A 108,082-nucleotide genomic window follows, 5' to 3' on the forward strand; every position below is an offset into this window, starting at 1 on the left:
ATGACTTGAGCCGTGGCAAAAATGCGAACTAACGCTCACACCCTCACACACCCACGCTTTGAGCCAATAAGGGTTCAGCTGTTGCTAAGCGAGAGAAAGCGAGTGGAATTCCTTCAGCCGATAGCAGCGCTTGCAACGGAAGACTAGGAATCAAGTCAATGTGGCATATCAATAGATTGTTTTTTTATGTGAAAGAGTAGAGATGAAATGTAAGATCAAATTTTCATGCTACATCCATCATTTTCCTCTTACAAGGAACCCTAGGTATCTATCAGAGCCCGATTTTCACGAAACTTTGTATATAGAGAGAGTACCTAGGGAAACTCGCACAGCCAAAATTGTAGCTGCAGAGTCCAAGATGTTGGGGCACTAGGGCCCGAGAAAGATCAAAAGTGGAACGTCAGTACATTAAGGACATGGTGAGAAAATGCACGTTTTTCTTTAAAACAAATCATTGTAGCGACACGAAATGAGCATACGTGGATACGAGATGGTCAATATGATCTGTTAAAAGTTATAAAAAGAATATCCGCCATCTTGAAAGAGGCCATGTTGAAACTGGCGTGATTGGTGTAAATGAGAAGAGGGTCATCCAATGCATTAATTTTAACGTAAATAGTCACAAAAACCAGTTGGTGAAGTCTGTTGTGGGGTTACATTATTCCTGTGCTTCTGGTTTAGGTACAAGATAAGCAAAGTGTATCTCATGATACTCGAGCAGATGTAGGGTGTGGAGCGCTATAGGCGGACTGATATGATGTCCTGATTTCTGTTCGAATTAAGTCAAGTCTAAAAATAAAAAGTTACAAGTTAATGTCAACCATGACATTATTATGAAGATTGAACCCGTCATATCACCACATCCACACCAATTACTTGGTGACTGTGACATAAATGATGTAGTGCTAAAATTATATTTCTACCGGTTTTCTAGTTTCACTGATCCCACTCATAGCGCTCCATAATCTGCATCTGCTTGAGTGTCATAAGATACACTTTGCTCATTTTGTACCTAAAGCACAGGAATAATGTAATACCACAACAGACTTCACCCACAGACCAGAAGCACAAGAATATTGTAATCCAACAACAGATTTCACCAGCAGATTTTTGTGGTTATTTACGTTAAAATTAATGCATCGGATGACCCTCTTCTCATTTACACCAATCACACCAGTTTCAAGATGGCGGATATTCTTTTTATAACTTTTAACAGATCATATCGACGATCTCGTATCCATGTATGCTCATTTCGTGTTGCTACAATAGTTAGTTTTAAAGAAAAACTGCATTTTCTCATCATGTCCTTAATGTACTGAGGTCCCACTTTTGATCTTTCTCGGGCCCTAGTGTCCCAACGTCTTGGACTCTGCAGCTACAATTTTGGCTGTGCGAGTTTCCCGAGGTACTCTCTCTATATACAAAATTTCGTGAAAATCGGGCTCTGATAGATACCTAGGGTTCCTTGTTAGACACGTATACACTGAGAGAAAAAAAAAAAACGTATGTTATGTATCTGAAAACGTAGGTTACATGTGTAAATCCTGTAATTTTTAGACTTAACGTACAGCAAACGTGTAACTGAAAAATATATTTTATACGTGCTTTCCGTGCAAGTGTTCGGAATAACCGTACTTTCTGTACGAACGAAAAACTATAGGCCTATATAGGTGGTCAGGATCTTAAATACAGATGGACTCAAGGGCGGATCCCAGGGGGGGCTATAGGGGCTATATCCTCCCCCCTTGACCCTCAAGTATACACTGGATAAAATGGACTTCAATCCTGTTTTACACTGGATAAAGTGGCAAACTATGGTTTAGCCCCTCCCTTGATTATATCCTGGATCCGCCACTGGATGGACATATGTAACATTTAGCTGACGTATGCAACATACGTGTATGTATGTAATATACGGAAGTCTATTAGATGTCAGACATACTGCAACGACATGATGTAAGATCTAGTATAACGTATGCTCCGTGCTGATTTCCGTAGTAAATATAAGGATTCCGTATATTTGTACAGTATACCACTGTCCGGATAACGGATTTTCCTCAGTATAGTTTTATTGAGAAAGTGTACAAAGGTATGTTGAGTTCACGAAGTTTTTCTTTTTTGGGGGGGCGGACTCAGTATACCCACCGTGGGTGTGCCCCTGGTTTAGTGTAAGCTTTTACACTTATTAGGGCCTTATGCAGAGTTGTTCTAACGAGTGATTAGTGCCATACTAAAGAGTTTGACTAATATATGTTTCCTTCAGTAGTCAGGTCTTTCTCGAATCACGCTAATCATACGTCAAAATGACTCTGCATAGGACCCATTAATGACTCTGCATATACGTCACATACAGAAGTTATAAGTAACTTTAATATCTTAACATTGAAACAAATAAGAAATCTCCATGACTAAGTGTTTCTTCATAAAATTATTAATAATAATACTGAGTTAAATTCTAACATAGTATTGCGTGTTCTGACAAACAAAACTAGAACTGACAATAGCACTACATTTTACTGCATGAAAGCACTGATGTGCTACTTAAATCCTTTATATGGAGAATGGTACTTCCTTGCATAACATTGAAGTCCAAACCTTATATTATGAAAAAAATGAAATGAAATCTTTGAGTTTTACGTCCCATGGTTTTGCCGGTTAGGCTAAAAGAGACGGTGATTATGAGAGAAATGAATGAAATGGTGGAATGAAGAAAGTGGGAGGAAACGGGAGAACCCCGAGAAAACCCACGCACACGGTGTTTGTCCACCACCTTCTTCTTATATTTTGATTGACCATAACTCGCTAATGGTATATTTCCCCTCCCCAAGGTGAGTGTATGCTCATATGTCTTACTAAGTGCTATTGAAATATACAAATAAAAATCAATCATTTTTATATGTCACCATTCCCTTCCTCCAGAGGTACTAATGGGACCTGAGCTTGGAGCTAAACAGCTTTGAGAGTGTCACTGTTCATCCCAGCGATAGCGAAAACAAGTTATTCGACAATAATATCAGTCGTTTTCGATCATTTTTATGTCACCCCTTCCATTCCCCTTCTAGATTTCCAAGGGTGGTCTTATCTTCACAGTACTCTTTCTCAGGCTGTAAGTAATATGTGTACCAAGACTGATTAAAATTACTCCAGGCATTCCAGAACTATGCTGGATCATACACATACATATATACAGTGAAACCTCTACTAACGGACACCTCTATAAAGCGGACACCTCCCATAACGGGCATATTTTGTAATCCCCAAACACTGTAATAGGTAAAAACATATTGGCAAACCTCTCTAAAGCGGACACTCTCTAGTACGGACACGGACAGTCTTTCTTGTCTTTTATAGGTATTATTTATCTCCGTATTACGGACACTTTCTCTAGAAACAAGTTGTCAAGTGCAGTAAAAATACACTTTTAGTAAACCATACGTATGTCAATAAGGAAGAAAATGTGGCTGTGACAACATTTTGTCTCCTCAACTGTCTGTTCAGCAACCCAGAGGAAGGTTCTCTGTTTCACAACACCCTTATATCCTTTGCTTGCATCCCAGCCCCACCCAACCTGCTTCAGAAACAAAAGTGATTGACAGTTGCCCACTGTTTGAAATGAACATCATTCTACTGTCCCGCTAGATTCTCTAACCAAACAGAAGACAAGTTTTTTTTTTTACCACGGGTAAGCATATTGTCTTTTTTTTTAAAAAAAAAAAAAAGTCATTGCTGGACTGCAATTAACCCACAAATTAGAGCAACACACCGAAAACGTAGTAAGTAGCGATAATTGTAAAGCGCAAAGAACTATAAAATTTTATTCCCATGTTGTGCCTTGAATTGGATGGCGCAAGATAATGCAGGTACAGTAACATTTTGGTAATATTCATAAATACGTGATTCATGCAAAAAAATTCTAATTACATATTACCTTGTTTATTAATTTACATAAGAAAGCATTGAAACCTCTCTAAGGCGGATACCTCTCTATAGCGGACATTTTTGATTCCCCACGGCTGTCCGCTTTAGAGAGGTTTCACTATATATATATATATATATATATATATATATATATATATATATATATATATATATATATATATATATTTTATCGGGTTGTGGCAGTTCAGTTACACCATGAACTTCCGTAAGGACAGAGTGAACATGGGATCTTCACACAGCATCATAAGGGAGTATGTACAAGTTTAAAGTGGAGTCAAACGGCACAGCAGCGGAGCGGAAGATATGTCAGGCCTTTGGTGAGGGTGTCGTGACTACACAGACAGTGCTAACAAGTTTAAGGACGATGACGAAACACTCGAAGACGAACCACGTGCCGGAAGACCAACACATGTACAAAATGAAGATCTTTAGACAGAAATTAAGGCGAACAGTGGTCAGACATGTGAGGAACTGGGACTATAATTCAGTATGAGTGGAGAAACCATTCGGCAGCACCTCCATCAACTTGGGGAGCACTACAAGTTGGGTCGATAGGTCCCACATGATTTGACTCGGACCAGAAGATAACGCGAGCAGACATCTATGTTTCATTGCGGTCTCGTCTGAGGAAGGAGCCATTTCTGGACAGGGTGTTGACATGTAATGAGAAGTGGGTCCTGTACGTACGAAGCTCCACGGCGCCGTCATCATTGAATAGCATCCCATGGACCGGTTCCAAAACAGCCGAAACCAACACTGCACCAGAAGGTCCTTCTGTGTGTTTGGTGGACTGCTCGCGGCATCGTGCATCGAGAACTGCTACCAGCTGGTCAGAACATCAATGCAACTGTGTACTGTCAGCAGTTGAACCATGTTCAAGAAAAACTCAAAACTCTGGAGCCAGCACTTCTGAATCGCAAAGAGGTCCTCCTGGTACAGGACAATGCTAAGCTCCACGTGGCTAGGATGACCCGAGATACCATTCTACGCCTTGAATGGGAAACGCTATTGCATCCACCATACTCCCCGAACACTGCACAGTCCGATTATCACCTGTTCCATTCCTTGGACAATCATTTTAGAGATGCCAGTTCAAATCCCTAGTAGAGGTGCAAAATGCACTTGAAACTTTCTTCGCTTCACGGCCTACCAAGTTCTACCACGATGGGCATAGCCTTCCAGAACGTCTGCAGAAGATCGTCGATGCTGATGGGGACTATTTTTGATATTCCAGATACGTCTTAGGTGACATATCGATGTTCGAAGGTGGTGGGTGAAAAATAAAAGAACCGTGTATTCATTATTCAAGAAAAGAAGATTCAATTCCGTCCCGATAAACAAAATAATTCGTAAGGGATATCGCCCAAACAGGGATAGTTGGATACCTTATAACAGCATCAATTTATAGATTTTCCAAAACAAACCTTCTATCTCGATATCTTCTAAAACTACGCATGAGGATTCACATTCACCTATATCATTTTGTCGGTTCAATAAATTCTAATGTGTGGTATGCGTTTTTTCTTGGTATAGGCCTATATTTTTCATAAAACGCTAATAGAATTCATATTGTGACCACAATATTGCTTGCTTCTATTTATTGTTATTTTAATTACAATACACTGTTATCTCGTATGCTGATAATTTCAAAGTAAGTTTATTTTCTGTTTAAGAATTATACAGGGTGATTGCTTTTTGAAACTCACGGATTTCATTTTGGTCTAGAATTTCTAACTGAAGTCCGATTTTCATGCAGTTTGTGGCAAATGATCAAGAAAGGATAGGAGATTTATGGAACTATGTGTACTAGTTATAACTCATCCGGGGTAAAATCGGCCATGCCTCAAGAAAAACAGCAAATATTCGCCAGCGTACCTTACACTTGGAATGAGGTGCGGTGCGGTGTGGAGATTTGAGTTTTCTTCGTTAGATGGCAACCTCGCCAAGGTCAATAAAGAAATAGGAAACTAGGCCGTTGTATTGCGAATTGTGCTGTACAGTTCTGTGCTACTGTGTATGATAAGGACACAGTAAAAATAGTGTACTCTTTGGAGCAACGTGAGTTTATTATTAAAAAGTTTTTGGAGAACGGAATCTGTTGTTGCTATGCAAAGGGCATTTAGGAACAAATTTGCCTCACGTTCTGACCCAGACAGGAACATAATGTGGTCGCTACTGAATAAATTGGAAGAAACAGTATCGCTTCTGAGTGAGAGAGGGAAACATCGGACCCCAGCAGGCGGGTGGTCGACTCCTTAGGTCGCCCAAGAAATCTCTTCGTCGTTTGTCGCAAGAACCGCGCTATAGCTTTTCAACATGTGATTTATGAGTGTTACCACTAACACTTAATTAGTATTCTCACTAACGCTTAATTTGTATTCTACAATTACGTTTCAAAGATCCAAAATCTCATTCCAATTGTAAGGTACACTGTCGAATATTTGCTGTTTCTCTTGAGCCGTGGTTGATATTGCCCGTGATGAATTTAAACCAGCAAACATCATCCCATAAATCTCCCATTCTTCCTTGATCATTTGCCACAAATCGCATGAAAATCGGACTTCAGTTAGAGATTCTAGACCCAAATGAAATCCGTGAGTTTTTTAAAAAAATCACCCTGTACTATAATTTACGAGGAGCTTTTAAAAATTTTAACAACGTGATTCATCTTTGTGATACTCTCCTCGACCAACTAACGCTCACGTGTCATTTTCAGTGGACTACTTTATTTATCCCAAGAGACATTTAATATGGAGGTTTTCCGTAGCCCAGTGGTTAGAGCGTTGAACTCACATTAACGTGGTCCTGGGTTCGTTTCCCGGCCGGTGTTTCTTAATTTTCGGCGTCTATCTAGCGTTGTGAGACAAATTGGTGAGTCACACGAATAAGAGACGTGACGGCAACTAGGGTATGTTAGAGACATAATGATTTAGTAGGTAGGCTGGAGGAGGTAAAGCCTATCGCTAACACATAGTGTTGGTAGAGGCTTAGCCCCACGAAGGATTGTCACGCCAAGTGGTTTTATTTGGTTTCATGGATATTTAATGAAGAATGCAGACACTTTATATTCTATATAATTTTCATCTAATTTTCTCTTATCTCTGCTGTAGAGAGGTGGCTTCATATTCGAAAGGTTATGGGTTCAAAGTGTGCAGACGGCCATCTTGAGTAGTTTTGCAGTTTTCTTTCTTTTTTTTATTAATTACACCAGACGTGTCCAGGGTAGAACCATACAAATCAGCCCCTGAACCACTTCTTTCCTCATTTCCTTTAAAACAAACAAACAACAAAAATAGTAGCGGGTCTAGCCCGGGGCTGGGGGGCCTAGCTCCCCACTTTTATGAGTGATAAAAATAATTGAAGTTATTATTTATATATTTTTGAAAGTTTATGGTATATCTTGCCTTTTATTCTTTACTGGAAAATTTTTGAAACATTAGATATAGTTCCAGTTGCAGTTTTCTGTTATACAGGGTGGCCCAAAAGTAGGTATACAGTACATACTAATCAGCTCATTGCATTTTATATTATTTCTTATTGTTATCCATCAGGTATCTTATTCTTATCCATTTCTTTATTATTTGTTCTTAATTGCTTTTAAGCTCGGAAGAGCCGAAACAAATAAACCTATAAGCTAGAATGTTATACTTGATCAATGCAGGGGTGCATACCTACTTTTGGGCTACCCTGTATAATGTGTAAAACAATTGAGGTCCACAATATCAACGTCTAACCTAGCCATAATATCCATCACGAGAGAGTTAAGTGGGAAACTTCTGCAGGAACCATGAAAAACTTTAAACTCAGGATATACCTATCATAGTGTGGGTTCTATCTGTCCCCTCCCCAGGGGTGGCTTTAGGATTTTAATTTTACGTAGGCCCGCTCCCTCGCTTATGGATGCATAATTCATTTGATTGATTAATGACAGAAGGAAATTACTGTACTTTTACAATAGTGGTTGATGCAATCTGTTAAATAATTATCTACCACTAATATAAATAGTGGAAAATATATTTACTCTTCATTGTATCTTTTACTGTTTATAATTTTTCAAATTTTTTGTGTAGACACGTACCTACCCAGCCTACTCGCTAAAGCCGCCACTGCCCCTCCCAGTTCTTACCTTCTGGGCACCACTGAATAATAATCAGGAACTTTAGGACTAGAAACTTGTCTCCGACCTCACTACGTTTCAGGGCCGGATCCAGGGGAAGCGATCGGGGCAATTGCCGCCCCCCCCCCAGGAGAGTAAACTTTCCTATTTTATATATAAATAAAACCCATCCCAGAGTTTGGAGCTCTTAAAAGTAGCTTTAAGTAGCAGTATTACACACACACCCCAGAAGTCCGTCCTGGATACGCCCATGAGCAGGAGAAATTTTAGAAGACATGTCCACTTTTTCTTTTCCGCTATCTTCCTCAATTTTAATGTCATCTTATTGCAAGTTGGTAACATTGAAGCAATGTAAGTTTGTACTACTGCATCATAAGAAGCACACTTCTTTAAGAAGATAAAAAATAAAGAAAAAAACGCGGACTGATTTTCCAGTGACATCTGGCTTCAGTAGGTATTTGTCATCGCTGTTCAGAGGAAGATTGTGTTTTTTGTTCAAGAGTTACTAAACTAAGTAAGTACATAATTGATTTCGTCTTTTAATCAATGTTGATATTGATACTGTTGTAATTATTTGCTGGAATTATTTCTGTGATTAATTTGATCTATATCATTTTAATTACCTGTTTATTAATTTGTTTGTTTTAGTGGATTTCCCACGTGCACCGTTTTGGAATGCGCGTAATTTCTGCGCTGTTGATCAGAATCATGTGGCTGGGGAGGGGGAACTTTTGGGGAGGGGAAATTTTGAATAAACTAAAGCAGCAATGAAGTTAATATATTGCCGCATGTACTGTACCATCAGTGGACACGTCTAATCTGTCTTTGTGTGTCACTCGGTACACGCCCCCTTTATTTTTTTAGTTTATTTTTAGTTTAACGTTCTACTTATGCACTGAGACGAGGGGCGGATCCAGGGGGCGATCGGGGAGATCGCCCACCCCCCTCCGAAGAGAAAACTTTCTTATTTTATATATATAAATAAAACCCATCCCAAAGTTTGGAGCCCTTAAAAGTAACAGTATGACAACCCACCGCCCCCCCCCCAGAAGTCGGTCCTGGATCCGCCCCTGACTGAGACAGTGAGACAGTGAGAATGGGACAGGTGATAATGGTGAAATGATGAAAGTGGGAGGAAACGGAAGAACTCCGAGATAACGAACGCACATGCCGTTTGTTCATCACAAAACATACTTAGTGCAAGCTGGGGTCGAACCATGAACTCCACACACACTATGTGAACATTGTACCATTGAGCAACCACGGCACTTCTCATTTCTGCGTCAGGAAATACGTACCTGTTTGGGCAAGAAATTACAGACATGAAATTTGGTATTTACTGTAGATTGTTCAGTTAAAACAGAACACATGTTTCAGCGGTTTTATGTATATAGGTCTCTACATGATACATACTTATTTGATCATATCAGATATTAAAATCTCTGAAACACGTGTTTGCTTATTTCAGGGAAGTCGTTAAAAATTCCTGGTCCATATTTCGGAAACCCCTGTTGTCTCACCATCACAGGAAAAGAGTTACCCGCTACAATTTAATTTTGCAACATACCGCCGCGGTAGCTTAGTACTAGAGCGCTCATTATCGGTGCGTAAGAGAGTCTGGCTCGATTCCAGCCCGCGCCAAATGGATTTTGTGGTGGACAAATACCATGTACGTGGGTTTTCTCAAGATTCTCCCTTTGTCCTCCTTTCACTTTCCATATTCATCAATTATCTTCCATCGGAACATCATCGTCATCTAGCCTCGGTGCAAGGGCTGGCTCTATGTGCAACAAGTGCATTTGCACGAGGCGTCAAGTTTCGAAGGGGGAGGGGGCAAAATCTGTTATAAATAACCATATTCCTTAAAATAAATATTTCTTGTTGGAAACAGACTTTTTGCTGATGGTAGTTAAATTTACTAAGCTGGCCTTCTATGTGAATATTACATTCATAAATCATGTTTAGGTCATATTAGTTTAAGGTCACATGGACAGTGCTAAAGCAAATGGTCAAACAAATCCCTGCATGAATTGCTTCATTGTTGTCAAATACAAGAACTCAATTCCCAAACTGTAGCGAACACCTGTTTCATTTAGTTAGTTATCACAGTTTAGATATGAAAACTAGTCTTGTCTGTGTCACAAACAAGTTCCTTATCATTGAAGTTGGAAACAAGTTTTGTTCTTTTAATTTTTTAACAGATGTAGAAGGAAAATCAAGAAATATAGATAAAAGAACTAGTTGCACTGGAATTGGAAACAGATATATTGAGATTGAAGCTCGGTATTCAATTCTATAAAAAAGAATTACCATCTTTCCTTTGCAGATGTGTTTACTTCACTAACACAGTAGATCATTCTTCTTATTATTATTAAAAGCACACACACACAACGAGATTGCATTTGTAGTGTTTAGTGCGAATGATCTTTCCCTCTCTTTCTTGGTTCATGATGGGTGGCATACTTAAAATAGTGGCTTACGCTGCTACTGGAGAAAAGGGACAGCAAATGATGCCATTCCACGGGGCGACAAATTTCCTAGCGCCGGTCTTGCCTTGGTGCATTATCGTTGGACGTTAAACTAAAGAAAGTAAGCATTTAGCTCGGGTTGTTTTTATTTTTTCGTAATTTTCATTAAAATGAGGACCCGAAAAGGAAAAGATTTAAAATTTATAACCAAAGTAGGGTATTTCAGGAGCCCCTTAGTCGTTCAAAATCGATCTTTGAACAAGTTAACACTTGAGTCCATTTTTTTTTCCCTATCATTTCATTTTGATTATGTATATCCTAATTGTCCAGTCAACGAATGAAAAACAGGAAATAAAAATAATAAATTATCTAGTTTTAAAATTTTACTTAGTTATAGAGAGAAGTGCTCAAAACGACATATTAAAAGTCCTCGAGCCGAGGGTAAACATTTCAACTACATTAAACTATATTATTATTATTATTATTATTATTATTATTATTATTATTATTATTATTATTATTATTATTATTATTATTATTATTATTATTATTATTTACGAAAATAGTCCTACTTTTTTTTTCGTAGGATCAATAGTTTAGGAGATGGAGGAGTTTAAAAGATACATTATACATATTCACGGCGTTTCGAAAAAACATTGACAACGTTTGGGAGGTGATTCCAGACACCAAGATAAGACAAAAAGTATAGACAAATCTCGGTGTACAAATGCTTTCTTTCGGAGTTATAGGCTGCCGAAAACATGAAAAAAACGAACTTAGGTCTTCCATACCTCCAAAACTATGAGATCTAACGTAGTCGGGTCAACTCTTCAATTAGGAACTAATATGTGCGCTGTCCGAAAATACATGTTTCAGAATTTTAAGGTACTCACGCAAGAATTTTTATAGAGAGAGTTTCGCTACGGGCACATAATTTGAAGTACTCATCAACTGCCTCTATAAAAATTGTTACGGTTTGATATTTGAATAGAACACATACTAGTTCCTAAGTGAAATCGTGACCCGACTACGGTACGTCTCATATAATTATAAAGTTCATAACTCCGAAATAACGGATTTCTGCACTCAGATTGGTCTATACGTTTTGTCTTATCTTGGTGTCAGGAATCACCTCCCAAACGTTGTCGGTGTTGTTTTCAACACCCTTAGACACTGGCGGATCCACGGAGGGGGCGGAGGGGGCGACCGCCCCCCCAAAGGTCTTTATTTTTTTATATTTCCAGCATTTATCATTAGCAAATATAAATATTGTCTTTTCACGACCGATCCAATTTGTGTAACAAGCCTAGGAGAGTCTAATCAAAATGTGTGGTATTATTAATACTTAATACAGACATATTTTAATTATGAATACTTTTGTCTCTTGTTCCTTAGGCAGACACCATAAGCCCCAAAAGAGCGAATATATGATTCATTCGTTGGACGAACAGCTGTAGGAAGGAGGGTAAGACGGCTCACTCTTTGAACTAAAGACGTATATTTTAAAATTACGTCCTAGAAAAAGGATATGAAAATGAAATTCGGGTCCCGAAACTTAAATTACCTTTTCCTGAATAAAGAGAAATGAAGGAAAAGAGCTGGGGGTGGTTCACTAAAATGCCTTACGAGGTGTTTGAATTTTGTGACAGTTTTAGCTCAATTCAATTCTATATGAAAGATACAGAAGAAAGAACGCTAAATATTGAAAAATAGTAACACGTATGAGCATTTGCTATATTGGGCGAGCCCGTATTCCAAGCAAATTGGGGGTCTGGAGGCGAAGCCTCACCCTAGGCGAAGGCTAGTATAATATAATTTTATTGTTGTTATAGGAATAACTATAATTATACTGTGTTTCTAAAACCTACATTTAACAAATTACTTAATAGAGCCAATTTCTAACCTCCTGTTCTTAGTCTGGTCTATTGCTTTTTTTCTTTACATACTCAATTATACTACTGCAAAAGCGGACAAAATACCCTATACGGTGCTCATGGTCCCCGGTTCGATTCCCGGTTGGAGTACATTTGAACAACAAAAAAAAGTAGTTCGGATTCTACTATAATCAGTAAGTGAACGTCTCCTTTAGCCGCCATGTCGTTACCTCACAAGCAACAAACCAAAATACCCTTTGCATACACTTTTGTAACAGTGTCCCATATTTGTCTTCTCGCTCTATTCTGTTTAAGTGAAAAATTCCTGAACGTACCAGCAATTGAATTCCTGATACTTAAATACATCAATTGAATACAGTTGAAAGTTTTTTCTTGAGAAATAAACAATTTTATGGATACATAATGACAAGGTTTATCAGTAACTTCCAACAACTCATGAATCCTGGGCTCTATACCGATCATAGAAAAGTTTTCCTCACCTTTGATACATCAGAAGATTTTGGTACGATTTATGGAGCCGCAATCCGAACACGCATTTAAGAAAACCTCAACAATGTTGAAAAACTCAGTGGTGAAATATTGAGTTTCACAAAACGAAATGCATCGAAAATTCGACAACATTTTGCCCATCAGGAAATGTTCTTCGCATAACGCTATAGCTCAAAGATTATGTCCCTCTCAGAGAGGACAATGAAAAAATATAATGGATAGGAGTCGACGACCGGAACATACCCTTGCATTCTATTGGATAGTGAAATCGATAGATTTAGGTCAAGCTTCATGTTTTCCTGCAATCACTTTAGTGCAACAAAGGAAAGCTATATTTATCTACACAGAGGAGAAATGGGAGGGGTTTAATGGCAGATAACAGATGACAAGATAACTTTTAACCGTGTGACCCTACTCTGTTACATTGACAGCGATAAAATATTTTTTGTGTGACTGTAATTTTAACATATTTCAAATTCAACCCATTATATATTAATTTACGGCGGTTCTGTTAGTGTGTTTGTTTGTGTTGAAGATGAGTAAGAAACTGAAGAACGTGACTCTGTCGTCATTTTTGGTGAAGCGACCGAGACTGGAAGAGGCAGTATAAACATGTGAAAATCCCGTAATGAGAAATTCATGCAATTCGGGGAGGCACATGAAAACAGGATGTATGTGTGGCTTTCAATTATTTCGAAATACATGCTTTGTTTATCATACTTTGGCTAAAATCACGGACTCGAATCAAATCGAAAGAAGTAAGCGCTTTACAGGCTTATACCACAACTCACCATGACACCCCTCCCAAAATATCAATATCAACAAAATATGAAGAAAGCTTGTTCCTTTTAGCACCGATGCTATATGAAACGTACATCTGCAGTTTTAGGTGGAATCCGAATCACTGTAATGCGCCCAGAAAACAAACGATAATGCCACTAGTAGAAAGTGCCAACTCTTGAATAAATTTCTAATTGCTCTTTCCATACTAATTTGAGGATCCTGAATCAAATTAAACTATTTTAACGCATATCCGTTCATGGAGTCATGAGAATGGAGTATGCATATCCATCCATTGATGTCATTTTTCTCGTCGCTTCATACACCAATGTGTTGAAACATCCTTCCATTGACCTCAGTGTCCTCAAATTAGTATACAAAAGAGCAATTCGAAACGTATTCAACCATTGAACTTTTACCATTGGCATAAATGGAAGTTCAAAAATTCCAGTTTTGAGGTTATTTGGCTAGTGACCCCATGAACGGATTTGTTTTAAAATAGATACATTGCATTTAGCGATTTAAAAAAAAATAAAAAATTTTTCCAAACGAGAGCACTTTTTACCAGTGCTATTGGCGTTAGTTAGTCCTTTCAAGCAGGGACGTACGGAAGGGGGGGGACACGGGGGTCCGGACCCCCCCCGAAATTTCGACTTTTTAAAAATTTAGCCTAATTTTAGGGGCAATTTTAGCAATTTTAATATAAAATAGCTTCATATTTAGTTTGAACCCCCCCCGAAATAAATTCCTGGGTACGCTACTGCTTTCAAGGTTGTAACACCAGGACCTCATGAATGAAGAAAACGCAGTAAGTTATACATGTCTTGTACCTCGTGATAGGCACGTACGTTGGACTATTTCGGGAGGGAGTCCAAATTTAAATTGAGAATAAATTATATTCAAATTTGTAAAATCACCACCAAAATTAGACGAAATTACAGAAAAATCGAGATTTTGTGGAAGGGATCCGGACTCCCTGGATCCATTCCCTGCGTACGTCCCTGCCTTGTGATATGATACTTCAACATCTCTCTCTCTCTCTCTCTCTCTCTCTCTCTCTCTCTCTCTCTCTGTCATGCCTTGTAAAGGAATATTTACGAAGTTCAAGAAAAAGTTTTATAGAGTTTTAGATGGATCTTTAAGTAGACTGAGAAGAAGAATATAAAGAATAATCTTATGCAAGCAAATTATGAAAGTAATTACTTAATTGATACAGCGCAAGGGAGGATGCACTTGCGTTCTTTTGTTACTGCGGCAATGAATCTACGGGTTCATTCAGCCGTAAGAAAGAACATACTTTCATTTTTTAAAAAAACACAAGCACACACAAATTCGGGTCCCAAAATGGAATCTGGGAATCAGGATTACACCCCCCTCCAACACCGGATTGGTATGCGTCCCATACTTGCTAACTAAAATTTTAGTCACCTTGAAGTTACGCTCATCTTCAGGAAGCGAACCGCCCCCTCCAAACGATCCTTCTGGATCCGCTAGTGCCCTTACACACATATATAAATAGATATATGAATGTATGTATGTTCCAGCGTAATTCTGGAACACTAAAGTAATTTTAACCAAACTTGGTACACATATTACTTACAGTATGGAAAAGAGTATTATGTGTTTTAAGACACCCTAACATACTTGGAAAAGGTGACGTATAATCAGTGGCGGCGGTTAGACGTTAAAAGTGGGGGGGGGGCAAGACATGATCTGAATATTTGATATCAACGTTAGTTTTCCTGGTTGCTTGCTATGTTTGACGAAAGGTTGTATAACTATTAGGATACTGTCTTTTTCAGTTATACCGTATATCTTGTTTCGTATTTTATTGAGTAAATTGACAAGGGCAATGCACGTACATACTAGCCCTTTGTACTCTTAAACAACGAAGGTGTAAGAAGAGATTTGATTCCTTGCTCATGAATATCTGTCTGGAAAATTGAGTGATCAGATTAGGGGCCTATTTAATAACAAATTTGCAAAACAAATAAACAAAAAGGATATTAATCAAATAATCATAGTAATGAATAATGAGGCTTGTTTTGCAAAAATTATATTGAAACTGGAAATTAATGAACAACTTATATTTTTAATTCCACGAATGCTATTATATGTGTTATTACTCTTAGAATGACAGTGAATACTATAAGCATATTCTGCGACATTTAAAGAAATACTTTTGCAGCTTCCCGAAACATGTTCGCTGCCATTAGGTACAGTTTTCACTCTCTTGGAATATATCAAAACTCAGCAATACTTAGAGTCACTCACATTTCAGTTATACAAAATAATCCTAAAACCTAGAATTATGCTGAATTCACTAAATTTAATTGTATATACAAAACTGTATATGTACACCCCTAAACTCGTATATTACACTGCAAATTTAATATTTCTTACTGAACTCTTTCGTGGCTAAGCGGTTAGCGTACGCGCCTTAGACGTGGGAGACCCGGGCTCGATTCCCGGGGGGAGCTCACGTGGTTCGGACTCCACGTTGATCATTAAGCCCACGTCTCATATAACTTCGCTGCTGAACATGATGTTAAACTAAAAAAAAATCAAATCAAAATATTATTATTAGAAAGAAGAAAATACATTTTAGGAACTGTCGATTTTTGTACAATTAAAGAATAACTTGTGAAAGACTTCTTTTCTTGTGAAATGTTATCTCAATTAGTTCCAGAGCGGCTGACTAACATATCGATCAATTGCAAGAAGAAATGAAAGTACGCTCGAATTGTGGCGCTCCAATAGGTTAATTTTTGGGCCATTTTTAGTTTCAGTTCAAACGCAATTCCTGTAAGTTAACTTTCTTAATTCCACGCGAAGACAACCAATACGTACTCATAGAACGACAAATATTTTATGGCACCATTTTTATTCTATGAACCAATAATACCTACAAAACTTTATATTTCCAAATGAAACTATATACATTAATGGGTATTTTTTTAAAAAAAGTGGGGGGCAACTGCCCCCCTTTGCCCCTCCCCGAATCGCCGCCCATGCGTATAATAATGAACAAAACGCCTGATATTAGTATCGAATCTATAGTTTTTAGGTTCACTAAGTAACACTTTTGATGGATTTAAGTCCAAGTACAGCATCCAATAGCACCCCTGGGGTATGGTGAAATGTAAAAATAATAGAAAGAGACCATTAGGGTTGAATCCATACTTTTCGGAGTCCCTAAGTTGATTTGTGATTTTTGATAATTCTGATGACCTTTAAGTCAAACTTCAGCCCCCGAAGAAGGTAAGAGATCCTAGCACATCTACAGAAGCATGGGAGGAGTGACACATAAAATAACTACAAACGATCTAATCCAGAATTTCCGGGGTCCTGAGACAAATACTATTCTTCCCGTGCTATTTAAAGTGTACGTTTTGCTCTACTAACATTTTGAGGGTGGGAAGGGAGTGAAGTGTAAACATAATCGAAAACAACCGATATTAGTGTCGAATCCGTTGAGTTGAGTTGAGTTTGAGTTTAACGTTTCTTTTCAGAAGCGAGGCTATATGAGACGTGGACCTACTGATTAACTTGGAATCCGAACCACATGAGCTAACACCAGGAATTGTGACGAATCCGGTATCGCTGAGATGAAAATCACACTCGAAAGCGTGGAGGTCAAATTCAGACTCTATCAGTACGAGGGGGGAAGGTAAAATAAAATATCTCAAATAACCCAGATTAGTGTCGAATCTAATTTCGGCGGAGCGAAGCTGCTAGGTAAGAATCCCGATAATATTTAAACTCAAAACAAAAAAAGGCATGTGAGTTAAATTGGGGATTTACAGGTGACAATTCCGAAAGGTATGCTGATACACACACACACACGTATATATATCATTGGCGGCTACGATATCACTACTTTCATTGGGACAGTTTGAATGTATGAATTGCTTTTTTTTTTTTTTTTTTTTTTTTTTGAAAGGGCATTAGTCAACTAATATAAAATTTAGGAAAACAACAAAAAAACTGTCCCAATGAAAGTAGTGATATCGTAGCCGCCAATGATTTGAGCTGATGATTCGTCATTCTATACTAGGCGTTTTAACATGATTGTTAACTTTGCATGCATAATGTATGTTATGCTGTGGGGTTGTAAAATTTGCAAAATGATGCCCTTTCAACACACACACACAAAAAAAAAAAAAAAAAAAAAAAACACGAAAATTATGTTAAAACTTGACATATTTGTTTTATTACTAGACTACACATATTACTTGTCACAAAATAGACATACTATTTAGTAAAGAAAAGTGAATACCTATAACGACTAGCCGTGGGCAGAACAGTTCTTGTGAATACAGGGTGTTTCAAAACAACACCGACAACGTTTGGGAGGTGATTCCTGACACCAAGATAAGACGAAAAGTGAATAAGAGTGATTTGTTGAACAAAATCCTCTATTATCTAAATTCAGCATATCTGGTTATTATCTTTGCCAGTTTCTGATGTCAGTGACTAGCGCAGAAGTTCACAATAAAGCTACGTCTTCTCCGCATTAACAAAGGTTTTAGTCGCAACATGTCTTTCATTTTACATTATTTAATGGGAACTTTCCCTGTAGGATAAGCCTTCTCGTGTGCGGGTTGAATCACGTGATGTCGCTGGAAGTGTCATTCGAAATATAGATATGACGAATGAGACCATTGATTGTTGTGTAGTTTGTGACAACCTTTCATTTCCTTCTCTAACGAAGTGAAACAGAGTTGATATGGAAAAATGACAATTGTTCAGTCCGTGGGTTTGTTCACTTTCAAAGAAAATAGGTATCTTCTTGTCTACCTATTTGTATCATTATATTTTCTACACCCCTACCCCTACAAGTGAATCTTCTTGTCTACCTTCCTGTCTAGCAAATAGTTACACATTGTGAAGTTTTTGTTATAGTTGATCCCCTGTGCGCGGCTCTGGAGGGGTCGCGCGGTCTCACAGACGTACTATAGTAGTTACGTGAGTATTTTACGTATTAGCAGTCTTTCGTTATCTGCCAATTATTAGCGGTTTTGTGTCCTACCGTGTGGCTTGCCTGGCACCACACATCAAATAATGAGCCAGGGACTCGAAAATCTGAAATAATTATCTCTTATAGCATGAGTAAAGGCGGAGTGGATACTCTAGACTAAAAAAGTACAAATTACACGTCAAGTCGTCGAACAAGACGATGGCCGTTGACAATTTTATTTATGCTGGTGGATGTTGCGTATGGTATCAATGCGTGTGTTTTGCATCAATCCTACGCTAAGTCAGCAGTAATGACATGACTTGATTTCATGAAAACGTTGGCACAAGGACTTTTTAGGAATCACATGGAACGTAGTTTATTCATCGGATGTATGCCAGAAAGGCTATGTTTTTCAATCAAGAGCATACTCCAGATTGAAAGTGAGATTTTCACAATCCCGCAGGGGGAAGGAGTTTGAGAAGAGGAAAACGTGGCCTTCTATCCACTCCATCCTAAACGGAAAGCTAGATATTCATGTGAGCAGTGTGGGGTGCAGATTTGCTTTCAGTGTAAACAAAGAAAAGTTACCGTAGAAAGTAAAAAAAGTTCAGTGCCTACCCGAAGAAAGTGCATGAAGTCAGAACAGTTAGTACAGTGCTTTCTTTACCGGCAAAATGTATTTTCTTTACTTCACCATTATATCCGATCGAAAAATTAGTTTTATTCATTACCTTTTCACTAAACAAAAATATAACAATACTTTCTTGTAAGTTTGAAAAAGCTACAAGTTCATGTTTCTTTCCTCCGTTTTTACTGTATATTTTATTCTCAGTGCATCTACAAGAACAATTTATTTTGGATCAGTGTTATTTTAACTATATAGAAAAAGAGAAATAAATTGAATATTTTAACAACTACAATTTTAGGATAACAGTGAAAGTATTGTTGCAACTTTTCACTGTATTTTCTTTATCATTGCTTTAAAAATATAAAAGTTTTTTGCATAGTGAAATTACTACATTTTATTTTTCTATACACAACTAAAATATGTGGGATAGCATTTTAAAAAATATATAATAAAACTACTTTTCAGAAAATGTGAATCAATAATGCGGTCTGACAGACCGCTCCATAGTAGTTATGTGATTATTTTCGTCCATAGTACTTAAGGGTTAAAAGAACAAACTTTTCGTCAGATATACTTCAGTGAATCTAATGTGAATCACAATTGCCAGCTATAAACAACTTCCGGTTTGCATCGGTTTCCAAATTTTGTCTTCATTTTTTCATATTGCCGATTGGAAATGGCCTTCTTTCAGGTCACAATCTCTCGTTCGATTCAAGTTCCATCAGTGTCGTATCATATTAATGAACTTCTGCCAATAATGCATGATACAGGCAAACAAAGCAATGAAACTGTATTCAACAATTAATTTCAACTTCTGAAGACGTTACCGACTTTTGTGCTAGAACGGCATCAGACAGTGACAACATAACTTCGTTTTTTCCCTCTTTGTTTTTGACCATTTCCATTCATCACTTTTATGCCTCTTTAACACCAATACATAGAAGTATGTTCGAAGATTACGAATTCGCACAAAACTTAATTTCGGTAAACCTACACTGATGCCCTTTCTAAACAACTATACTGTTAAGGTGAACTATTATATTATTATTATTATTATTATTATTATTATTATTATTATTATTATTATTATTATTATTATTATTATTATTATTATTATTATTATTATTATTATTATTATTATTATTATTACTCGCGTACTTTTGAACTTGCACGGCGAAATTACTGCATAATATGTTATTTCTGTAATTTTTCCTGGATTGTATGTTATTTCATTTATTAGTGGGTACTAATTTTTCTCCAGTTCGTCGAATAAATGAATTTAGTTGTATCGTGCCGGACATAAGTCCTTGACCAGGTAATGACGACTAGTTATGAACAAAATGCAGAGTATAAGAATTAAATCTGTTATATCTGTAGTTTTGTGTGGAGAAAAAGCTAAATTGTGAACGAAAGATTTAAGAACAACTCACAGGGTCGTGTAGTGAGTGCATATTACCGCTGTTACCGGCGCTAACGGTAAAATAATTAACAATTTTCTGTTGTTTTAATATGTTTCATGGGAAAATGTTTACATTTTCTCTTGTTCTTTTCTTCTTTTTGAAGTTTGGACAGCCTATGCCACTTTACAATATAAACGAACGCTATGTGCGAACGCCAAATAGGGAAATATTGTTGTTGATACCAAAGATTTCACAGGTAACGCGAACCCCGATAGCGGTCATCCACTCCAGAAGCATCCTTCGCTCTCGTATTTGGTATTTCGGAAAGGCCCTTATGTTACCGCTCAGCTGAATGGATCAGGAAAAAATAGGAACGATCCCTGACTAAAGAAGGAGAATCTACTTTTAAAAAAATAGAATTTTATCAGCGTGTTTATTCTGTTATACTGTTTCGTTTGCTTCCCCATTCCAAGGATGAAAACAGCTGTAATTCCTGTATTCATGCGGTTATTTCATTGTGCTTACAGTGTGCAATTTTGGACAAATACAAAAGAAAGTATTTCATAGTAATAGCATTAACCACCCGTTACTGCGAGAATGTTATACAATCTAAGACAAATATACCGTAAGTAGTAAGTATTTCATAGTAACAGCGTTTAAACACCTGCTACTGCAAGATTATATGTGCCGAAATGCGTTATTTATATGTTAACATTGCTGCTTAAATGGTATTAACAGAAAAATTTAGATGATAGTTGTCTTGTGCCTCAAAGAGCAAAAATATTATCAATCTCTAAAGTGCGTTATTAAATGTATAGAAATGCCTATCAGTCAGTGGCGTGCCGTGACTTTTCTCACAGGGGACTACGTTCGAAGAGAATGTGTGCTATAGAGTGGAGGTCCTGAGTAGTATTGTTGACACCAAATAACACAATTTATATGTTTCTGTAAACGCTTCTTGAACCAAGCCTTTTTCTTTCAAGAAATGGACAATTTCAGTCACAGTTTTATTTGAAAAATCTGTCTGTAAACCTATATTAATTCACTCCGCAAATTGTTAAAATTAAAAAAAAAAAAAAAAACTCCCGTAAATTGATTTAAGGGTCTAAAACAAGCAATCAGGAAATCGAGATTTCAAGCACTGAAAATTCTTTAAATCTAACAGCTCAAGAAATTGTAACTCACTGAGATCTTGAAACCACATTATCTATAATGTCATTGAAGATACGCACACATTTAATTTCTGAATCTGTTGAGTCATCTACTTTACGTCTTTTATTAGAAGGTTCCCGTTGTCATCCAATTCTACTTTTCTATAAGTCTTCAAAATCGTTTCTTGCATTTCTAAGTTGAGATACCATCTTTTGTACTTTTTGGATGCAATATTTCACATCCAAGGTTTTACTTTAAAGAATGTTGAATAGTATATCCGTGCGGAGAAATGCAAAATCGAAATCCTTCAATAATAACTCACACATTTTTTTTTTCTTTTTTGTAGTCATGAAAGCTTCGGTGTCGCAATTATCTGAATCTTCTACAATGTTCTCAGAACACCGTAAGAGTTCTATTTGATTTGATTTTCATTTACTGCATTCACAATTTTGGAATTGTAATTCCATCTTATAGTGGCAACTGTAGGAAATCGCTTAGTTACTTCTGATTCAGCAAGCGTTACAGCGTTTCGATGAATATGAAAAGAAATTTGGAATGCCACTTATTCTAAAAAATATTTTACATTTCTTGATGTGATTAACAGACTGTGGAACAACGAGATTGAGTCTGTGAGCATAGCAGTGTATGGTAAGTGCACTCAAACACCATTTCACAAAAAATTGTAAACCGTTCAAATGTCCAGAAAATATGGCAGCTCCATCCATAGCCTAGTGCTACAAGCTTTTGCTTACAATTAAAGTGAGAGAGAACTTCGAAAGCATGCTCACTTAGAGCAGTCGCAGTGCAATCACTAGTAACATCTGCAAATGCTCACTTAGAGCAGTCGCAGTGCAATCACTAGTAACATCTGCAAAACAAATAAGTCTTTCACGAATTGCCGTCTTTCACGTACCGATTGATTGTTGAGAGATCTTTGCAATGTCCGTAGTTTTATCCAACATTATTGCTGTAAGAAGTGTATTGTTTATTTCTGACTTAATTTTATCCAGAATTACTCACCAACACATTTAATAATATAATTCTGAATTCTGTTTGACGTTCCTTTAAACACTCCCATGCTGTGAAGATGACAAGTCAATATGGGCGCCCGAACGAGAGGGCAGGGTGGGGCCCGGACCTTCCTCTGGCTCACAAAAATGTATACGTAATATAGCAAACCATGTACATTAAATACCAGAAATACCAGACGCAACATAGCAACCATGGAGATGGGCCCCTCCCTAGAAAATTTTCTTCAGTCGCCCCTGCAAGTCTATTTAGTGTCGTACTTAGAAAGTAACTGAATTACTTCAATATAATTTCCCTAATTGACAGAATCTTCCTGTTTGTTATGACTTCTAAATGATAGCTCTTGTTTAGCCATAAAACAAGAGGAATAAATCAATCGGTTCATTAGTTCTCGGTTTGAATCAACTTCTGCATTGCTCGCTCAATTAAAAATCAATTCTGGTTTCCCGAAAGTTTTCAATTTAGTTATTGTGGACAGGTGTGAATAACATTTTTCTTGGCGCAACTTGGGTTTGTGAAAATTGTTCATGTCACAAAAGCCATCATTCTTCCACACGTCCTTTTCTATTTGGTCTAGGAATTAATTCGTGCGGGTGGACAAGAGATGGCGCAACGAACGGAGCGTCCCACAGTTCCGTGTATCCACACATGTGTTGCAAACCCCTGTCATCGCGTATCGTTCGTAGTATAGGGCAGTGGATTAAAGCGTCAACAACACCACTTTGTAGTTAAGTGAACATGGCGCAATTTGTGCCTGATAAAGTGTTTTTGCGGGGTGTCCTGCTGCATTACTTTAACATGCAGAAAAGTGCGACTGAAAGTCATCGTATTTTGGTGGAAGTGTATGGTGACCATGCTCTAGCTGAGCGAACGTGTCAGAAGTGGTTTGCACGGTTTAGAAGTGGTGATTTCGGCTTGGCAGACCAAGAGCGAGCTGGACAGCCAAAAAAATTTTAAGACGAAGAATTGACAGCATTGCTCGAGCAGGATTCGTGTCAAACGCAGGAACAACTTGCAGCAGCATTAGGCGTTGATCAAACAACAGTCTCCAAACGCTTGAAAGCCATGGGAATGATTCAAAAGATGTCACATTGGGTTCCACATGAATTGAAAGACAGAGACGTTGAAAGACGAAAAACCATTTGCGAATTGCTGCTTCAACGACAGAGCAGAAAGGGGTTTCTGCATCGAATTATTACAGGTGATGAGAAGTGGATCCATTACGAGAACCCTAAACGAAAAAAGGCCTGGGTGAAACCAGGTGAACCAGGTCCATCACAACCAAAACGAGATATTCACTGTGCAAAGGTTATGCTGTGCATATGGTGGGATATGAAAGGTGTGGTGTACTATGAGCTGCTGCAACCGGGTGAAACTATGAATGGAGAACGTTATCGATGACAATTAATGCGTTTGAAGCAAGCTCTGGCCAGAACACGACCAGAATGGGAGAACAGACATGATAAACTTATTGTTCAACATGATAACGCTCGCCCACATGTCGCAAAACCGGTCAAAACCTATTTAGAAAATGTCGGATGGGAAGTTTTACCCCACCCGCCGTATTCACCAGACGTTGCTCCTTCGGACTACTACTTGTTCGATTGCATGAACAACGATTTGATTGGACAGCGGTTTACTTCTTCAGAAGATATCGAAACATGGGTCTCTGACTGGATCGCTTCCAAGGATGAGGACTTCTTTCGCCACGGAATCCGTACATTGCCTGACAGATGGGCGAAAGTAGTGGCTAGCGATGGACAATATTTTTCTTAAGGTATTTATGTATTTTGTGTTTGTACTACAGCTTCAATGTGTGCGTACCAACCGCACGAATTAATTCCTAGACCAAATATGTGGAACAGAATACAAGGCCAGCAATACAGTTTGTTTCTTGTCTTACATGCAGTTAACTATTTTGAAGAAGCAAAATAATCCGTTTTGATATTATGTACAGGTATATAATCTTTCATTTTTGTCTAAATGGAAATGCTTGGAGTTATTCTACCACTGGTTATTATTTGTTGCATTTCTTGAAAATTAAGGAATCCAATGGTCCAGAATACAAGACTGAAACGGCCGATACCCACCCCTACTGTCCCCTATACCAATTGAAGTAATATCACTGCTTGCGCCATCGCTTTGCTGCAAGGGACTCGATTTCTCAGACGAGTCCCCTTCCATAATTTATTCTTCGAGTCATTTGCAAAATATATTGATAATCTAAAAAGTTCACACTTTTCTAAAGTGTCAAGATTAATACTGTAAATTTGATTGCGTTAAAACTATTAACTATAAAAAGCAAACGAGCATTAAATTCGCTTACGACAGAACGCCCGTGCTTAGAGCTTAGACAATATAATATGAGGACTAGCTGACTGGACCCTGTTCCCTTCCCCGAGAAAAGCCGATTAAAACCCGAGCGTTTCCGATCTCCACTTCGCTGTCGCACCCAGCACACGGGCGCTGACTATAGTTGTGTCAGAACAATTGAAATAGCATTATTTTACAAAAATAGAGAAATACAAACAATGTTTTCGTTTTCTTTGGTATATATTTATCACAAAATACTTTAATTAAAATTCCAGGGGACTAGCCTAGTCCCCTAGTCCCCGTGACGGCACGCCGCTGCTATCAATGTAATACATTGTGCGATATGGAAACTGTTTCAAGAGTAAGGGAGAATAGTAACGATAATTAGAGAGAAGTAGAGATGTTTTCCGCGCTCTTTCCAATTCGAGTACCTATTATTAATTTAGGATTTATGCTAATTAAGTTGAATATATTTTGTTTTTAATTTAGTTCACATTCTATTCAAAAATGGCCAAGCTTAGCTGCTAGCCTATTTGTTGAATTTGCACTTTGATTTGTTGAAAAACGACTGTCCAATTGTCTTCAGTGCTGTCTGGGTATCATAGTGTTAGTTAGTAAGCATGGCAATAATTCAGAAAAACCCGAACTATCCTCGGTGACATTGACTGTCCTATAGAAAGCATCACGAAACAATATTTTGGTGTGCGTTCGTTTGAAGGAAAAATTAAAATAATACGCGAAGAAAGACCAACACCACATTTAAACAGTTAAAAAAAAAGACTGGTGGTTATGAACGCCATTTTACCGCACAATGGCATGCCTAATACCCATGGCCGTGTGCGTATGTGAAGATAATAAAAAAATTACTCGATATTATTCTTTTTCTTTCTTTTTTCTTTTTTCTTTTTCTTTCTTTTCTTTTCTTTTTCTTTTTTTTTTTTTTTTTTTTTTTTGGTAGAGACAAAAATACATGGCGTTCTCATGGCGTCGATCATAGAAAACTTTAGTCATGTAAAGTCGTTATGAAAATTCCTAAGAACACTATGTGTTCGGGAAAACAAGAATTGAATTTTCTACTCTTTAAATTCATAATGGAAAATACAGTCGAATGGGATTCTGAAACCAGAGTTTGTGCAGCTGGATATAATTAAAACCTTCCAAGTTTTAATTTCAATTTCCTAATTCATCTGTGTCTGTTGCATTATCAGGTTGAGAAATATTGTTGAATATGTTACAAAAGAAAATTCATAATGTAGGTTATTGCGAAAAGAAAATGGATAATTTTGAAGAATATGTAAGATCATTGAGAGACAGTTTCGACAGTTTTTTGGCAGAAAATGGAAAGCATTTGAGAAACCTGAAGAACCACACTGTTTACAATATCAAGTCCAATTGCAGTAGGATTTGAGAAAAAAAATCGTTCCCAATGCCGATATTTTGAAATTGTTAGTACGCTGAAAGAAAAAAGTGAACACTAAATTTTCTGATATTGGAAATGAAATGAAATCTTTGAGTTTTACGTCCCACGATTATGCTGACGTGGCTAAAGGAGACGATGATGATGAGAAATGAATGAAAGGTGGAATGAAGAAAGTGGAAGGAAGCGGGAGAACCCCGAGGAAACCCACGCACACGGTGTTTGTCCATCACAAGATTCACTTGGTGGGAGCAGGGTTTGTACCCGGGACCTCATGCACCAGAGGTGAACGCTCTACCACTGAGCTACCGCGAGCCCCTTTTCTGATATTGAGAAACTAGAATTATTCGTAGTATCAACAACCAGTAACAATCATCAAAGTGCCACGCCACGCCACTGACAACCCAAGTTATTAATATAAACTATACCAAAGATAATTGACTTATATCAGCGTTTCCCAACCGGTGTGCCGTGAATGGGCCGCTGGTGTACCGCGAGAAATCGAAAAAAAAAAATTATTAATTTTATAGTAATCAAATTGCAAAACGTAGGGAAAAGTGTATATTTGTATTTCACATTACTATGAACCTTTACTATGAATCTACAATTTTAAGTTTCATACCGGCTTACTGTTCTGTACATTTCTAATGCTGAAAAAAAGTATTTGTTATCATTGTTATGACCATTATTGCTTGTTTATTATTGTAGACTATTTCGTAACTTGAAAATTTAAAATATCATTTAATCCTTTCGACAAATTAGCTACATTTGCGTTTTAAAAGTAAAATATATTTGTTTGTCCATGCGTTATTTAGTGATCTTCCTTCTTAGTAAAAGGTTGGATACAGTTTTTAAAAAGAAAGCGTATTTGTAGCAACCTGAGTGCAATATTTCGTTGCAACTGTTTTCTATTTTTAAATTAGAATGAAAAATAAGCACAGTGATTTACCACGGGGGAAAAACCAGTTATAGAGCTTTCTTTTCTGTGAGAAGGAGATCAATAATCACAGAAAAAATACCACTTTTTTATATTTACAAATAATATCTATAAATGTGCTGCGAGAATCCAAGTAACACCCGTAGTGTGTCGCAAGTTGAAAAAGGTTAGGAAACGCTGACTTATAGCATCATAAAAGAACTACGAAAGACGTTTTGAAACTAAGAAAACGTGTAGCTTCTGTTCCCAAAATTCAATATGGGATTTTGGTAAAACTCCATCCACAACTATTTTACGACCCTTACCCTCCAAAAGAGGAGCGTTACCCAAAATAATGTTCCAGACAACTATAGTAACATTGCGGATGAGTGTTATTGTATTTTGTAGCAATAATATTCATGTGCCCCAAATTCGTTACCAATAATCATTGGGGAAGACTGCCTCAAAAATTTAACATTAAATCTCCCAAAGGATAATGAACTTTTGTGCTTTCTCCCCAAAAGAGGGACTAAAGAATGACTTTCTCTAATTTATTATTAAAATTTAAAACATTCAGACATTTTTTAATAAGAATACCAAATTTAACATTAATAGTGTGAAAACTTTATGTTCTTCCAGTGCTGTAGAAAAGTATACTAATTACGGAACAGGCTGGATATATATATATGGGCGGAAATAGGGGACTACAGGGGGTTTTAATCCCAAATTTGCACTACATAATGGCAGTTGAATTCACTAGACAATAGAAACCATGGTTGGAAAAAACAGATCTTTTTTAAAAAAAGAACAAAACATGTTTTTATAACATAAAAAAGATGTTTTAAATATGTTTTGAAACACACATACACACACACAAAAACATGTTTTAAACATTTTGAACGGTTTTAAACATATATTTCAAAATCGTGTGATAAGTTATTTGTTAAGATTTTTTGCTCTTTAGTTTCAACGTGTAATGTTATTCTAATTTTTTTAACAACCGGTTATGTATATATACATACGTATCATTATATACAGTATATATAAAGAGAGAGAGAGAGAGAGAGAGATACTAGATGGATAGGTAGAAAGATAGATATAACTCTCGTAAGAAACAAACCATACAACGTAGAAATAAGCAAATATTTTACTGAATACCACAAGTGACAAGCAGGGACCTACACAGCATCCTAATACAAGGAGGTATGACGAAATTAGGTACTACTGCGAATATCTTGGGATAGATGGTTGTCAAAAAAAGTATTGGAAAGACCTTAATCCAGCAATAGATTGACAAGTGTTGATAATGATATGTATGCGTTTTAACTCTCACCGCTACACTCGTGTGATCCCAGTTCTCATTCATAATATCTGAGCATTTGAGATTAAGAAATAAACCACTTATAATTTGTTCAGCGGAATCATATATTTAGCCCTTTAGCTGTAAGAATTTCTGAAAACAAAGATAGTTAAACTAAAATTTATAGTTCCTGGGTATATCTGGGTAAAATTTAGTGTTATGTCTGGGTATGACAAAAGGTTCTGCGAATTCGAAATATTTTGACAACCGATTCTAGCGAACCGGTTGAATAGGATCACTACTTGCAACCGACCATTTTGTTTATATTATGCTGGTTAAGACTACACTGTGTTGGGTACAGAATATTTCAGTACAGATTAGTAATTATAAACTTATTTCGTATCACGATCCCCTTTTATTACACCCTCGTGCCCGTGACTCTCATAAGAACTTTCTTCGTTCTAACAAGCTTTTTAGGCAGGTTTTAAAATCTATCTACTACGGGGATTCCACACAATCTATCAATATACATGGTGAAATGAAAGTCCTCACCACTCTTGTGTGTTTAGAAGGGGTAATGATGAAACTTGGAAGCGGTCTGACACATCAGATGGATCTATCAAACATCATGGTGGCCATTTTTGATTGGTATATCAAACGCAAAGGAAGTCATGTTAGATGTTGTAAGGCTAGAAGTTTACCAGAACTAAGCTTGTGCGGTTACTTTAGTCCTAAAACAAGTCATTTTGGAGTTACTGCCTCTGAAAGTTTTCTAATTATGCCCTTATAGGGTAAACTCGCGTTTCATGGAGGCGGGTGAGATTTTAGTTGCAAAAGTTGATTACTATTTCAGAACACAGATGCTAATAAAGTTATTTTAAAATAATAAATTTTCGAAAAGTAATGTTTGAAGCATACTTCATGTTGTGCTAACTTTAGAATATTTTCTGCAAGTCTATGTAAATGGTTGTTTTTTAAAGTCAATAATTTATTGATGAAATAATAATATTTGGGGCGCTTAGAGCACAATGGATCCAAGTCCATTTTCAATAAGGTTCAGTTTTACTCAGCAAATGGATTCTATTTCAAAACGTAATACCTCCGCAGTCAAAAGTCCGACATAAATGTAAATAAAACCACGTAAAAGGGTGTAACATAGTTTCATATGACAGCCCCGCGTCAGTGAGAAAGGAGGGCAGCCGCCTCCACCTCCATTCTGAATTTCAGATTTTAATAGCGGTAAGGCAGTTTTAGAAACCTTTTAATAAGCAAAGTCCAACAAAATAAGCTTGAGGTCCTTATACCGAATAAATACGGAGCAAATATTGATCAAAACTGGAAAGTTGCTTAGGCCCAATTTCCAGAATTTTAAGCAGACCATAGCAAACTCGAAAGCCATCTTTGGGATCCTTAAGCCAAAAAAAATATACAAATATACAATAGGCCTATAGCTCCTTACGGGCAATAGAAATGGATTTAACTGACCAAACTTCGTATTTATTCGGTGTAAGGACTTCATATTTTTTCTGTGGACTTTGTTTAGCAAAAGGTTTCTAAATCTATATTACTGCTCCCAAAATCTGAAATTCAGACTAGAGAGCGGATGACATCTAAGCGGATGCCTCTCTCTAGCGGCAATCATATAAAACTCTTGATTGCACCTCGTCGCGTAGTTTTTCATTCTTTCATTTCGGATTTTTTCTTTCTCTAAAGCAGGGATGCAAATAAGCAACAAAATTTTACTAGCCCAAGAAAAAAAGCTACTAGCCTACATCCCACAACAGAAATCATTTACTTACATTCGGTATGATACTAAGTACTCGAGTAGGCGAGTGGTTATATGCATCCCTACTCTAAAGTATGTATATAGAAACAGAAAAAATAAACTTATATTGTAACAACGAATGCCTGTGATATTTTAGTTTCAGAACCGCAATTTAGCAAAGAACTCTTTGTTTTCTGAATACAACACAAAAACTTGTTTCCATGATAATTCTTTTATTTATTTTTTAATATCAGTTTCTGCAAGTAGTCGAACCTTCGACTACAACTAGTGGTGGGCACAAAAACTGTTTTTTCGTTGGTTTTTTTTTTTTTTGAAAATTTTAAAAAAGAGGTTTCGGTTTTATCCAAAACCGATTTCGGTTTCCTTCAAAACCGGTTCGGTTTTTTCTTACCGAAATCGGTTATCGGTTCTCTCCAAAACCGATTCGATTTTTCACCGGATCCGGTTTCGGTTTCCTTCAAAACCGGTTCCGGTTTTTACCAAAATTTGTTCGATTTCTGACCAGAATAGTGTTTCGTTGTTCTCCGGAAACCGAATCCGTTTCCACATAAATAGTTGTATGTGATTTCCAAAGGTTTTCACCGGAACCAGTTTCGGTGAAAACTGAACCGGTTTTGAAGGAAACCAAAACCGGTTTTGGAGAAGACTGAAACTGGTTTCGGCGAAAACCGAAACCGGTTTTGCTGAAAAGACCGAACCGGTTTTGGTGAAAATCGAAACCGGTTTCGGTGAAAATCCGAACCAGTTTTGGAGAAAACCGAAATTTCGGTTTTCGGTATTTTCTAGAGACCGGTTTCCGGTTTTTATAAAACCCGGTTTTGCCCATCCCTAACTACGACACTTTCTCGCAAGTTAACTGAGAAGCATTTAAACAATATAATAAAGGCTAAAAACAAGGGAAAAAGAGACAGCATAAATTGTAGATCAAATTGACCTGCTGTAGCCACGAGAAAGCAAAACATTGAGATGGGAAGAAAATAGTCTCCAGAATGGGAAGCAGTTTGTGACAATTTTCTTTCTCTGGTAGATTTTTTTTTCAAAAATAAAACGAAAATAAACATATGTTTAAAACAAGTCTTAAAAATACATGTGTTTAAAACAAAATGTATAAAACGTATATAAAATGTGTTTTAAACAAAATAAATTGTTTAAAACAAGTTTTAATCACAGTGGTGCTCCTCCCACCATGTCCATGACGCACCCCCCTCAATTGTCTATCCGTAGGTGTTCTTCCATGAAAAAAAATATTTTCGATTAATTTTTACACCCCCTCAAACATATTTATATAGATTTTTAACCCCCCAAATATTTCAATGACGCAGTTTGCGTCATAGCCCCCCCCTTTGTGGGCACCCCTGCTAATCATTTGTTTTAAACAAAACAACCCTGATAGAAACATCAACTACAGCCTAGCCACTAGCCGTGTTCTAAAACGTGGTTAACCGCTTTGGGTTCGATTGAAAGTTGAAAAGAATGTGTCGGTTTATTTCAGAAACCGAACCGTAATTTGGTTCAGTTTTGTTTGGAAATAGGGATGCGCACGAGACAAGATTTGTGGCTGTCTCGTCTCGAAAATGTGCTGTAAAAGTGACGTCTCGACTCGAAAAATGTATATTTCTCTATTGGAAGAGCCGTGTCTCGACTCGAATTTTGTCAGGAAAATCCTGTCTCGACTCGTCTCGTGCGCATACCTATTTGGAAACAGACACTATATTGCCTTTTTTCAGAATATCCATACATATTTTGGAGAAGTTCCGAAATATATGTAATGGTTTTGTTTTAAGTTAAGGTGTTATGAATCTGCTGTTGCATTTTTGAATGGAATTACGATACTGCATATTTTTCTTTATATATATTTTTGTGAAAACATGTTAATCAGCAATAGAAAATACAACTTTTTTTTTAGTTCGGTTTGGATTCGGTTAACCTTTTGAAAATGAAATGAAATGAAATCTTTGCGTTTAATATCCTACGATTATATCTGTTAGATTGAGGGAGACCATGATTAAAGCAAGCGAATTATGATAGACGAAGTGGTGGAATGAGAAAGTGGGAGGAAAAGGATGTGTCTCGAGAAAACGCACGAGCACGAGTTGTTCACCTCAAGTTTACTTGCCGTGGGAACGAACCAGGTACCTCACCCATCAGGTCGGGGTTCCGGGGTCGATTCCAGGTGGGAGAGCCTTCGAAATTTTAAATGTCCTTAATGTATCTGTATTTGTGTCCCTGTCGTTTAAGGTTACTGGAAATAACTGTAAAACGAGTATAACTGAGTATAATAGATACAAGTTACGGAGATGCTTTCGGTAAATCAGAAAAAAAAGTGGTTTGAGGCACCAGGTTCCAGTTAAGAGTTCGAATTACTCTTAAGTAGAGATGCAAGGGCTCGGAAAAAACCGGCTTTTTGAAAAAAAAAACTCGGTTTTTCTGCTTCGCATTTTTGCTTGGGAAATTTTGGACTTTTTTCAAAATTTTGCTTTAAATTGATAAAGCAGACTTTGTTTCGCTTCTCTACAGCAAAAGAACTCATTTGGTTAGTGGTTGATGTAGATAATAATATAGAACCTTTAAAATAAACCATGAATTTCGAAAAGATATTTACATTATGAATTCCAAAGGATTAACCAATATATATATATTATAATTTTTTAACTTCTTATACACAAAAATAAGTACTGTTTTTAAAAAAAGATACACAAATAACTAGCAAAATTGTACGAAAAACAAAAACAAGAGCTCTCTCGTGGCTAAGGGGTTGCCAAACGCGCCTGTCGGTAGGAAGACGCGGGTTCGATTCCCGCATGGAGCTCATGTGGTTTGGATTCCACGGTAAACTGTAGGTCACGGTTTCTTATAGCCTCGCTGCTAAAAGAGACACTAAACTGAAAATCAACACCCCACAAAAATAAAACAACCCAGGATAGAAACGAAAATGTTGACGAATGACAAATGGACTAATAGACATCAACAGAGTGAGCATTAAGCAGTGGGCAGTGATTGTGTCTGTCTTTTTTTAATATTCGCTTTCCACCTGGACCAATGACAATAAAAACTTAGTCGTTTGAACTTGGATAATGTTAATTTCATCCGAAGTACTGTGCGAGGACATCCTTATGACAAGGCGGAGCACCCTCGAAAACATTTCTTTTTATTGTGGTAATGTTACCCTATCCATAATCAACACATGCAGTTGACTTCCATTTGTTTGCTGATACATTCCCATTTCAAATACATATTTGGCAATGATATTCTCTAGCAAGATGGCGAGGGTTGTTGGGAGAGGAATGAAGAGTCTGTTACATTTGTATTTTATTATATGGTGCGATTGTGGAAAGTATACCGCTGTCTTAAGTTGTCCTGCCATAGTGCTTAATATAACATCTAGTGAAAAGCTAAATTTCGCTACATTTTATTCATATTCGTAAAATCTTCTTTTTAACCTCTTTAACCCTTTTCTTGGCAAGAAGACTTGCGTTGCTCAGAAAAATACTGCATGCGATCAGGGCCGGATCCAGGATTTTCTAAGGGGGAGTGCACCAAATAACTGCCAGTATATTTGAATAAAAATTTAAGGTTTTAAATGCCTTTATTTGTGGTGTGAATGAGGAGTTGTCCTGGAAATGTTAAGTGTTTGCTCTCGATGAATCCTTTCTGGTGCTTGGGACCCCGAGTTCGATCCCAGCCCTCGCCAAGTGAACTTTGTGGTGGACAAACACCGTGTGCGTGGGTTTTCTCCGGGTTCTCCCGTTTCCTCCCACTTTCTTCATTCCACCATTTCATTCATTACTCATAATCACTGTCTCCTTTAGCCTAACCGGCATAACCGTGGGACGTAAAACTAAAAAAATTCATTTCATTTTCGATGAATCCTTTTCGTTCAACCTGCAGAAAATTGACTGAAACTATTGATTTTGCAAAACTCACTTCTAAGTTCTCACTTTAAGTAGTGTATATTTACAACAAAGGAGGGGGGATGCACGTGCACCTTTGCACCCCCTCCTAAATCCAGCCCTGCATGCGATTTCCGTGTCAAATAGTTGTAAAATAAGATACTGTACTAATAAATAATACACTGTGATATATGTAACAAAACACACAATCGCATAACAGTTTCGATACAATAACTGTGTCTTCATTAGACTTCCACTCCTTCTCTGAAAGTCTGATCAAGACACAGTTTTTGTATAAAATAACAGACAAATTCTGACCAAAGCATATATTAACTAATAAATAATAGCGTTACAGTTTCGGCAAATTAACTTTGCCTTCATCAGACACATTATCTTTGCTTTGGTCAGAATTTGTCTGTTATTTTATACACAAGGTGACCAGAACTTTTACTTTCAAAAACGGGACGCATACGAATCAGCGACAGAGGGGGAGGTGACTTCCACATTGCATTTTGGGACTCAGCAGTGTTTTCAATTTACAAAATACACAAGTAAGAATGATAACACAGCGTTTCTAACTTAAGTACTACCCAACAATACTTTTAACTACTTCAACACTCAGAATTCCCACTCAATTCCCACTTGAACCACAGAACACTCAATTCTCATTTGAATATTCAGAAGTTCTAGGCACGACTGAACCTTCCCAATGAGTGTTGGTACGGAAGAGTGTACAATTAGCATTGACCATTTATATTTTGAATAAGTACGGGACACCTGGGTCATGTTTGCTTTAAAACGGGACATTTAGGCGTCCCGTTTGAGAATCAGAAAAAACCGGGACAACGGTTGAAAATAAGGGACTGTCCAAGTTAAAACGGGACGTCTGGTCACCTTGTTTATACAAGAAGTTCCAAAGCTAGAATGAGTGGCATACAGTTTTTGTGTCGAAACTGTTACGTGATTGTGTATTTTGTTACATATATCACCTAGCCTTGCTCAGTGTATTATTGCATTTTAGTACAAAATTCCTTTTCCAATTTGGCGCCCTCTTCAACTGGTGCCTTCTGCGAAAGCGTAGTTCGCAGGATTCAAGATCCGGCCCTGAACGTGTACAAACTCGTCTTATAACCACAACAGAAACTTTATTCCCTCCACACACACACAGAAGGTTGTGTTTGGGAAAACAAATTGAAGATATCGCAATCTCATACACCAAAACAATGTTATCTTCTTGTACACCTTATGCAGAACTCGTTAACAAGTTCCATACATGCTGGAATGTTAGAGTTCGCATGTTAGTTACTGATAATTACGATAATCATAGAAACAATAAAAATAATAATAAAAAAACGTCTGGAGAACATTTGCGCCAGTCTTGATTCCAACAAACAAAAAAGAGTAATACAAGAATAAATAACCAAACAAACAAGCTAAAACGACTAATACAACAGGAAATGGAATTCCTATTTTTACGTTACATTATCATCTCCTTTAGACCATCGGCGCAAATCTGTCTTTAGCATTGGGAGGAGGGGGGACGGGTAAGACCGTTTCCATATATATATATATATATATATATATATATATATATATATATATATATATATATATATATGAGACATATTGCGGTAGATGAATCTGATTTCTGAGGTGAACTTGTATATTATACAGGGTGTCTCAAAAGTCCTCTGGCATAGGATAACTTGTTATTAACGAGCCGTTTCGGCTGTACACTCTTTATGTGCCCAATGTTAAATGAAAATGCAACGTTGCTATTTACCTGGATCCGCAATATCAAGTGAATGGGGGCATGTTTAAAACGGGGGCTGGCCATTGATACGTTAGCATAAAAGACAGTAACTTCATTCACTTATGTTTGTGAGACCGGGGGCCTAGCCCCCCAGTTTATTAAGTAATAAGGACAATTTACGCAATTATTTATATATTTTTGAAAGTTTATAGTAAACTTATGATATACCTATCATAGTCTGGGTTCTGTTTCCCCCCTTCCTAGTTTTTACTTTCTAAATCCAGCACTGCAAACGAAAGAATTATGCTGTATACTTATGTTTCACACGCTACAAAGAAGGTGAACTGAGGAAAGAAGTTTACTAAATTTCAGAATTTTGTCCACTATAGCTACAGTGCAAAATGAAGAGCAGTCTCTAAAGAGTATAGTATTGAGTGTTTCCCACGAGATAAGAAATTTCTCATCTTAACAACGAGTCGGGCAGTCAGGGGCGGATCCAGGGGGGGGGGGCGATCGGGGCGATCGCCCTTCCCCCAGAAGACGAAAATATTCTTACTTTTTATATATAAATAAAACTCATTCCAAAGTTTGGAGCCCTTAAAAGTAGCAGTATGACAACCCACCGCCCCCCCCCCAGAAATCGGTCCTGGATCCGCCCCTGCGGGCAGTGGTGGATCTAGGAGAGGTAAAAAGTGGGAAGGCCAGCCAGAACCCAGACAATGATAGGTATATCATGAATTTACTATGAACTTTCAAAAATATAGAAATAATTGGTTAAAAATTATTTTTGTCACTCAGAAAACTCGGGGACCTACCTAGACAGCAGCCCTGGGCTAGATCCGGCACTGAGACGAGGGTAGAGCAGAGAAGTACATTTCTAAATTCGAGACGAGATGAGGAATGTGATCATTTTCGTTTCGAAAGGAAAATCGTGACGACACAAGAAATTTCACGAGTACCGTGGACAACACCAAGGGCGGCGATTTCTCTGTAAATTTGGGAGGGGGGGTATTCAGATGCAGAAAGCATATATGAGGATTTTAAGACAAATTGCTTTCAAATTATGCCAAATATTGTAAATTTACAAATACAATAAGGGGAACTACATGAGTTTTTTTTTGGGGGGGGGAACTCGAGCCCCCTCGTCCTCCAGAATCGGCGCCCTTGGACAACATTAGCTAAGACAAGTCTTAGATATCAAAATACTATTTTAGTATGAAATAATATATAGTATAAAAACTATAAATTGATAAAGGGATTGTGATGAACACAATAAAGTGTTTATCAACGCACGAAAGTCATTGCATAAAATACTTCATAATAAATATGATTTTTGTCATTGCATGGCAATGATACTTTCAAATATTTAGGATCAATATTAACAGACGAAAATCATATTCACGAAGAAATTAAATGTCGACTAAAAGCAGGGTATTCGTGTTACTATTCGGTTCAAAATCTCTTGTCGTCGCGAATTCTGTCGAGGAATTTGAAGCTTAAAATATATAAAACGATAATCATGCCTATTGTTTTGTATGGTTGCGAAACATGGTCGCTTACTCTGAGGGAAGAACATAGACTGAAAGTATTTGAGAACAGGATCCTGAGAAGAATATTCGGACCCAAGAGGAACGAGAATGGGGAATGGCGGAAGCTTCATAACGAGGAACTACATAGTTTATACGGTTTACCCAACATTGTTAGGGTCGTCAAGTGTAGGAGGCTTAGGTGGGCAGGTCATGTAGCTAGAATGGAAGAAAGTAGAAACGCTTTCAAAGTCTTGACTGGTAGACCCATAGGAAAACGATCATTAGGAAGACCTAGGCGCAGATGGGAGGACAATATTAAGATGGATCTCGCAGAGATTGGAATACAAAGTAGAAACTGGATGCAGTTAGCTAAGGATAGAAGTCAGTGGAGAGCTTTTGTGAACGGAACGCGGCATTGAACCTCCGGGTTCCATAGGCCATAGAGTTAGTTAGTTAGTCATTGCATAATTCATGAGAAATATGGTTGAAGTATTGTTGTATCACACTAGAGGCGCACCCACGTGGGAGTTCTACCGAACCCAGACCCCCTCCCTCCAGGCCCGTATCCATGGGGGGCTAGGATGGGCCGCCCCCCCCTAAAGTTTCAGTGCCGCTCCTAAATTTTTCATGGTTGGCTTGCAAATGAACTATAATATGGTTGGGTCGGCCCCCCTAACCTCTACCCCCCCCCCATATTTTTGGGCTGGCTACCGGCCTGTCTCCCTCTTAATTAAAACTATACTTGTTTAGCAGAGAAATAGCTGATGCAGCGAAAGATTTTTATCTCACACTTTATTTGTACTCTTTCTTTCCTTATTAAAAAAAATAATCTGCATAGTTCTATCATTTTTTCTAAAAATATAGGTGGCAGCACTTAACAGTTACTTGTCTTTTTTTATTGTGTAGTGTAAAATAACACCGGTTCAATATGTAATATCCTACTTAGTATTTTGCGGTATGGAGTCCCCAAAATTTTGGACCCGTTTCAATAATATAATAATAATAATAATAAAATCTGTGTGTGCGCCTGTAGCACACCATCGTGGACATTTCGTGACGTACGTACATACATTTACAGAACAAGACGAGAAATAGCGAGAAATAATTATTCGAGAAGGGAATCATTCGAGAGTGAATTCATTCTGAATCGTCGGAGCCGCAGTTGCTCAGTGATAGAGTATTTACTTCTGGTGCATGGGGTCCATGGTTCGATCCAAGCTCGATTTAGGGACCGTTCAAAAATGTTGGCCCCTCATACAAAATCTAATTATTGGCCAAGATCGCAATCTTTTGATGCATTTTTTGGATCATTCCTAAAATTCCTATATGAATAGGCCTATATAATATATGAATATATAATAGGCTATATGAATATACAATAGTTGACATAATTTGAATTCAATTTGTCTTAAAATCTCCATATAAGCCATCTCAGACCTTTATCCTTAAAAAAAATGAATATTTCCAGTCCCCGCCAAATGAACTTTGTGGTGGACGAACACCGTGTGTGTGGGTTTTCTCGGGGTTCTCCCGTTTCCTCCCACTTTCTTCATTCCACCATTTCATTCATTACTCATCATCACTGTCTCCTTTAGCCTAACCGGCATAAGCGTGGGACGTAAAACTCAAAAAGATTTCATTTCATTTTTCTCCCCGCCTTCAAAGTTACAAAGAAATCGGCGCCCTTGTATGGGAACGTGGTATCAAAATATCCCTTGCCTTTGAAATACTGTACGTTGCAAACGCTTTTTTTTTTTTTTTTTTTTTGAACTAGATTTTCCGCCAATCCACTGATGAGGCTAGGTGTGATTATAAGTCGCAAGATTCAGCGAGAAACCCCTCACGTGGACAACACTTGCTCTAATATACCTCTACATAATGTTTTAGTGATAAAAAAAAATCTTCCAGAGGCTTGTAAAAAGACAGAAACAATACTTATTTTCCTTTGTTTTTTTTAATCATCCTAACAGCTGCGTATTTTGTCTACCGCAAGTGCTGGCGCCTTTTTTCTAAGGGTTGTGACAATGGGTGATACAGAAATATGAGCATTGATCATAAGCAACAAACACAGCCGAAGAATAAAGAAGGCGAAAAAAGAGTGGGGGATGCTGATAAAGACTTCACACGACTTGCGAAAGCCAAAGGACTGTCAAAGAAGTTCAAACAATGAAAGTTATTTATTATAAGAGCCTGCCGAATCAAATATTCTTCACGTCCTTAGAAAGAAAGAAAAAAAGCTTTCCGTTGTAGTTGAGGTTACTTGAAAAACGCTTGATATAAACGACGTAAATGCAAGTGATCAGTTCTATATCTGAGTGTGTGGAGTGCAGTCGTGAAAAGTCAACCAGTGATGTTGAGTAAATTACAGAAAGATATGCAGGTAAAATATATATATATATTTTTTTTGTTTAATTTTATAGTATTAAGGTAGAATTAACTTCCTTAAGAAATAGTAGAAGAAGAAAGATCGTGTAATAGTGGCGTGAACAGCAAAGAAATTGGAGGAGGAGAGAGCAGTTGGTTGAATCCCAGTTTAGCATTCTTCTTAGCACCGAGACTGCATGAGACGTGGACTTAAAAAAAAGAAATAGAAATATGAGTTGATTTTGAGTTCAACGTCCCGTTCAGCAGCGAGGCTATATGAGACGTGGACCTACTGATTAACGTGGAATTCGAACCACATGAACTCCCGCCGGGAATTGAACCCGGGTATCCCATGCCAAAAGCGCGGACGCTAACCGCAGATAGAAATATGAATTAGATTTCTGGACTGTCGGCATCTTAAGACCATTTAGCCTGTCACGTATATGACGGGGGCGCAGTGGCTCAGTGGTAGAGGGTTCACCCCTAATGCGTGGGGTTCTTGGCTCGATCCCAGCTCACGCCAAGTGAACTTTGTGGCGGATATATACCGTGTGCATGGGTTTTCTCGGGTTTCTCCCGTTTCCTTCCACTTTCTTCATTCCATCATTTCATTTATTTCTCATCGTCACCGTCTTCTTTATCCTAGCCGGAATAATCGTGGGACGTAAAACTCAAGAATTTTATTTCATTTTACGTATATGAGAGATGGCATCCCTCAGCGAGCACGCTATCCGATGAAAAGGAGGGAAGAAAGAGGTCTTGGGCGCTTATGTTAGGTACCATTCCAGCATTTGCCTGGTGTGAATGAGGGAAATCCAGGAAAAACTTCAGTCAAGATAGCTGGAGTGGAAAAAAACTGTTACAGTTTTCGACCGAGTGTCCCCACCTGGAATCGAGCTCGGGACCGCTCGCAGGAACGACGAGAGCGTCAGCAGAAAAAGATAGAATCTGAATCATCGTAATATATTCAGGTTTCAAACTTATTGTCTTACCGGAAATTTCTGTGACCAAAGGCGCGGACGCTAGCCACTACACTAGCGATGAGGAAGTGGTGAGGCACTATGAAATGAAGTGAAATAACTTATCTCACTTTAACGTCCCACGATTATACCATTTAAGCTAAGGGAGACGGGTGACTAAGGCAAGGGAATCGGTGGAATGAGATTGTGGGAGGAAACGGGATCCGGGGATCGAATCAGGGACCCCACACACCCGAGGTCAGAGATCTATAGCACGGAGCCACCGTGCTCCCCGGGTGAGATAATAAAAACAATAAAAGGGTGTAGATATCTGATGCCGATTTCTGTTCAACTTTAGGAATCTGTTCAAGTAGGCTATGTACAGTGGCGTATTTAGGGGTTATCGGACTAAAGCCCCCATGAAATAAATAAATAAATAAATAAATTTTATATATATATTGGTTTTTCGCATTCCACGTACAACAATAATCCTTACCATTTCTAAGAACTTCATTGACTTTAGGGATGCGCACGGGACAAGATTTGTAGCTGTCTCGTCTCGAAAATGTGCTGTAAAAGTGATGTCTCGACTCGAATTTTGTCAGGAAAATCCTGTCTCGACTCGTCTCGTGGGCATCCCTAATTGACTTTCCATTTTCTTATGCTCTTTGTTCAGAAATAATACTGTACTGTATTTGTTAAATTTCATTCCATGTAGCACCTGTGTTCTTTTTTCTTTCTTTCGTCCATTCTGCTTTTCGGTTTCATTTTCTTAGTTGTTACTTTCTTTCGCTTTTTCCTATCATACTTTCAACCGTTGTTAGTTGTGTTTCAAGTCGATCGTCGTCAATAACACCAAAATTAAGAGGAGCTGATAAGCGAAACTGATATTCCACACCAACTTGCGCGGATCTAGTTATTACAGCAAAGAAATATTTACATCGTTTAGTTATAAAGAAAAGTAAATATTTGAATTAAAGGAAATCAAGAGGAGAATAAGTAGCCCGGGAAATTAGGGAAATTAGATGCTTCCTTTTTCTTGTATGAATAGAATAAAAGGTTAGATTCACTGCTAAATTTTTGTGTGTATTATATCACATAAGATTCACCAGTCTGCAATTCTTGCCGTCAAAACTGCGATCAGTATATTTCAGCTTCAACTTGTCTCAACATTTTCTTTCAGATAAAATGTACGCAGATAAAACTGAATAATTCATTTTTTTTTTTCTAAAATGAAATCAGTTAAGTTGAAATAAGATTACAAGTATTCAACGTGTGTTTACAGGAGCGTCATTTCAGATTTTCCTGAGGGAAGGGGGGGGTAGATCTCCACTGATATACGAATTTCACGTTTTTTCTTGGTATATTAGTAGACAATCGATTAAAATAAGCTATTTAATTTTCAAACTCAGGTGGGCAATTGCTCCCTGCTTTCGCGTGTTTATATACCCCCTGAAACAAGATCCTAAATACGCCACTGGCTATATGTATTTCATTGTCAGATATATATATTACACCCATGGAGAGCCCAAACTAACTTAGGGGGAAAAGGGCTTTCCCCGTTAGAATCACCTCCTATGGTAGAGATGAGTGTTCCCAAACTGCAGAGGCGGATATAGAAAATGAAATGAAATTAAATCTTTAAAGTTAACGTCCCACGGTTATGCCGGTTAGGCTAAAGGAGACGGTGATAATGAGAAATGAGTGAAATGATGGAATGAAGAAAGTGGGAGAAAACGGGAGAACCCCGAGAAAACCCACGAGCACGGTGTTTGTCCACCACAAAGTCCACACGGCGCGAGCTGGGATCGAACCAGGGACTCCAGGCACCGGAGGGGCGGATACAGAAGGTAAAAACTGGGGGAGGGGCAACCAGAACCCAGACTAATGATAGGTATGTCATGAGTTTAATATAAACTTTCAAAAAATATAAATAATAGGTTCAATTACATTTGTCACTCAAAAAACTGGGGGGCCTAGGCCCCCCGGCCCCAGGAAAGATCCGCCAGTGCCAAACGGGCACAAAGAATACACGTGTAGGCTTCCTAATAGCTAAAATGTCAAAGTTTGGAAGCCCGGCTCCAGCTCAATAATAATGAGCGAGAAACCTATATAGCTATAGGGATACCGAATTAGAATCCGAGTGCGAGGCCCTTTGAGGTAGTGAGTCAGAATACTTAGCGAGCGCGAGTCTTGTTGGAGATAGCAACGACCCTAGTTCGAACGAGTGTGAACTTAAGATAACGTAGTACTTATGAGATTAATAAACGTGTGCCTCATTCGAGGATAAGGAGCACTGACTTCGCCAGACTGCTCCTACTACCCCCTTCCCCTTCCATACATATATTTTAATGTAGGTGTTTTACAGGCGGTTCATGAGGGAAGTCACATCGATAAAAAAAGAATAACGCTTCATCTAAGGAGAATAGCTACATTGATTCTTGATTCTTGTAAACAGCTATTATCATCAGTGGCGGCGTAAGACAAACTGGGGCCCGGGGCCAGCGAAGTAGATCGGGGCCCCTTCTCGAACAATCATGATTTATACACTGCTATTTTTGACATTCATTTGCATAATCATTCTTCCTGTTTACTCCTCCTCCCCCCTTTCCCATTGGCGCTTGTGTTTAAACCACCTTAACTTGGGATATATTAAATAAATGGGGGTGAAATTCAGCATTCCTGTATATTTTTATAACGTTCAGAATCGCCTTTAGGCTGGTATCTAAAAATAAAACAGGACCTAATTTTTAAACAAAGGACACGATAAAAAAAAAAAAAAAAAGATTAGAGATACAATTGAAAAGGAAACTACAACACACGCCAGAAATAACATAATCTCAAGAACAAACAAAACGTAACAACAAAGAATCCATAATTCATCCTACACATATCCTGTACTATCCTAGTTTAAACGTGTAATGTGATTAGATTTAATAGTGGAAGTAATCTCCTAATAATACATTTAGAGACAAATTTACGCACAAAATGTAACAATGAGCTGATATTGAAAAAATTGCAAATAATTTAACCGATGCGATTTTTAATGAAAGCTCTTAAGATTTCTAGAATTTTCTTGCTCGGTTCTCGCCTGTGGTGTTTTTCCTGTTCAATTTCTCATATGGTTAAGTTTTATTCATGGTTTCTCATCTGTCTGAGTTTACGCCAAATGGGTTTTATTTGATTAGATTTTTCTCCTACAATTAGCCCCATTCACTTTAACATTCGATTTCTCTCCAATGATCATGCACGATAGTTAAACACTTTTTTTTTTTTTTTTTAACCGAACTATTAGTAAATAGTGGCTAGAATACATTTCTCTCTTGCGTGTCTTTTTCATTTGTCTTTTACTAGGTTTCTCTGCAGTGATAATATACGATTTACCTGTATTTAGTCCCAATGCTTTAGCCGAAATATCAATGAACAGTTAAGCACTAGAATGTTCCTCTCCAGCTTGTCTTTCTGGATCAAAAGATTCGTTATATTTCATTCAAAAATTTTCTTGTACGCCTTATATCTGGCAAACTACATATAGTGTATCCTAACCCAAACTATTACTTAAACTCAGTATGGTGTACTTGTCCCGTTAAAAAAAAAAAAAAAAAAAAAAAAAAAAAAAAAAAAAAAAAAAATCCCGTTCAAAAATTTTGTGACCCCTGATCCAAAAACTAATTATTGGCCTAGATCTCAACCTTCTGATGCATTTTTTTGGGGCATTCCTAAAATTCTTGTTTACTATTGTTTCCAGATTTCACACTTGATTTATGATTAAATTACTTTGTATTTTATAATTCAATCATATTTATATTCTGTCACTTATGACTGTTTCCATTACCACTTACTAACACACTTAGTATTAGAAAATATTATATCAAGAAAACAAGAATACATTGAATAATTGTGGATATATCATAGATTAAATATGTGAGCTCAGAATTCTACTACCAGTAGAATCTACTACGTACTTTTCATTACCACCCATCACCAGTCAATTGACAGATTTTGACGGCTTTTTATTATTCTTTTGGCACTTTTGTAATTTTGTTGTCTTAAGTTGAAACATGAAACTACTTTCGAACCAGTATCACTACCTTATTAGCCGATTCCACCAGCATTCAGAATACTACCTTCCATGCTTTGGTAGCTGTGAAAGTTTCAACTATATTATAAAAATCCAAAGCAGATGTTTATTTCATTTTCATAGAAAGAATGGCCAGATTCGTGAATCTTTCTTGATTCATTTCGAAGAGCAAGTATGATTGTATCAGCTTCATTTTGCTGGAAGACCTTTCACGTGATGCGACAGATACGGGCAGTGATCTGAAGAGCGGTTGCCAAACTTTTGTAAGCTTCAAGCCCCATTGAAAGCATATTTCAGTATGCCTTGTGGGGAAAAGTTAAGTTTTTCTTTACTTTCTGAGCACATCTTAGTGAACGGATTATATCCTTACAATCCTGAAATAATTCTACGGCATTCGGGTCATTTGGGTAGAACGAAGCCAAATAAGAGCAACATGCTTTTAGCCTTTCCTCGCTCTCAACATGTAGCTGCTGCACAAAGTTGGCAAAGTAAAAGAATAGTTCTATTTTATTTTCATCTAAATATAGAAGGAAATAGTATAACATATAATTCACGTAAATTATTTTTTCCTTTTGAATATTTGAACATTTGTTTTCTTATTGAACATTTTCTTCACTCTAAATTTCTGGGCTGAAGTGTAAATTAATCCGCCAAAAAACAAAAGCAAAGAAGGGGAAACCAGCTAAGGAAAAGGATTGCGCTCGCTGAAAATTAGACTTGTGAAGGACAAAAGAAACAAGGCAGAAGTAAAACAAGTGAATCAGAACTATAGCGTCTGTATCAAAGAGCTTTTCGTTAGCAACAGAAAGCTAGTACCCTAATAAAGCATTATGTACATTCATCACTTCTTTGTGGCCTTCCCTTAAACTGATAAATAAATAAATATATGTAAACAGTGATATTTTAGAAGCAGGCTAGCAAACGGGGCCCATTACTTGCATCATAAGACCTTAGAATGAAAACAGCAAAATATACTTCGATTTTTCTTTTATTATATTTTAATCTATTCTCAGCTTTTTCCTTTAAATTTCTCTGAGGTTGTTGAACAGACTGAAACTTTTATTTTATTCATATTGTATTACACATACGTTTTTCCCTTTAAATTTCATTGTGGCCCCAAGAGAGTGAAACTTTTATTTCATTTATTTTTCGCCTACATTCAGCTTTTTTCTTTAATTTTTTAGGGGCCCCAAGAAAGTGAAACGTTTATTATTTTTTCACCTACATTCAGCCTTTTTCTTCAAATTTCTTTGGGGCCCCCAAGAAAATAAAATTTTTATTTTATTTATTTTAAATCTACATTCAGTTTTTTAAAATTTCCTTGCGGGTCCCCAAGACAGTGAAGCCCTAAGCTCTCAGTATAGCTTGTTTAGTTTATACGGAAATACAGCACTGATTAGTTTTATTCGGCAGATACTTCTGTTATTTCATCTGTTATTTGATGTAATACTGATTGACAATTAATTGCGTTTACTTTTAGGAAAGGTGTGGATTATAAAACTTGACGGCCCTTGTAAGGCTCATGCTAACAAGTTTCTTTAGTAATTATTTTTACCTACAGTCCGGGGGCCCCCACAAAGTGGGGCCCGGGGCGGGGGCACCGCTCGCCCCGCCCTTACGCCGCCACTGATTATCATATTAGGTAACCTTCTTCTCTTAGTTTGAAGCAATAAAACTGTGAATTTCCTTATGAGCCGCCTCTGGTCGAATATAAACTAATCTTTTCGTTATATAAAAATAGTCTACATGTCTCACCTAAAATGTTTCTACCCGTCCGTTTGCCCCCTCCAGTGGTGTGTCGTGGAAAACCAGCGTCCGGGGCGAGAGTATACGACAGCGTCCCCGTATATATGAGTGAGGTCGATTGACCAGCCGAGAAGCACCACCATGGTTGGCGCGAAGCATAAGAAAATTTTCAAAAATAAACCTTGCTTTTCCTTGACTTTGAGCACTTTTTATTACTTTTCCCCTTCATTTTATATATATCTTTTCTTTTTACCTCCCAAATTTTGCGTCCCTCTTACTTCGATGCACGGGGCCGTCGCTCCGCTCGCCCCTCCCACGGTACGGCATTGGATTCCGCCTCAAGAAATTAAAGGCTGGCATTGTCATTGATAGTGAGTGAGCCTGAGTCCGCACGAACACGAGCACAAAATGCAAATTTCTACGTTGGGTGCCGACTGTACGAGGCAGAGAACTCCTACAAGCTAATGATATTTTGGACATCCCAAGCTCTGGATATATTTGATTGAAACGTGTCTAGAAATTAGGGCCGCTGGTCTCTGCTGAAGAGATTACCAGAAATTTCATTATGGAATCAACGTTTGCTATACAGTATGTTACCACTTGATCGATTTTGCTATTTCTTATGTGATTTCTTTGTGTTACATCAGTGGTTTTCCACCTCGGGTGCATGGGGTTCCTGGTTCGATCCCAGCTCGCGCCAAGTGAGCTTTGCGGTAGACAAACCCGTATGCGTGGGTTTTCTCGGGGTTCTCCCGTTTCCTCTCACTTTCTTCATTCCACCATTTCAGTCATTTCTCATCATTCCCGTCTCTTTTAGCTTGGCATAAGAGTGGGACGTAAAACAAAAATAAATCAGTGGTTTCCAAGTGGGGTACGAGGTTCAGAGATACGCGGAAAACAATAACTAATGACGGAAAATACATCTCAAACTTTGTTTACAGTGTAAATAATGTATAATCATTGTACGCAACAGTACCGTTTAACCAGTGGCGGATTTAGCGGGTAGGCACGGACCTACCCAACAATTTTGAAAAATATAAATGCTAAAAGATACAATATATATATATATATATATATATATATATATATATATATATATATATATATATATATTCTACTCTTTATATTGATGGTAGATAATTAATTAATAACATCAACGACTTTTGTAAAAAAAAATTCCTACTTTCATTAATCAATCAAATGTATATATCTATAAGCGAGCCTACGCAAAATTAAAATCCTAAAGCCGCCCCTGCGTTTAACCGAATCCCGATTAGCCGAATTGCTAGGATTTTTTTTTTCACAAGCTGAATTACTCCTCGTTCTTTTAATTGTACGGCTTTACCAATAGTTTAGCAATGTTCAGTTGTAATGTTATTCTGAAGGCATAATATGTTGACAATAACGTGTTTTCACCCCGAAAATATATCAAAATATACCAAATATCGACGGCTTATAGTGTCAAACGAACGTATCTAAAAAAGAAATGTTTTCTTGAGATATGAACATTCAGAGGTCAAATGTTTCTTTCTATGAAATGATTAGATTATGTGAAATTCAAACCTCCTTGTGAAAGATGATTGCTCAAATAAAAAGCATTTTGGATTATCAAAAGCTAAAATCAAATACGAAAAAAAAAAAAACATTTCTTTTCACGATTCTGAAACACTCACTTTTTGTAGATACATTCCATTGACACTAAGATGTCGATAGGGTAAAACTCAATTCAAGGGTACACATCTGTTATCGTGATTTTCATCAGAAGATTTGCTTCTTTCCTTGAGATCGTTCCACCTGACCAATTAGTCATACTTGGTTTTCCCACGCGAGAGGCTACGCGACTCTCTCCCCTCAGTTGTCATAGTTGTTATCAGCTGCAACCCCTAGGCGGTAAGACTTACACGATCTCATTTCAAGGGTACACATTTTAATCAGTTGTCAACTAGTTTACAGGCCAGTCAATATGGACACCTTTAAAAGCATTACAGGGCTACGTAGAACTATCGCCACTTATGGACTGAAACAATTTCTTTTGCAATGACATCTGGTTCAAGCTTTGAAGTTCTATGGTACATGCGGAGGCAATAGTAATATTTGTAAAAATGGAAATGGTAAGCTATTTTAGGTCTCTTAACATATATGAGTATTTATGGAAAAAAAACGAAATGAAATGAAATTTTTGAGTTTTACGCTCTACGGTTATGCCCGCTAGGCTAAAGGAGACGCTGATGATGAGAAATGAATAAAATGGTGGAACGAAGAAAGTGGGAGTAAACTGGAGAATCCCACGCGCATGGTGTTTGTCCACCTCAAAGTTCACTTGGCGGGGATTGGGATCGAACACAGGACCTCAAGCACCAGAGGTGAACACTCTATCACTTAGCCATTGCGGCCCTTTGAGTATTTATGGAAGTTTGTCAATGCGAAGAAATATATATTATATACAGTATATTTTCCTTAGCGTCATAAATAATGAAGAGTTCAATTTTCATGTAGAATATTACAAATTATCTTGTATGGTTAAATGGTAATCTCTTCAATATCGAAAATTTTTGAGACTCATGTTGTAAATTAGCATTTCCTACTGTATTTATTTAATTTTTCGATAGAAAACTCAAATTTAGAATTATAATAGCAACCAATCTACAGTACTTTTTTAAAATAGGTAAAGAACTCAGCTACAGATAGGAACTGTAGGAAGAAATCTTCTATTCGACATGTCATTTTGTTTTCGATAACAAAAGTAAAACTTGACTTTTTTTTGACGTTCTACTTGGGTGGTTTCTATGATACCCAGCCTCGGTAATTACAAGTGAAACGGATCTAAGTCAAAATACAATTTCAAAACTGTTAAACGAATTTAGAGAGCTCCTTGCAATGTGGCTGTTAGAAACCAGTGCCAAAATTGGAAGTAAGGGCCACAAAGTTGAAGTGGACAGGAGCGTGTTTGGCAAACGCAAATACAACAGAGGCCGTATAATGTGCACCAAATGAGTTGTTGGAGGAATCGACCAACAAACTAGAACTTTTATGGTGTTGGTGTAAAAAAAAAAAAAAAAAAAAAAAAAAAAAAAAAAAAAAAAAAAAAAACCTGCAACTTTAGAAAACGTTATATCAAATAATGTCTTACCCATCACAATTATAAAAATAGATTGCTGGAGAGGATATAGCAGATATATCTGCTTTAGGATACCAGCATGATACAGTAAATCACAGCATTAATTTTGTTGATTCGAATGACAATACAACACATACATCAATGATTGAATTTTATTGGGAGAAAGTAAAACAAGACATTCGACGATTCATAGGGAGGATGAGCATCAGAAGAACCGAATCATATTTAACAGAATATGTATGCCACAGTAGACTTAATACCACTGAAGAACTCTTTCAGATTTCTTACGTGCAATGCAGTACTTCTGTCCAAAGTAAAGTTATGAACTAAATGAAACAAAATAATGACAAGGAATTTGACAGCTCCTCCCGCCAAAAGAAGACAACAATAAAAAAGGATTTGAATTGTTTTACCGTTACTATATACAGGCAAGAAGATATAAGATGTTTTCGCAACTCTTAAACACGCCAATGGAAAAACTGTTTCTAATTTGGTAGAAACAATTGATTCATAATTAGTCCTAAGCTTGAGTAAAGGTTGAAGGAAAGTTACAATAAGAAGATAATGGGGTTCTGAATTTGTATTTCCTATGTATTTGAACTTGTATTGATTTGTACATCTTCCCATTCTACATATTTCTACTTGGAGGATAACAATAATTATATACAATCCACCACCAGTGTTGAATTCAGACATTTTCACCCGGGGGGGAATATGAACTCCTCGTGGGGAGGGAAGTTTGGGTGAAGTAATTTCTACATTTTGTGACTGAAATTTTGAGTTTCTCCGGGGGGGGGGAATAAATTTTCTTCGGGGGAGAAATTCCCCCCCGGGCTACCCCCTGAATTCATCCCTGTCCACCACAATTCAAGGATAACGAAGATATTGCTATTTTATCTGGGTATTGTTCATTTGACACTTCCAGCGGCCATTTTCCAAAATGGAGAGCGAAGATCGGGTGAGATTGCAGGGGTCTTTTAGTATGTTGCTTAGAACATCATTTCCAATATCTATATCAATTTTCAGCTTGTTACTAATTTGTTCCTTACCTTTTATTAATTTGACTGCACTATAATGGCATACTGTAATTCATTGTAATAGATTGTTACTGCAAATATATATATATATATATATATATATATATATATATATATATATATATATATATATATATATATATATATATATATATATTATATGAAGTTGCTTTTCAAAGATCTTCACATAAAGCAGAATTTTGTAAGTAATATTTATTTTATAAGGTGTATCAAAATCAAAATTTTGTGTTAGTTGTGAAAAATAATTGCAGTTATTTCATTAAATAAGTCTAGAACGATGTGTGACTTTCTCTCGTAATAATTTTAATCATGATAGACGAAAGCAACAACTTTTATAGCTACTGCTGCTTGGTAGTTTATTTCCTGTTGATTGATTTGTATGACGTTCTTACCTGTTTTGCTAAGTTTTTTTTTTTAATTAATGTTTTTCAGAAGTAACTTATAATTTCCTAGTTTTTTTTTCAAATATCTGATATTAAAGAAAAGGTCAACTTGTAAAAGGAAATATAGTTTGTATGAAGCATGAACAATACATCGTTTGATTATTTTTTTTTTCACGGATGCAGTAGTAATTTTCCATTAAAATTACTCAGAATATATTTTTTCTATGAGTTGGCTTTCATTACTGATATTTAGTCTCTATACTCTGAAAACGTTTCAGTAGACGTGATACGTGAACAATACAGAATCATCTAATTAACAAATTTTACAATAATACTTTCGGATAACAATCTAGTTCTACACTTACGATTTTTTTTTAATGTAGGACTAATATACCTATTTCTAAAACAATTATGTTATCTCTTCAAATTCTTTAAAGAATTAATATCTGTTAATTACCCAAAAGAGATGGGGAAAATTGATAGAACTCATTAAGCAGAACAAAATGAAATGAAATCTTTAAGTTTTACGTCTCACGCTTATACCGGCTAGGCTAAAGAAGACGCTAATGATAAGAAATGCATGAAATGGTGGAATGAAGAAAGTGGGAGGAAATGAGAAAAACCCGAGAAAATCTACGCACACGGTGTTTGTTCACCAAAAAGTTCATGTAGCGCGAGCTGGGATTGAACCAAGAACCCCATTTACCAGAGGTGAACGCTGTACCACTGAGCCACCGCGAATTTTTACAATACAATGCAAAATGTACAAAAGCGAATTTATACGATAATAAAAAATATCATTTATGGCAAACAATAACAGAGCTCGCACCGTGTGGACTTTGTGGTGGACAAACACCGTGCTCGTGGGTTTTCTAGGGGTTCTTCCGTTTGCTCCCACTTTCTTCATTCCACCATTTCACTCATTCCTCATAATCATCGTCTCCTTTAGCCTAACCGGCAAAACCATGGGACGTAAAACTCAAAGATTTCATTTAATTTCAATAGCATAGCACCTATATAGAAGTGAAACTGATTCTAAAACGCATAGCTTAAGTTCTTCGTTATTACCTTTTCAACTTTAAAGAGATTAAATAGGAATTTTGCCAAAATTCAGAATTGTATTTCTAATAATGTGTCCCCTTGAATTGGGATCGTATAAGTCTTACCGCCCCGGGCAAGTGCTGATAACAGCTATGACAAACATGTAAAAGTGATCGTTCAAGTATGACGAACTCACCCGAGGGTGATGTGAGCATTCACGTGGAACGATCTCCAGGGAAGAAGCAAATATTCTGATGAAAATCACAATAACAGGTGTGTATCCTTGAATTGAGTTTTACCCTGTCGATATACAGTACTACATATCAAAAGAGCTATATTCTGGGTTAATGGAGTGTTCGATTAACCGAAGCGTCATTGAACCCATAAAATGTGATTAGACCTCACGCTAGTGTAATTACTGATGAATAAGTAAATTAGACAATCAGAATGGTAACAGGCCACATAACTGATGTTGTTCCCATCTCTACGAATTATCGTACCCACTTCCACTCGCCAACAATCTTGGTTCTCAACCTTCTTTGACTGACGGCATAATTTACGGAACATTCAGGAATCGTGGCACACTTGTTGGATACTTGTTGGATATATATTACTGACAACAATTACTTTTTTTTATATACTGACTCTATCCGTATATAGCGCTGAGCATTATTGCTACCGCTTGAGGTTGAGTTGAGTTGATTTTGAGTTTAACGTTTCGTTTAGCAGCAAGGCTATATGAGACGTGGACCTAATGATTGAAGTGGAGTCGGAACCACATGGTCTCCCACGCCAAAGACGCATATGCTAACCGCTTAGCCACGAAGGAGCTCACTACCGCTGGAGGTGTTTACTGGTACATTTTGACTCGATTTTAACTAATTATTATTAAATTCTTAATGATTTTTAAATTCTAAAAAAAAAAAAAAAAAAAATCGCTGCACACCTTAGCCTTAGGGGACTGCGTAACACACCAGTGTGTCGCGACACATCGGTTGGGAACAACTGTCTTAGATTTATAATAAGTATGTGAGTCACTGTCAAAGTATGAGGTGTCACTGTTAGGAGAAATGATATAATAATAGATACAGTCTAGTACTTAGTAATATATATTTTTCATATATAGTACATAAATAATAAATAAATAATCAATTCGAGATAGGGGCGTACGCAGGGGTGGGCCCTGGGGGTCCTAACCTCCTGAAATCCAGATTTTTCTGTAAATTTAATCTAATTTTAGAAGTGTAATTTTACGAGTGATTTTACAAATTTTAACGTAAGTTATCCTCATATTGAATTTGCCTCCCCCCTTAAAAGAAAGCCTGTCGACCCCCTTCGAAATAAATTTCTGCATCCCTGTTGATTCCAGAAATAGAGTGCCCACGAAACAAAGGATTTTCTCGTTTTATATCGAAAACGGAAAGAGAACTATCTTTTTAATTTCAAGACGAAAAATATGACACGAAATATGAAGATAAGAGAAAAATTCCAAGATCCTCGTATGACAAAACTAGTTCAGCTAATTCTAGATCTCAAACACTGTTTTAGTGTAATATAATTCATAATATAAAAATTATAAATTGATAAAAGGATTGTACTATCACATTGAATAGCATTTGTCGACATTTAAATATACAGGTTGGTCCATAAGTCTTAGTACAGTGGATTATTTTGGAAACAAACATGATTAACGCAAATCTGACTAGCGGAGGGCCGACTTAGGTAAAGGAGCTACCGATTGATGCATGCGTGGTGAATGGCGGCCATCTTGGATCCAGGTTATTTTTAAAAAAAAAACAGGAAGGTAGCCATGTGGCACATGAATGAACACTCCCCCCCTCAGGGGAATGCAGTCCCGCAAGCAGAAATGCGTTATCATGTCCCGTTACAAAGTTATGACGCCCCAAAGTCCCACCTACAGGATGTGCTCCACATGTTGCAAAAAGAAAACCTGCCAAATTTGGGGCGTCACGTCTTTCTTGCAGCGTTAGTGCCATGTTGCTCTCCGTGCAAGGAAACAAAAAACCGTCAACTTTGGGGCGTCATAACTTTGGAATGGGACACCCGGATACCCCGAAATTTCCGGGTGGGCCCTGCCCTCTGCAAAAAAAAAAAAAAAAAAAAAAAACTTGATTAGTTATAATTGATTCAAAACTCCGTTCTCGTTCATACTCCGTCCGTACCCAGTCGCGTAACTAACGGGCCCGCAGTGCTAGAGAAGAAGAGCACTAGAGAAAGCGGGCCCTGCCCAACCTGTTGCCTTGATTGTTGAAACATCAATAAGAATAAAAAATGTCTCACAAATACATGTAAGTTATTAACTCGAAAGTTTAATTTCATCCATAATTTATGTGTTCAATAGTGTGATGTGCAATCGATAAAATATAATGGGCATGGAGCTGATTCTCCTATGGTAAGGAAACCAAGTTAGACATGGGGTTCTTGGACGCGAGTGGTGGCGATAAATAGTGGTCTCCTGAGCACAGAGGTGATGCCAGAATATGGGCCTGAAGCTCCAGAAATTGGGCCCTGAAGTTTCGAGATGGAGGTCCCTTCTATCTACCAATGAAATGTGTGGTTCTTGGACGTGAGAGATGGGAATGGAAAGGTCGTGGTCCCCTGAGCAAAGTGGTGATGTCACAAATCGAGCCCGGGGCCTGATGCAGGCCCGTATCCAGGGGGGTCTATTGGCCCACTCCCCTAAATTTTTTCTGCTCCCCCTAAAATTTTCATGGTAGGCTTGCAAATGAACTATAATAAGGTTGGATCGGCTCCCTACATTTTTGGGCTGGCTATCGGCCTGGCCTGATGTCACCAGACATCGGGCCCAGAAAGCATAGGTCGAGTACCTTCTATTCACCAATGAAGTATGGAGTTTTTGGACGTGGGTTGTTGCATTGGAAAGCGTTGGTTTCCCTAAGCACACCGGTGTCGTAAATCTGGCCCGGGGCCCGAAGACCAAGAAATCGGGCCCCAACGGATGTTCATGCCATATTCTCCATGTTTTCGCTGACAAAAGTAAGTTTTCTTATCCTATCTGAATGTTATTCAGCTGTACATCACAACACAATACTGTGATGCTACATGTCAGTAAGGGACAGCGCAATATATTTGATATCAAATAGAAGGGACCTGAGCCCAAACATGTGAGGCCTGAAGTCTTGGGTTTCGGGCCACGGGGTCGATTTTTAACATCACCGTTGTGCTCGGGGTCCCGCTTCTTTCCAACGCCACAACTCGCGATTCCAACTCCATGTCTAGAGCCATTCTATTTCAACTATGCCCCTTCTGGCGCTGCTGTCGATATGTGATTTCCCTCGAAAGAGTAGGGACAAGTTGCTGCGACCGAGATCTCTCAATTGTTGGATGCAAAAGCACTGCCACAATGAATTATTTCACGGACTTTGCTGTGCTCTGTCTTGTTAACCATTCTAAGTAGCCTACGATCTTCACTCGTCAAGACCAAACGACTGAATAACAAATTGGCAACACAGCCGAGGTCATTCACTTCCTTCCCCTAAGCAAAGGAAGAATTTCATCCGTCATAAGGTGGCGGGGGTGGGGCCGAAATATAGTTCGCATATTTTCCGAGGGCACACCTGAAATAGGCTCTAACACGGCTTCTTTTACTGTATTAAGATTTTAATGGAATATTCTCCATGTTTTTATCCAAGAGTAACAAAGACATTACAAAGCTGTGGGAGTTAACAGGGCATTAGATTGGGACAATTTATTTTTATCCTATATAAACTACACGGGAAGTAGTGAACCTCAATGGAAAAGCGCCACTCCTTTCTTGGAAATCTATTCTTTAACTTACGAGTTTTATTTTATTTTTTACTTGTTTTCAAAACTCGCGTAGAAAGAGGTCTCCATTGTTGATGCAATCATAGTTTTTTTAAAGTTCTAGTCGATAAAGAGAAAGAGGGATAGCAAGATGGAGTTTCTAATTCGGTATACCTAACAATAGTGCACGAATATTGACGGGGGACTATTTGCGAATATTGTGGGGGGTTGGAGGCATACGACCTTAGTTAAGCTACTAATAGTGACATTAAAAACAATATAATTTAAATCAGTAGCGTAGCCAGGATGGGTGTTTGGGGGGGGGCAAGTGCTGTTATAGGTACATATAGAAAAATTACAAACAAAAAAATATATAAACATAAAAATATATAAAAAATTACGAACGTCAAAGTACCGAAGTACATTGTCGGACCTCTTTGGGGGTGCCGGCCCCTCTGGGCCCCCCTTCCCTACGCCACTGATTTGAATTGTATTTATTCGTGTGTTATGTGAAAAATTCTTCCCAGGGAAATATATGGATTACACAGGGCATATGGGTCTTTAATACGAAGGGAACCCCGAAGCAAACTGGTCACGGAAAGATATTACAATTAATCATTGTTGTAACTTGGAACCCAATTAACGACGAGCTTTCTGATGTTTTCTTAACACTTCATTTCACAGCGATTAGCAACAGGCCGGTAGCCAGCCCAAAAATTTAGGGGGGGGGTCCCGGCTGAAGTTGGGGGGCCCGATCCAACAATATTATAGTTCATCACCATATTATAGTTCATTGGCAAGCCTACGTGAACATTTTAGAGGGGGCCAGCAAAAATTTAGGGGGGCGGCCCCCTAGACCCCCCTGAATACGGGCCTGATTAGCAATAAAGCATAATTTCACCCTTTCCAATCCCTAGAAAATAAATTTTACATTCATAAAATCACACTTTTTTTTTATTAAGTTGCAACACCGAATGTTTTTACTACCATCTAAAACATAGAGAAGATAAGAAAAACAGCTCTCATTGTCGTAACCCGAGCTTGTTCTTTTTTTTAAAAAAGGTAGAATTCAAAAGCGTTAAAAAAATAAACTCCATTATAGCTAAGTAAACACTATTCGGAGTATTCTAGTCCAGTTTCAGTACAATTCTGCTAGATTTGCGAACCAATGCTAATGTTAGGACGTACTGTATGCAAATATCTCCATATTTGTGACGCCCAAACTGTAAGGATTATGTTCTATATGCGATACTCTAAAGTAGAACTGTTTAATTTGACGAGTTTGATTTTCTTTAAAATCTGAAAGTGAAGGAATCGAGAAAAGGTACACAATTAACACAAAATTGAATGAAAGAAAAATTCGGATATTAGAAACGTAAATAAGCAGAGAGTAATGCACTTATCGTAGCTGGAAGTATTCCAAAGCAAGGGCGCCGGCGCATTCGAGCCCCCATGTATTTTTATTGTTATGTGTATTTTTTTAATGAATATACAATATTTGGCATAATTTGAGTTGAAATTGTCTTAAAATCCTGATGTGTGCATGAGTTACGACGCTGGGTAAACGCCTAAAAGTTACACCCCATCGGAAATCGAGCCCGGGATAGCTCGACGTTTTAGCTACTAGACGAAACCGGGGCTCTCTGTATAGTTTGTCTTTCTTTGAGTCCAAAAGGGCAATCCAGACTCCAGAATAATTCGGTATTCATGAAGGCCCTTAAGCACCATTCAGCGGGTGGGCCCTTGTACTCCCAGTCTGCCTGTGATGGGACATGATAACGCATTTCTGCTTGCGGGACTGCATTCCCCTGCAAAAAAATCAGTGTTAATCGACGTGTTACATGCCTACCTTCTGAGCTTCTCCGTGGCTAAGCGGTTAGCGTACGCGCCTTTGGCGTGGGAGACCCGGGTTCGATTCCCGGCGGGAGCTCATGTGGTTCGGATTCCACGTTAATCAGTAGGTCCACGTCTCATGTAGCCTCGCTGCTGAAAGGAACGCTAAACTAAAATCAACTCAACATGCCCACCTTCCATTTTTTTAAACGATCCAAGATGGCGGCCATTAAGATGGTCACCATTCACCACGCATGCATCAATCGGTAGCTCCTTTACCCAAGTCCGCCCTCCGCTAGTCAGATTTGCTTTAATCATGTTTGTTTCCAAAATAATCCACTGTACTAAGACTTATGGACCACTCTGTATACAAGTCCTTACATAATATACTTACTCCAATAATAAATGTGGTTTTACATATTTCATGGACCCCTCGTAACGCGAATGGATTCAGACAATTTCTAGATGAAATAAAGAAAAAATAAAGCCATAAATTTTGTCCACAAATTTACAAACCGAAACGAGAAAAATCTGAGAAGATAAAAGCTTTTCAAGAATTGAGACGAGACTAGAAAAAATTCCAAAAAAATTTACGAGACGAGACGAGAAAAAAGGTATTTATTTTCTCGTTTCGTCCCATGAGTAACACTATCAAGAGAATAAAAAAATTACGGACCGCATTAAATGCAGCGAACGACATTTTTGTTAACGTCATAAAAATATTTTTTCTCGAAGACTACGCATCAGAATGTACGCTTAAGTAGGCCTATGTTATTATCTGATCTTTCATTAGTATACAAGGGAGGACCCTCCCAATATAAAAACGAACTGAAAGCGTGCAGCGGTACCTAGCCATAGTAGAGAATTCTTCCGCTAGGTGGGTCTAATATAGACCTCAAATCATTTGCCCAAGCAGCATCTGCGTAGGAGGTTGATGTTTGATTGTAATGTTGCTTTTGTCAACTGTTCTCGTTTATCACCTCCGAAATCGTGAGAGATTTAAAGGACCAAAGACTATGTTAAGCGCGGGTGTCACGTTACATGAATCTTGTAGCTGTAAAAAAAAGAAAGAAAAAAAGAAAAAAGAAAGAAAAGAAAAGAAAAGAAAAAAACTTGCAACCCTACTATATTTCTCCATGTAAGCATAATTTTGAAAGGGACATACATTTTTTTTTTTTCATCTTGCAAGAAATTGAACCATGTGCAACTTTCTGAGTCGTCTTGCTTGCTATCTGCTATCGCCCTCCCGCTGACAAAAAGAAAAAAAAAAACAGTTTCACCGCTTCCGAAACAACGGATTCTTTTCGACAGGGAGGGGTAGTGCACCAAAACACACGTTTTTAATGAGAAGGTTCACTATTTGTCCACTAGAGTGCAGTGCTGCATGAGTGGAGATACTTTTCTTGCTTTCAGGAAGTTGTAACATGTAAACAAAACATCGGGTTGCAAGGTATTTCTTTTATGACAACTACAAGGTTCATGTAACGTGACAACCACGCTTTAGAAAATTTGCTTCTTACTTGCAACGGGCTTTAACAGACTTTCAAGAAGGATACTGTGAGCGCACACAAGTTTTCCAGTGGTTTGAGAGGTTTAAACATGATGAGATCAATGTTGAAGTACATGCTTATTCTGGGCGCTCTTCATCGTCTCAAAAAGACAAAAACATTGACAAAATCCGCCAAAAAAATCAACAACGATCGTTGTTTCACGATTGACGAAATTTCAGAACAGGCAGAAGTGAGTTGGAGCTCGTTCCAGTGGGTTTTCAATGAGGATTTGCAAAAAAGACGCGTTGCCACTAAGTTTGTTCTTCGGCTGCATAGCCAGGATCTGGATATTTGGGCTCTCATGAGTAGGCTATCGTTCCCTACCCTCCGTATTTGCCAGGTCTAGCCCCGTGAGACTTTTTTTTCTATTCCCGAGAACGAAAAAAAATCTAAAAGGGAGGCATTTTGATGATGGGAGGGTGTAAAAAGAGCTTAGCACAGGGCACAGGACGATATCAAAGTTGAAGAGTTCCAGAGATGCTTCAAACAATGAGAAAGAAGACTGGAGAAATGAATCGCATCTAATGGAGATTGCTTTGAAGGAGACTGAAAGTATTTTGTAAAAACCTTATAAATTATTTTTTTTTATACAAAAGTCCGTTTTTTGGGAGACGCCCTCGTATGTTTTATCTTTGAACCAATATTATAGGTAAGCAAAAGTTAAGGTTAAATGTACACGCGATGAGGATTTCGGGGTTTAACCCCTAAAATATTTACTATAAATAGGACAAAAAAACACACTTGTCGTGAAAACATATGAAATTGAGTGCTTGCAGCCCCCTTGATGAAAGTCTGTGTACGCCACTGGTCTGCTAGTGTCGTTTTAAAGAAGTTTGATTAGTGTATTCACCCTCATGTTACTAGGTGGTATAGTTATCGTACAACATTATTTTTTTAGTTGTTTTAATAGCTGTTTCTCGATTTTTTCAAAAACTACGCATGATGATTTAGACTTATTTATATGTTTTGTTTAGCTCGCTGACTATCATTGTTATATGCATTATCTTTGGATTTTTTTTTTTTTTTTTAGTAAATGCTACTAATAGGTTTTAACTAACTTTCTGTAATTTAAATGGTATTATCTTTTAAAAAAAAATAAGAAAAAGATAAAAGTGTGCAGATAAAGCAGAATTGAACTGAAATCTTTAAGTTTTACGTCCCATGATTATATCGGTTAGGCTAAAGTAGACAGTGATGATGAGAAACGAATAAAATGGTGGAATGAAGAAAGTGGGAGGAAACGGGAGAACCCTGAGAAAACACACGCACACAGTGTTTGTCCAGCACAAAGTTCACTTGGCGCGAGCTCGCATCGAACCAAAGACCGCAGGCACCAGAGGTGAATGCTCTACCACTGAGCCACCGCGGTCCCGTCATTTGACTTTGAGTAAATGGAAGTTCTATGAGTAACCAATCCATCTCTTATTGAGAAGGAACGGCCAATTGAAGAACACTAAAACAGGCGATTAGCCAATCAAGCTGTCCGAAACAATTTCTAGATAACCAGAAACTAGCTTTTGTGTCATTACTTCTATTACTTCCATTTACTCTGATTTGAGTGGCCCAAAACAGAAGAAAAGAATTTACACAGAACTGTCAAAAATCAAGTTATTATTATTATTATTATTATTATTATTATTATTATTATTATTATTATTATTATTATTATTATTATTATTATTATTATTATTATTATTATTATTATATGCGTTTAGCAGCTTATTGTATACTATTGAGCATGGCCGTCTGGAGGATTTTTCGTGGGAGGGGCAAAGTTTGAAGCGCTTTTTCTTCATTTTTTTAATGTCCTTTTAGGAAATAAGGCTCAGCTTGGGATAGGATAAGTGAAAGAAGGTGGAAAGGAGCCACCCATTCCCTGGTTTGTATGGTACCATCTCGATATTTACGGTATTATTTCAGCAAAAAGACAAATGCTTTAGTATTTTGCTAATCACTAGGGAAAAATGAAATGAAATTTTGAGTTTTACGTCCCACGGTTATGCCGGTTAGGCTAAAGGAGACGGTGATAATGAGTAATGAATGAAATGGTGGAATGAAGAAAGTGGGAGGAAACGGGAGAACCCCGAGAAAACCCACGCACACGGTGTTTGTCCACCACAAAGTTCACTTGGCGGGAGCAGGGTTTGAACCCGAGATCCCTAGTACCAGAGGTGAACGCTCTACCACTGAGCCACCGCGGCCCCAACTAATCACTAGGGGAGGGGTTTTAAAACAGAAGATGGAAACAAAGATTTAAAAAAAAAAAAGATTATTTATTGGAGAGTTAAATTTATAAAATATTACTCGTGTCCAAAAACTTAATTCAAATTAACGGCCTCACCTTGTCTTCCTTGTTAGAAGTTTATGATATTAAACTAAATCAATTTCTAATGCCGGATCTAAGCAATATGAAAACACTCAAAATTATATTTCTTTTTTTCTTTTTCACTTTCAGAACATGCACAATCCAACTTTTCAGCAGAGGCTGGATAAGGACAAAAAGGTCGTAGAGTTGATGGACCGAACAAAATACACGCTCATTCAGAGGAATGGGCAGAGAGTTTACGGTGGTCCACCGCCCGACTGGGTCGGGCCTGCACCTCCCAAAGGCTCCGAGGTTTTCGTTGGTCGCATCCCAAGAGACTGCCTAGAGGACGAGCTTGTCCCTGTGTTTGAAAAAGTGGGAAAAATCTATCAGCTACGGCTAATGATGGACTTTAGCGGATCCAACAGGGGATATGGCTTTGTAACATTTACAAGCCAAAAAGAAGCCGCTCGCGCTGTTGAAGAATTGAACAATTACGAAATTCGACCAGGCAAGTGCATAGGCGTCGTAAGGAGTGTCGACAACTGTCGTCTCTTTGTTGGAGGAATCCCTCGCAACAAGACCAAAGAAGACGTCTTGGAACAGATGAAAATGGTGACGGAAGGAGTAAAAAATGTCATCTTGTACAGCAGCGTCGCGGACAAAACGAAAAACAGAGGATTCGCGTTCGTTGAATACATCGACCACAGAGCAGCAACAATGGCGAGAAGAAAGCTGGTGCCTGGAGGAATTACGCTTTGGGGTCATTCCATTTCAGTAGATTGGGCTGAACCGGAACCAGAAGTCGATGATGAAGTACTGGCGCAGGTTAGTAGCTCTTTTTGTACGTGACGGGGAGTTATGAGTTTTAAATGTCTCGGGAAACATAGTACTTAATAAGGTACAATAAAACCTCGTTAAGCAGGACTGACTAAGATAATAAGTTGACCGGAGTAACGAAAGTCCGCAATAACTTAAATAAGTTAAAAGAAAGTGCAATAATACTGCTTGTAGAAACAAAATATGTTATTATTTAAAAGACGTAGACATACATGTGCTACTACTGGAGTATCCTATCAACTGCATTATATACTGTACTGTACTGTAGTGTACAGTATTTGCCAACAGCAGGCAAATAGAGTACAGCAGTGGCTCCCAATTACTCCGAGTTGCGGACCCTCTTTTTATTTTAAAGGCAAAGTACGGACCCCACATCTTTAAATTTCGGTGTCTTCATAGTAATAGTAGTTGAGACGTAGGTAACAACATGAACAGCAATTAAATTATAGATCTTTTACGCAAAAATGATGAAAAACGACTGGACGCTTTCGAAATGTGGGTGTGGAGAAGAATGGAGAGAATTAGCTGGGTCGAGCGGAAAACGAATGAGAGGGTCTAGGAGATGGTAGGGGAGAAAAGAACAATTTTAGATATTATTAAGAAAAAGAGAAACTGGTTAGAAAATTGCCTAAGAAGGTACTGTATCATGAGGGACGTGCTAGAGGGTATGGTGGCAGGAAAGAGAGGGAGGGGCGAAGGAAACTACAATTAATGGATGATATCAAAGCAGAGAAATCGTACGTGAAGCCAGAGAGGTTAGCAGAAGACCGTGGAGCATGGAAGCTTCTCAGTTGCGGCAACCGACCTACCAGTAATAACAGAATACCTATGATGATTTATGTTATAAATATGCAACATACAGTTCATACATATGGGACATTATTTACATTTTTTATATATAAATTATGAGCTGCAAATAATGTCACGGACTCCGTAAATTTGTTCGATTTATTCCTAGATGTCCGCGGAACACCAACTAGGAGAGACTGCAGTTCAGTATTCTTAACTGTCAAGGTGGTATGCAATGAATGCAATTGTTGACTTCTAGCCACATTTAAAAACATTGCGCTGTACCTTTTATTTATTTATTTATTTATTTATTTATTTATTTATTTATTTATTTATTATTTTTTGATTGTCCGAATTAAGCGAAGTTCGGCTTATCAGAGTCCGTGTTAATGAAGTTTTACTGTATATTCATATTTAATTGTATATTTCTGACTGTACACTGAATTTTGTCCTCGCAATTCCGGTGAATTTCGAGACGAGACAAATTCAAGTCTTGTCTTGTGCGTATCCCTAAACATAGCGCAGTTTGGAGAACATATTATTACTATTACTATTATTATTATTATACTTCCAAACTATGCTATGCTTAAAATGTCAGAAGTCATACAAAACGGCTATGCCCATCCCTCTGTCTGTCTGTCAATAGACAGCAGAGCAAAGACGAAAAGAAATAGTGAGAAACAGTTTTTCGGAATCTATTCAACGTCCCAAGAATAAGTTCCATCTCATGGTAACCTATTTAAACCGGAAGTGGTTGAATTTAACCATTTCCGGTTTCAGGGATGATGGTCATTGAACGAAAATGACAAGAGGTAGCAATAAGTTTTTCTTAAAATTGATTCAACAATTAAAGAAAAGATTCACCCGCATCTTCCTCTCTACTAAAACCAGAAGTGGTAGAAATGTGTTACTATATTTACGGGTTTAATATTGATCTCGAGGGAGCAAAATTAGTAAGAAATATAGACAAGTGTTTTTCTAAAATTGATTCAGCGTTCCGAACAGTATATTCAGTCTACTTCCATTAACCATCCATTCAAATCGCAAAGGATAGAAATTGACCATTTCCGGTTTCAATGTTAGTTGCAAAGCTGTTTTTTTTTTTAATCTATTCAACGTCCCAACAATAGATTCCATCTACTCCGTTAACCCTTTATTCAAGCCGGAAGTGGTAGAAATTAACAATTTCCGGATCTAAAGTTGATCGCAACAGATCGAAAGACTTTGGTCGCCGTGTTGTACTATCTTATGGTTGATTTTACCGAAGTCTCGGACAGCGGTCAAAAGTTGATGTTAAAGCGATCAACAGACCGAAGTCAACCACAATCTGATCATCTGATGAAATACAGCGACGAAAGTATCATGGTGTGGAGTGAAATTTGGAAAAGTGGTCATAGTACGGTAAACTCATTTGTTGCAATAAACTCATCAATGCTGAGAGATACATCGATGTTTTGCTGAGTAGATTGCTACGATTTTTGTAAACAAGTGAAATATTATGGACGTCATGCAGTTTCTAGACAAGGAGATGTCATATCATTCGTCCCAGATAGCACAGAAAATTTTTTAAAAATGTTTAAAAATTTGCAAAGGCAAACTAAAAAGTTTGCAAAAAACTTGCCTTTTCAAATGAGAAAATTTGCCGAAAGTTCAATGCAAATAACGAAGTTGACGCTGGCTGAGTTTGCAGCAAAGTTGCCTCAGAAAATGAAAACATCTGCTAATACAAACGAAATGTTTGCGACTGCAAAGCAAGAAAGTTTTCCAGGACTTTGCTGCAAATATTTTGTGCAAATTTTCTTTGACAAAATTTCCGAAAATGAACTGATAAATTTGGTGAAAATATTAAAAGGTTTGCAGCAACATTGCAGAAAGTGTTTTCACGATCGCAAGATCATGTTTGCTGTAAATGTATCAGGTAATGTTTGCTGCAAAATTATAAAGTGAAACCTAACTTTATGAAACATCAAAATTTTTATAATGTGGATCCGTCTTTTCTTAGTGGCAAGCATTAAACATCTTTAGCTACTTGCCAAAGATAATAAACTTACGAACGATAAATGCACAGACAAAGGATATCGCAATTTATCTACTTACTCAACGATCATATCCCTGTACTTACTCTCACACACATTTACAAAATAACGTCAGGCTGCCTGGGTCAATAAAAACATCTGATAAGAGACCAGTGAGTTTATTCTGGAGTTCTCTGGTGCATTGGTTTTTCTCGATTCTCACTTCCCGCTTGTTTTGTCACAGTTGATGTAGCACAGTGAATTCTGGGTACGATGCGCGCGCACTCGGTAATATCATCACATATTTACTTTCAGCAAGTTTTTCGAAACAAGTTTTTTACAGAGTAGCAAACTGTTTGCGACGGCAAACTTTCAACGTTATATTTTCAAAAAAGATGCAAGTTAATTGCAGTGGTGAATTTATTTTTACAAATCAGCGAAAATTTGCAGATCATATTGAAAGCTTTTAATAAATATTAAGACATTTTGCCTTCGCAAACTTTCAGATTGTTTGCTCCACTAAACGAAGCAAAAATTTGCCGCAAGCATTCGTGCTATCTGGGGTTAAAGCTGACTATCTGCTACTGCTGACTAGAAAGAGAAGTCCGTTGATTCAGGTCCGTTGAATCGATGGTTTACTGTATTTTCTTTTTTCTTTTTTTTTCGATGCCGTATTTATATATTATAAATTTTACTGCAGGTTGTAATATTTCATAATAGTGAAAACGCGGAAAACAGTTTATATATACCATTTCATTTAGATGTGAGTTATCAAATTTTCAGGTTACCGTCCTGTATGTAAGAAACTTAATGATGACTACAACAGAAGATAGTTTAAGGGACTTATTCAACAGGTTCTCTAACAACGGTGTAACCAGAGTGAAGAAGCTGCGAGACTTTGCCTTTGTACATTTCGGTACAAGGGAACAAGCAGAGCAGGGACTTGCTAATGCCAGCAGTAAGTAACATCTAATTTCATTGTATGTTTGACAATACATATCATGTAAACAAAATGGTATCTGATAGTGTTGATCGTTTAAAGATAAAATAAAGATTTACTAAATTACTGTAGTATGTAACCAGTTCAATTATTTAGTAAATGGTGATTATTTATAACAATATGCAAATATTAACTTTTGCAAGTACAAACAAAATGTACAGCAATTTTGGATTTTCACAGTTTTTGTAACAAAATTAATTAAAAAGTATGCAAACCGATCACTGGGCACTATATTGTAAAATTCTTCTCTTTGTGGCCTAAAAGCACCGCTTATACCAATGATTTAAGTATCTGCAATTAGATAAGTTTCTAACTTTTTTTTTTTTTTTAATACTAACTTGAGGAAGTTGTACTACTTTGTCAAACTATTTTTTTAACATATGATTCCATGGGCTCACGGAAGAAATGGCTTCGTGAGTAGATGTTAAAAAGAACAGTTTTATTGGATTCGTCGTCCTAAAAATTAGTAAAAATAGCGCAACTATAAATTTATCAAAAGTATGAGCACTTCTACCATTGGCATGAGCGATAGTTCTTTAGCTAATGTAAAGAAACTGGAGGAGAGGTAGACACTTTTTTGTTTCGTCACTCAAAGCATGTTTGGGATTTCGGTCTTTTTCTTTTAGTTTAACTTCCCACGATTATGTACCAAGGTTAAGGGGGACGATGATGATGACGTAAATGATAATGATGGGGTGACGTGGAGGGGAACATAAGAACCCTCAGAAAACACGCACACAGTGCGTGTCTACTACAAAGCCTTATTGGCGAGAGCTAGATCGAACCAGGAACCCCACGCACCACAGGTGAACGGCTTATCACTGAGCCACCGCAACCCACACGTCTATACTTTCATATATATACACATATTAACACAAGGATGCAAATAACCACTCGCTCGGGGCGAGTGGATCATCGGTGCGGGCGAGTTTTTAATATCACTATTATTTATTTCAAAGGTAACAAAATGATCTCTATTGTGGGATGTGGGCTAGTCGCTTTTTTCTTGGACTAGTAAAATTTTGTTGCTTATTTGCATCCCTGTATTAACAACTAAAAATATATGTGGACATTTATTCTATACTACAGTTAAATGTTTTTATTTATTGTTTTATTACAGACGTCATATTGGATGGATCAAAGATCGAGGTTACTTGGGCCAAGCCTGCTAACAAAAATATTTACCGAAATGCTCCCCGGAAGCGAGATGGCAGTGAAGAAAGCGGGTCCGAAATAATGTTCGAACTCCCACCATCATTCTTCAAGTAAGTTGTCGTTTCATTTGCATTATAAATACGAAAGACTAACTATAAATGTTAAATTTAAAGTATATATAGTAACATTGACTCTAAAGTTGTTTACAATGTACATCGTGTAAACTATTATCATTTAATGTAAAATAATCCTTAAGTAATTTTATTGTGAGTGGGGCGGGTAACCATACATCTCAAAAGAACACTTTTAAGTGTTTGAACAAAATCGAGATGTAAGACACTCGGGAGTTACATTTAAACGTATTAAAATCAATTAACATATGTATTTTATTAATGAAAGAACAAATATTGTTACCTGTGGTACCTTATGAACATAACATTTTACTGTGATATTAGAAAACCTTAATGTTAGCTTTTCCCAGCAAATATTTTCTCTAGATTACTTCGTAAACCGCTAGTTATCCGCGTTGTTTCTCTTGTGTACGGAAGAAAGGATAAGTAGTCTTAAAAATGCTTATAAGGCTAACATTTGGAGCAGAACTTATCATGGAATTTTAATACTAGTGTTGAAGTTATATTTTTTTACCTTCATTTGTCTAGAAAAGCTTAAGAGGAGATAGTTTATTGTTGGGAATGAATTTTGAGGATGATTTTTTTCGTTGATGACTTAGGTAATTTTGTTCAGATTTCACTCGTAACTCAATATGGAATAACTTGTGTCTTTTTTTCAAAAAAAAAAAAAAAAAAAGTTTAATCGTGGGGGTAAGTTCTTTTCGAACGATTTTTCTCTAAAACGGCTCAAACGATTTTGTTTATATTTAAAAAAATATATATATTTTTCTTTAACTTTACAAAAATGAAATAAGGTATTTCACACGAAAGATCCACAAGGGAACTATACTCTCTTGGGGTAAGTTTTCTTTCAACGAAGTTTGCTGAAAATTCGTTACAATTTTGTTCACATTTTATAAATAAATGTTTTAGTAATATTGCAGCATAACGGGATTTATTTAAAGAATGAGATCGAGAAGATTTAGTTTGGGGTCCATACCTTTTGTTAATTTCTAATTTCTTCTTGCTTCTTCTCTTTCTTACCTGATGAAGTTTAGCGAAAGTGCTTTTTTTTTTTTTTTTCAAAATATTTCGTAATAATGCTTTCATTATTTTCTAATGAGTTACACACACACACACAAATTATATATATTATATATGTATATTGACGCAATGGTTTATTAACGACATTATGGTACTGCTTTTAACCTTTTAGTTTACTTTTCAATAAACCATGACACTTGAATTATTTGTTTAATTTGTAAAAGGATTGCACTATTAAGCAAGTACAGTATTAAAAAGAATTAAGTTGAAAAACAAGAATGTAGCTCATTCCAGAAAAATGAACACACTACTGAACAAGACTGCACTTATTTAATATAAAAACACATTTACACGTGACGTTTCGATCTTCTAGCCAAGATCCTCATCAGACGTGCACTGAGTGATACAAAAAAACTACTCAAGTATATGTACACAATTCATCTCCCTATCTGCTATTTCATTGGCCCGTTCAAACAGCCAATCAGAAGCGTGGAAATCTATCTGAACTGACCAATGGGAAAACATAACATTCTACCAGAAAGAAACAACAAGGAGCAAGCAACCGTTGAATACATTCACGTACCTTTTTCTGTATTTATCAATAATATTTCTCCATTCTTTATTAATGCTGATACCTTTGGTCCAATTCATTAAGTTTATTCCCCTTCCTTTTCTATCCACCAGGCTTCTTTCCACTTTCTCGGCCACAACCTTTTTTCCCGTTCCAGCACAATAACTTCTTCTCAGTTTACATCATGTCCTTTTTCTTTTACGTGTTTAAAGATTGCGTTAGTTTCTCTGCCATATTTCACATCACTTTTATGTTGTTTAATTCTTTCTTTCAATAATTTCCCCGTCTCCCCAATATATTTCATATTACAATCCTTACAATTTGTACAATAAATGACACTAATTATTAAAAGAAAGAATTGCGTTAGTTTCTCTGCTATATTTCACATCACTTTTATGTTGTTTAATTCTTTCTTTCAATAATTTCCCCGTCTCCCCAATATATTTCATATTACAATCCTTACAATTTATACAATAAATGACACTAATTATTGAAAGAAAGAATTAAACAACATAAAAGTGATGTGAAATATGGCAGAGAAACTAACGCAATTCTTTCTTTCAATAATTAGTGTCATTTATTGTATAAATTGTAAGGGTTGTAATATAACCGCTACCAGGTTATAGAAGGATTTTTTGTGGACACTCTGTATATTTCGTCAAGACAGTGATCATTATTTTCAATTTATACTTTATTCTGCAACGCACATAAGTTCTTTCTTGGTGGGAATTGCTTCTTTCCCACACAATTGGATAAAGAAGTCTTTCATCGTTTTTTTTCATATATATATTTAAAACATTATTTTGCTGAGAACATTTCAGTTAGTGACGAACCATTTCAGTGTTTCTCCCTGACTCATTACATACACAGTATATATTCTGCAGTTATTGGGAACTGAATTAAGTGCTTTCGTTAATCGCTTATGGAAACATTACAATAGATTAGAGAAATACGGACTGACCAGATGTCCCAGTAGCCAAAGTGGCACCAGCCTCACAATTTTCGTAGTTCGTTATCTGTACTTTCTCACGCCAGTGTTATCGCCGTGTCTAGTGCATTATGGGCAGTTGACTAAAATTAACAGAAATTGTTTTCCATATTCTGTTTGTATGTGTATACAGGTGAGTTAACTGCGTGATTTTTGAAATGAACTGCCAACACTTTTCTGTTGACCATTGCAACCCGTAGCTTGAGCTTGGATGCTCGAGGAGTTTGACTCCAGGTCTGGAAGATGCAACCACGCATCTCGCGTTGAACTTCAAACATAAGTTGTGTTAAGGGGCACAAGCTATTTAGCCGGTGAAGGACGATTTCTTACGGCTAGCCCCAATCAGTGAAATCCCAGGTCCTCAGACCTTGTGCGTTTAAAATGTTACATACGCGCCCTCCAATATCTGTATTCCATTGTGGAGATCTTCTTTTGTGTGTTTGCTGAAGATTCACCTTTACGCTGCAGGACTGTTCAGCGTAACAACTGGATACATCGTGGGACGATCCAGACAACTTTTCCCCATGCGAATCCCCCAAGTGTGTTAATGGTGTGAGCAAAGTATTTATAGTGATACCTGAATTATAATCATATATATAGAAAGGGCTCTATTTCCCGAAAAGGGCAAAACGTAATTTCAGCGGCAAAATTTATTAGTGTCCAGTGTTGTATTCATTTCTCTTCGTTATTTTTTTTTCAAAATAGTGTTCTAATAAATAAGTATAGTGTCAATTAATCCAGTGTGTTTTCGTTGTTTGTATGAGTGATGTTTGTGTGCGTTATGGTCTGGATGACCGTCTGATCGTCCGTGAGGTTTTCGAGACGAGACACCCGAACCTCTCGGCGCCTAATGCTCATCTCATTATTGAGACCGACGAGCTTTTTGGGAAACAGTTTGTAACCTTTCTTGGAGAGGTCTTCGTCGTCCTGTCCAGGTAAGTTAAAGTATCAGGAGTATACTTATTGGTAATACCACGAGCCGAGGACAGCTAACAGAACTACAGCCGGTTACAAATAAATAGCTGCCCGAACATGGACCACGAACTTGAGATTGGCTACAATAATATGAAATATATTGGGGAGACTAGGAAATTATTGAAAGAAAGAATTAAACAACATAAAAGTGATGTGAAATATGGCAGAGAAACTAACGCAATTCTTTCTTTCAATAATTAGTGTCATTTATTGTATAAATTGTAAGGATTGTAATATGAAATATATTGGGGAGACGAGGAAATTATTGAAAGAAAGAGTTAAACAACATAAAAGTGATGTGAAATATGGCAGAGAAACTAACGCAATTCTTTCTTTCAATAATTAGTGTCATTTATTGTATAAATTGTAAAGATTGTAATATGAAATATATTGGGGAGACGGGAAAATTATTGAAAGAAAGAATTAAACAACATAAAAGTGATGTGAAATATGGCAGAGAAACTAACGCAATTCTTTCTTTCAATAATTAGTGTCATTTATTGTATAAATTGTAAAGATTGTAATATGAAATATATTGGGGAGACGGGGAAATTATTGAAAGAAAGAATTAAACAACATAAAAGTGATGTGAAATATGGCAGAGAAACTAACACAATTCTTTCTTTCAATAATTAGTGTCATTTATTGTATAAATTGTAAAGATTGTAATATGAAATATATTGGGGAGACGGGGAAATTATTGAAAGAAAGAGTTAAACAACATAAAAGTGATGTGAAATATGGCAGAGAAACTAATGCATTCTTTTCTCAATAATTAGTGTCATTTATTGTATAAATTGTAAGGATTGTAATATGAAATATATTGGGAAGACGGGAAAATTATTGAAAGAAAGAATTAAACAACATAAAAGTGATGTGAAATATGGCAGAGAAACTAACGCAATCTTTAAACACGTAAAAGAAAAAGAACATGATGTGAACTGGGAAGAAGTTATTGTGCTGGAACGGGAAAAAAGGTTGTGGCCGAGAAAGTGGAAAGAAGCCTGGTGGATAGAAAAGGAAGGGGAATAAACTTAATGAATTGGACCAAAGGTATCAGCATTAATAAAGAATGGAGAAATGTTATTGATAAATACAGAAAAAAATATGTGAATTAATGTAATGTTATTCAATGGTTGCTTGCTCCTTGTTGTTTCTTTCTGGTAGAATGTTATATTTTCCCATTGGTCAGTTCAGATAGATTTCCACGCTTCTGATTGGCTGTTTGAACGGGCCAATGAAATAGCAGATAGGGAGATGAATTGTGTATATATACTTGAGTAGTTTTTGTATCACTCAGTGCACGTCTGATGAGGATCTTGGCTAGAAGATCGAAACGTCACGTGTAAATGTGTTTTTATATTAAATAAGTGCAGTCTTGTTCAGCAGTGATTCTAAGTTTATTCGCAAAACGTATGAGTATGATTGTGTGTCAGCTCATTCCAGTATGGCTGTGCTGTCTGCATTGGATATCGATATATCGAAGTGTCAAGATATCGAAATATCGATTACAAAATATTGAAAACTATCAAAACATTACCGAATATCCAAATATCGCAAAGTATCAAAATATCAAAAATATATAAATATCGATAATGAATATTTTATATCGATATGTCGATATTTGAAAATGTTCGATTGATCGATACATCTGTTAAAAATATTGAAAAATATCGAAATATCAAAACATATTGATTATCCAAATATTAAAAAGTATCGAAATATATATATATGTATGTTGATATTTGAAAATGTTGAACGATTGATCTATATACTGAAATATAGCGGAATCTACATTCAAGGTTAGAAAATCTTCCTGGAATTTCTTGCTGATCCAGTAAAGTGATTTCAACACCAACAATCCAGTGTCAGAACTGGGATTGTTTGCTTGCTGCTAATTCTACATGAAATATTGAGCTTAAAGAGTAGAATTCAGCAAGAAATTTAAAATGGAACCATACTGCTCTGATTCAGTATTTTTTTTTTTTCTTTCTTTCAGAAGCTGTGCACCAATGTCCCCAGTAGGACAGACGTCTAACGTAATTACTCATCCAATTCCAAAATCGATGCCAACCATGGTATGGATGGACTTTTCATGTAATTCATCGCATGATGCAAGGATATTACTAACACACGAGGGTAACACTATTGGAATGCTGCTAATTCTGCGTTCGTTATGCACCGCATGTACTTCTCTCACGTATATAATTAAACAGAGTACATATAATGAGATTGGTCATTTAAATAGGAAGCACAAGTAGATGTACACCTAGTAGTCCATTCTGATTTTGCTTTAGCACTAGTTTGCAGTACTAATAAACGATTTGGCTTTTTTAAAATTTTGATCAGAATTATTTGAAATTCTAACTTAATATTTGTATGGTTTATAACTCTTATCTATTAAAAGTAGATTAGAGAGATGCTTTTGCAGTAGTGTAATGATAAAAATGTGCTGGATTTATATTTATAATTTTAATAGCCTATGTCAAGAAGTCAGAATCTCCATAAATAATAATCAAATGACCTGGTTTGTGCTGACATCAGTTGAAAACGACTGAACTGTTTGAAATGAATTTTTGGAAAAGAACTATTCTATCAGGCCTTGTTTTCATATCGCCAAGCTAAACACAGCAACACACTGAGGAAGGCTATGTGATAATATATATAAAACACACAATCACGTAACAGTTTCAACACAATAACTGTGTCTTCATCAGACTTCCACTCCTTCTGGCTACTTGGGAGTTGTTCACCTCTTATATACCTCCCGGAGATCAACTTTTAATTGACTCTCCCCCTTCATTAAAATTTAACACCTGTGTTATACACTTTTACTTATACAGCTGCGCACCTGTCCAATTAAAAATATGTTTTTGCTGGAAACATTCTCTAATTATTCTTGTTATGTGTCCCTATTGGTTTGTTCTCTTTCTTTCTTCTTCTTCTTTAACAAGAATCTTCTCCCACTCTTTATTTATTGTGGATCCTGCATTCCAACTCATCACCTTGTCTCCTGCCTTCATAATTTCCCTGGCTTCTTTCCATTTTCTCACCAATGTCCTGTTCTCTGTTTCCATAACCTTTGCTCTTTCTCACGCTATCCTGTGGTTTGTCTCTTTCTGATGCTTATATATTGCGTATCCTCTCTTCCATCTTTTTATTTCTCCTATGTAAATTTTGCTACATTCTGTGCATCCCACTCTTATATATTACACGCATTTAATCTTTTTCCACTGTTGCTTTAATCTTGTTTTTTCTGACTATTTCATTTATTCTGTTTCCTTCTTTCCTGTACGTCCTAATTCCTGCTTTCCAAAGTATCCTCTTTATCTTCTCTGTTTCTTTGCTTTGGCTCTCTATACCAAACCATTTTTTTCTTATCTTATTCTTATTCTTCCTTCCTCTTTCTTGCCACGTCTGTTCTCACTCTATCCTTATCATTGTATCCGTTTCTTCTTAATTGTATCCAGATGAGGGGGCGGAGCCTAATTAAAAGTTGATTTCCGGGAGGTTTATAAGAGGTGACGAACTCCCAACAAGCCAGAGAAGGAGTGGAAGTCTGATGAAGACACAGTTATTGTGTTGAAACTGTTACGTGATTATGTGTTTTACACATATTATCACATAGCCTTGCTCAGTGTGTTGTTGTTTTTAGAACATACGAGTAATTACTACCTACCTGAATTCTTATCGTGTCACTTTGATTAAAATACGTATCCTAAGAGTAGCGGAGAAAAGAGAATGCAATTCCTATAATACAGCATTTTAAAATCCCGTTTTGTATTTATAAAATGGCGGAAGTGAGAAAACAATTGAACCATTTACAATGAATATATTGAACATAGTTAGGACTTGAATTGTCTTGGGTTTTTGTTATTACATTTCGATTGATAAGGAGGGAAAGGAGGTTAAATATACCACTCAAATATTTGAAATAAGCCTGCTCTTCTCGTGTAAAGAATGAGCATTTCAACTAGTATCTTATATCTATGCAAGTAACCAACTGTGCAATGAAGTATTAATTTATTCAATTTTTGTACAACTAGTACAGGTATTTCTAATCCTAAATTTCAGTCTGTTCCTTCAATCTAGTTCCGTAGCTTCTGTTTCAAGTGTGCCCTCGGAAAATATGTGAAACATGCTTCGGTCCCACCTCCGCCGTCCTCTTACGGAAGAAACCTTCCCTTTCTTTTGGGGAAACAAGTGAATGACCTCGGCTGTGTTGGTAATTTGCCATTCAGTCGTGTGGTCTTGGCGAGTGTGGTCGTAGGCTACTTAGAATAGCTAACAAGACAGTGTACAGCGAAGCCGGTGAAATAATTCAATGTGGCAATCGTGAAACTTGTCCCTCCTTTTTCGAGGGAGGTACGTGAAAAACAGATCGATAGCAGCGCCAGCTGGGGCACATTTGGAATAGAAAGGCTCTAGCTTTCCTTATGCTCTTTTGAAGTAGAGGGGCAAAGAACTGGCCATTCCACCATTGGTCTGCTTGCTGATGAGCCTACCTAGTCACGTAAGGTAAATGAATTACAACCTATTTTCAGATAGAGCACTCAGACAGGCAAATAATAGTAACAAAATACAATTACAATAGCTCCTGAAGGATATGGAATACTTGGGTCTCCAGTGTTGAATGATAGAAATGCAACAAGTTATTTAGTTGCAGATATTTTGACAAATACCCGTAGAAATTGAGAAAACGTTAATAAGCCAGAGAAATACGTCAAAATTTAAAAGTACGAAAACAAAACGTTTCCTGACAGTTTATAAATAAGAAATTTATTGTATAATATGTAGTTATGTACAGAATTGTTCTCTCAAACTAAGTTGTAGCTATGAAATTAGCAAAAATAAACTTTAGATTGTTTTAATAATCTGTTAATTTAGGTTTTGACAGTTTAGGATGTTGGACAGTTGCCAAAAAATAGTGCAGTCAAAAAAATAGTGTATGTGGAGAGAGTGAAATGCATACAATAGAACCATATATTCCGTAGCCTAATCGAACAGAAAAAGAAATCGCTTTCAAGAAATACAAATCTCCGAATGTAGAAGAAATTCCTATTTCGTTTATTTTAGCTGGAGAGAAATAGCTGTGGAACGAGATACACAAACTAATCCTCCTCATCTGGAACAAGGAGGAATTGTCATAGTATTCTAGTGTCACGCTTGATGAGGGTATTATAGTTAATCAAAAATTAAAATTAATCAATAATTTTGATCTATATATCATTAACCGTACAGCACACTATCATCTTGGTAGTGCGTAATAAGATGGCATAACTACCGTATAGTATTAATTTTTAGATTTACAAAAGAAACTGTTTCTTTTTGAATCCAACTTCTCAAAAACTCCGCATGAGGATTTATACTATACTGACGATAAACTGGGACATTTTCCACGTTGTTTTGTTTTCTTTGCACATTTGGTGATTTTTCACTTCAGTTGCTGTTAGTCAGTTTAATTTTCTAATTCCATTCTGTTAACAGATGCTTGCAGAAATATGTAAAACACATGGCTTGGGAGAACCAGTGTACGAAGTAAGCTTCACATGTAAGGCAAACGAAACTGGAGGAATTGAACCGTTGTACACGTGCAAGGTAAGAGGGTTGAGTGTTGAATAGGAATTAGCAATATTTGCAACAGAAGTGTGTGTTCTCTTTATACAGCGTGTTCATAAAAATACTATCGTATTTTAAAATTGTATTATGTCGCTTTGGATAATTGTATTTAAATGAAATTGATCACATTTGAAAGAAAAACTCAAATATTTTTGTGCATGTCAACAATGAACAACAATGCCAATAATGAAGGGATTAAACATAGAAAAATAAATTCTCTCGAAAGGCCATTTTTCTTTCGAGAGGCCACTGTCACAGGTCCAACTTATCTTGACATGCTCACTAATTGGTTATTTCCACAATTAAAAGAATAAGAAGACAATGACTTCATTTTCCAACAAAATGGAGCACCTCCTCAGTGACATTTACATGTTCGGGAACATCTGAATTATCGGGTTCAGGAAGATGGATTGGATGTGCCGGAAATGATGATAATGTCTTCTACAAGTGGCCGCCGAGGTCGTCAGCTTTGGCAGTCTGCGACTTCTTTTTATGGGGATACGTAAAGGATTGTGTCTTTGTGTCTATGTACCCCCATTGCCTCAAAACTTGCAAGAATGCAAGTTTGTGTTAGTGCTGCCATTCAGTCCATTTCATCAGATATGTTGAAGCGTGTGTGGCGTGAATGGGAATATCGTCTTGATGTTTGCACCGTCAATCGTGGTACCCACATGCAATGTCTATGAGGTACAGTAAAAAATATTTGAGTTTTTCTTTCAAATGTAATCGATTTTATTTGAATGCTATTATCCAAAGCGACGTAATACCACTTTAAAATGTGATAGTATTTTTATTGACACGCTGTATATTTTGGTTACAATATAATTGGGTTTCCGTAATCTTAATTACGGGTCTTATGATAAGTTCATTTGCCTTTGAGTTTTTATTTTATTTTATGTATTTATTTATTATTCTTTTGATACTCGTCGAAGCGATTCGAAGTGCTTTGTTTGAAGTATAAAGATGATGTGCATTGTAACTTATGAACTCTCACGTTAAAAAGTAACCGATCTTTAAAAAAATGCTAGTTTAATTTTTTTTTTTAATTTTTTAGACTATAATTTACCAAGGAAACAATAAAAATTGCACATAAAATTAACATGAAAGAAGTCTTTGGCCATTTATACTTTCAGATCGTAAACCTGGCACATGATGATGTATGATCGGAGGGCTACAAATTGTTTTCAACCTATGTGACTCTTAAAGAAAAAATCAGATTTTTACCCAATTAAATTAATAAATTAAAAGGCTAATACTGTCACGGATATTAAGAAGATAAGGTTGCTCTAACATTAGATTTTCTGTATTAAGCAATGCACTTTCAGCCTATATATTCCTGACTTAAGCGTGGGACGTTAAACTAAAAGATTTCATTTTCTATATACTCCAATGCATTGGATTAAATTTAAATATAGCACTGAGATTATATTTGAGTGGAGGCTGTGATATATATTTATATAAGGTAATAGAAAATCCATATTACAGGCTTTTATTCCTGATAGGCCAGTCATTAAATACTGCCGCCTCTAGATATTAGACAATACGCAATAATAATTTGGAAAAAAATACAAAGTACACTTATCTGATGGACATTTGAAGTATGATGTCTCTTAAACATGATTTAGGATTTAGATTTCTGGGCTTTTGGCATCTACAGCCATTTTGCCCGTCACGTATGAGGAAAGGGAAGTAAGAAAAGATTGGGGAAGGAAGGAAGCGGCCTGGGACCTGTAAGTTAGGTACCACCCCGGCATTTGCCTGGTGTGAATGAGGAAAACCCTTGAAAACCTCATTCAGTATGGCTGGCTTGAAAAAGATTTTTTTTAAAAAACTTTTTCGACCGAGTGTCCCCACCGGAAATCCAATCCGGGACCTTTCGCACCGAAGGCGATGTATCTTAAACATCATATTAAACATAATACTCTAGATAAATTTTTAACAAACGTATTTTGTAGGATTAACAAAAAATCGGTTAGTTACCAATATCTCCTTCCGTGGGAAAACTAAATGTACTCCAGACTTATCGGAATGTTATTAGTAATAATCTGTGTATCCGTGTGTGTGTGTGTGTGTTTATTAATCATTCTCCGGACCATGTTACATGTACATTTGTACAAAATGGTATAGAACTCGATGATTGCGAGTGTAATTTAATTTCTGTTGTCATTTCAATGTGTGTATGTTTCACTTGATGTTTGCATGGTCAAGTGGGAGACAAGGCATGATTAGCCTTAACTTCGCCATGTAAAATAAAACTAAATAAATAAATAAATAAAACAAACTTGTTCCGTCTTGAGTGATAAAAATGAATGAGAGAAATATGGTATGGGAACAGGAATATTCCACATTCCACCAAATGAGTGTAACTTAAAAAAAAAAGGTTGCTAAAAACAAGGAGCAGAGCACAGTAGAACAAACAAAGAAAGAAAGAGTTTGCAAAAAACGATGTCTGTGTTACGTCACTGTTGTCAGATCCAAAATACACATCAAAGGTAGGTAGCCAGATTTTATCAATGTTTCCAAAATCCAGATTTAAAGTCGGTTTATAGTAATAAATAAAGAATTGTTCTTTAATCTCCATTTTTTCCCTGAACTTATAACATTAACCTATTTTATGTTATGTGTATGCTTTTTAATTCTGTAAAGTGACAATCCTGACATACCCTCTTTTTATGACTTTTTTAACTTTGATTGTCTTATGTGTTATTTAATTCGGATGTTAATATTGCGTTTGGTTTGTTGTTTTAGGTGAAGTGATTCTTTAACCCAGATAACACCTGAATTAAAAAACACATTAGTCAACCAAAACAGTGACAAGAAGAGGGTATGTCAGGATTGTCACTTTACCTAAAACAACATACACATAATATAAAACAGGTTAATGTGACAAGTTCAAGAAAGAAAAGAAAAAAAAACTGGAGATTAAAGAATCATTCTTTATTCATAAATATAAACCGGCTTTAAATCTAGATTCTGGCAACATTGAAAAAATCTGGCTACCTACCTGTGGTGTGTATTTTGGATAAGGCAACAGTAATGTATCATAGACACCGCGCTTCTTTCAAACTCAACTGTTTCTTTCTTTGTTCCACTGTGCTCTGCTCCTTGTTTCCAGTAACTATTTCTTATGTTACACTCATTTAGTGGTATGTATTCCTGTTCCCATACAATATTTCACAAGCAAATACTGCTATGAGAAAACTGGGACTCGTTTATCGCTTCATTGACATAAAAAAAATCCTAATTCCTTAAGCTTGTTCTATAAGTCATATGTTGCTCTCACTGTTGATTACTGTTCTCCAATCTGGACTATGGCCTGCCATACTCATTTAAAAAAAAATACATCCGTAATTAATTTCTTTTTAGCCATTGTATCCTACTGAGTACCTTACCTCCGAACACTTCCAAAAAATGACATTTTAAATTCCCTCAATACAAAACCTCCTCTAGTAAGAAACAAAATTTCTGACCTAATATTTCTGCATAAAATTGAAAATGGCCATATACCATGTGAACATTTATTAAGTCAGATGAATTTTCACGAACTCACTAGAACAACACAGTCTAGTGATCTGTTTTACACTCGAACGGCGAGGGTAAACATTGTCCATAGGTCTCTTCTAAACCGAATTGTCAGTACTTATAATCAGTTACCAGAAACTGTAGACGTTTTTTTCAAATGAGTATACTTTCAGATCATCTATAAATAAGCTATTTTTGAAATGTTGCTGTTGTGCTGTACCATCTTGAGCTCAAATTGGTATTCAATTGTTATGTTATCAAAATTAATTAAAATGTTTTAGTGTAAAATGGCTTTGTGCTGTATCTGAAACCTATTATAAATAAATAAAATAAATAAATAAACAAATAAATATCCATTTTTATGCTTGTTACCTTACCACTAATGACGGAGCTAGCTTCTTCCGAAACGTCTTGAGAATATTTAATTTTCCCACGGAAGTATATATTGGTAACACTTTTTTCTTAATTTGAATCATCCTCATGCGCCTACTTAATGTTAATGTTAGTATTTTGGAAGAGTTTCATTAATAATTATTTATCTAATATGATTTTTATTATTATTATTATTATTATTATTATTATTATTATTATTATTATTATTATTATTATTATTATTATTATTATTATTATTATTATTATTATTATTATTATTACATTTTCTCGGCTACAAAGAACAAGAATTCCGTCACTATTAACATGGAAGCGAAAATGACTTCGAATTGGAAATAATAGATCTATGCATTTAATTTTGGAGAAAGGCTATAGGGAACTTTAGAGTTTATTGCTTTTCTTTTCATTCCCCGCTCATTGTTGGACAAACTTTTTGTTTTATTATATGCTATTTGTGAAAGTTTAAGGAAATGAGAGTTTTACCACAACTGCATATTCAACAATTAGGTTAAGAAAAACAACGTATTGGCTGTCCTTTCTTCAGACACACACGCACACACAAAGCGAGAGAGAGAGAGAGAAAGTCTTTGGTTGGGATTTGTTTGAATTAGATTCGTGGCGTCTTGTAAGAAGAAATCTTCTAAATACCGTGTATATCTGGTTTTTATCTGGTATATCAGTTGATGTATCTGTACTTCAAATGAAAAGCAAAAAGAAAAGACAAAGAAACTCAAGTTTATTTTTCTATATTTTCAGCACTGACGGTTGCCGTTACCGTTTGAGCGATCTATTAACCAAATCCAAGCCCCATTCATGTTATACCATATAGTTCGAACTTGTTTTCTCTGCTGTCAATGCGCCTTTTCTTCAAGGAACACTTTTTTTTTTTTTTTTTTTTTGGTACACATTAAGAAACAAGGATAGGATGAACCAAAACCTGAGAAGGTCTGGAGGATGATCCACTAGCAACAAACCGACAAAGGGAAGGAAAGACAGAGTGAAAAACTGTTTTATAACCCAAAGTCAAGGCATTTTTACCTGGAACAAACCCATCCTTCAAAGAAAAATATCTTGAAATAATAGCAATACATTTGCTCCTTATTTTAGCTTCCGTGATAATAATGAAAGATACATGGCAATTTGCGATACATTTTTCAATTCGTATCACATTTCCATGTTTTTGCATCGTAAACTACGATGCGATACCGGTTAAAATAACGCTATATATATAAAGAGAAGAGCTAAGGATGTTCACGTAATTCAGTATTCGTTAGGTAGTTATAAATTAAAAACACTTCAATTCGTCAGAGGAAAAAAAGCTGTAATTCGTTTTCTTTTTTTTAAATAATATAAATGAAGGAATGATTTTTTTAAAGTAAGGATTATTTAAAGTTGTACTATTCTGTTGTAGGTATTCATTCCGAAACTACAGAAAACATACCAGTTTATTGGACCTTCATCAAGTCCAGACTTCGCTCAAATAGCCTCCGCAAACTGCGCACTTTCAGAGATTTATAGATGTATCTCAGGTAAGATTTTAATTTAAGTTACTTTTCACAATTATTGTAGAAGTATAAATAGAGATAAGGTAAGATATCATTCCCTTCATCAGACACATTGTCTTTCATTTATTTATTTATTTATTTTTGCCACTCTTTCACTACCTTAAACCTCGCTTATTTTGTCCATAACACTTTCTTTATGAATGTTGGTAAGTACACGTCTCACAGTTTACTTATTTTATCTCGTATCTTACCTTTTGGTTACTCATACGTCATGCGAAAATTACATACAGTACACAATATATATATTTGTTATAAATCCAAATATAGGCTAGTATCGAAATACTATACTCGGTGTTCGAAACAGGGTAAAGAGAAGACATATTTATCTTTAAAATTTTCCTGTAAAATTCTATCTGAACAGGTGCAGGGGAAGATAAAAGCCTCAAGGAAAAGAGAAATTTATTTCTTAGGAAAGGGAAAATGTTCCGTATAGAATTTTTGGCCATACGACTGGCTCTTCACTATTATTTTATTCTTTAAATATTTTCTAGCATTTCCGTCAGAAAGCAGCTTGTTTTGGATATAGAGAAAAGAGGAATTTCACTCACAGCTTGCAACTGCTCTTTGTAGTGGTTCACCGCACCAAGTCGTCGACTTATAACAAATACAGGGTGAACCTGAAAGTTGTGCACGAACTCCAGGAGATGACTCGTGACATCAAAAGAAGACAAAATGTTTTCTTGCATATTGTCGAATTCCGCATCGTGTACGAGTGACAGAGTTGCCAACTTGGAATCGAAACTCGAATCCTGACAATTGGGACGGAACAGAAAGATGTACACATACTTCGGAAGGTGATTTCTAACATCAAAGAAGACAAAAAATCCTCTTGTTTGTTGTCGATTTCCGCGTCCTGTATGCTGTGTACATCTTTCTATTCCATTCCAATTGTCAGGATATGAGTTTCGATTCGAGGTTGGCACCCCTATTACTCGTAAACGTCACGGAATTCTACAACATGTAAAATTACTTTTTATCTTCTTTTGATGTCACGAATAACCTCCCGGAGTTTGTGCACATCTTTCAGATTCACCCTATATATTTTGCGGGGAAGAAAATTTCTGTCTGTTGTACTGCGTTGCATATCTATTTTCAAACTGCACAAAGTATTTTCTGTGTTGAATACGTATGAACTGATAATGATTCCTGTCCCTTGTGAAGAGGTTACTAAAACGTTGGACAAAAGGAAGACTATCCAATCGTATTTAAGGGTGTCCGTCAAGAGTAGGGTTCTGTCCTATAATAATACAGATGTTTTTATCGGAACGGAAAAATCTGTCCCTATCATGGAGGTGTCCGTTTCTGAGAGGCATCCTAATCACTGTAATGTATTAACAACTGTAGTAGGTTTGTTTTAGTGGGTTTCAAAAGATAGGAGAAATGAAATATAGGAAATACTTCATTAATTGCATCTTTATGTATTTTAGTACAATTCTAAAACGTTGTTAGCGTAGAACGTAAAAATTTATACAGGGTGTTTCGAAACAATACCGACAAGGTTTGGGAGGTAATTCCTGACACCAAGATAAGACGGAAAGTACAGACCAACCTGGATGCACAAATGTTTCCTTTCGGAGTTATAAACTGCTGAAAACATGAAAAAAAAAAAAAATGAACTTTGATGGTCCATAGGTCCAATACTATGGGACCTACCGTAGTCGGGTCTAGACTTTATTTAGAAATTAGTATATGCCAGTGGCGGCCGGTGGATTGTGGTTTCGGGTGTTGCAGTACGAACGATAAGAGACAGAAGATATAAAGTTGACTCATTGACTATTCAGCATAACTTTAGATGCAAAAGCTATGTGACATGTGAAATTAAATAAAATTCTGTTTTTTAAAAATAAAAAATGCAGAATATTTTATCCGATAAATCACCTTAATTAATTAGTAAGTTCATTCTCCTCTCTTTGATTGGAGCAAATCTGTCTAATACATGCTGGTTGAACTCTGGTATTCTTATTGTCAGGTCTTTTTCGATGGAAGGCATGACCAATGGTGATAACCTTTCTTGGGACATTCAATTTCTTGAAAGTGTCAATTATTTTTCATGTAGAAAAATACTTTTCGTATTTTGCTGACGCCATAGGTACAGTTAATAGTAATTTCAGAAGCTTTGTAGATTCACTAAATATTTTTTCTAGATTATTGCGAACGATTCATTCTAGCAAACTCAGTCCCTGACAGTGATCCGAATTCCTCTTCAGCGTTGACTGAAGAGAGTTGGTAACAGAGATTAGTGTTATAAAAAATGTCCATTGAACACACTTTATTCACAGTTTATCCAGGAAAATTTAAAATAAATTGAGGAAATGTATCTAGTGCAAACAACATTACTGCTATAAAACATCCTGTAAATTTAAACTGGATTTTTTTTTCGAACACTCTCCTGAATTTTGTCCTTTGCTTGTTTTGTCTAAGCTTTAATTGCGAGTTTTTCCTCAGTTGAAAGCTGGTCAATGTTTTTTTGCAAGTTATCTACAGAAGTCACGGTATACAATTCGTTCAGAATTTGTAGGTTATTTGCAGAATTAAAGCACACACAATAAAATTAAATCTAATAAATAAAAATCAAAATAGTGATACAAAAGAGGTACTGGTATATGAATTCCGAATGTCACATATTCATACATCAACACACACACACATGTACGTGAAAGAAAAAACTACATTCCAAATCATCCGTCTTGGTTGTTACGCAATGCACGATAAACACAATATACTTCCACATGAGGCGAAAGAATGCTTATCAATGTGATATGTTCTGGAAAGGAAACCTCGAAACCCGCCAGATGAAGGATCAGTATGTAACAGAAGCCAAAAATCAAAGAACATCAAAACAAACAGCACTGCCAGTTCTACATCCAGAAATGTTAACTGGAAGGGGTCCAAAGTATTTGAGGGAGGTCCAATACGTCTACATAATATGGAACCTGTCTTATACTGCACCCGAAAAGACGATAAGTAATTCTTACTTACTGTCACCTATATTTTTAGAAAAAATGATAGAACGATTATTTTTATAAGAAAAAAAGAGTACATGATGAGGCGTAAAATAAAATATTTAGCCTACATCAATCGTTTCTCTGTTAAACAAGTATAGTTCGTTAAGAAAGTCTACAAATGTTAGTCAAGTTTCGAAATTTTTGGGAGGTCTGGACCCGGTGGACCCCCTCGTGGCTACGCCCCTGAGCATTGCTAACTAGTCCCAAATTCAATGTACCGTTCCCCATCATACAGTTTTATGTGGAAATTATCAAGAGTATAAAATATACTTATTTTATAAAAGAAATATGTATATACTAAAATACTAGGCTATCCACAGAGGGAGGGGGCGATTCTACATACTGACTTATTAATATTTGAATCACAAATTATTGTGGAAGAAGCCTTCATTATCAATATAAGCTAAGAATTAACTTGTAAATGCGAGTCTACTTTCATTTGTTCTCTGCTCTACTAGATATTTTCTTTCTTATTTTGCAATTCTGCAACCACTTTTTTAATTGTCATTTTATTGATTTGCTTCAGTACGGTCCTGTAATTTAAAAATATGAATGCATAAAAACAAATTCCATTTGTTAGTTGCTAGTGAAATAAAATTTAGAAATCTTATTTAGCGCGAAAAACCTTCTCGTTCACTGGAAACCGTGCTGTGTTGCAGAAGCACTGCAACGACCAGTCCCTTTAACTTCTGAGATAGGGGAAAGGAGACTTAACATTCGCTCCAATTCCCGCGCTGAAGGAATCTGGTCGTTGCACGCTCGCTGCAACACAATATAAATTAGAGACTCTGTGACGGATTATTTTTCGCTTTTTAAAATGGATTAACGGAACGGACAGTTACAGAAGTAAAAAATATGTTATTTAAAGTGAATATATACGAGTATTAAAAAGTATATTTCTGTTCTTTACTATTATTGATAATAATATTTTTTTCTTGAAATACTTTGGTCGTTGCGCAACGATGCAACACTCACATTAGCCGCCACTGGTATATGCCCTATCCAAATGTCCATGTTTCAGAATCCTACGGTCCTTCCGCAACAATTTTTATAGAGGTAATTGGTGAGTACTTCAAATGATATGCTTGTAGCCAAACTGCGTCAATAAAAATTGTTGCGAGAGTACCTTAGGATTCTGAAACATTTTATTTTTGGATAAGGCACATATTAGTTCCTAAGTGAAGTCTTGATACGACTAGGGTAAGTCCCATAGTATTGGAGCTATGGACCTTTAAAGTCCACTTCATGTTTTCAGTAGCCTATAACTCCGAAAGAAAGTATTTGTGCATCCAGGTTGGTCTATACTTTTCGTCTTATCTTGGTGTCAGGAATCACCTCCCAAACGTTGTCGGCGTTGTTTTGAAACACCCTGTATATATCGAAAAATGAGACATACAATTATCAAGAGATTTCATTGAACTCAATAAAATAATATGGTGGAGTGAAAATTCTCATGCGAATTTCTCGAGAAAAACGAATTTTTATAAACCTTTAAATTAATGCTGTACGGCAACCACGCTTCCTCTTAAGAAGAAAGTAAAGTACGTATACCTCCATCAAGGTTTTCATTACGACAGTAGACAGTATAGTCCCAAAATTGTGATTAACTCTTTAAAAAAATAAATAATTTTTGTTTTTTAATTAGAGTATTGTCCAAAGACCAAATATATATTAATCGATAAATCATTTTCAGTTGAACAAAATGAGGTACTTGAGGATGCGTAGTTTTGGAGAAAATAGAATTCTTATGAGGCTAAGAAAGTAATTGTAATCGATAGTTTTTATCCTGCTGAAACATGTGTTAACAAGTATGTAAATCACATAGGTATCACCAGTGGCGTATTTACGATTTTGTTTCGGGGGGGGGGAGCTTTGCTAACTTTATTCCTGGAAATGTGAAAATTATGCAAGATATTTCATTTCCTTTAATACAATACATAAAATTTCGGGGAGGGCTTAAGCCCGGAATCCCCCCACCTTAAATACGCCGCTGGGTATCACCATTAGGAAAACAAACAAACAAACCGGTAGCTATGAGCGTATTTTACCATATATAGAGTACACAGATAAGTGACAATTTGTTTCGGCAATATAGGGAGGGGAGGAGAAGGCATTGTCGCTCAGTAGTAGAGAGGTTACCTTTTGTGCGTGGGGTCCCTGGTTCAATCCCCGACCAAGTAAGTTTGTGGTGGACAACATCGTGTCCGTGGGTTTTCTCGAGGAACTCCCGTTTCCTCCCACATTCTGATTTCACCAATTATTCCATCCTCACTCATTTGTGTTTGTCATCCGTCTCCTTTAGCCTAAAGGGCATAATCGTGGGACGTTAAACTGAAAGATTTCCTTTCATTTTCCAGGAAAATAGAAACTGTCAATTTTTATTGGCAATGAACGAAATACTATTTAGCACCATAAGAGTTTTTTTTTTTGAGTTTCTCGAAAATTACGCATGAAAATTTACCCACAGACATCTCATTTTATTCAGCTCCATTGATCCATCGACCGATGTAAGTCTTATATTTGGACAATATTCTACTTAAGCAGAAATTAAAGTTGAAGAGCCAACAAAAATTTTAGACTCTATCTTATTAACTATCGTATGTAGTGTATCTAGCTAGTGACCCAGCGTAGCGTAGTCGCTAACACTCTCGCCTTCAGTGCGAGCGGTCCCGGGTTCGATTCCCGGTGAGGACACTCGGTCGAAAAAGTGTAAAAAGCTTTTTCAGACCAGCCATCCTGAATGAGGTTTTCCAGGGTTATTCCTCATTCACACCGGGCAAATGCTGGGATGATACCTAACATACAGGTCCCAAGCCGCTTCCTTCCTTCCCTTTCCCCGGATAGTGTGCTCGCCGAGGTACGTCATCTCTCATACGCAGGGGCGGATCCAGGACCGACTTCTGGGGGGGGGCGGTGGGGTTGTCATACTGCTACTTTTAGGGGCTCCAAACTTTGGGATAGATTTTATTTATATATATAAAATAAGAAAGCTTCTTCTTCTGGAGGGAGGCGATCGCCCACCCCCTGGATCCTCCCCTGCTCATACGTGACGGGCTAAATGGCCATAGATGCCGAAAGCCCAAAATTCTAAATTATAAATTATAAATTCTGTGTCTAGCTAGTGTCGTAGCGAAGAGCTTAATAAGGAATATTCCAGTATGAGTTTCACCTCAATAAATGATATAGTTCTCGTATACTACCAATTTTTAGGTTTACAGATTACTTAGTTTTCCTCCATATCTCTTATCTTTGGACATCTTTTTTGTTTCTGTTAAAGACTAATAATATTGTGGAACTTATTACTGTATTTTATATGTAATACAAGCACACTGTTGTTGGCATAGTCCTCATGTTGACACATATACTCCTAATAATTACACCTATCTACTATATCCTTTATGAGAGTGTGTACCTACGCCGAAGGCGTGGTCAAGTGTTCTGGTGTGTATTCTAGGAATGACACTTTTTTCTTCGAAAGCAAAAAATGAAATACGAAGTTTTTTTCGAAAAACGAAAGACGAAAAATTTTCCGAAAAAAAAACGAAAAATCGAAAAATGAAATTTCCGAAAATCGAAAAGCCTTTTTTTTTTTTTTTTTTTTTTTTGAAAAAGGCCGTTCCTAGTATATTCAGAGACGGTAGATGGAAAAACTTGAGCGCTGCAGCGCTTTCGACAATTAATTAATGTGAATTGAAAGACGACGTGTGTCAACCATTTCCTTATTCTTTATTTCTCTCACTCCTTATCTGACGAAGTATTTTAGCGAAAGATCTTATTGCTTTACTTCTTACTCTCTCTTCCTGATGAAATATTTAAGCGACAAAGCTTATGACTTTACTTCTTGACCTCTCTTCCTCTTCATCATCATATTTCATCTTTGAACTTTTTTTTCGCCAACGCCAGTAACATTCTACAATATTTAGCACTTATTGTGCGATGATTTCATTAATAAGGATTTTTTTTTCCTTTAAACTTACCAAAGAGTTTGGAGTTTTACACTCCGTTTTGTCATTATTCAGAAAATATATAGATGCTTCTTGGAAACTCACTTCATCATTAACTTAGCTTGTGAATCAGACTAAAAATTAATCATATTTGTATAGTACAACTCAGAAATTAGAATAATTGGATAAAAATACAATATAAAATATGTAATTTCTTCCTTTTACACAAAACAGTAGTATTTTTTGTGATTGATTATTAGAAGAAACTTCTGAATATTCCATGTATAATGGCACGTTCTGTTACAGAAGATTTTTGCCTGACATGCTATCTTCTTGGTGATACCTATTCTTTCTTGTTAATATCATTTAAAGTTCGTGTATTTCATAATATACATTTATTTCTGTCAAATTATGTTATTTTGCAGGTGATTCTAATGATTTATTGAATTGAGTATGCTGTTTATATATTTATGTTGTCCTATTTCTAATATACGAGGTGTTTCAAAACGACACCAACAACGCTTGGAACGTGATTCCTGACACCAAGATAAGACAAAGAGTATAGACCAACCTGGTTGCACAAATGTTTCCTTTCGGAGTTATAGGTTGCCGGAATCCTGAAAAAAAAATAATAACTTCCAAAACTATAGAACCTACCGGGAGTCGGGTCAAGACTTCACTTAGTAACTAATATGTGCCCTATTCAAATATCCATGTTTCAGAATCCTGCGGTACTTCCGAAACCATTTTTGTAGAGGTAGTTAATGAGTACTTCAAATTGTATGCCCGTAGCAAAACTCCCTTTATAAAATTGTTGCGTGAGTAGCACAGGATTCTGAAACGTATTTTTGGATTGTGCACATATTAGTTCCTAAGTGATGCCTTGACCCGACTACGATAGGTTTCATAGTTTTGGAGGATGGACCTTTAAATTTCATTTTTTTCATGTTTTCGGCAGGCTATAACTCCGAAAGGAAGCATTTGTGCACCAGATTGGTCTATATTTTTTGTTTTATCTTGGTGTCAGGAATCACCTCTAAAACGTTGTCGTTGTTGTTTTGAAACATCCTATATATACATATATATATATATATATATATATATATATATACTGTGTGTGTATATGTATATATATTACGATTTAACCTTTGTAATTTTTGTGCTAATGAATATACTGAATATTATGGAATTTAAACTACGTACATCACGAAATTCTGATTACTCTAAATGCTTATCCATGGGTTCTAGTTTTAGAAAAAATACATAAACATTGGTAAAAATCGAATTAGTAAAACCAAATGTTGCAAGATTGTAAAATTTGATGGTCACAAATGTTGGAAGTGTATCTGTCACTGCTAGGAGTATCTGTATCACTGTCAGAAGGAGACACGATGTGATATTTAACACATTATTACATCTTTAATAGTTCTGTAGTGCCATTAGTATTCGGTATACCACAGATTTTGAAACTTATGAATGTACTTTTTATCGTGTTGGATCAAACTCAAATGTGGCCTCTATTTTTTATTTTAAGTTGTTTTTTTGTTTCTTCAAACGACAAAATGAAAAAAAAAACTATTATCCAATAAATAAGCTACAGAGATGAAATCAGGTCTGTGAAAATCCGATTTGATGACCAAATGCGATTCTACTATCCTTAACAAAATAATTTATAAACACTCCACACAGAGAGATAAACTAGCTGTTATCATTTCAATTCCACTTGTCACTCTTCCGAAATACACAAAGTGATAGAGTTACCAATACAATATCTGAACTTTTCGCGAGGTATTTTTTGTATCCGGATGTTCGAGACGCATAACGGTAAAATATATATATTAACAACCTTCCACCGTCGTGCCTATTTAGCATGGGGATGAAATGTTAAATGACGGTCGAAGATCGCTGCTACTCACCATCTAGAATGAGTAGGTACAGGATGACGGGAAGAAACCACATTGAATTAACTTTGAATTAAACTTTGTATTTTCATTAAAAGCTTGTGTACTATTGTTGTTGATCGTCGACTGAGTATAAACGCAAGATCACATATCTTCAAGCAGCTAAGAAGTTAACCACGAATAACTCGAACATAGCTGAGATACACGTACCTTTATACAACTGGTGTCTGGAACTGATGTCGATGCTCGTAGAATAGAATCACAGCTAAGTAACTACTGTGATATAAGTCGCAGTGGATCTCTATGTGAATACTCGATGTATGATGGTCCACCTCTGATCCTGTAGACTGATCATGGAGACTGATTTCTAAGACTGCTCCAAGACTGACCCCAATCTCTAAAAACCATGAGGTTTTATACTAAGATTCCAGACATCCTGGAATTCATTGTCGTTGACTTTCTGTATATCTCAGCTATTGGTAAAACGTTGGTTTCACCCGAATTACATCGTGATCAAATTCTCAGACTCACAAATTTCTGCAAACTCAACGATTATACCACAGTCAAAGTGTGTCAATGTTACGATGTTACAATCTGATGACAATTCAAAAACATTACAAATACAAATTACAATAGCTTACGAACTGACGACCAAGCGTCTAGCCGTAGCGAAACATCACATACACAAAACATTGATGTCAACACATAAACACACACACACGTGTTTACGTTACATGATAACATTGAGTTTCTTAACATTCGATTAATTAAATATACTTCCTTTACCAAAAATAATATCTTTCTGAATAATATCAATGACATGTATCAACATGCCCTACCTTCAAAATGAGAGAACTCCGTTCTCGACTCAATTTCTTCCCTGAAATTGACCGTAAAAACAATTAAGTATATTCATCCATCACCCTGTATATATCTTTATATTCATTTATCACATTTAAAAGAAATCATAAAAACATTATTTATTTACATTCATTGTTTTTCTTTAAAAAAAAAAAATACTTGTCAAGAGTCCTCATAAAAGTATGAGCTCCTGCCATCTGTTGAGTTATCTATATAACTATTTGTAATTGTCTAGCACATCCTGTGCTCTTGAACACACATACATATATTTTCTCGCTCTCGTTCTCGGAAACTTCCACTGTATTCGGTCGCAAAGTCCAACTCAGTGTTTATTGTCTCCGCACATTTTCCACTAGTATCAGTGTCCATATCACTGATGCTTTCCATAAATATAATGCACTTCATTATACACTATATATGCTGTTATAAACCACTAATACACTAATGAACAACGTCTCTTGTCGTTGCGAGATTTTAGAACACAAAAATAAAATTTGAAAATATTATTCACTTCACTTATGGTAAGTTTGCTATCTGTAGAGTTAGCAACTCTGGTGCACTTCCTTCCGCAAAAATGTTATGTCAGCAACGTTTTTGACACTGATCTTGAAAATCTCCACGTCCCATCCTGTTTGCCGCGTTGCTTGGATGGTGAAAGTTAACTTTGAATACGTGCTCCGCACTTTTCGTGAAAATTTCGGCAAATTGTTCACAGGATTATTACGTCGCATGGACGCATGTACACTTTTTCGTGTTTCAAGTTTGTGACTAAATGTTTATCCGTCTTTTCCGCTTCAAAATCGAAAAATTCGTGATTTGTGATACATCCCTCTTTGGTTTTGGTGCAGTGCATAGCAACAGTGTTCAAGTTACCTTGTGGTTCCTCTTTTGCTTGAGATAGTGATCTGCATTTTGTTTTGTGCAAATAGTGTGCTTTTTAGTGTGGTTTTTATCTACTTCTGCATAGATTGGAAATAATCCGCAGTTTTCTATGTTACTAATATCGTCATATACCTTTTTCTCTACACTTCCTTCCTGTTTTTTCTTTCTACTAAATCTACGTAATTTAATAATTAAATAAATAATAATTATAGACGTCGCTAGTACTAACACTGTTAAAGATGTTAATGCAATAGCAAGTATGGTAAACTTCTTTTCCATAATACCTGTAAATATAGATAATCTAAGTGTGAAATCGCGTTTTTATTTTCTTAAAAACTAATATAACTACATCGCGGTCTATGACTCTCTTCTGAAAAATATATTCATACTTCCAGCATAGGCCTAGTATTAATGTTCATTAATCGTTCATTATTCTCTATAAAATGCATAATCGATGCATATTCTAAATAATGACTAGTGTTCTAATCGTTATGTAACCTATTCGGATACAAAAATGCTATCCTCGTTACATTTTCACTCGTTTGACGCTGTTATTGTCATTTTTTTTAAAGTCGTAAAATCCTACATTTTCGTGCATATTTCTGTTCTTAAATACACTTTACAGCTAGTTTTAACGTTGTTTGTAGGTACAATTATCTTTATTGATGTTCAATCCATCTTATTTTAACATTCCAACATTCTCTGTACTTAGAAATCATTCATAAAGCATCAAAAACATTGTGAATGAGAGAAACTCGTCCTCAGTGGGAGTGGCTTGTTGCTTAGACGGCGGCCATCTTCTCGTAAGTCACGCCCCTTAGCAACGAATCCTCTCTCGCAAGCGCGAGCAGCGAGCAATAGGCTCCCGTCGATATTCCGCAAGTAGTATGTTTTAGAAAACAGAAAACTACCAAACTGAGTATTGTATCTACATGAATACTGAAGACATTCATGCACTGAATACAATAACTTATTATTATACAAATAACCCATATGCCAATTGATCATTCGATAATAATAATAAATCAATACTTCTTCTCTCATTTTAAAAAAACGTGAATTTAGAAAATGAATTTTGACAAAAATAATGTGTTTACATACAACTTAACAATGATTATAGAGATGATGCATTATGATTGTATTCTATTTCCGACTATTTCTCGTCTATTATCTATGATTTTCTACTTTTCTATTCAAACTATTTACTTCTTTTAACGACTTTTTCATACTTTTTCGTACTTTTTAACGACTTCTTATTGTAGATTTGTAAGCTTACTTGAACTAGTTTATAACACTAGCATCTACTTTATCTATGATTTGTCTATTTATCTAGCTTTACTAATAGACAATTTTCTATTTTTCTTCTTTTCGTTTTTGTTTTCTGTAGCTTGAAGCTACTGATTTCACTAATATTCTGCTGTTATTTAACTTAGCTATTATCTATTTACACGCTTGTATCTATTCTTATCTATGATGATCTATTATCTATGCTTATTTTCTATTGCTTCTTTTTCTACCAAAACAAAGAGTTTTGCTGTATTAGTACTACGTAACCATTTTTATTCAACAATTTAATCGTTTCACCAACTCAAATATACCAATCCTAGTTTTATCTAGGATGACTTAACCAAAGGCTTTTCAACTCACAACTACCTCATGCTGTAGGTAAGTATCTCTACATATTACCAACTGTTTTAAATGTTAATCCGATATTCCTTTTCAGATTTTAATTGCAACTTAGATTTTTTTTCAAAATAAACTCCATTCTTCTTCATATCCAAAAATGTAAAACTTTTTTTTTTCATAACCCAAGGCACATACGATATTGATTTACATACTACGCTTACTTTATTATTACTTTTTGATGATTATTATTATTATGATTATGATTATTATTATTATTATTATTATTATTATTATTCCTGATTTTGAATTTTATACTTCCGTATTGCTCTATAAAGCTTACAATACAGTACTAATAACAATATTGTTGTCAAAATTAATGATATTATTACTCCAAAAATTACATACATGATATAATCTGTTTTTAGATGTAGTTCTGGGATCGACGTGTCGACTTTCAATTTTAACAATTTTTCAGTTAAACTATTTAGCTCTTGCGTATGCAAGGTGAAATTTATTTGTCTCTCAGTCCAATTACCGATCAATTTAATATGTTTATTCTGAATCTGAATTATCCGTTTGGTTGGAATGACCAGCTCTCCAATTATTATGTTATCAAATTTATCATAGTTTATGAAATTTGATTTAGCTTTAGTTTGATCAAGTTTTGTTGAAGTAACTTCTTGATGTACACCCACTTTTGTCATGTACGCTTCTTCAATAGAAGAATACATCACACCAGCGTGTGTATATCTAAATATCACATTCCCCAAAAATTTCTCAGAATTCTGCTGGCATCCTTCTAGAGAATTATTTAAAACGATATTATTCAAACATTTCGATTCACGATCCATAGTTATGCCTTCACAAAAATATAGAAAACTTTTAAATTCGCATTTACTTTTATCCAATGAATGAAATTTACCTTCAGCCAAATAGACTGCTTCCGGTAATTCATAAAATATTCTTGTATTATTTATTAAGTAGCCCATTGATGTTACGTCATACATTATTGAGATACTAGTATCATATATTATCGGAGTCTTTATTATTAGATCAACATTATTTTCTTCGTAATGGTATTTTACTAAATATATGCTAGACATTTGGTAAAACATCCCAATGTCTGACCTATAAATAGTATTTTTCAATACGTCATGAAGACTAACTAACCTTTTAACATCAGCATTAGATAATATATGATATGTTAACTGATTATTTAAAATGCTATTTAATATTTTATTCACTCTCTCCTGTACAAGATGAGCAAACAAGTTTGCCATAATCTTGCGTTGGGATTGATGTAAATAACAGTATAGCTCCTGAATTTTATTTTTAAAATCTTGCAATACATGTTGCACTTTTACGACAATTCCATGGACTACTGCAATTTCATTATTAAATGATTCTTTTAGATTTTTAATTTCATTAGTTAATACATTCTCATGTTTACTTAACTTATCAATAGACTGAGACAACTGTTTATTATGTACTAAATTATACGTCGATAAACCAATGGACGACAATCCCAGTAACCATGAAAATATAAATCTTTTATTTCTGTGATTATTATTACACCTAGTTTTACCATTTTCATAAACAAAATGGCAGGGTAATAAATTTACTATGTTCTGTCTAAACTCTTTCTCTTTTACTGAATAGTCATTTAAAATCTCGTATGCATCAGTACATTTGTCGTGTACTGGCACCGATTCTTAGAAATTTAAATGCATTTTGACGGTCGTAAATACCATGTTCGTAGCATGAACAGCATAAGCATTCTGTGTCAATGCTAGTCCAATATCTGATAATGTTATTTGTTGATGTTCTTCTTCAGCTACCCCAATACTAATCAATAGTACTAGACAAACAACAATCTTGAACATGATGATAACTGTAAACAATTAAAACTTAGAATTACTATTCTGAATTTAACTTAGTTATTTTAATTATTTCGATATATCTTATTTATTTAATACTTATGTTTTATTTATTTAGTTTACTTTTGTATGTGTACCTTGGATTATTTAACAATTTAAATATATTTACTAGATATCTCTAATTTTAAAAAAAATTCTCTAATTTCCTATTCACTTTACGCTCTGTACACAATATATTTTTACCAGTTAAGGGATTTTCAGATGGAAATCAACATTTACTTTGATTTCGGGACACGGACTTTTGTTGATAAACAGCGGTCCACCTCGCTGTTTCACTGATAAAAACATGTTGTATACAGATACCTAACAAAAAAAACTTGTATACTAAAACTTATTCATATTTTGTAGTTGCAAAAACTTTTTTTTCCTCGTGATGTAGTCCTTTGAGTTTAAAAATCTCTTGGTTTTCCACGCGTTGTTTTTTTTTCTTTTTAGACATCACTGTCCAAATCCGACTCTTCTTCTTGTCTATCCGAATCTTCCTCATTTGCACTTACAAATGGCTTTAAACGTCTTATGTCAACGGAATCCGTTTTCTCTTGTCCTTTCTTAGTCTCATATTTCACATTATATGAGTTATTATTCAACTTTTGCACTATTACTCCTCGAGTGTTATATCGCTTTCCAAAACAAGCTGGAATGCCTGCTCTTGGCATTTCACGAATCCAAACTTTTTGTCCTACGTCGAAGTTCGGTTGAGAGAACTTCTTCTCAATCTGCTTCTTTTGGGATTTAAACCGCTTCTGCAAATTCTGGTACGCGACCTTCCTTGCTTCCTTTACATTCCTTATTCGCTCTTCGTTTTCTACATACTCACAAGGTATGTCCAGATCCTGTTCCAAGAACGTTCTGGGTTCACGCCCTGTAAGCAAATAATAAGACGAGTGTTTTGTTCCGTCATGAATCTGTGTATTCATGGTAAACACTATTGAAGGTAAGATCTCGTCCCAGTTTGTAAACACACGGTCTATATAGTGCTTCATAATCTGTTGAATTGACCCTATAGCTCTTTCCGATGTTCCGATGTTGTAGTGGGCATCTGTATTGGCAAAGTTCAACCGCATACCAAACCGTTCAGCCATCTCTTCCATCACTCGGCTTCGGTGTGTACTGTGCCGGTCCATCGCAAGAATTTCAGGAATCCCATGTTTTGTAATTAATTCTTCAAAAATTGCTTCTGCTATAATTTCTGAAGTTATAGCAGGAACTGCTCTTGCAATTACGTATCGAGTGGCACTGTCAACGAATACAATAACATATTTATTCCTGTGATTTTTCGATCTTTTAAACGGCCCAATCTCATCCATAGTTACATGCTGGAATGGCATATAACTCGGGTATGTTTGTGGATGCAGTGGTGTCCTACCAGCTTTACGTTTCTGAATTTGGCAACTGATGCACTGGCTGACCTTCTCTTGGAAAAATCTTTTCATATTTGGGAAATAGATGGATTTCAATGCTCGATTATAGCACTTCGTGTAGGAATAATGTCCTCCTCCGTATATCGAACAATGCAAGTTCTTAAAAACTTGTTCCCTTAAAGAAAAAGGAATGCATAATAGAAATTTCTTTCCATTAGCCATCTTCTGAGTTCTGAAAAGTTTTCCGTCCTTAATTTCATACCAGCGTGCCTGCTTTTCCGCTTTTTCATCTGCTTCTTCCGGATGTTCTATTGCCTTCATTATTGACCCGAAGAAAGAATCTTTCCTCTGCAACTCCGCTACGTCCACATCCTCGTCGAACGTGATGTTGACTTCGAGGTCTTCTGTCTTTACTGGTAACGCATCTAAATCGATGTCTTCATCGGTTGGTTGGATGTTCGTGTTTCTTGATAATACATCGCTAGGATTTTTCTCTCCTGGACAATGCACTGGCGTGTACTGATATTGTGCCATCTCTAAACTGTACCTTAACAGTTTCGGTGATAATTTTGGCGTTGTTTGAAGGTATTTTATACATCTGCAATCAGTGTATAACTCGAATTCTTTATTGTACAAATAGTAGTTGAATGCTTTAAAGGCACTCACCACGGCCAAAATTTCTAGCTCCACTATATGTCTTCTTGTTTCGTTTGGTCTTAACACTCTGCTATAATATGCTATAGGTGTCCACTCTCCATTCAATTGTTTTTGCATAAGTACAGCCCCTATTGATTTTGTAGATGCATCCGTATATACCCTTGTTTCCAGATTTTCACGGAAAGGCGCTAATAAAGGTGCATTCATCAACGCTTCCTTTAATTTCTCAAAACTAAGTTGGTGTTCTTCCGTCCACACAAATTTATGGTTTTTCCTTAATAACTGTTGGAAATTAGATGACATTTCTGCGTAGTTTTTACAAAACTTCCGCACATAATTAGTCAACCCAAGGAATGACTTAAGCTCTTTCGCGCTTGTAGGTGGCTTACAAGCCTTTATTGCCTGAATCACTTTAGGACTTATTTCGTAACCAGCTTCGCTCACGATGTGACCTAATGCCATTACTTTTTCTTCCATGAAGTGACATTTTTCTACTGATAACTTTAAGCCATATTTCCTTAGTCTTTGAAAAACTGAGTGTAATACAGATACCATCTTCTCCTGATTGTTTACATATAGGAATACGTCATCCATGTAATATGACACCGCCTCCGAATGAACGTTAGCTAATGTCATTGCCATGATTTTCGTATATATAGCGGGCGATTGAATGTAACCCATTGGGAGTTTAGAGTATTGATACGCCCCTACGCCAGGAATATTGAATGCTGTATACTTCCTAGATTCCTTAGAAATTGATACCGTATGATAAGCACTCTTAATGTCCAACACACTAAAGAATTTGTGACCACCCATACATGTTAAGATCTGATGTATAGGCGGCAACGCCACGGAATGGAACTTTACGTGCCGATTCAGCAATCTACAATCCAAACAGGCTCTAATAGATCCATTTGGCTTCTTCACAAATAGCATAGGTGAGTTATACGAGCTATTACTTTCCTCGATGATGTTTTGTTCGAGTAAGATGTTTATCTGTTCTTTAACTTTATCTTTCATAGCTATAGGTATTGGATACTGTTGACGTCGAAACGGAACTTCCGTTTCCAACTCTATCTTATGTTCTACTCCCTTGACTCTTCCTAATTCGTTTTCTCGCCACGCAAAAACATCTGCGTAATCGTAACATAACTTCTCTAATTTCTTTTTAATTTCTGGTTTAGTCTTATCGCCAAATTTTAAACGTGATTTATCGTAGTTTTTTCTCGCATCTAAAACCTCTTCAATTTCCTCCTCTGTTAATCCTTCCTGTCTTAATTCCAATTCACTCATGCATGCTTCTGCATCTCCAATTTTTAAATTTCTCGTCAACATGATCGTCTTATTTGACGGATTGATTACTTCTAAACACCTATTTTCTTTCGACAATATCACTCTAGGTACAAATATGTTATATTGAGACTCTAACAATTTATCTGGCTCTAACAAAAATTCGTTGTTTGCCCAAGAGTTAACTAGGTTAACTTCAACAGTTGTCCTAGTTCTTGGTAACAACTTTACTCTATGTCCAAGAACCCATTTAGGCTTTAAACTTGTTTTTATACTAATTGCTATATTATCAGATACTGTTCTGGTTTCTTGATCATTTCTACAAATTTTGATCGGTTTCCCGAACCTTTGAACTATAATTTTACCAGTACCATAATCTATTCTACAATTCTGCGTTTGCAAAAAATCATTCCCAATCAACATTTGATATGGGAAATCTTTTATTATCCGAAATTCTTGGTGAAAAGTTTGATTTGAAATTTTGACCTTGATTACAGCTAATTTATTAATTACAAGAGTGTTTTGCGTGATGCCTTTGATCTTAGTTTGTCGTGGGATTATTTTTGCACTCGGTGGCACTAATTTCTCATTAATAATCGAAATTTGCGACCCACTATCGAGTAACGCTTTAATCTGTCTATCATCGATTTCTAATGGTAAATATACCATATTATTATCTAAATTAACTGAGGCAATTATCTCTCTTGTTCGTACATTTCGATTGCCTGTAAATGCGCCTCGCCCATTTACAGATGTGTTCCGTTTAAATTACTCGGACCTGGTGTTTGATAGTAAGTAGTACCATTTACTTGTGCTGGTACCACTTGCACAAATCTCTGCTGATTCGGATTTTCGAAATTATAAGATTGGTGACAACACGAATTCTGACAATTTCCTTGCCAGTTTCCTTGTTGACCACGTCCTCTATTATTTCTCCAATAATTACCTCTATTACCACGCTTATTGTAATAACCATTATTACCTCTATTGTTGTTTTGACTCCGGTTACTATTACTATACCAATTCTTATTCTTATTTCCACGGTAATTATTTCGGTTATTACCTCTATTCTGCCTGTTATTTCTATAATACTGATTTTTCCCTTGTTTTCTACCGTCATTCTCGTGTTTTTCTTCATTTTGTGTTTTCGCCGATAATGCAAGTTGTAATTTGTCTATCTTCTTCTCTAACTCTGCGATTTGTGTAATACTCTGAGGCTCTTGTTTGATCTTACTCTCTTCTTTATGTTTTCTTACAACTACGTGATCTGAATCAGATCCACTCTCGTCATCTTCTACTTGCTCCCTAATTTTCTTAACAAGATCTTTAATTGTAACTTTACCGGATTCTTTTTTCACACGTTTTGCTATTTTACACTTATTCTTTTCTATCTTTTGCAAATCCTCAACGAATTTGTCTAGGCTAGAATATTCTCGCGTTCCTACTTTTTCCATATAGTATGGATGTAATCCTCCAACTATAATACTTATTTTCTTAATATCAGTCATATTCGAATCTAATCGTTCACAGAGAACGAGCATGTCATATACGTAATTGATGACAGCCTCGTCTTCATGCTGTAACCGTTCCTTAATTTTATCTTCGATATCTATTGTTACATTAGATTTCGTAAACTCTTCTACTATTTCTGATTGCAATTCTTTATACTGTATTTCTGCCGTGTTTTTCCGTTTCAGGAACAATTTAATCCATTGCCTCCCTACTCCTTTGAAAATATTAGGCAGTAATTCCTTTCTTTTGCTTTCGGCGATACCTGCCATTTGACAAGCATCGTCGAATTCATCGAAAAACGACACGATGTCATTATCGTTCTTGAGATCGAATTTAGGCAGTTTGTTAATATCTGCATAAAACGTAATGTTAGACGCCATCGTAAAATTCTTATCTTCACTATTTATTAATTTCGGATCTAAATTTATAATTGAAGGAAAGTCTTCCGATACGGATTTAGTCACCGGACTACTTGGGACGTTAAAAACTGGTTCCTTACTCAAAACAATTTTAGGACTCGCGACCTTGTCCTGACTACAAGAAGTATTTCGTCTTTCCGGTGTCCTCACACCAAATAAATTATTCACATTAATATTTATTCCCTTACTCGCTTTCTGTGCTCTAGTTAACACAGTGTTTTCATTCATTTATCTATACTTAATTAAACTTTTAATTACGAAGTGAGGGTGGGTGGTGAGGGTTAACGTATTACTTATTCTACTTGAGTCAATTGCCTTAGTCATTCGAGATCCGAACCAAATCTCGTATTCAAGTGGTGAACGATCATAATACAAAATCTTAACATACTAAATAACTTAAACTATAAACCGGACTTAACCATAACCTATTAAAATGTATTCTTAAAACTAAAATTATTTCGTTTCGGGATTCGAATCATAGCTATTTTCACCATAACACTGGTGAGAGCTACTGTTAGCACTGTTCGGGGATCGAACCAAAATATCTCCACCATAAAACTACCCTAGGATCGCTACAAAAACTAGCATCTCTACCATAAGTAAAAACTACCCTAGGATCATTACAAAACCAGCATCTCGACCATAACAACCTTCCACCGTCGTGCCTATTTAGCATGGGGATGAAATGTTAAATGACGGTCGAAGATCGCTGCTACTCACCATCTAGAATGAGTAGGTACAGGATGACGGGAAGAAACCACATTGAATTAACTTTGAATTAAACTTTGTATTTTCATTAAAAGCTTGTGTACTATTGTTGTTGATCGTCGACTGAGTATAAACGCAAGATCACATATCTTCAAGCAGCTAAGAAGTTAACCACGAATAACTCGAACATAGCTGAGATACACGTACCTTTATACAACTGGTGTCTGGAACTGATGTCGATGCTCGTAGAATAGAATCACAGCTAAGTAACTACTGTGATATAAGTCGCAGTGGATCTCTATGTGAATACTCGATGTATGATGGTCCACCTCTGATCCTGTAGACTGATCATGGAGACTGATCTCTAAGACTGCTCCAAGACTGACCCCAATCTCTAAAAACCATGAGGTTTTATACTAAGATTCCAGACATCCTGGAATTCATTGTCGTTGACTTTCTGTATATCTCAGCTATTGGTAAAACGTTGGTTTCACCCGAATTACATCGTGATCAAATTCTCAGACTCACAAATTTCTGCAAACTCAACGATTATACCACAGTCAAAGTGTGTCAATGTTACGATGTTACAATCTGATGACAATTCAAAAACATTACAAATACAAATTACAATAGCTTACGAACTGACGACCAAGCGTCTAGCCGTAGCGAAACATCACATACACAAAACATTGATGTCAACACATAAACACACACACACGTGTTTACGTTACATGATAACATTGAGTTTCTTAACATTCGATTAATTAAATATACTTCCTTTACCAAAAATAATATCTTTCTGAATAATATCAATGACATGTATCAACAATATATACAGTGGCGGATCCAAGGGGAGGGCTATAGGGGCTATAGCCCCCCCCCTTGACCCTCAGATATACACTGGATAAAATGGGCTTCAATTCTGCTTTACACTGGATAAAATGGAAAAATATGGTTTAGCTCCTCCCTTGATCATATCCTGGATCCGCCACTATATATATATATATATATATATATATATAGATAGATAGATAGATAGATAGATAGATAATTCTGTATTAGATTCGTGTTACCGCATCAACCGATAGAAGCGTAGAAGTACACGCCGCGCGCAAAATTAAAGGTCAATCACTTGCTGTGTAGAATCCCTGAAAAGACCTAAGGCTCTCTGTCTATTACAGGGTTTCAACTCTAGTTTAGTTTGACCTAAAGTAGTAAGTGCCAAAAACAAACCGTTTTTTTGTTCTTTAAAAATATCGAGCTCTTATAAATTGTTAAATTGTTAAAACGTCCACTTAAAGAACTTTACATATATATATATAATCTCAATTGGACATTGTCTATTGCTTGTAAAACTTAACGACAGGAAAATATTCTATTCTATTTTAAAGAAAATCTAAAGAATAGGCAATGTTTAGATTTAAAGAAAATCTAGCCAATAATATAGACAATATAAAACGAAAATAGGGAAAACAAATTTTGATGAAATTGAAGCGAAGACTTCCTAAAAGAAGAGATCGTTCTTCTTTATTATCTCTCTAATATTTTTTGAAAAATATACATTTTGTCTAACATCCAGTGCCTATTAATTATGTTTTCACTATTAGGTGTTCTGAATGTAAATATAAATTAATCCAAGTTTTTTTTTTTAATTACTTAGCAGATACTCCGAATCCTAATTTGGCGGCCATTTCGTATACGGGTGGATCACAGCTTCCTCAATACGTTGCACAAAACATATATCCGGGCACTTGGACACCGTCTGGCAATTTTCTTGCTGAGAATCCTGCAAATGGTCGTGGAACGCCAGTACCTCAACTGATACTACCTCGGTACTAATCTTTTTTACTTGGAACGATGCAAAGAGTATATGTATATCAAGACAATATATCTTTGTAAATTCCTATAATGTCATTTTGAAAGAAGATCTTTTTGTTTATCTAATGTGATAAAACTTATGATGTGATTGATGTGATATTAGTAAAGTGAGAAAAACGAAAAAATCAAAAACATGCATTTTTTTTTTTAATCGAATGTCTAAGTCAGTTTTAGTAAAGTATCGAACTAAGGAAAGATACACATTCCTTTTAGTCATACGAAAGTACAAAATTTGTGCCAAGAGCAAAGCATCAAAAGAAAGAATGAATGTTTGCTAGTATTTGTTTGTAGCATGTCAATTATTGTGAAACATTTTATATTAGAAAATATAAGTTCTCAGGTAGAATAATAGATAAAGTAAAAAATAACAGAAGATACCAATACATCTATTTTTTTTTCAAATAAAATAATTAAGAAATAGTACCATCTTTACAATATATGTGCATCACAATACTACTTTACATATTTATGCACTTTTGAAACTGAAAGTTTTCTTCGTTAAGTCCCAAATCACTGATATTAGGTGAAAAGACATGTTTTAAATTTCATCTTTTCAGTATTATTTTACCATATATAGTATTATTTTTTAATAAATATATTTTGGGATTAATCAGAAAGTAAGTACTTTCGTAAGTGCAAGTATTATCAACCCCAGTATTATTATTATTATGAATATATATGCTTTTATAATATTTGTCTCTAAGTAGATCATGGGAATTCACATTTATAAAAATTAAATACAGGATGTTCCAAAATGAATATCGGGGTTTTAAGGACTTTGTAGTGTTTATTACGTGTAACGTACAATTATAAATAATATATGAAATGAAAGAGCAACTCAAACAGTTTTTGCTACAAGTGTTTAATGTGAGCACCATTCGTCACACGGCTCACATCGAGTCGATAGGCGAGTTCTTCCCAAACCTTGATCAGTGTGTTTGGAGTAACTGTTTCAACAACTGCTTCAATCTTCTTTCTTAAATTCTTCAATCTCCTTAAAAGTTCTCCACACAGATGTCAGTGGAATTGCTAATTCACGACTAGACTTCGGAATTGATTTCTTTGGGCTACGCGTGAAACTCACTCATTCAACCCATTCTTCAGTCACTGTAGGTCGTTCCGTGTTTTCAAACTGATGATACCATCTACGGATGTTATTATCACTTACGGGATGCAATAATTGAACTTAATACGGAAAGCACATTGCACTGTAACTACAGATACAGTCTTTGCAAAATGTAAAATACAAAAAGCTTTCTGGTCACCAGCCGCCATATTTGCTACTAGCACTTTCTAACGGCAGGCAGAGGAAACAGTACATGCGCATGCGTGTCTAGATAACTGTTTGAGTTTCTCTTTCATTTGATGTATTACTGATAATTGTAAATTAATTGTAATAAGCACTAGAAAGCATTAAAACCTCGATATTCATTTTGAAACACCCTTTATTCTGCCGCTACATGCTAGCGGAAAAAAAAAACGCACGTAATGTCCTAATTCTTGTGTAGAAAAATGGAGTCATTAAGTTTTTCTCCGCTGGCGAGTAACGGTAAAATTCTAATTTTTACAAAAGTAATTTTCCTCATGAGCCGACACTGAAGGAAAGAGTCTTGGAGCGATCTGAGTAAAAAAAATTCTATATTTGTCCATTAATTTCTGTAAACTTTTGTTGTAGAAGCAGCAGCTTTGTTTGAATCACAAAATAGAGTGTGTAACTTCCATGACATTATTATTCAAAGTAACGATAGTTCCAATGGCAGTTATTTCTTTCTAAGATTGTCCAAATGATCACACCTGAAGAGTGAGAACAACAATGTAGCCTAAGTCGTTTGCACATTTTAGCCATGACAGAATATAAGATATACTATGACATATACGAAAACAAACAAGTCATTACCTTATAATTTTTCAATCAATGCTTACAGTTGTTTTCGAAAAAACGCTTTGCACATGTTTATTCTCTTGAACCATATTTTATAGTAATTTCCAATATGATATATGAACCTTCATATTATCCAATATATATCTTAATGTTAACTAAAGTTTAGTAATAGTATAACAAAGCCAAACTTTCTTTTAAACTTATTGTTGTCTTTTAAAGAAGCCATTTTAGTTCTGTTTTGTTTTAGTTTTAAGTTTATGTTCTAAACAAAAATAAATAAAACACTGAGGGAGTGTTTGTTTTAATTATCATTATTTGAAGTCTGATATAATTTCAATAAAACCATCAACACTAGAGCTAGTACATTCCTATTTTTACAATTTGTATATTTTTGATAGTATTAGCTTGTAAGCTAAGATATTTAAAAAAAATTAAATCACACAATTTTGAAAATTTTATAATTGGTATGTTAAAAGTATTTTATTACCAAATCCTGAAAATAATCATAATTTGCGATAAATAAAACTAAGGTCAAGTGTAGAAACAAATATTAAATGAGTAAAAATGAAGTTTATCGCAAAATAATTTACTTTTTAAGAAAAAGTAAAAACATCATCAATTACTTGTTCATATATTTAAAAATTTGTCGTCGTTGTAATTTTTTAAAATCATGAATCCGTCAATAAACTTAATAAATTGGTTGAATCAGTATTTTTTAACGATTTGAGATTGTTGATAAATTTTGTGTGATTTAAATAGTTCTTTTTTTAAAGAAGGAAAAAAAGGAAAAGAAGGAAAAATGCAATTTTACATTACATTTTGTAGACTATACATAGCTGGTTACATTCCATACTTGAATTCTATATAAACAGATAATTCAATCGTTTATTATGTACCATCAATAGAAATAGTTTTTTTTTTTTTTTATGTAACTTGAAGACTACAATTACGAAAGACTGAAAAGTAAGTCATTTAGCATTATTATTATTTTTTCCTTTTATGTTTTGTGTTTTTTTTTTATAGTTTATATTAAAGTTTAATAAAGCATTTTTACATATTAATTTTGTTAATTTCATTCGAACTGAACGTGAAGTGTATAACCACAAATGCTTTTTTAATGTAACTTGAAGACTACAGTTACGAAAGACTGAAAAGTAAGTCATTTAGCATTATTATTATTTTTTCCTTTCATGTTTTGTATCAGTTTTTTATAGTTTATATTAAAGTTTAATAAAGCATTTTTACATATTAATTTTGTTAATTTCATTCGAACTGAACGTGAAGTGTATAACCACAAATGCTTTAAGTAAATGTAAAGTTATTTTAGTTCACGTGAAAGCAGTGGCATAGCCAGGCTATAATTTCAAAAGTATTACATGTACACACATGAATGATACATTAAAAGAACCACAAGCTCACCAAGTTTATTGTGTGCCAGCACGAGTCCATTCTCTGATCGATCGGGTGTGGCAGTGCGAGGTTAGTACCTGTCGAGAATGCAAGGAAAGCAAGAAAAAAAGACTTCGAGTATCGTCTGGACGGTGTCGTGTCACCAAAAGGGTACATATGAGTGAACATTTGCAGAGAGTGTATAAACTTGGTGAGTTTGTGGTGGTTTTCATATATTTTTCATGTGTGTACATGTAATACT

At 36.1% G+C, this 108,082-nt stretch overlaps 1 protein-coding gene across 2 annotated transcripts; it reads left to right on the plus strand.

Annotated features, from left to right (window-relative positions):
• The first annotated feature begins 8,519 nt into the window (after positions 1 to 8,519).
• LOC145671810 (putative RNA-binding protein 46) lies at positions 8,520 to 107,610 on the plus strand. Of its 2 annotated transcripts, none has more exons than XM_081741043.1 (8): positions 8,520 to 8,570; positions 62,136 to 62,813; positions 66,413 to 66,587; positions 67,750 to 67,894; positions 73,472 to 73,550; positions 76,960 to 77,070; positions 82,415 to 82,532; positions 104,332 to 107,610. In XM_081741043.1, the coding sequence occupies exons 2-8, from the start codon at positions 62,139 to 62,141 to the stop codon at positions 104,508 to 104,510; spliced, it is 1,482 nt and encodes a 493-aa protein (XP_081597169.1). In that variant the 5' UTR covers positions 8,520 to 8,570; positions 62,136 to 62,138; the 3' UTR covers positions 104,511 to 107,610. The 2 variants fall into 2 exon arrangements, with proteins under 2 accessions (XP_081597169.1, XP_081597168.1); XM_081741042.1 differs by lacking the exon at positions 8,520 to 8,570 and adding an exon at positions 40,034 to 40,141.
• The last annotated feature ends 472 nt before the right edge of the window (positions 107,611 to 108,082 follow it).

This window comes from Thermobia domestica, chromosome 15 (genome assembly GCF_964235325.1).
Source record: "Thermobia domestica chromosome 15, izTheDome1.hap1.1, whole genome shotgun sequence".
NCBI lineage: Eukaryota > Metazoa > Arthropoda > Insecta > Zygentoma > Lepismatidae > Thermobia > Thermobia domestica.

Coding starts and splice junctions, on each gene's coding strand:
- LOC145671810 (XM_081741042.1), top strand. CDS start 40,112: ATGTTGAGTAAATTACAGAAAGATATGCAG. Junction 62,814..66,412: donor ATGATGAAGTACTGGCGCAG/GTTAGTAGCTCT, acceptor TCAAATTTTCAG/GTTACCGTCCTGTATGTAAG. Junction 73,551..76,959: donor CAAAATCGATGCCAACCATG/GTATGGATGGAC, acceptor TTCTGTTAACAG/ATGCTTGCAGAAATATGTAA.